This window comes from Euleptes europaea, chromosome 7 (assembly GCF_029931775.1).
Source record: "Euleptes europaea isolate rEulEur1 chromosome 7, rEulEur1.hap1, whole genome shotgun sequence".
In the NCBI taxonomy this organism is placed as follows: Eukaryota; Metazoa; Chordata; class Lepidosauria; order Squamata; family Sphaerodactylidae; genus Euleptes; species Euleptes europaea.
In genome coordinates, this window is record NC_079318.1 from 76,894,673 (window position 1) to 77,038,851 (window position 144,179).

At 46.3% G+C, this 144,179-nt stretch overlaps 1 protein-coding gene across 1 annotated transcript; it reads right to left on the reverse strand.

The window, feature by feature from the left end:
• Positions 1 to 8,139: 8,139 nt before the first annotated feature.
• KCNK3 (potassium two pore domain channel subfamily K member 3) lies at positions 8,140 to 87,758 on the reverse strand. The gene is made up of 2 exons (XM_056852788.1): positions 87,466 to 87,758; positions 8,140 to 9,189 (listed from the first exon to the last, which is right to left on the reverse strand). The coding sequence occupies exons 1-2, from the start codon at positions 87,746 to 87,748 to the stop codon at positions 8,282 to 8,284; spliced, it is 1,191 nt and encodes a 396-aa protein (XP_056708766.1). The 5' UTR covers positions 87,749 to 87,758; the 3' UTR covers positions 8,140 to 8,281.
• Between the last annotated feature and the right edge of the window lie 56,421 nt (positions 87,759 to 144,179).

Below are 144,179 nucleotides of genomic sequence, written 5' to 3' on the forward strand. Positions count from 1 at the left end.
AGAACCGGAGCTTTGCATTTGCAAAACAGGATGGGGGAATCATGTACCTTGTGGTATATACAAAAAAAAAAATCTTACCACAAACTCCGACGAGCCCTGCAAGATCTCAGATTGGTGTAGGATCGCATGGCATTAATGGGGGAAATCCTTAGTAGCTAATAGGGGGGTAAATAAAGATGTACTGAAGAAAAGAAGATGCTGGGAAGGGGGTTGTATAAACCAACTAAACTTCCTGCCACCCTCCCTCCCAACGTAGCTGGAAATGTTTGCATATTTTTAAAGAACTGTCCAAAATCAAAGGCACAAGATGTTGGTCAAGGAGAGCAGTTAGGATGATGCAGGTGGAAGAGCCAGGGAAGGAGAAAACAAGAACATCTGCATATCTGATGGGTCTTCCCACTGAGAGTTGGCCATGCAGTCTAGTTCCATCATCCAGGTGATGCACTAGGTTGTACACAACACTCCATGAACAATGGCCAGATGCCTTACTACAGAGGGTAGAGAAAGGGGCAAGGGGGGGAAGCCTGAGAGATAACACCAGTCCTACAGACAAAGTCTCCTTGAGATGCAGGGCTCTCAAGTAGACAATGTTGCTCTCACTACATTTCTTGGCTGGGGCAAACAGTAGGCAGCTCCTCACTTTCCTTCCCACTGAAGCAAATGTCCATACTCTTATTTGGTTGTATGAATTGGCCTTTGAAAATCTCTTTTTAGTTTTGGTGTGTGGTTGTAGTGATCGATGCAGTTTCAAAGAAACTGTCATTTGACAAAGACTGTATGAAGGTGAGACAACCTATCACAGATGACAGCAAGAAAGTCCCTTCTGATTGAGGAACCAACCCTGACCTTTTATAGGGCAAGGGAATGCCACCTGACGAGTTCTGGCCTATGGACCACACTTCCTTACTGTAGTTCTGGCCAGAGGTGGCATACTCTTTTAGCCTCTATCTAACACTGCCCAAAGCTCTGGATGTTCTGCAGCCTTGAGTTCCAATATAAGGTGGGGAATACATTAAGTAAATACTGATTATGTGACATTCCCTATGCCTTGGTGTTGTGTCATTAATGCCAGGCACCCAAAAAAGGAGGCAGCATAGTTTCAAATAGGAGCACAGTTTATTAAGTCCAGTTCTTTCTCTGTCTGGAGCTGCAGTGACAACAACTTCCTTTCTCCCTGTTCCTGCCCACACCAAGTCCTGCAGTAGACATGAGCAGTCTAAAACACCAGCCTGAAGTCAAGGAACGGAGTTATCAAAACACCACTCTTGGCAGATAGGGTAGCTAGCTCCAGCTAGCTCCAGGGACCCTAGGGTTATGCAGAATTTTAGTGGTCATTTTCTTTGTATCTGGTCACTGTTGTGGTTGCATCCTTTCTTTCATACCTTTTTTTTTTTTGGCCTGACTAGGGTCCTATTCTTCTTTTTCTAGCCTATAAGGAATCACATAACAAAAACATGCTGCTATGTGAAGAGGTCAATAACAGCAAACAAAGCTAATTGAGAGTAAGGGGAAATTGAGAGTGAGGGCACTAGGTGATCCCAATCAGGTCATTTATTACCTTTATTCTGAACAGTTTGACCTTTATTTATTTTTTTGCAGCCCCTTAAAATGGCAAAAGAGGGACACTTTTCCCCACTGCCAAAATTTCGAGAAAAACACCCAACTTTTGACTCAGCACTAACTGATTTCAAGTGAATGTTTAGACTTTCTGTGGATATAGCGAGGAAACAAAGAAAAAGAACATTCTAAATGTGTTTTGTACCAGTTGATCAGATAGGATATAAGTGTGTGTGTACGTACACAAATGCATATGCAATACAGATGGAGACCCAAGTCATTTATGCATGGGAGGTTTTGCCCGGGATTTGCCCCTCTCTAGATGCACATTTTCCCCTTCTGAATTCTCAAAACTCTGCATGTGGGCTTATTGTTGAGTTTTGAGAATTTGGGTGGGGAAAATGTGCATCTAAAGAGTGGCAAATCCAAGGCAAAACTTCCTGTGCATACATGACCCCAGTGAATGGCCAATTAAATGCACTGGATGATTTTGTTGTTGTTTCCATAGCACCTTTGGGATTGTTCCTACTGCTTCCACTCCAGGACTAAAGGAATTCTACAAATGAGGTTTTAATTCTACGCATAGACTATTTACACTCTGCAGTGTTTTAAACCTGTGCTGTCTCCTGATTCTCATCAGTAAGAGTCCTTTCACAGTGTTAGGTGTACAAATTCTAAAACAGAAATAGTGAATGCCTGCAAAAATCCAGTGTGCAAAAAGACAACAAAATCAGTCTTGGGGTTGCTAAATTGTAAACCCCCTTGCTGCTGGCTTTCTTTTGATTCTGTAGCATTTAGAAGAAGGCTTGCTAACCAACCTCGAGTATATATTGTGCGTGTGTGTATGTGTTAACCGCTCTCAAGTTGTTTTTGACTTATGGGGACCTATTGAATTAATGACCTCCAGAAAGCCCTATCATTAACAGCATTGCTCAAGCCTTGCATACTGAGGGCTGTGGCTTCCTTGACTGAGTCAATCCATCTCATGTTGGGTCTTCCTCTTTTCCTGCTGCCCTCAGCTTTCCTACATTATTGTCTCTTCTAGGGAGAGCTCAGGCTTGATCTGATCTAGAACCCACTTATTTGTCTTTTTGGCAGTCCATGGAATCCGTAACACTCTCCTCCAACATCACATTTCAAAGGAATCTATTTTCTTCCTATCAGGTTTCTTCACTATCCAGCTTTCACACCCATACATAGTAACAAGGAGTATGATGGCAAGAATTAATCTAGTCTTGGTGGCCAGTGACACATCCTTACACTTCAAAATATTCTCTAGCTCCTTCATGGCTGCCCTTCCCAGTCTCCTTCTCCTTCTGGTTTCTTGGTTGCAGTCACCCTTTTGGTTGATGATGGGATTAAGGAATAGAAAATCTTTAACCATTTCAATTCCTTGTACAAATTAGCCGCAGGCTTTTAGCATTTAGCCTAGTTTTGGAGTCCAGGATCAGCCCTGGAATATGTGAAGGAATATATAAAGAATAACATGCTTTTGAGTACATGTACAGTGCTTTGTTTCTGAGCAAGCAAAACCAGTCCTCACACATCTAGGATTCAGTGTGAAAGAATCCAAGAAGTCTTGAACCCTGGCAACAACCACTCACTTGTCAAAACCAAGACCTGGTTAAACTGCACTGCAGAGATTATTCTCTTCCCTTCCTCACTCACACATAACAGAAGTCATCAGGTATGTTTTTTCTTGCAATCCATAATTGCTTACCAACTGGGACCAATTGTCATTAGAGAGCAAAAGCGGTGGGCAGACAGCAATATAGTTGTTTAATGCATCCTGGCCTAATTTTAGGGGGATAATGGTGCAATCCTAAACAGAGTTACCCCTTTCTAAATCCAGTGAGGTCAATAGGTTCAGAAGGTAGCAACTCTCTTTTTAGGAGACATTTAAGCTTTGTTGACATGGATGGATCAGAGGTACGTTTGTTGTGATTTTTAATCATGCCAGGCTGTGATTCACACCAAGCACACCCTATATCTTTTGATCATCCTTTCCAAAGGTTTTGGACAGAGTTTCTCCTCTGCCTTCTTATTACTATGCCATCCCAGACCCAGCCCTGAAGCCCAATGAGGCATCCTGCAGCCGCAGGCTCCGTTTGCCACTAGGCCCCCTGTGCATTGTTCCTTTTGTGTACGTGACACAGGACGGGTTGCCTCCACCACAGCAGCCAGGGTCATGTGGGCAAAAAGGAAAAAAAAGCAACAGCTTTAGCCTAAGACGGTCTTAGCCTGATTTGCTCGCTGATGCATGAGCCAGTTTTAGCCAGGAAGCGTGGCTGTCCTGAGCTCTCTCTCTCTCATTCTCTCCCCGCTTTCTTTCTGCTTCCCTACCCCGCGCTCGGCTCCCTGTGCTGACGTTAGGAAGATGGAAGGGAAATTAAAGGATGTTTTGGAGCAAGCTAATGCTCTTAGCTTGGAAGCAAATGGTCATAACCGTTGTTCAAGGGGTGGTGGGGAGGGGGAAAAGTCAGTGGAACTTGCTTAGGAAAGCCAAGGAATGGGGAGCCGACATGAAAGGAAATTGCTCGGCCAGCTTAAGTGTTCCACTGGAGTTTTTTATTCAGTTGTCCTTTATGCTTCTTTCTAGGTTCAGCCCCCATGCCGACTGAGATTTTCTTGTTACTTTTCTGGACCACGATACCCTATGCTCAGGCATAATAGCATCTGCCTTGTGAGATGAACCTCTCATTCTGACATTGTTAAGGGCAACAGATAGGACTACTCTGGGAGGTCAGCGGGGTGCCCTCCTCAAACTCGTAGCCCACAAACATCACAATGCAGGAAAATGTCTTTCACTTGGGGGCACTGTCATACCTTCCTTGTCGCAGGCCAAAGACCAAAGAAAGGCCAATTCACACAGCCATTTGAGTGGATACTGCTTTTCTGACAAGGCTCCAGATTGTTTCATTCCGTCTCCGGATCATGAGTCACGGTGGTCTTTAAAGGTTGACAGAGCTGACATTTGAAGATATCTCAAAACCATGACACAGCCTCTTCGTTGTGAAGTGGGGCCTGTTCAGAAAAGGGGGAGCTTCCAAGTGGTATGACAGACAGTTTGCTCTTTTGAAGACTTCACTTCTTGACACCTCCAGCAAGGAGGAAAATCTTCCTTAAGTAAGAAAGGCCTTAAAGTTGAAGAATGTGATGAAAAGATTGGGCACAACTTCCATACTTACTCAGGAAAGGAATCATGTATTTACTTGATCCACACACACACACCAATATAACAAAGCTTAGAGAAGGGGTCCTCAACCTTGTTAAGCTTTTGGGCACTTAAGGATTTTTTGAGAAGGGGTGCCACCACAAAATGGCTACCATGAGAGGCAAAATTATGGGAGTTTTCAAACCAAGAATCCTGCTATGACAGGGGTAGCTATTTCTTCATGGGTGCTTCCTGCAGAACTGAAGCCAATGATACCTGCAGTCTTCTGAAGTGCCACCTGCCCCAATGAAATGGAAGAATGACAGGACTGGTTGTTTGCTTTGGAGAAGAGGTATTTGGGGGAGAAACAAGGGAACACCAGGAATCACATTAAGCAGGTGCCATGTTAGAGATCACTGGCTTAGAGGAAGGAAGATAGTTCAGAGGTACAGCCTTTGTCTGGCATGCCAAAAATCCCACATTCCAGCCTTTGTATCTCCATTTAGAAGGATCTCCAGTGACCAGTGCTGGGAAAGATCCTTGTTTGCAAGAGAACTGCTGCCTAGAAAGTAGAAAACATTGAGTCCTATGGGCTTACAGCCTGTCACAGTGAACGATCGCTTCATAGATCAACTTCCTAAATGTTAAAAAACGGAGTATGTTAGTCGAGTTCTAGGTTAACATTTCCCCTTAACATCTGATGTATTTTATACCCTGCTCTGTAGTCAGATTCACTCCCAAATTGGCTTACAATGAAAATCTATCATGATGTTCTTGCTGACACACACAAGATCACTGATTGGATCCCCCCTCCCCCACCGCTCAACCTATACAATAAAAACACTCCGGCCATTATTGCACTATTTCTTGGGAATATTGGGAAGTTGGAGTAGTCAGTTAGTAGAGATGATGGTAAACATTCACAGGAGTACATGAACCTGTCTTGTACTGAGTCAGACCATTAATCTACCAAGGTCAGCATTGTCTACTCTGACGGGCAGCAGCTCTCCTGTGTCTCAGAGTTCTTTTTCGTCACCTATTACTTGATCCTTTTTGATCTGGAGATGCTGGGATTTGAACCTGGGATCTTCACAGTGCCAAGCAGATCCCCTACCCCTGAGCCACAGCCCCTCCCTTGAGATCACATGAAGCTGCCTTATACTGAATCAGACGCTTGGTCCATCAAAGTCAGTATAGTCTATTCAGACTAGCAGGGGCTCTCTAGGGTCTTAGGAAGGGGTCTTTCACATCACCTACTTGCCTAGTCCCTTTAACTGGAGATGCCGGGGATTGAACCTGGGACCTTCTGCCTGCCGAGCAGATGCTCTACCACTGAGCCACGGCACCTCCCAGATATTAACCCTCTACTCTCATCCCATTCTTCCAGTTGCTGATAGCTTTTAACAACTGGGCTCTAAGTGTTCTTGCACTGGGAGTGCACTACAGCAACAACAAATAACAACTGGGGAGCCCAGAGAGCCTTCCTCAGGAAAAACCCAATAGCTGTTAAGGCCTGCCAGAAGACTGATATGCTAGTTTTCTATATACAGGGTATGTTTTAAACACTCAAAGATGCTGTCTGAAGTGAGACTGTGCTGCAAAAGCTGCATCCTTAGCTTCATTTAATGATGTGCATCAACTCTGGGAGAGAAACAGAGAGAAAAATCCATCCCCCAACAAGAATGCTAATGGTGATTGTGTGAATTAATCCAGAGGTCAAGAATGGGTTAAGGTTAATGACAGGGAGGTGTTTCGGAGAGGTGGCTCTCTAACAAGAGTAACTGGCCTGGGTCAAGGAGGGGATATCTGGGTCTGCAGAGTGAAAGTCGGTTTCTCTCAGGCAAGCAGAATCCATCCCCTGCTAAGCCTCACCTGCTTTGCAGGAGTATTACGGCTCATCCAAGTTCAGAAAGTCACCAGTTTGATTGGCATATGTTCTGGCCTTACATCACATCAGACTCCTCCAGTGCCACAGTGTGCAGATGCCACATCAGGATATTGCGACAAACCCTGAACATTCAGACACAGCCAGCACAAACTGTGTATGTTGGGGAAAGACAGATTTGAGAAGGAAGAGCACTCACATTTTGAACCTCAGCAGATGCCACAGAACAGAGGAATAAGAACAAGGGTTGGTTTTTATACCCCACTTTTCTCTACCTTTAAAGAGTCTCAAGGTGGCTCACAATCACCTTCCCTTCTCCCCACAGCAGACACCTTGTTAGGTAGGTGGGGCTGAGACAGTTTGGAGAGAACTGTAACTAGCCCAAGGTCACCCAGCAGGCTTCATGTGGAGGAGTGGGGAAACCAACCTGGTTCACCAGATTAGAGTCCGCCACTCGTGTGGAGGAGCGGGGAATCAAACCCAGTTCTCCAGATTGGAGTCCACTGCTCCTAACCACTACACCACACTGGCAAAGAGGGACCAAGAAAGGGAGGGAGGAAGGAGGATAATCTTGAGATCCATTCACTGGGTTTGGGGAGTGTTCGAGGGGACATGTTCTCCAGTGTGAAATTTTCGGTAATGGACCCACATGCATGATAGTGACAAGAATAGGCCCTTACATAGGTGTAGCATACGGACACCCTCACAAAAGCACATACACAATCAGGGCCGCGCTGTGGTACCCCAGGACCTATTCCTGAGTGAAAGATACAGAACAACAGTGTCTTATGTGAAGAGAACACAGCAATTATAATGCAACTTTTGCTGAGCTAAAGCTCAGCTCCTTACACTAAATAGCCATCATTTGTAGACGTGTGGGCCATTCCTACCTGATGCTATTTGCACATGTTCTATACCCAGGAATAGATTCCTCACCCTCTGAAAGATGCACACATGGGACTCAGTTACACACCTGTGAGGGTCAAAAGAGAGGGTACTTTGCTGTTTAAATGGACAGGGACCAAGAGAATGGAGTGGGAAAGTGCTGTGTCCCCCACCCCCAACACACACACATGCATTTTTATTGGACTGGGGTGGGAAGAACTGCTACATCCTTTCATCAGTCCTCAGAGGTATACATCTTGATGCAAACACCTGCTAGTGAGAGCCGTCCCGCCCCCATCCTATCCAGTGCTCCCGTGAGGGTGCAAAAATTTATTTTCAAGTTTCACATTTTTGTGGAGTTGCTGCAGAAAGGTTTAGAAGTTTAACCAACCTAAACAAGTGTGAAAAACGTCCCTTCCAGGGGAGAACAGGTGCACAAGATATACCCCACTGGAGGGGATAACTGTCATTTCCCCCACCCACCCACCTTTCTGGATCCACATGCGAACACAACTGAACCCGCCCATCGCTCCCTCTGTAGAGATCTGAGCAGCTCAGTTCTCCAATGTGTCAGCCAGGATGGCTAACCCATTGCTTAGTTCGTCTGACTGTGCACTTCCTTTCATGGCGCACACCCGAGATGCATGCTCTTTCTTCCCCTGTAATGATAGTATCAGTATAAAGTCTAGGTTTGGTTGTCACCTTTTCCCTCTGCCAGTATTTTTTCAATTTGTCTTTCTCCACTAGTTTCCTTCCTTGCTCTGTAGTTAAGGATTGTCTTTAAAGAGTTGTCCTTGATTTCACACAGAGCTGCGGCGCTTCATAAGTCCTTGGAAAGCCGACAAGCTATGAAGTCCTGTAGAAACAGAGCTGATGGCTGAACGCTGGGCATTGCAGAAGCATCTGTTGGACGGCGTCTCAGGATAGTGGCCGGGTGAGGAATGGCTCTGTTCCATGCACGTGTCCGAGGTGGAGAGGTCTCTGGGGATGATCATAGGGATAGAGTACTGCAACTTCTCCCGGCTCTTGTACCAGAGGCAGGAGCACATGGACTGGAAGTGGAGAACCTCAGCATAGACATTTCGGAACCCCCCTCGGCCACCACCGCTTCCCCCTCCCACCCCACCCCCAAGCATGGCGGTGGTCGAGGAAGCCGTTGTGTCTGTGGTGTGCACGCTGCTAGCCTGCCCATTGCGATTGAGCAGGGCCCGGTGCTCGGCATCCCGCTTCTCATCCTCAGCGTTCATAGTCATGAAGCGGAGCACCACCAAGTTGAGGAAGGCCCCAATGACGGTCAGCCCAGTTAAGATGTACATAAAGCTGAAGGCCACATATTGGGGCTTGTTCTGCAGGGCATGCTCCTTCTGAAGGGCCACATAGTCCCCAAAGCCAATGGTGGTGAGGGTGATAAAGCAGTAATAGTAGGCCTGGAAGAAGGTCCATCGCTCGTAGTAGGAGAACGCTGCTGCTCCAATGCAAAGGGTGCTAATGCAGGAGAAGAACCCAATGGTGACCATGTTGGCCATGGACACTTCCGGCCGCCTCATGCCAAGGCACTTCTTGATACGGTGGAGGAGGTTTCTCACAAAAGTGTTGATCCTCTCACCCAAGCTCTGGAACATTACCAGGGTAAGGGGGATTCCCAGCAGGGCATAGAACATACAGAAGACTTTCCCACCATCTGTGCTGGGGGCTGCATGGCCGTACCCTACGGAAGAAAGACACAAAGGACAAGTAACCTGGTCAGTACCACTTGACAGACAATGGGTATCATCTGCACACTGAGGAAGGAGACTCCCCTCCTGGCTTGATAGCTGGTGGGTGCCGCTTCCTCTTCATTCACAATGGTGGCTTGGGAAGAATGGAGAGGAGTCACAGCTGAATGGCCCCTCTGGCCTGCAGACTCAGTGGTGTGGCAATCTGTGCCGAGGTCCTCCTCTTCTGGTCCACGTGCTCCTGCTTCTGGTACAAGAGCCAGGAGAGGCTACAATACTCCTTCACTACGATGCTACCCACAGAACCCTGTCCGCACGCCCTGCACACACACAGAGCCACACCAGGAAGTCTGCAGGCCAGCACTGCCTCTGCCTAACCCAGGGCAGATGTTTGGCCAAGGGGTAAAGGAGCAACCGGGGAGGAGAATACATGGGACCCAGAGGGGAGACAGCTGTAGGACAACTGCATAGGGATCAGCATGCTGGAGGAATAATTGGGGCAGACTTGGGAAGGATATGGAAAAAAACCTGAGGGTTGGGTGGTTGGAAAGCACAGCGGAAGGAGGAAGGTCTGAAAGTCTGGGTGGCTTTGTGTGGTGCAGCTGTGCCGAGAGACACAGATGTGATCTGGTCTCTCTTTCCCTATATCCAAGCCCAACTGAATCATCTTCTGATATATTCCCCCACCCCACCCCCAACAATATTGTTGATTTGATGTTCATTTGGGAACTGGAAGTCAATATCCTTTTTCCACTGTCGAGGAAAGGGATTTGTGGATCAGATTTTCTGTGGACTTTTTATACTGGACTTTTTATACCTGATCTCCCCCCACCCCTGCATTAAGACTGAAGGCATACTTCACACTCAGAAGGATCCATGGATATTTTCTCAGTCCGTTTTCTGTAGAACCCTCAACCGTCTCCCTTGCAGTGACCAGATAGCCACTTCATATTCTCTCCCATCATCCCATCCTCCCTTTTGCTCAGTCAGAAATGGGACTGTCCTTTTCTGGGTTTGGGGGGATCCTGGTAAGATCCCAGGATTCCCTCACATCTATCAAATGTAGCCTCCAGGATTTACTCATTATTCCTTCCCCCAGGATGAAGTCACATGAGTAGAGTGTGGGGTCAGTGCTGCAGCCAATGGGCTTAGAGAGTTGATGCATCCAACATATTCCAAGGAGAAGGAGAAGGAGAAGGAGAAGGAGAAGAGTTGGTTTTGATATGCCAACTTTCTCCACTACTTAAGGGAGACTCAAACCGGCTTACAATCACCTTTCCTTTCCCTCCCCACAACAGACATCCTGTGAGGTAGGTGAGGCTGAGCTCAAAGAGCTGTGACTAGCCCAAGGTCACCCAGCTGGCTTCGTGTGTAGGAGTGGGGAAATAAATCCAGTTCACCAGATTAGCCTCCGCTGCTCATGTGGAGGAGTGGGGAATCAAACCTGGTTCTCCAGATCAGAGTCCACCGCTCCAAATCACCGCTCTTAACAACTACACCATGCTGGCTCTGAAACATTTCAGCCACTCTTGCAGTGTACCAGTGCATCCCATAAAACACACATTGGTGTTTTATGCTAACGTAGTTTATTCATGCTCCCATATTGCTCAGACATTGTTTGTTAAGATGATGCTTGAAAAGACAGCACACTGCGGTCTGGCATGGGGCATACTGTAACTTTTCAGTTGGATGTTCAGAATTGGGGTAAAGTTCCTTCTGCTTCACTTTCCCCCAGGTATGATCTTGTTTTTAAATTTCTTTTTCCAGCTAGGGTTGCCAACCTCAAGGTAGTGCCTGGAGTTCTCCTGGAATTATCACTGATCTCCCGGGATTAGTTCCCTTGGAGGAGATGGCAGCTTTAGAGCAGGGACTGTATGGCCATTACACCCCTGCTGAGTTCTTTCCCCCTCCCCAAACCTTGCCTTTCCCCACCCCACCCACAAATCTCCATTAATTTTCTAAGCCAGAGTTGGCAACCATATTTCCAGCTGTTATTCCAGTGATATTCTAGTCCAAAGAGCTTTCATTCATTCATCAAACAGAACTGCAACATATAAAGGACGATCAGTGATGATCACAAGTAATTAAAACTCAGATCAAAGCTAGTCCAGAGTAGCATGCTCAGTGCTAGCAAATGCCAATCAAAACAGCCACATCTTTACTACCATTACCAAAAAAAATCAATTGGAGGAAGTTTGGGGAGTTAATCCCATGCAAGGGAGCAACCACCCAGAAGGCCCTGTTCCTCAGTACCCGCTTTGCTTCAAAGTGCAAAAGAGGGCTCTTTGATGTAGGGTCGCCAAACTCCAGGTACTGGCTGGAGATCTCCTGCTATTACATCTGATCTCCAGCCGATAGAGATCAGTTCACCTGGAGAAAATGGCCGCTTTGGCAATTGGACTCTATGGCATTGAAGTCTCTCCCCTCCCCAAACCCCACCCTCCTCAGGCTCTGCCCCAAAAACTGCCCACTGGTGGTGAAGAGGGACCTGGCAACCCTAATTTGATGAGATCCCATACCCTCTGCTATGGTAGAGGGGAAATTCAAGAAGATACCCAGGGCAGAGAGACTATGCCCCTGCAAATCCGGGGATTTAGAAACCACTGAACATGTTCTCCTGGACTGTAACGTTTACACTATACCCCGTTCTAAGTTTATTGAGCCCTTCATACAGGGAAAGAGAAAAGATAGAAAAGCTCCTACAAGGAGATAATCCCTCAATCACCTCTCAGGTAGCAAAATTTTGTACGGCTGCAATAAAATTCGTTGCCACAAAGTACTCTCTTAGTCCAAATGGCAGATGTAACTTTGATGTTATTTATTTTATTTTTTTAAGTGACTTAAGACTCGGACTGTAAACCTTTGTCGGTAAGACCATTTTAGTCCATGTATCTTGTTTTATCTGGCCAAGGGCCGCAAATAAACTATCTATCGATGAGATCCCTCCATGGTGAAGTCAAGCGTATGCAAAAGCCATCTGTGTTCGGGTCAGTGTCACAGGAGAACTATCTGCCTAGTCTCCAAAGAGATGCTTCCTTTGACAACAAAAGGTGCTTGAGATGCTTGCAAGCATACACTGCTCTCTAAAGCTTACGTGGGCAAATCGGCCAAACCCAGGGGGGTAAATACCCTCATGCTTCTCCTCTGGGCAGCCATCTTGGAGGCTCCAAGTCATTGAAATAGCCCCACTTTCCACTAGGGGGCGCTAGCGTGCCTTCGTGAGCCCCCCCCCCAAGGCTGTGGCAGCCCCTGACCCCCTTTGCAGCAGATGATTAGAAATTTGCTTGTTGAAAGATCTCAGGAACCACAAAAATGAAAAGAGGTCAGATCAGCTTTAAACTTGCCCAGCAGCTACAAGGCATAATTACAGATGGTTTTAAAGCCTAAGAGGATAATGTGACCTCAGAGAGAAAGAAGGAAAAAAGCAGGAAAAGGAGGGGGAGAGGAGCCTGTGCAACACAATGCGTCTGGGCACTTGTTGGCCTAACAGGAGGCTTGCCAACTCTGGGTTGGGAAATTCCTGGAGATTTGGGGGTGGAGCCTGAGGAAGGAGGGGTTTGGGGAGGAGAGGGACTTCAGTGGGATGTAACGCCATAGAGCCCGCCCTCCAAAGCAGCTGTTTGCTCCAGGGGAACTGATCGCGGTTGCCTGGAGATCAGTTGTAATTCCAGGAGAGCTCCAGGGCCCAGGCGGAGGTTGGCAACCCTACCTAACAGAAAAGTCATTTTTCTGTGTGTCACAGAATAACAGAGGCCCAAAATGCTAGCAAAGAGATAGAGGGTGGCAGGAAAGACATTTTTATTGCTTTCCCACCCGTACCCCAAATCAAGGGGAGAACCTTGTATCCCACTCTGAGCTCCTCGGAGGGAAGGCGGGATAAAACTGTGATAAATTAGAGAATCCCTTCTATTCACATCCATTCTCACATTATCATCATCATGAAAGGATTAGATTCAAAGAGGTGGGCTGATCTGGAAACAATATGCAATTGGTTCTCTACCATGTGCATTCATTTATTTATACACACTCCTTTCTGTGAAATTCCACTAATCTTATCATAATCCTTTTAACTTGCCTCCAGTTCCTATTTCCTACAGATGTTTCATTTAAGCAAAAGCATTCACAGGTCCGTCATTCTCTGCAGTTTCCCCAGCCCCAGCTCCTCCCTCCAACCCAAGTGATTTTGCTGATTGTATTTGAATTCTTTCAGACGTTTCACAACACTCTCAATACTGTTTCACCTTCTCAATGCACCTCCCCATTCCATTGTCATTTAAGCAAACTTCGGTGCCATCTCTAACCTATGAATTTCGGGGCGCTCCCCAGGACTTCGGGTAGGCTGCCGTTTTTAAATGGCCAAATGCACAAGGACCAGGGAGGGAAGGCAGCATGGTATAACCCGACGCTCTCGGAAGGTAAGCAGGGTAGGTACTTGGAAGGGAGACCTCTAAGGAAGGCTCTGCAGAGGAAGGCATGGTATAGCCCAATCTTGTCAGATCGTGGAAGCTAGACGTCTTCCAACCATTTATAAGCTGTGGTATCCCAAAAACCTTTTAAAGCGATGTTTTTTACAACATTTTCAAACTCTTAATACATCGCTGGGAATACAAAGTGCGGTAACCGCCACAGACAGACACAAACACGCACGTGGGTCTTTTAATTTTAATCCCATAGATTGACACCTAGCGAGCATGCCTCTGTATGAATTCTGAGCAGTTTTTATTCGAGATTACTTCCTCTGAAACTGTCTCTTAATCAACGTGGCACAAATCCGTACAACCTGTGTCACTCCGTGTGCCCTTGCTGTGACACACCCTTAACACACTGGGCCATAAAAGAGCAGCTTCAACAGCGGAGGTGACGTAATAATTACTGGGGAGTGACTAAGAGCATATGCAGAGTGCAGACAGGCAGATTTAGAGACACCAGAGCTTCTTTGTCTGGGAAATACATGCTGAGTAGTATCATGTGGGAGGGTCAGCCCAGCCTCAAGCGGCCCCTTTCCCAGTGCTTTTCTGTGTCCTCCCATGAACTGTACAGAGCAGCATAGATGCAGGCAGGAGGGGTGGAGCGGTGGGCGGGAGAAGAAGAGGCTGCTTCCAGCCTGCGTCTCCTTAGGGAAGGACGTACATGCCAGGGGTGCTTTGGCCAAGCAAGGAGCCTCCCCCCCTTCTGCAATTCCCACATCCAGGATAAGGGGGTGGCCTTAGTTATGGGATGGCAGGGGGGCCCAGGGAAGGGGAGAGGGAAAGGGGAGAGGAGGTTGAATGAGCCCCACTCCCAGCCCTGCAGGCAGCCTGACCTCATCCGGCCCCTTGTCTGAAGGGAGTCCCATCAAGTTTGTTTAAGTGCAGCAAGCGGAGATGTTTCTCGCTCGGCAAAGAACGGGCACGTAGAGAAAGGGAGGCAGCTATAAAAAGAAAAAGGGGCCGGAATGCATGCGGCTGCGTTCGTTCTCTCGGTCTCTGACTCAGCATCAGCCCCTCCACAGCCCCCCCTGCCCCCCCATCACAACGGTTCAAGCCCAGAGCTAGAGATGCCCCTACATGTGATAGAAAGTCAAATTCAAAGCAGGCTCCAGCCCAAACACACACACACACACACACACACACACACAGTGGGGGGGGGAAGCCTGGGGAATTTTGACCCAAAAGATTCTCCCATCCCAAAATTTAACCCAGGAAACTCTTGCAATGGGTGGATTCAACTGGGATGAAAGGCAGTAATGAAAGAGGGCATTAAAACATGCACACAGTGCCTTTGCCTCATCCCTGAACAAACATAACCCATTACCCACAGTGGACACGGCAATTCTACAATTCAGAAATATATATAGTTTAAGTGATACCCAGGCCTTGCTTGAGATTGGGAGTAGGGAGTAGAGAGAAGCAGAGACGGGGCTGCTCAGTCCCCCACATTCCAAACTTTGAGTCTTATGGGGCAGGGCTTGGTGACATCATAGGGTATGGCCTGGTGATATCACATTAAACAGCCATAGTAGTATTTCCTCACATTGCTAACATTTGTACCACGTAGTATCTGTGAGTATGTAGTTATGTGGATTTAATACACCTCCCATTTACCCCCCCCCCTGGTATGGAGATTTACCCGCCCCCCAGCCCCAATGTCCCACCCCTAAGGAATGGAGGAGTGGGAGGAAAAATGGCCTCCAACTAGGGTTGCCAACCTCCAGGTACTAGTTGGAGATCTCCTGCTATTACAACTGATCTCCAGCCAGGAAAAGCATCAGATAGTCGTTGACGTGAAAGACCTCTACCCTGGAGAACTATTGCCAGTCAGAGTGGATCTTGATAGACGAATAGTCTGACTCATTATAAGTCAGCTCTCTGTGTTCCTGTGACTCAGCCTCGCTCCCTGCAGACATCCCCATAGCTGAAGCCCAAGCAGCAAAGCTACTACAGTTCTTCCAGTAGTAGAAAAGAGCAAGAGTCCAGTAGCACCTTAAAGACTAACAAAAATATTTTCTGGTAGGGTATGAGCTTTGACTCACGAAAGCTCATACCCTACCAGTGAGCCTACTGAGTGAGCTGTGGCTCACGAAAGCTCATACCCTACCAGAAAATATTCTTGTTAGTCTTTAAGGTGCTACTGGACTCTTGCCCTTTTCTACTACTGCAGACAGACTAACACGGCTACCCTCTGTGAATTACAGTTCTTCCAGATAAGGAAGGACCACTAGGGGTTGCTGATGATACTTCTGGGAAAGGAGAGTGGTGGGTCGCCAGATTCTCTTTGGCAGCACTTTCTTCTCAAAAGCTACACCTACCCCATAGTACGCAACAGCTCTATAATGTACATTGTTTCCAAACTCTGCTTGGAAGAAGAAGACGAAGAAGAAGAAGAAAAAAGGCCCATAAATGTGGTGGAAATTTTCGTCTGACAGCCTGCTGGCAGCTGATTTGTGTGCCTCCTACAGGATTAACTTTCTTTTCTCCTTTAATCCCTCTCAATTTAATAGACTTTAGAGATGCAACCAGATTGGAGAAGAGAGCAAGGTGCGTGTTGGCTGTTCTTTAAATGTCTGATGCTTATTTGTCACAGTTTCAGTGGAAAACCATGTTGGTCGGCAGTAGAAGAGCTACGTTTGAGCCCAGTAGCATCTCAGGGACCAAGAAGATGTTTGTGGCATGAGCTTCCAAGATGAAGGGAGTGTGGACTCTCGAAAGCTCATACCACAAAAAAGAAACCCACAGGCCACAACTAAGAAGTTACCACAGTATTCACAAGTGATTGGATGTTGTTTTTCATCTAAACGTCTACCATATGGACTCAGATACATGGACTATTCATGCAGTGTTTAGTTCCGTTTGTGCATTTGAGTAACTGTATTACTATCCACTGTGATGGTTTATTTTACGTTGTAATGTTAAGGGCAGAATAGAATATTGCAATAACACCCTTAGTGTCATTAATTTTATTAGTGGCTGTGTACTGAAAGTAAATTTCCTACATAGGATTTTTCCACAACCTCCAGGTACTAGCTGGAGATCTCCTGTTATTACAACTGATCTCCAGCTGATAGAGATCAGTTCACCTGGAGAAAATAGCTGCTTTGGCAATTGGACTCTATGGCATTGAAGTACCTCCCCTTCCCAAACCCTGCCCTCCTCAGGCTCCACCCCAAAACCTCCCGCAGTGGCGAAGAAGGACCTGGCAACCCTCTCTCCAGACTACATAAATCACTTATTTATTTGTTTGTTTTAAAACATTTATGCCACTTCTCCTGGAGAAAACAGTTGCTTTGGAAGGTGGACTTTATGGCATTATACCCTACTGAGGTCCCTCCCCTCCCTAAACTCCACTCACCCAGGCTCCACACTCAAATCTTCAGGTGTTTCTGAACCTGGAGTTGCTTGCTGGCTTTGTTTAAAGGTATATTGTTTGTGTGTATTTTCTCTGGAGTTGGAATAAATGCTTCAGGGATTAGTTCCTCCCCCCCCCCCGCCCCGCCTTGGGAGGGAGAGGATCAGGGTATCACGCTGCACTCTTCCGCTCAAGAGTTCAGGGAGCAAGATCAGGCCGGCTGCATCCAGCTGTCTGAAACCTGATCTCGGTCTAACACAGCGGTTGTTATGCTCTGGATTGGAGGGAGGGAGGGAGGGGGCAAGATTGCCAATATCTGAAAAGATTTAAATAGATTTTGATATATTCCACTAGGGCGGCACTGATCTTCTGAGAAGCCGCTAGGACTGTGACAGAGTTGCAGAGCCTGCCAAGAGAAACAAGCGTCTCCATTTCCCCTTTTATTCCACCGCCATCCTCCAATCTCATAAAATAGGGAAGATTGATTCAGAGCGTGGAGCCCTCGCCTATAAGTATCCGCACACATCGTCCTTAGCCTTCTATTGCTCCAGCAACACCATAAATCAAAGGTTTTGCCTTCCATTTCTCAGAAACTACTGCACAGATTCCCTCAGTTTGGAAAGAACAGTATCATCCCGTTTACCACTCTCATGCCTGGCTTATGGCTTCCCACAATACACACTGCTAACCCTCAACCTGCTTTATAGTAGTTGCCAGTTTCTCTCCTGAAGTTCATATGGAAACCTGAATAAATGCCTAAGGGCCCTGGCTTTCATCTTGTAAAAGGGCCTTTAGGAGGAAGCCTCTGCAACTGGCTCCTTGTTATTCCCTCACAAGGTCCTACAGTAGGGTTGCCAACCTTCAGGTAGTAGCTGAAGATCTCCCGCTATTACAACTGATCTCCAGCTGATAGAGATCAGTTCACGTGGAGAAAATGGCCGCTTTGGCAATTGGACTCAATGGCATTGAAGTCCCTCCCCTCCTCAAACCCCGCCCTTCTCATGCTCCACCCCAAAACCCTCCCGCCAGTGGCGAAGAGGGACCTGGCAACCCTATCCTACAGTGTTTCTGCAGGCCTAGCTCCTCCTCTACTACCTACCCATCATAATGCCATCTCTTTTCCTCTGCCCCTATATCCCTCCTTGGCAGCAAATCTATCCCACCCACCCTACACACATACCCCAGGTCCCGAAGGGCTTTGCAGGCATGTACCAACACCTGGAATTGGGCCTAGAAACTAATTGGAAACCTCAAGGATCTCAGACTAGGAGTAAAACAGTGTTGTCAGTATTTTGATGAATGTCACTCCCGATCTCCAGAGGACCTCCCCCAGCAGTTTCACAAGGACTTTATGCAGCTTAGGGGATAGAGCAGAACCCCCAGTCCCCTGCAGGTTCCACTGGATACTAACCACTCACAGATTGCAATGATAGTTCCTTGCTAGAGAGAGAAAAAGGTTGTCTGAATCCACCCTATCTATGTGAGCCGGGGAAAGGTATATATTTCATATCATAACATTAAAGATTGCAATGGCCAAGTGACCTTCTGCAGGACATTCATGGAGAGTTATGGAATAAACAGATGATAACCCATCTGGCTTGGATTCCATCTGAGCGGAAGATGTTCCTGCCAAGGACAGCTGTAGCCAACTATGCCCTCCTCCCTCACGCTGTTGCCACTGAAGATAAGAGCCTAGCCAGGGAATCTAGATTTATGAAATAAGCCCTCTGGCACAGAAGGAGGTCAAATCTCAGCTGTCCCATTTTAACAAGAGGCATCTAACCCTACCCTCATCAGGAGACCTCAACAGCTTCTACTAATGTTTCTGCTGATGACTTGCAAATTCCATTGGAGCAGCCGTGTCAGCCTGTTGCAACGAAACCAGGGGAGAAAAGGTTTGTGGCCCTAGCAAATGTATTGCAAGTTTCATGGGCTAGAGCTAGGGTTGCCAACCTCCAGGTGGTGGCTGGAGATTTCCCACTATTACAACTGATCTTCAGGCGATAGAAATCAGTTCCCCTAAAGAAAGTGGCCGCTTCGGCAATTGGACTCTATGGCATTGAAGTCCCTCCCCTCTCCAAACCCCGCCCTCCTTGGGCTCCATACCCAAAATCTCCAGGTATTTCCCAACCCGGACCTGGCAAGCCTAGTTAGAGCCCATTTCATCAGGTGCAAAGCAAACAGCAAAACCTCGATTTGCACATGGAAAGGGGGGGATTGTGAACTGGGGAGTTAAAAGGCCATCAAATGCAGGAGTTATAATGGTGAAATTTCTATGCCAAACTCGAAAGCATACATGACAAGCACAGAGTTCTGAATCTCTCTCTCTCTCTCCAGTTCACCTGGAGAAAATGGCTGCTTTGGCAATTGGACTCTATGGCATTGAAGTACCTCCCTTCCCCAAACCCCCCCTCCTCAGGCTCCGCCCCAAAAACCTCCCGCCGGTGGCAAAGAGGGACCTGGCAACCCTAAATATAAGGACTCAGATCTCCATTCTTACTTGTAGCTGACAAAGGGAGTTTTGACTCTTGAAAGCTTACACCCCAAAAATCTTTTTGGTCTCTAAGGTGCTACTGGACTCGAATCTAAGCCATTCTTATATAGAATCAGAAAGATCTCCCAAAGCATCAGACAGTGGCAGAACGTGAAAACACTGTGCTCTGAAATGTTAATCAGGACAATCCAGTTCAGCAAGAACTGTTCTGTTTGGATGATGCCCCTGTCAGATATATATCTGTTGAGTCTTTCCCACCACTGACTGGCCTTCCTGCTGCCCTGGGTAACTGAAAGCAGACGTGCATCAGAAAACCTTTCAGAGCATATATTTCCAATCATTTCCAGTTCCTGGAAAGTATTGCAATTGAATAAGTTACAGTAACTGTGTTAAATAAATGATATGGTTCAGGTTTTGATTCATTATTTCATGACATGTCTCAACTTGGAACTTAAAGCCCAGCCGACTAGATCTGACTAAGGTTTTACTTGTTCCAGAATCCTGTATCCAACAGATGCTTCTGAGAAACTCACAAAGGTGTCAGGAAGGCAATAGCTCTGCCCCACTGTCCATTCCCAACATTTGGTAACCAGAGATAATCTGCTACTGATCAAGGAGGTTCCATTTAGTTAAATGGAAAGCCAGTGTGGTGTAGTGGTTAAGAGCGGTGGTTTGGAACGGTGGACTCTGATCTGGAGAACCGGATTTGATACCCCACTCCTCCACACGAGCGGCGAAGGCTAATCTGGTGAACTGGATTTGTTTCCTCAGTCACTCCTACACACAAAGCCAGCTGGGTGACCTTGGGCTAGTCACACTCTCTCAGCCCCAGCTACCACACAGGGTGCATGTTGTGGGGGGGGGATGATTGTAAGCCGGTTTAATTCTTCCTTAAGTGGTAGAGGAAGTCGGCATATAAAAACCAACTCTTTGTCTTAAAGGAGAAGGAGAGACCTATGGACACCCTCTGAGAGGTATGGCTTGGATCCAACAGAGAAATTTCGTGGACAGAAATAATTCCCTCTGTGGACCGTGACTTTCTTGCCTCCCTTGAAATTGTGGGTATTTGGAGCTGCAGGAAGAAGGGGGAAGTGAGAAAGTTATACTCCACAGATGAAGACCATCCATAGACATGTTCTGTCTTGTATCCAAGCCAATGTTTACAGCTCTGAGCTCCTTGGAGGAAGAGAGGAACAAAAATGTGATAGATAGGCAGATGGACAGAGACTATTAGTTGCTGATAGATCCAGAGTTCGCCTGAGTTCATTACTAGAAAGCCAGAGGGACCCGGGGCCGGGCTGCTCCCCTCCCCCTCTCCACACGCATTTCTCACATCACCCGCCCCTCTGCCCAGCAGCCCAATAGGAGCGCTTCCTCCCTCCACTGTCACATGCAGCAGGGCGGCTCACATGCCGGGCAGCTCACATGTGGCGTGAGGATGCGGCGCAGACGGCAGCCTGTTGAGTCTGTGGCGAAGGTGATTCCCGTGGTGGGGTTGGAGAGGAGCTAGGTTGGAGGGGAGCGTAGCTCACAGCGTGGCATAGCTGGAGGGGAGCAGAGCGCTCGGGCCACAGCGCGGGCTTTGCGGCGCCTCCCACCTTTCAGTGAAATCCCCTACTAAAAGAGGAACAGCCACTTACCCAGCATGTAATTAACCTGTGGAACTCCTTGCCACAGGATGTGGTGATGGCATCTAGCCTAGATGCCTTTAAGAGGGGATTGGACAAATTTCTGGAGGAACAGTCCATCACAGGTTACTAGCCCTGATGGGTATGTGCTACCTCCTTATTATAGATGTGGGCCACTGTGAGATACAGGAGCTGGACTAGATAGGTCCAACGCATGTACAGCAGAGGTGAATCAAAGGTAGGAAATGCACTCAGATGCCTTTTTCAGAGCAGGCCAAAAGGTCTACAAATTCAAAAGGAACCCCAGTTGAGAATCACTGCCGTAGATTGTTGATTCAGGGAATATCCATTTCTTTAGTGTTAACTAATAGTGTTAGCTATTTTTGGTATAGGGATAGATTTGTATTGGGTGCTTCATATTTTTTTTTAATTTTGTGTTTTTGTATACTCCAAGTCTTGAACACCCAAAAAATTAATCACATTAATTGTTCAAAAGCATGCCAAATATTCATGTCAAACCAGCAGGACAACTGAGACTTCAGGATCAAGATACCTACAGAGGTGTGGGACTGAGACTGCAGCATAGGGGTGGTCTCCAGCCCAAATGTCCTCTTCATCATAATTCATGAGGCTACCCTTAGACAAGCCATTCTCTGTCAGCCTGAGTCCACCATCTGCATTACGGGAATATTAGCACTGACCTACCTTACAAAGGTGTCGTAATGATTACTGTGATTATAAATGTGAAGTGCTTTGAACATGAAAAAGCCCTATAAACATGCTAAGTATTTATTATGAGGAGCTTCTTTCCCAGTATGGAGAGTGAGAGCATGCCAAGGGCCTTTCCACTTGAATACCCCCCCAAATCAATGTAGCTATTTTCGTTGTAACATGTGACGTATCTACACATCAAGCTATGGAAGCATCTGGCTGGCATGTGTTTGGATAAAAGCCAAGCTACATATGTTTAGAGCAGCCTAAATACCCCAGACGAGCCTGAGCTTCTCAGAGCTTGGAAGCTAAGCAGGGTTGGCCATGGTTAGGGTTAGCAACTCTAGGTTGGGAATTTCCTGGAGATTTTAGGGGCTGAGCCTAGGGAAGGGAGGGAGTTCAGTAGGATATAATGCCACCTTCCAAAGCAGCCATTTTCTCCGAGGGAACTGATCTCTGTCACCTGGAGATCAGATGTAATCCCTGGATATCTCCAGCCACCACCTGGAGGTTGGCCACCCTACCTATGTTTGTTTGTTGGATGGGAGATCACCAAGGAAGTCCAGGGCCCCTATGCAGAGTCAAGCAATGGCAGCCCACCTCTGAACGTCTCTTGCCTTGAAAACCCCATGCAGTGAAACTTCAGGGGTAGCTGTAAGTTGCTTTTGACTTGACAGTACTTACTTATTATTATGACTCCATGTATTTATTCACATGTCCTCCTTTTCGGATAGAAACTAGAGGGTCTGAAAACAATGTAGGCCAGGAACAGGAGCCTCCTCCTCCTGCCTCCTCTCTCCCTTTATCTGGCCGCAAACCGTTGAGTGAAGGCCTTTTTCTTCCAATATCAGAACCAGGACAGGAGAAACATGTTTCAAACATGCTTCAAATGAATGGGACGCAGCAGAAGGAATGGGGAAGAGGCAGCTCTCCTTGCCCATATGTTCCACTTCCTGTTAAAAATAGTCCTTCAACCTCCACTGTACACACAAATGGAAAGACATTAATATAAATATATATATATTGGTCCCCATCATGGACTAATCCTGCTGTGGAGCAAAGAGAGCTAGGGCCTTCTCAGCAACCTTTATACCTCTGTCCTTCTTTTAAAATCATGTTTAAGTAGGTTGCTGGAGAAGCTAACAGACGCTAGATATTCTCTAACGGTTTTTTAAAACTTTTTATTTTATTTATTAAAATATACCCCACTTTTCCTTTTTGGCTCAAGGCAGCTGCCAATTCCAGAAATTAAAAATGTACAAAGAACAGTCCAATCCTCTGTACTCCCCTTCCCAAGAAAATGCCTGCATCTTTTTCTTTTTGTCATCAGGTTGCAGCCAACTTGTGGTGACCCTATAGGATATTCAAGTCAAGAGACCTTCAGAGGTGGTTGGCCATTGCCTGCCTCCTACTAGCATCCCTGGTCTTGCTTGGTGATCTCTAGGGTTGCCACCCTCCAGGTACTAGCTGGAGATCTCCTGCTATTACAACTGATCTCCAGCCGATAGAGATCAGTTCCCCTGGAGAAAATGGCCCCTTTGGCAATTGGACTCTATGGCATTGAAGTCCCTCCCCTCCCCAAACCCCACCCTCCTCAGGCTCCGCCCCAAAAACCTCCTGCCAGTGGCAAAGAGGGACCTGGCAACCCTAGTAGTCTCCCATCCAAATACAAAGCAGGGTTGACCCTGCATAGCTTCTGAGATATGATGAGATCAGGCTAGCCTAGGGTTGCCAGGTTCATCTTCGCCATTGGCCGGAGATTTTTGGGGCAGATCCTAAAGAGGGTAGAGTTTGGGGAGGAGAGGGACTTCAATGGCAAAGAGTCCAATTGCCAAAGTGCCCACTTCTCCAGGTGAACTGATCACTAGCGGCTGGAGATCAATTGTAATAGCAGGAGATCTCCAGCTAGTACCTGGAGGTTGGCAACCCTAGACCTTCAGCCGACAGAGTTCAGTTCACCTGGAGAAAATGGCCGCTTTGGCAATTGAACTCTATGGCATTGAAGCCCCTCCCCTCCCCAAACCCCTCCCTCTTCAGGCTCCACCCCAAAAACCTCCCGCCAGTGGCAAAGAGGGACCTGGCAACCCTAGTAGTCTCCCATCCAAATACAAAGCAGGGTTGACCCTGCATAGCTTCTGAGATATGATGAGATCAGGCTAGCCTAGGGTTGCCAGGTTCATCTTCGCCATCGGCGGGAGATTTTTGGGGCAGATCCTAAGGAGGGTAGAGTTTGGGGAGGAGAGGGACTTCAATGGCATAGAGTCCAATTGCCAAAGTGGCCATTTTCTCCAGGTGAACTGATCTCTAGCAGCTGAAGATCAGTTGTAATAGCAGGAGATCTCCAGCTAGTACCTGGAGGATGGTAACCCTAGGCTAGCCTGGGCTGTCCAGGTCGGGGCACCTATAGTTGAAACCCTATTCAAATGTTGCTATTGTTGCAGGATTTTTTTATATATATAGTTGGATCACTATGATGTGTCATTATTACATTTTAGGATTTTTTAAAGTACCCTCTTGCCTACTGAAAGGTATACAAATGTTCGAAATAAACCAATTATAAAAAAGAGAGAACACTGTCAATATTTACAGGTGGCAGTACAAGTCTTCCCGATTCCCCGCAGCTAGTTGAGCTGTAGCTAATGTTTTCGTGGAAGATAAAGCGAAACATTTAATGGTATTGATTTTTTAGGCCAGCAGCCTCCTCCTCACCCCTGGTGAAGCTAATAACGTCCGGCAAAGTCTGGCCAAGCAGAAGGCGAAGCGGCTGCGGGCGGCTGCGGCTGCCGGCTTCTCTGGAGCGGGGATCTGCCCGGCTGCGACTTTAACACATGGGCCCGTCTCCTCTGTCAATCCCTTATTAATAGCATATGCTCTATTTTCTTCCTCTGAGTTGTGAGGTTTCGGTGCCACTTTGAGGGAAAACATCTCTTTGCCCAAGCACATTAATAAAGGGCGACAGTTGGGGACAAGGACCAGGGGAAAATAAAGACAGCTTCGCTTATTCGAGAAAATAATAGGAATGTCAAAAATGTAAGGTCAGTAGACTCATCTGGCAACAGGCAGACTGTCGCAGTCATCCGACTGCGCACAGCCTCAGCCCCTGCCTTTCTTTCTATTGGATTAAAATGTTGAGAACAAAATGAATAATGCTTTGGCATGCTGTATTGTGTAAGGCCAGCAATATGTCCAGGTGTGCCATTTAGGAAGGGCCGCTGTCTGTCCACTCTGTATCTGTAGGGCTCCTAACCTCCAGGTAGTAGCTGGAGATCGCCTGCTGTTACAACTGATCTCCAGCCAATAAAGATCAGTTCCCCTGGAGAAAATGGCTGCTTTGGCAATTGGGTCTCTGTGGCATTGAAGTCCCTCCCCTCCCCAAACCCCACCCTCCTCAGGCTCCACCCCAAAAACCTCCTGCTGGTGTTGAAGAGAGACCTGGCAACCCTATGTATCTGAAATAGAGTTGTCAACTTCAGGTTGGGAAATACCTGGACATTTGGAGGGTGGAGCCTGAGGAGGATAGAGTCTGGGGAGGGGAGGGGGTTAAATGGAGTTTAATGCCATAGAGTCCACCTTCCAAAGTGGCCATTTTCTCCAAGTGAATTGATCTCGATTGCCTGGAGATCAGTTGTAATCCCAGGAGATCTCCAGCTACCACCTGGAGGTTGGTAACCCTAATCTAAGACCATATCAGATGATTACTTCCAGGATTTCAGAGAATGAAAATATAGAAGCCCAGTGATTCTGGGCAAAAACCTAGGATAGGGCCCCAGAATCACTACCACCCTTTACAGGGACCCCCATCACTGGGGTCCAACCAAAGGGGGGGTCCACTCCCTATGTGATGCACGTGTGAGCTGTGGCCGACACCAGAAACTGCCCAAGCTTTGCATTGGCACAACTGGCTGCTACCATGTTCAAGTTGGCTGCCCAAGCCCCAGACGGGTTAGGTGCAAGTAGCCACTGCTGCCCACCACTGGGGGGTTGGGGTGGTCAGGCCTCCCCATTGCCCACTGGTTAAGACCACCTGGTTGGACCATTGGTGTGTCAAGGTCAGTAATGTCTGCTCTGACTGGAAGTGGCTCTCCAGGGCCCCAGGGGCAGGTCTTTGACATCACCTACTACTTGGTCCTTTTAACTGGGGATGTCAAGGATTGGACTTGGGAACCTTCTGCACACAAAGCCAATGCTCTGTCACTGTGCCATGGCCTCTCCGTGTCATCGTAGGCAGGTCATACAAAATCAGCTACCATTTGAATGTAAGTGCTGCTTTAGTGCTTGCATAATTGGTCATCCTGTTGGCCCAGGCTCAGAGCTTACTGGACTGCAAAACAGTTCCCATGCAAAAATAAGCAGGAGTCCTGTGGAATGTTGGAGAATAACATTTTTATTCCAGAAAGCACAAAATATTTGCAATCGAGTTCTGACCACTTGCATACAGCCAGCTTTGGGAGTCAGGCAGGCAAAATGGGCTGGATGGAATATTAAGTAAGGTAAAGGATGCTGTCAACTTGCAACTCATGACAACTCCATGAAGTTCTACCTCACGGGGTTTTCAAGGCAACAGATGAGCAGAGGTGCAGAAGAAGAATAAGAAGAAGACGAAGACGATGACGAAGAAGAAGAAGAGGAGGAGGAGGAGTTGGAGGAGTTGGTTTTTATATGCCAACTTTCTCTACCACTTAAGGATCAAACCATCTTACAATCACTGCATCATTCATTCATTCATTCAAAAATGGTGGTATTTATTAATTAATTAAAATATTTGTACCCTATCCCTCCTTTTGGGTCAAGGTGGTTGGTATTATGGGTGCTTAGGTCAGGATGTGTCCCACTTGTGGGACTTGACTCTCTTGATAAAAACCAACAGTAAACTCATACATTAACTGTGCAGAAAGGACTTTGGCAGTAGATAGAGAAGAATGCGCTCACCTTGGAAGGATAAGTATATTTTTTAAAACAACCACAATAGAGGAAGCTGCCAGTATAGGAGTGGCAACAGAAGCCACGGAAGAGAAAGAGATTACTAGGGTTGCCGTCTCCAGATTGGGAAATTCCAGGAGATTTGGGGGATGCAGCCTGGAGAGGGGGGGATTTGGCGGGACCTCAGTGGGGTATAATGCCATAGAGTCCACCCTCCAAAGCAGCCATTTTCTCTAGGGGGACTGACCCCTGTAGTCTAGAGATCTGTAGTGTGACCTTTGTCATCTGGAGATCTGTTGTAAATCCTAGAGATCTCCAGGCGCCACCTGGGGGTTAACAATCATAGATCATCCAGTGAACATAGAACAAGAGAAAGATCTAGATGCACATAACAAATGAAGGTCACAGATATGGACATTGTACAGTTTTTGGTAAGAAAGAGCCAACATGTTTTCACTTTACAAATAAAACCAGGGACTAATACCTGGGGTTTCAATTGCACATTCAGCGGTACATGAGTTGAACATAACATAATTACTCAAGGCACATATTTTTAAAAAATCAAGTATGCACCATACATGGATTGTACATGCATTCACTGTAACTTGTCAACAGGGTTAAAGTGGCTTCTTATTCTCATCCCTAAATGCTAATGCAGGGGACATGAGGAGTCGGAATGGTGCATTAACATCATGTGAGTTAGCTCCCTGGGGAAATGAGCGTCTCCCCTCCTGCCAGCTTTCTGTCCTACTAATTCAAACAACATCCTTTGCAAAACTGCATGTAATCCCGTGAGAGAGTCCGAGATGAAAGAGATAGGCTTTCTCTGAAGCAAGACGTGGCCATTTAGCTGCCAAAGGAAAGATCAAATTCTTGTTGATTTACTCCCCTGGGAAAGAGTGCCCGATCAAGGGACTTTTTCCGCCTTAGTGAAAGAGTCACGGAAAGCCAGAGGAAGAGAGGATTTGGAAGAGACTAGGATCATGTCAGGGATGCAGGTGAGAGAGATCTGGGTTCAGTTCCTGGGTTGTGCCAGAGATTCCTTATATAGTCTTGGGCATCTCACTGGCAATAAGACTACGAAGCTTTGCAGCCAGGTTCCTTATGACTTATTTGGGACAAGGGTTGCCAGGTCCCTCTTCACCACTGGCAGGAGGTTTTTGGGGATGAGTCTGAGGAGGGCGGGGTTTGTGGAGGGGAGGGACTTCATTGCCATAGCAGCCATTTTCTACAGGTGAACTGATCAACCTGGAGACCAGCTGTAATTTGGGCGATCTCCAGCCACCGCCTCAAGACTGGCAACCCTACACTTGGGCCCCGGAACCTCTCCTCTTTAGGAATTAAGCTCCATGTGTTCATAGGAACCCCCTCCTGTTTCCTGCCTCGGCTCACCTGTCTTTACTGCTTGCCTGCCTCGTTTTACGCAGCCATCCCTCCCAACGGCATCCCACAAAGGCACAGCAGCTCTTCCACCCTCACATCCCAGGCCTGTCAGGTCGAATCTGTCACCCGTTCCTCCCCTTCCACCCCCACCCCACCCCAATATCTCCGCTGCACGGCTGGGAAAGCCTTATCCCTGCGCCAGAGCTGATGGTGTCATGGAAAATGTTGCAGCCAGCCAAAGGGAGTGTTTGTGCTGACAGAATCAGGCAATTTCTCCCCCCCCCCTTATTTTTACATTGGCTCCAGGCTCCAAGTCCTCTGCAGCGGAGGATCAAGGCAAGAAGGAGAATGTTGTTGCTCCCCACCCCACACACACACACTGACCCCATCATTCCTCCCCGCCCCTCAGTCAGCAGCCTGCTTTTGTCAGCCAGAGGCAGAAGCAAGGAGGATCATGGAGAGGCCAAGAGAAAAGAAAAAAAAAATAGCTAAGCTGAAAAGGCTGCAGCATCCTAACCCCCTACGCCAGCAAACCAGGAGGCCAGATCTGGTTAGGGCAGAATTCAAGGTTGCTTGAGTCCTGGAAGTCTTTCCGCATGAAGCCAGCATCTGGGCTCTGCATGTGGCAACATGAACTCTATGCATGCACAGAGAGACACTTTACATTTGCATTCTTTGCATCGTCATTGTTATTCCATGCATACCAAGTAGGGTTGCCAGCTCCATATTGGGAAATACCTGGAGCCTCAGGAGGGCAGGGTTTGGCGAGGGGAGTGATTTCAATGCCATACAGTCCAGTTGCCAAAGCAGCCATTTTCTCCAAGGGAACTGATCTCTGTCGAGAGAGTGTGTGTGTGGGGATCAGTTCCCAACCTTTCCAGGAAAGTATAACCACAATGCAATTGGAGTGTCCTTAGGGAAAATAACCCAGGAATGCAGTCCTACAAAGTATCATATTTCACAGCCAGAAAATGCTTGGTTGTCTGTCTATCTCAATTTTATTTAACCCTGCCCTTCTTCCAAGGAATTCATGGCATTGTAAGTGGCTCTCCCCTCTAGGGATGTCAGCCTCCAGGTGGGACCTGGGGACCCCCCCACCCAGAATTACACCTCATCTCCAGACTACAGAGATCAGTTCCCTGCAAAAAATGGATGTTTTGGAGGGTGAATTCTATGGCATTGTACTCCACTGAGGTCCCTGTCCTCCCCAGGCTCCATCCCCAAATCTCCAAGAGTTTCCCAACCTGGATCTGGCAACCCTACCCCCATCCCCTGCCAGTGACCTGGGGGGCCTGGCAACCCTACAGTCCCCTCCTGTGTTTTATCCTCATAACAATACTGTGAAAATGTTACACTAAGAATGAAAGTGTGCGTGTAGGGTTGCCATAGGCTAAGAGGGACCTGGCAACCCTACAGAGGTTTATAGCCAAGAGGAGATTTGACCCCATGTCTCCCTTCTACTAAACACTACACTGCTCAGCTTTGGACCAGAGAAACCAAGCTGAAATCCTTCACTCATCCTTCCTTACAGAGTTGATGTAGCACAGTGGTTAAGATAATGAGCTGTGATCTGGTCCCTGGTTCAAATCTAACCTCTGCCATGAGACCACGAGGCGGCTAAGGGAAACCCCTCTTTCTCAGCCCTTATATCTGCAATGAATAACGTGCCATCCAGTCATGATAGCCTCATGGTGACCTCATCTGTGAGGTTTTCAAGGCAAGAGATGAGCAGGGGTGGTTTGCCACTGCCTTCCTCCACATAGCAACCCCAGTCTCCCCCAGTTGTCTCCCATCCAAGTACTAAGCATGTCCAACCCCACTCAGTTTTCAAGCCCTGATGAGCTCAGCCTAAACTGAGCTATTCAGGCTGCTTTGACAACCATAAGGGGACAGCCTTGCACAGCTAGGGTTGCCAGGTCCCTCTTCACCACTGGCGGGAGGTATTTGGGGCAGAGCCTGAAGAGGACAGGGTTTGGGGAGGGGCAGGACTTCAATGCCATAAAGTCCAATTGCCAAAGCGACCATTTCCTCCAGGGGAACTGATCTCTATCAGCTGGAGATCAGCTGTAATAGCAGGAGATCTCCAGCTAGTACCTGGAGGTTGGCAACCCTATATACAGCTGTTATAAGGATAGCAACAACGTAAAGCCTGCACTTTGTACACTTGCAACTAGTGTTGCCAACTCCAGGGAAATTCCTAGAGATTTGGGGGTGGGCCCTGAGGAGGGGAGGGAGCTCAGCAGAGATATGATGTCATAGACTGCCCCCTCTGCAGCTGCCATTTTCTTCAGAGGAACAGACCTCTGCCTTCTGTAATTCCAGGAGAACTCCAGACTCCACCTGGAGGTTGGCAACCCTACCAACTCTATATGAATTCTAACTACTGGAAGTGTCTTGACTACTACCATCTCCCTGTGTGTCCCCACCCCCACCCAAACTTCCATGTGGTCTCTGGCGGATCCTAACTGAAGACAAAGGAGCTTTCATCCTGACCCAGCCCAAACAAAATCAGTATGTTTTCAGGCTTCAGATTACAAATTGAGGATTGCAGAATTGAGAGGTGACTTCTTTTTGCCAAGACCACCCAGTGCATCCAGGTTTTCATCTGATTTTTTTTATCCAGAAGCAACATTCCAGACTCCTCCGTCTCCCATACAGCCTGCTTTGCCCAATTTGTTGTCTGCACATTCAGTGCTAGGATTTTGTAGGGATTCGCCCTACACAAGGGGCTGAAACATGTTCTGTCCAAGGATCTCACATTGTTTATCTCCCCCCACCCACCCACCCACCAAAAAAGCAGCCATTTTCTCCAGGGGAACTGATCTCTATCAACTGGCAATCAGTTGTAACAGCAGGAGATCTCCAGCTAGTACCTGGAGGTTGGCAACCCTAGACCTTCAGCCGATAGAGATCAGATCACTTGGAGAAAAATGGCCGCTTTGGCAATTGGACTCTGTGGCATTGAAGTTCCGCCCCAAAAATCTCCCTCCAGTGTCAAAGAGGGACCTGGCAACCCTAGTCACATCTGGCCTTTGTCACATTTGTAATTTATTGAGTAGTGGAAAATGCCTCAAGTTATTTTAATGCGAGAAGTATAATATTAATATTATGATTAATTAGATACAATATGAATGTAAGAATGAAACGGACCTTCAGTTTTATTCAGTAAAAACCTCTGCACCAACCTGCTAAAGTTAAAGAAAAAATACTTTACACAATTGTAAAGTTCAGCTTTTCACCTCTGTTCCATCACTTCTCTCTGTGCTTTCTAACCGTTTTTGTATCAATCTTTTTTTCCTTCCCTCTTCTCCAAACCTTAACTAATTTATCGATATAGTTTTAAGGGGAAAGTCTGGCAGGAGGCTGGAAATGGACCATCCCTTGAAGAATGTGGTTCCTTCTCCAAGTATCAGTTCTCTTCTGCAAAGCAACATAGTGCCGACACCTATTCAATTTAGGATTCAGATAAGCAGGATATATGATGTCGGGAAGATGGAAAAAATCCCTGACTGTAAAAACAATTAGGCACTGGAAAATGCTGCTCATGCACGTTTTGAAACCTCAGCTTCAAGAGGGATTAAAGAACAGACAGCACATAATCCACAGCAATTTTCTAGGCGGTGCTTTGTCACGAACTCAATATAAGCCACTTAAATGGCGAAATTTGGGTGCCATTTTAAGAGTTTAAATGGAAGCAAATAGTCTGGCTCCCAGAGCACAATCCACTAGACAGTGTTCTGCATACACTACCCCACATTCATGAACTCGTATGAACCTGCCTTATACTGAGTTACACCTTCAGACTCTCAGTATTTCCTACTCTGACGGGCGGCAGCTCTCCAGGGTCTCTGACAGCCATCTTTCACATCACCTACCCCTTGATCCTTTTAACTGGAGACTGAACTTGGGGCCATCTGAATGCAAAATGGAAGCTCTGCCAATGAGCCACACCCCTTTCCCCTTTGGATGAACACTCATCCAGTGTTCAAAATGACTTACAACATAATTAAAATGCAATGGAGTGTCCAATCACATCCAAAACACGGCTGAATGAAGCAGTGCTGAATGTTGTGGAGAAAACGGATGGAGAGAATTTTTTGTCCCTGTCCCACAGTACTAGAATTTTAAGGGTGCCCAGTGAAGCTGAAAGGCAGTCGATTCAGGACAGACAGAAGAAAATTTCTTCTCCTGACAATGTATGCTTTACTTGTGGCTTCAAAAGGAGGATCGCTCTGATTCACGGAGGAAGATAGAACTACCAGTGGCTATTCATCATGAGGATTAAATGGAACCTCCATTATCAGAGGCAGTCTACCTCTGAATACCAGCTGCTGGATCCCAAAAGGTAGGAGAGGAGTGTTGCCTTCATGCCCTGCTTGTAGGATTCTGGAAGGCATTTGGTTGCAATCCAAAGTAGACTTACACCCTTCTAATCTTATTAACTTAAATGGATTTAGAGGGTGCAAGAAGGGAACTTGCAAAGACTTGCAAGGACAATCTCATATCCTCTGGTATCCTCCTCCCCCAGTATTTCTGCCTTCCCTTTCTTTGCAGCCCCCATAGCCTCTCCCCTTTTCCTGCTTCCTCCTCTCCTTCCTAACACCAGCCAACCAACAACTATCTGCTCCTATCTGCAGCTTTCTCTCCTTCCTTCCCCCAGCAGAACTTTCCCTAGGAAAAGTCTGGCCGAGTGCTGTGGTTGCCACCAGTGCTGGGGCCAGGCCAAGTTGCAGAGTGGCCACTGCCATTGGGGAGGGCCAGACTGGCCCAGTTGTGTGGTGGCTGCTGTTGCCCCCAGGCCAGGTCCAGTTGAACAATAGCCACCAGTGCTGTGCTGGACTCCATTGTTCAGTGGCCACCAGTGAGGGTTCCCAGGTGCTCGATAATGGTGGGCAATCGCCTGTCGATTCCTGCCACTGTCCTCCAACACTCATCTGATTGCGAGCAGAAGCAGACCGGGGGAAAGGGGGGGAGTGATTGGCACATACACAATGACATCCCTTTTAGTGTGATGCCGGAGTGCCAGTATCACACTGGGGGGGGGGTGATGCTCTATCAATCTTCGCAAAACTCTATGGAGTTTTGGGGGGAAGTGCTAGAGTGTTCCCCCCAGTGCAATACCAACATTTCTGCATCACACCGAAAGTGATGTCTACGTGCATGTGCTGATCGCCACCCCCTGTACCCGCCCCTCAGGAGGGACCTGGCAACCCTACCACCAATGCTCAGCCCAGCCCACTGGTGAGAGGGCCACTGTCTCCACCAGGCTTGGCCCGTTGCACAGTGGTAAGTGTTGCTGCCAGGCAGGGCCACTATAACTAGGGTTCCTCTTGGCAACCTGGTGGAGCCTGAGGAGGGTGGGGTTTGAGGAGGGGAAGGACTTCCATGCCATAGAGTCCAATTGCCAAAGCAGCCATTTTCTCCAGGTGAATTTGTAATGCCCAGATATAAGGGCTGGTATAAAATACTATGTACTCATATGCACACACATGGAAGCTTTGGGGAAGTTGGCATCTGGGAGCCATGAACCAACAAATCATGCTCTCTGTACCTGGTACTGCCAGTCACCAGTAGAGGAAGCTGTCTCTGAATTACCTCTATCCTTAGGAATGTGTTTGCTACTTCCTAACTCACGAGATCAAGCATTCGCTCAGTGAATGCCTTTGGGCAATATCTTTAGGCTATGCTAATTAGAGTGGAGTAGACACCTAACGTGTATTGGTGCTTTTATGTATCAATCTGCTTGTCAGCAGCTATGGGCCTGCCCCATTCGAATGCATAAATGATACTGACTTTCCTTTGTTCTCTGGTGAGTAACCCTGCATCTTATCTGTGGTTATTTCACCCCAGGTCTGTGTTTAGCTAAATAAAGAACTGTTGCTTTTAACTTAACCTCCTCCTTGTTGTCTATCATTGGACTCTATAAAACAACCAGGCACTTCAAATTGATCTCTATTGGCTGGAGAGCAGGTGTAATAGCAGGAGATCTCCAGCTAGTACCTGGAGGTTGGCAACTCTTACTATGATGGGGGACCTCCTGCCAGCAACCTTGAATTAAAAAAAAATTAAAAAAATGCCGGGGTCACATATGATGTGATATCATGACCAAGGAAAACTCAGAAGTGACATAACTTTGCTTCAGGAGTTGTCAAAAACTCGATGGTTTTACCATGGCATTTCCGGCCATTCCTAGAGCAGTGTGATATCACTTCCATCTTTCCAGAAGTGATGTCATGGCACTTGCAGCACCAGGGCCACCCCATTTCCCCCGACCCCAAAGCTCCTGCCTGATGCCTGGATATCTTGAAAGAGGCTACAGTTGCTAATAGTCCTGGAGGGAAATGTCCTGTCCCTTTAACAGAGGCTTAACATGTAGAAATGGACAGTGGAAGCTTTTCCTGGCACGGAAGTAAATAACCTCACTTATTTAATATCATCCCATTAAGCCTCTATTATAGGGATAGAACTTTTTTTTAGCAGGCAGTTAGCAACCCTAGAAGAGGCCCTCCCATACAGGGAATGCCCTCCGCCTGGCACCAAGTCTGCAAACTTTCTGGCACCGAGTAAGGGCCTACTTATTTACCCAGGCTCTTGTAACTTGCTAAATTGGCGCTGGTCTTCCTGTACTCTTTTAAAATCAAGATTTTAGTGGTGGCAAGGGGGGGGGGTAGGTTACATCTTGTCTAAGCTGAACTTTCTGCTGCCAGTTTTAATATTCAGTTTTAACACTGCTGGTTGATGTTTTATGGCACTTTTGCTGCTTTTCAATATTCATTCAAAACTTCCATGTGCCACCTCTCTGAATCTGTATCCCTTTGGGAACGGCTTTAAGCATCTGTGCAACTATGCATCAGAAATGGAGTATCCCTTAGGGGAAAACTACAAGATTTATTTGACATAGCTGCTTTTTTCATCCCTATGGGAGAAAGGAAATAATATGAGAATTTTGAATGCATACAAATTGGCTTTGACTAAACGGGGCTGAGGAAGAACAGAAACGATTGTCCTCCTTGCTACTCTTCTATGAAGATTTGTTGCAGTTCATTGTTGGATACTTGTACCTGTATGGGACTGTTTATATACCAAATTCCCTCGCCATTCTTCTATGAAGATTACTCATAGTGGAACTTTTGAGACTTGTACCCTTTAGGACTGTTAACATAGGATTGTATATAGATTTGTGTGTTGTATGTCATTCACTGCACTTAATACACCTTGTTTTTGTAAACTTGTGATTGATTGATTGAATATCATCAGACTTTCCTGTACTTAGTACCTGGCAGTTGGCAACTCTAAGCAAAGCAGACCAGTCAGTTATATTGTACAATGTGATTGTATGTGTTTTCTTGGCAACCTGCCTCCAACAAATTTGGAGATACGATTTATTAATATCTTAAATAAGTGAACGTCTGCCCTGAGTCTGGCCGTTGGGCCGGGGAGGGTGGGGTAAAAGTGTAATAAAATAAATAAAATATGGGAGAAGATGATCCCAGAGGTGATCCCTTTCTAATGGGTTTTGCATTGTTTGCTTAGCTGTACCCCCACCCCCCATAGTACATCCTCTGGCTTTTCAAAGGTTAGCCAAAGTTAGACTGACAGTGAGAGGGTTATTAATATCACTTCTGGCCTTGACTTTGCTCAATCAGGACACACATCACACAAACACACACTCTCTCCTCCTGCACACGCATACACACAGCTTCCCTGGCTGCCCGCAATGCTGGATGTAGCATGGAGTTTTCACAGGTTGCAACTGTAAAACGTGCTGATGACATGGTGAACACCCAGATGCGAAGGCCGGGTTCACATACTTCAGAGGAGGGGATTAGAGTGTTCATGGTGACCTTGGCAGGATGGCCTCAGAGCAAGACAATGAAATTCAGTAAGGACAAATTAAAACGCGTTGTGTGCACCAAGTGGAAACCTAGACCAGTGCCAAGGAAGGGCAAGGCTGGAGGCGAAAAAAACACAGGGAGAGCAACACAATACGGTGGATAAAGAAAGAGCCAGATGAAGCCGTTTCCGTGCGTTCGGCAGAAAGAGCGAATGGCACACGCACCCCCAGAACCTAAGAAAACTAAGGGTCCATCTAGAATCCTGTTTCCAAAAGCATGAGAGCCAGTGTGGTGTAGAGCAAAGGTCTCTAATCTGTTGAATAGGGCTGTCAATTCGGTTCGGCCCGAACTGAAAATCAGCTGAATTTCCCTTGATTCGGCGGTTTTTAGTTCGGGAGGAACCGAACTCAAAACTGGCGGGCAACCGGGGGGGGGCCGAATTCAGCGAGTTCGGGAGTTCGCGAATAAATTCGGCCAATTCGGGGCCGTCAGTAAGCAGCATAACCTTCAGTAAGCAGCATTCTCCTCCCCCGGCCAATCGGTGGCCAAGCTGGGTCTTCTTCTGGCCAATCAGTCAGGATTGAGTACTGGAGGAATCAGCTGATGTGCGGCCGGCCGGGGAAAGAGAGAGAGAGAGGGAAATCCTCATGTGTGTGTGAGGGGGTGCTTGTGCACATTCGCTCCTTTCCGTGGCTGCAGGGGGTGCATTTTTTGGGGTACCGACCCCAAACTTTCAGGGGATATTCAGACAGGTTTTCTTAAGAGACCACCCAAGTTTTGTAAACATTGGGTCAGGGGGTCCCGAGATATGGGCTCCCCCTTTTTCTTTCCATGGCTGCAGAGGGCGCATTTTTGGGTGTGCCGACCCCAAACTTTCAGCGGAGCATCAGACAAGGCTTCTTAAGATACCCCCCAAGTTTTGTAAACATTGGGTCAGGGCCCCCCGAGATATGGGCTCCACCCCTTTTTCCTCTCCCCCCTTTTCCATTTTCGTGGCTGCAGGGGGTGCTTTTTTGGGGGTGCAGCCCCCAAACTTTTATCATAGCTTCAGAGAATCCCTCTTAAGAGACCACCCAAGTTTTGTAAAGATGGGTTCAGTGGGGGCTGAAATATTGGCTCCCCCTTTTTCTCTTTCCGTGGCTGCAGGGGGCGCATTTTTGGGTGTGCCGACCCCAGACTTTCAGCGGAGATTCAGTCAAGGCTTTTTAAGAGACCACCCAAGTTTTGTAAACATTGGGTCAGGGCCCCCCGAGATATGGGCTTTCCCCTTTTCCCTATTGGGATGAATGGATCACCCTCGAGAGATGCATACGTATGGATCTTATATTGGATACAAATGGAATCATATTGGATTACCCAGCCTCCCAGCCCCTCCTGCTGGAACAGAAGACAGCCACAGTAAGACCCCTTTGGGGGCTTTAATCTATATTTTTTCTTTTCTGTGTGTGTGGGGGGGGGGAAAGCAGAGTCTGTGTGTGTGTGGGGGGAGGGAGCAGTTTCTGTGGGGGGGGGGGAAGCCAAAGGGGGCTTTTGCCGGTTCTGCCTGGGGTGTGTGTTCCCCCTCCAGTCTCTCTCTCCCTGGTTTGAGGGGGGGCTTCATTTTTATTCTTCAGGTTTTTCCTCATTCATAAGATCAGTTAGGTTATTTTGATGCTTGCTCAAAACTGGTTTTCAAATGGTTACTTAAAGAATGCATCTGCCTGGTCCCAAGTCCAATGCAAAAGGAGAAATTCCACCCCCTCCTGCTCATTATGCATAGCTAGCTGCCTCTGTCCCTTTCCATGGTATGCAAACTCCCAGGTGTCAGGTGTTGCTTTGCACTGTTGCAAAGGTGTTGCATTGCGTGCTTGTGTTGCTTTGCAGTTGTATTGTTTTGCAAAATTCTTCACACCTGCCCTGCCCTTTGCATGTTTGCAAAGGTGTTGCTTTTCAGTTGTGTTGCTTTGCAAAGTTCTTAGCACCTGCCCGGCCCTTGCTCTCATCAGCTGTTTGTCGGGGCCAGGAGCTTTGTGCTTGGGCGGCAAGCTCTGCTGAGAGATATACATTAAGGGTGGGGGGGACCCCTTTCAGGGCCCATATCTCAGCCCCCCCTGACCCAATCTTTACAAAACTTGGGGAGTCTTTCAATATACGTCCTTTGAAGCTCTGCTGAAAGTTTGGGACCTCTAAGCCCAAAAATGCCCCCCCCAGAGCCGCGGAAAGGCGCGGTTGTGTTTTTAATGGCTTTATTCGGCCGAATTTTTTTTCCGAACTTTGAATTCCTGCCGAATTGAACGGATCCGAAGTGGGGGAGTTCGGACTTCAGCATGTACCGAACCCACAAGGGCCAAATTCGGCCAAATCCGAAATGTACTGAATTTTTTTTTTTGACAGCCCTACTGTTGAACTGGGTTAGTTTCCCCACTCCTCCACACAGTGGCGGATCTACATTTTTGGGGCCCTGAAGCTTGAACTGTTACGGGGGCCCCTTCGCAACCATCAACAATAGGGCAACATCCAACAAGGCCCTGGCCCCAGCCTGATGGAATGTTCTTCCAAGTAACATCAGGGCCCTATGGGAGCTTCAGAAGTTCTGCAGGGCCTGTAAAACAGAGCTATTCCACCAGGCCTACAATTGAGGGCAACCACAGGTTGTCATCCTTACTGGCCTCCCTCTCCTCTCCCTCGGGGCTTCTGATATGAGGATTTGGCTGCTTGATCTGGCCTCCAATGGCCCTGTAATTATATGAGTACCATCTTGTTAACTGTATTGAATGGTTTTATGAATTTTATGGATTACTTATGAATTTTAGATATATATGATTTTATTATGATTGTTGTTACCTGCTGTCAGGTAAGAGAGAGGAATGGGGATCTTCAGTAGCTGCCACCACTCTGGTGTTAGCCTAACTCAAGAAGGCCCAGAGCACTCTGCCTGCCCCTGGCTACTTCTTCTCCCAACAGGGTATACTTTCTAGGTGACCAAATGAGGCATGATGACCCAGGGAAGAGTAACAAACAGTTTATTAAAAAGATCTAATAATAATGATAACTCAAGCCACAATAGGACGACAAAACCAAATAAAAACCCTAACACATCTATCTTTACTGTCCCTAACCCTCTCCTGACACTAGGCCTCAGGCTAACCCACCCCTTCCTGGAGGAGGGATCCCTCCATCTGCAACAGCCTCTCCCCAGCCCTGCTCCATAGGAGTGAACCCCCTCCCTTTCCAGGCAAGGCTTTTTATTCCTTCTCCCCAGGCACCACTCCCTTACCCCTGATTGGCCCTAGCCTTCCCTCCAAATCCTCTTCCACCAATCACAAGGCCCAGAGGGTACCTGGGAGATGTAGGCCTGGTAACTACTTTAATATAGGCCTCCCTAGGGCCTGTAGGCTGCACTTGAGGCCTAGGATCATGACACCCATCTTGAGCCCGGCTTTGACCGGGAATGAGGGTGGGCTACAAATTTAACTAATAATAATAGGGAGGGGGTCATCAGAGGGGTAAAGAGGTGAAAATCTGATCTTTTGGTGTCAAAATGCACAAGTGAGACGAATGCAGCCTGAATTGAGAATTCAGATGTCTTTTTATGGTCCTGATTGGCTCTAGCCTAAGGGTTGAGCTATGGAATTATTAAGCCATGCACCAAAGAAGGATTTGAGGATCCAGCTGCCAAAATGTAGGCTATGAACAGATTCTGGTGAGCTCAGTGAGCCCTTACAGCTGGGGGTTCGAGCACTGCAAGCCCCCAAGAAAATTTTGAGATGTGACCAATTACAGGGACATTTTGAGGTCATGTGAAATGGGCATTAGAGCATGTTCTATAGTCAATATTAAGTACTTCAACCCATTGGCTTATGATTCTATCACTAAAAAACTCCATTGATTTTATAGAGAAATTCACTCATTAAAAAAAAGTTGCTTCGGGGGTCCCTCCAGGATTGGGGGCCCTGAAGCTAAAGCTTCATTAGTTTCACAGTAGATCCGCCTCTGCCTCCACATGAAGCCTGTTGGGTGACCTTGGGCTAGTCACAGTTCTCTCCTAACTCTCTCAGCCGCACCTACCTCACAAGGTATCTGTTGTGGGGAGAAGAAGGGAAGGAGATTGTAAGCTGGTTTGAGACTCCTTTCTGTAGAGAAAATTGTGGTATAAAAACCAACTCTCCTCCTTCTTCATCCCAACCAGATGCTTCTGGGGAGCAGCTAAGGAAGGTAGGTTGTCCATAGGAATGGAAATGTAGTGAGTTATTCACACTGTTTTAATAGAGACTCTGAATGATATCAGAGTTTGAGATATTGTTTTCCCATTTTTAAAAAACCTGATTTATCCGGATTTTTCTCCACTTTAAACTCAATTACCATGCAAGGCTATCCTGTGCTGTCAAAAGAGTTATTAAGACGTTGCTGAGCTACCTTCCCATTACATTTTTCTCCTGCTTCCATTTCTCATTGAGTTGCAATCAAAGTGGCAAAATGCATTCGCCTTAATGGGGAAAAAATGGTGCTAGGAAACAATGATGTGAACATAAAGATTCTGGAGTTTACTTTCCCATAAGGAAAGACTAGGGTTGTGCAAAAAAGAAAAAAACTATTCGGTAAATTTCGGGTTTGGGTTTATTGGGCCTAGGTTTTTTTGTGTGGTAAACCCAGAATAAGTCGAATACCCATACCAGTAAAGGGGAATTTTGGCTTTATTTCCGGGTTTACCGGGGGGGGGGGGGGGGAGGGACGGATCTATTATAGTCTGTGAGGATTTTTCTGAAGCTCCCGTGGGGGCATTTTTGGAAGTAGAGTCATCAAATTTGCAGCATAGCTGCAAGGGACTCTACTTAGATGGAAATCAAAGTTTTGTGAATGTTGGGACAGGGGGTCCAATTTTATGGGCCCACAAAGGAGTCACCTGTGTTTTCAGGGAGCTGTTTTATCTCGAATTTGAAAACGTGGGCAAAACTCAGGGAAACGCAGGGGGCGAGTGAGGCGACCTCAGAGAGTCAGAAACGGCATGCATAATCGAAACAAAGACCTGAAGTTGTCAGGGTGACAGTGAGTGAACAAGCCACGCATAAAAAACCTAACTCTCTAACCACTGCACATGCTTTCTCTCTAAACAACTGCCCCAGTAAGGTCCAAGGGTGCTACGCTCTTGCAGATTTAAGGCAAAGATGTAAGAAGGAACCTCTTCTAAAGGGTTTCTTAAGGGGGCATTCTGGCCCTGTGATCTAGCTGCCCACCCTTTTCACAATTACATTTTTATGATAGTCTTATTTTAAACTGTGCTTAATTGCTGTTGGCGTTGCATTTTGTGGAAGTCACCTTGAGCCGCGGAGAAGGAGGATGCAAAAGTTCTCAATCAGTAAAAATTAGAACTTCCTGAGTATTTCGACGGGTTTTATCAGTTGACGTTGAATACTTGCTGCTACCTTGAAGTGTATGTGTGTGCGCGCGCGCATGCTATAAAACCACGCAAACACAATACAGACCCTTGGCTTGCTGCTAGACACTTATTTTTTTTTCCCCTCTTGGGTTCAGTTTACATTCCCAGAGAACAGGGTGACACATTAATGGCCTTGTCTGGTTGACTCGCCCGCTTACTTGGCAGGACAGAAGAGCAATAAACACACAGGCTGTGGCACCTGTTGAGTTTTTCTAATGAGGCCCTCACAGGCTACCAGAGGGAGACTTGCCTTCAGTTTGGAGCCAGGGGAGGAAGCCCCCTCTCTCCTCGACAACTCCCGGACCTGCTCATTTCCCACCTGCTCAGTAACCCTTTTCCGTCACTGTGATTCTCACGCCACCCCTCATACCAGGAGAGCGTGCTATGCCTGATCGTCTTGAAACGCCTGGCTGCCGTTTTGTATGAACAGACATATTGCCCAGCTTTGGTACATGACTCAGAATTTTGAGGGAACACATTCATGCTGACCAAAGCTGCAAGGAAGACGCATATTGCCCTATGCACGCAAAATGGCAATAGTGTCTGTTGAGAGGATCACACATAGCACACTCGCTTAGTGCGTGAGGTAGGAACACCAAAATTGTAAGTTCCATTATGTTGGTAGTGTTGCCAAGTCCCTCTTTACAACCAGAGGGAGCTTTTTGGGGTGGAGCCTGAGGAGGGCGGGGTTTGGGGAGGTGTGGGACTTCAATGCCATAGAGTCCAATAGCTAAAGCAGGCATTTTCTCCAGGTGAACTGATCTCTGTCGGCTGGAGATCAGCTGTAATAGCGGGAGATCTCCAGCTAGTACCTGGAGGTTGGCAACCCTAGATGTTAGTGAGTTCTTCCAATTCTGCTTCAGGGATGATTCTGCTTCAGTGAGGATGTCCTTCTGCTCCACAAGTTTGATAAAAGGACAAAGTGGAACTGCAATACAGACAGGCACACTACCCTATCCAGAGTACTCTTCCCCAGTGGTGGACTGGGTCTAAAAATATTGGTTGCCAGGAGACAAAGGGGGCCCACTTATAACTATAAGGCTATCATTTAATTTTTATAAGAAATAAATAAAAGTTTCAAAAAATACATAAGTGGGAAAAGGTGCAATTAAAATTTTAGTTGTATACAGTAATAATATTGGAACTTCTATTATATTTTCAAGCTACCAAAAGGTCATTAACATTTTTAACATATTGTCTAATGTTTAAGGGGGCCCACTTGCAATCGGGCAAGCCGGCACCCTGGCCAGTCCACCACTGCTCTTCCCTTCAATTAAAAATATATATACCCCCCCACACACAAAAACAGGTTTTTAATTTGTACCATAACAGTTTCCATTTAAAGGATGGGATCTTATTTTCAGATTATTTCCCGGTTGAAAAGAATCCTCCTTTGGTTCCCAGGACGGTAACAACATAAGAAGACCCCTGCTGGATCAGACCTGTGGTCCATCTAGACCAGCATCCTGTCTCATACAGTGGCCAATCATTTCCTCTGAAAGTCCAACTACAGGGCACAGAGGCCAAGGCCTTTCCCTGATGTTGCCTCCTGGCACTGGTATTTAGAGGTGGACTGCCTCTGAATATGGAGGCTCCCTTTAGTCACCATGGCTAGTTGCCACTTATAGACCTGTTCTCCATGAATCTGTCTAATCCCATTTTATGGCGCAGGGCTTAAAATGGGAACTTTAAGCAGGGCTGGCCAGAAAGCTCATGCTGGATTAAATGTTGTTGGTCTTTACGATGCCCCTGGGCTTCTGCTTTATTCATCTTCTTCAGGCTGCAGGTAAATCTTTCTCAGCCAAGCTGTTCAGGGGCCACGACCCTCTCCCAAGTATGATGCCACCATGTCCCATTCTTGCAAATTAGTTGAGGGGGGTCTTGGCTGACCTGAAAATATTGCAGCCCCCTCCATGAAGATGGCCCTATTATTCTGGCAGCAGCATACGTTTGGAAAGTTAAGAGGGAAACACTTACAGTGCCATCTGACACAGAGTCACTCCAGTCTAAGCCCACTGATTTCAAGAAGCTCAAACGAGAATAACTTGGCAGAGTTATTGCATGGCTCAGCACTTCCCTTGGATACAGAATTCTCTTGTCATTGAGGATCAAGGTTGACACTTGAAGAGTTTTATTGATTATGAATGAATTAGTCTTAAACACATGAAGCTGCCTTATGCTGAATCAGACCCTTGGTCCATCAAAGTTAGTATTGTCTACTCAGACTGGCAGCGGCTCTCCGGGGTCTCAGGCAGTGGTCTTTCACATCACCTACCTGCTTAGTCCCTTTAACTGGAGAGGCCGGGGATTTAACCTGGGACCTTCTGCATGCAAGCAGATGCTCCACCACTGAGCCACAGCCCCTCCCCACTCTCCTTTCCTACCTACGTGCCCTAGGCTGGCCCTGGTGCTGAGTATCAGGGGCTGCTTCACCACCTGCCTGGTGCAGATCACAGTTCTAGCACAAATTGTGATCCCCACACTTGGAAACCTCCTGAAAAGTTCACTTTTTAAAATGTTCAATGTTTAATATTCCAAGCTGGATCATAAATGTATTTCTATTTATTTAAATAGAGAGGGCCAGCGTGGTGTGCTGGTTAAGAGCGGCATTTTGGAGCGGTGGACTCTGATCTGGAGAACCGGGTTTGATTCCCCACTCCTCCACATGAGTGGTGGACGCTAATCTGGTGAACTGGATTTGTTTCCCCCACTCCTACACACGAAGCCAGCTGGGTCAGCTTGGGCTAGTTCCACTCTCTCGGCCCCACCTACCTCACAGGGTGTCTGATGAGGGGAGGAGAAGGGAAGGTGCTTGTAAGCAGGTTTGATTCTTCCTTAGGTGGTAGAGAGAGTTGGCATGTAAAAACCAACTCTTCTTCTTCTTCTATTTAGATATTTATATTCTATGTTCCTCCCTACTGGGTACCCAAAGGGGCTCACAACATCATTCTCTACTCCTCCACTTTATCCTCACAACAATAACCCTGTGGGGTAGGTTAGGCTTCAAGAGAGTGGCTGGCCCGAGGTCACACAGTGAGCTTCCATGGAAGATTTGAACCTAGGCGTCTTAGATCTTGGTCTGACACTCTAACCACTATACCACAGTGGCTTGCACATGTATATTCTCACACTACGTCCCCTAGCCTGGCCCCATCTATCATTTCTGCATTTTAAAAATCAATCAAAGAGGTGTTTCAGTTTGCGTGAGCATTCTCACACGTTTTTGGCATGGCTGTCACCAGTTGCCAGCAACGTGGGGATGCTCTGGTAATTGGGCAAAAACTATGGTAGAAGCCGTTTTTACCTTAGAGATTTTGCCCAAATACCAGAGCGTCCCCATGTTATTGGAGATGTGATGACATCACTTCCAGTGAGTGCCTGGGGGGGCAAAGCGGGGGTTCCCCAGCCCCCAGAGGGGATCTGGCATCCCTACTCACCAACCCACCCTCCATTTGCTCAGTATACCAAGCAGGAAAAAAATATTACAAAGGTGTGCTAGTGTTGGTTGTCTCAGCCCCGTTGGGGAGGGCAGAGCTGCCACGCTTTTCTCTCTAGCCTTCCCTCCCAGCCCATTTGCTTCCCAGCATGGCTCCCAAAGCTGAGCAGGTCCTCATTCATATGACTTGGATTTACAAATGCTGCATTCATTACCCACCTGGGAACTGTCATCCGGTTCAGTAAGTTCGGAGCGAGCAGCGACAGCCCAGTGAACGCTGCTGACTGATGCATGCCACCGAACGTGCAGACAGAAAAACAGCACGCACACTCGATGCTAGCTGGTTTTAAATATTTTATGTGTTCCAGTACTGCTGCCTGGAATTGTAGTTGAATCCACAAATTCGGAGGAGGCACCAACATGATTATAATGCTACTTACTGCACAAGCATAAAAAGGTTGATTTTAATTAATGCATAACCTGCCCTGGGGTATATGTGATCATGCTAACCAGTAATTGTGCATGTGCCCTCAATTCCTTTCCTGGATCAAAAACAAACAAACACTCAGTTCATTAGAAGAAGAGCATGCCATAGAATAGCAACTAATTCATGGTGACACTGACCTCATGCGCATGACGTTCCAGATAAGAGGCAAGCAGAGGTGCTTTGCCACTGCCTTCCTGTGGATAGCTAGGGTTGCCAGCTCTGGGTTGGGAAATACCTGTAGACTTTGAGGGTGGAGCCTGGGGAGGGAAGGGTTTAGAGAGGGGAGGGACTTCAATGCCATAGAGTCCAGTTGCCAAACCGGCCATTTTCTCCAGGTGAACTGATCGCTATTGCCTGGAGATCAGTTGTAATAGTGGGAGATCCTATACGTAGCAACCCAGTCTTCCTCGTTGGTCTCTCTTAGGTCTCTCTTAGGGTTGCCTGCTCTGGACTGGGAAATACTTGGAGATTTTGGGGGTGGAGCCTGAGGGATGGGAGGAACTTCAATGGGGTATAATGCCATGGAGTCCACCTTCCAAATAGGGCTGCCAGGTCCTCCCCTGTCTACTGATGGGGGATGGTGGGTAGGGTTGCCAAATCCAGGCTGGGAAAGTATTGGAGGTTTGGGGATGGAGGCTGGGAAGTTCAGGGACCTCAGTGTGGTTCAATGCCATAGAGTCCACCCTCCAAAGAAGCCATTTTCTCCAGGTGAACTGATCTCTGTTGCCTGGAAATCAGTTTTAATCCCAGAAGATCTCCAGCCACCACCCGGAGGTTTGTGCAAAAAACAAGTTAGCCTGCTGCCACAGTAGGTAAAAACCAAATAACAGTAGTAACAACCAATACCACATATATGCAAAAGGTAAGCGTTGTTCAGGTGGAAATGTACATAAAGCACATACAATATACGTGACAAATACAAAAATCTGGGACCCTATGCCAAGAGTCCCACGCAATAAAATCCAAGAGTAGAGACCAAATACAACTTGTGAAAGCTGGTCTTCTTAGCAAGCCTCATCACGACATGCTGAATGGCTTTTGTACCTGGACACTTAGGTTCCCTTGACCTGTATGAAAGGTGTAATAACAATACAGGGATCCGGTATTCTTCCTGTTTTGATTTGAAAAATCTTCCTCAGGATACAACATGGGCTGCTATGTAGCTAGTTCACATGTTCGTATGAGATTGGCAACACTATGTCTCATCCAAGCTCCGACTAGGGACACAGCTTCTAAGCTCCTAAGCCCTGATGAGCTCAGGCTAAACTGGAGTATTCAGCAGGGTTGCCAGCTCCAGGTTAGAAAATACCTGGAGATTTTGGGGGTGGAGTCTGAGCAGGGCAGGGTTTGGAGAGGGGAGGGACTTCAATAGAATATAATGCCATAGAGTCTACCTTCCAAAGCAGCTATTTTCTCCTGGTGAACTGATCTCTGTTGCCTGGAGATCAGTTGTAAGTGGGAGATCTCCAGCTACCACCTAGAGGTTGGCAACCCTAGTATCCTGGCTGCTCAAATCATTAACTCGCATCATATTCCTAAATTAATGCTAAAGTTAAAACAATATAATGGTTCATACATATGTCTTAAAGTCTCCATGCAAGACCTTGGAGGTGATATTTTCAGCAGGTCAAGATTAGCAAGATTTTTCACAGTGCCAATAAGGTCTTGCAAGACCTAGGTTTGGTGGATCAAGTAGCTTAAATTTAGTTAACTGACTAATCACATTACAAAGGATATATGATATCTTGTAAGAAGCTTTCTTTCATCCTCAGAGAACTTGCTTGTTGCTGGATCACTTTGCAAAACCCCTTGCTCCATTAGAAGCTAATTAAAACAAGAACCTGAACTGCTGAATCATGTTAATTGGCTTGCAAACAAACTGATTTGCTTTGCCGAGTGTTCTGCTTTGATCTAAGGAATATCTCATCTCTCTAACTCAATCCGACCCTAATTGCCAATAACATTGTTCAAAAACAATTAATGGAGATAAAAACGGAGCATAAAATTGGCCCTGTGACCTGTCCCAGGGTGTGGCTTGAAGGCATACGGTGCAGCAGCCTTGTGAGGCAGGTCTGGGTTGGGCCACTGCCTAGACAGGAGGCCTCCCCAGGGATCTTATGCTACCCAGGGGGCCATAAAAATGGAAGAGGTATATAAATGTTAAAAAAAAAAAAACCTTAAGAACAAATCAAGAGATTGCTTTTTTTTTTTAATTTGCCGACTTTCTCTACCGATCTGATTTATTCTTTGTAAACTGAACATAAGAAAAGCCATGCTGGATCAGACCATGGCCCATCAAGTCCAGCAGTCTGTTCACACAGTGGCCAACCAGGTGCCTCTACGAAGCCCACAAGCAAGATGACTGCCGCAGTATTATCCTGCCTGTGGTCCACAGCACCTAATCTAATGGGCAGGCTCCTCTGATACCAGAGAGAATAGGTCTGCATCATGACATATTCATTTTGACTAGTAGCCATGGATAGCCCTGTCCTCATAGAATCATAGAGTTGGAAGGGACCACCAGGGTCATCTAGTCCAACCCCCTGCACAATGCAGGAAACTCACAACTACCTCCCCTCTCCCCACACCCCCAGTGACCAGAAGATGGCCAAGATGCCTTCCCTCTCATGCTGATGCCTTCATGATGTGCCCATTCTCGGCCGGGGAAAGCGGGGTATTAAATTAAAACAATAAATAAATTCCTCCATAAACATGTCCTCTCCCCTCTTAAAGCCTTCCAAGTTGGCAGCCATCACCACATCCTGGGGCAGGGAGTTCCACAATTTAACTATATGTTGTGTGAAGGAATACTGCCTTTTATCTGTTTTGAATCTCTCACCCTCCAGCTTCAGCAGATGACCCCATGTTCTAGAATTATGAGAGAGGGAGAAAAACTGGGAGAGCAAGTAGCTCTACAGAGCAGGTCGACTCTAGAAATACAAGTTGGTGGGAGCAAAGACAATTATCGGGGGAATAAAGAATTTGCTATACATATATAGTACATGCTTTGTTGCAGTGATCTGCAGCCTTTCCAGACCCGCCGCTCAAGCCTAGATATCAGCAGGTCCCCCCAACCCCCATTTGGAGGTGGGGGTAGGGTTGCCAGCCCCAGGTTGGGAAAACCTGAAGATTTGGGACTGGAGCCTGCAGAAGATAGGGGCCTCAATGTGGTACAATGCCATAGAGTCCACCCTTCAAAGCATCCATTTTCTCCAGGGGAACTAATCTCTGTAATCTGGAGATGAGCTGTAATTATGGGGAATCCCCAGGTCCCACCTTGGGGCTGGCATCCCTAGCATGTGACATCTGAGTCACCTAACACGAAGAGGGAAGCCAGAGTAAAACGTGAGGGGGGGTGGAGGAGCTCTACACTGCTGCACAAACTGGCAGGGGTGAGAGTGACTGGGCTGGGGGTGGGGAGAGAAAGGGCAAAGAAGACATCCTAAATCTGTCTATGCTGCCCACAGGAATCGTCTTCTCTGACTCTGACCTCTCCTTGGTATCCTGCTGCTCCTTTTGGCTTAGAGTTACCAACCTCAAGGTGGGGCCTGGGGTTCTCTTGAATTACAACTGATCTCCAGACTGCAGAAAAAGTTTCCCAGGAGGAAATGGCAGCTTTGGAAGGGGGACTGTATGGCATTGCATCTTGGCTGAGCTCATTTCCCTCCCCAAACTCCACCCTTCCCAGGCAGCACCCCCAAATCTCGAGGAATTAGCCCAAGCTGAAGTCGGCAACCCATTCTTGGCTACATGCAAAGAGAGGCAAGTTGCATGGGGCACTCGTGCAGCCGGTCATTCCAAAAGAACAGAATAAACGGCTGCTTTATCGGGGCTCGTGACTCAGCAGGTAGGGTCTAGGGTTGCCAGCTCCAGGTTGAGAAATACCTGGCAATTTTTGGGCCGGAGCCTGAGGAGGGCAGGGTTTGAGGAGAAGGGCCTTCAATGCCATTGAGTCCAATTACCAAAGCAGCCATTTTCTCCAGGTGAACTGATCTCTATCAGCTGGAGATCAATTGTAATTGTAGGAGATCTCCAGCTAGTACCTGGAGGTTGGCAACCCTAGTAGGGTCCCAACCCAGGAGCTAAGGCCCCTAATTTATAGAATGGGGGTAAGTAAAATTGTAATCCATGCAACAGAAACTTAATATACCCTGAATGAATGGTGGGATAGGAAAGGTCACAGCAAATCAAATGGGGGGAGGAGTTGCTGCTACTTGCTTCTCAGAGTCCTCCTTGCTGCAGAACACACGTTTACTCAGATTCACAATCAGACAACATCTCTTCAGTAAGTGATGCTTTAGATTCTTTGGCCACACAGATCTGTCAACTCTTATGGGGAAAAGAAAGGGTAATGATTGCTATCACATCCTGTGCCAAGTCGGCTGTTAAATTTCCACTCATAAATCACAGGGTGAGTCTATTTCAAATCAAGGAAATTCATTGCCGGACCTGACCTGTTCATATGGAAGAAGAAGAAGAAGAAGAAGAAGAAGAAGAAGAAGAAGAAGAAGAAGAAGAAGAAGAAGAAGAAGAAGAAGAAGAAGAAGAAGAAGAAGAAGAAGAAGAAGAAGAAGAAGAAGAAGAAGGAGGAGGAGGAGGAGGAGGAGGAGGAGTTGGTTTTTATATGCCGACTTTCTCTACCACTTAAGGGAGACTCAAACCTGCTTACAAGCACCTTCCCTTCTCCTCCCCACAATAGACACCCTGTGAGGTAGGTGGGGCTGAGAGAGCTCTAAGAGAGTTGTAACTTGCCCAAGGTCACCCAGTTGGTTTCGTGTGTAGGAGTGGGGAAACAAATCCAGTTCACCAGATTAGCCTCTAATACTCATGTGGAGGAGTGGGGAATCAAACCCGGTTCTCCAGATCAGACTCCACCGCTCTAAACCACCGCTCTTAACCACTACACCACTCCGGCTCTCTGCGGGAAAGAGGCTCTACCACTGAGCCACAGCCCCTCCCCACTCTCCTTTCCTACATACATGCCCTAGGCTGAGCTAGGTGCTTAGTGTCAAGGATGTTTCACCACCTGCCTGGTGCAGATCGCAGTTCTAGCACAAATTGTGATCCCCACACTTGGAAACCTCCTGAAAAGTTCACTTTTTTAAATTTTTGATTTTTAATGTTCAAAGCTGGATCATAAATTGATTTCTATTTATTTATTTAAATAGAGAGAGCCGGTGTGGTGCACCTGTAGGCATGCTAACAGAATTGTCCCTAATAATCATCCAAGCATCGCCCAATAAAGCAAAACCAAGAGCAGTTGCCTATCTCCTACCACCCCACTAAGTTGGAGGCCTTCCTCCAGCCTATGGAGCCTTCCTCCAACCTAGATGGATCTTCTTCCACCAGCTGAGGAAACTGTCCAGTGTTATTGTATCAGGGACAGACACCAGAGAATCAGGAGTGTCCCTGTTACATGGGACAGACAAAGCCTTGTAGCCTTGATACAGAGATGCTCTGTCACATCTAGCCCTTCTCTCTCACTCACCAGTATCAGGAATAGCTTTGAACACAAGAAGCTGCCTTATCCTGACCCTTGGTCTATTGAGGTCAGTCTTGTCTATCTAACCAGCAGAGGGTCTCGGGCAGAGGTCTTTTATTATCACCTGCTTCCTGATCCTTTCAAAATGGCATGCCAAGGATCGAATTGGGACCTTCTGCATTCAAATCAGATATTCTACCACTGAGCCATGGCCCCTTTGACATTTTGTAGCCCCTAAAGAGCTGCACCACCCAATGCAAGGTCTTTCCTCCAGGTGTTTATGATCCAAGAGTTGCAACAGCCTTCTCCGAAACCTTCTACCCTGATCACTTGCTGCATGTGGATTCAAGAAGGCCCTGGCAACCTCCGTGCGACCATTTCTGAAATACCATCATTGCCAGGAAGAGTTAGGAAGCTCATCAGTTTCCGAGCACATTTCCCTTTTCAGACTTCGTGTTTAGCAAACATTAATCACCACATTCCCCCCTGGGAGGTCAATTGGCAAATATTTTCTCTCTCGCGTGGACATAATTAATCAAATAAAAATATGACTGGGTGCTTAGAAGGAGCTTAGCAACTGTGCAATTTTCTGCACAAACAAGAACAAATCCACAGAGTGAACAAATGTCAAGTACTTTATATCCATCTATCTATATATCTTTTCTGATGATTTTTTTTAAAAAAAATAGCAATGTGTATTGCAGTAATAACTTGGCAATTCAAGGAACAGGCCACTGATGGCTAAATACACTTATCTGATGAAATACTGTATTAGAGAATCACAGAATTATGGACTTCTAAGGGACCCATTAGTTTGACTGTCTGCTGTGAGGCATGGCATCCTATTCTGAATGAATAGGTCAAGCATAGTTCAGACCATCTGAAGCTTCTGCACGCTGCTGAAGAGACAGCCCAGCCCAGTGGCTAGAGCCCTATTTAGTTGTCCTGAACATGAGAAGAATCATCAGCTAGAAGCAAAATCAGGATAACACACTCTCAGTGAAATCCTCTGCAAAGTTACTCCAGTCTAAACCAATTGATTTCAGTGGGCTTAGACTGGAGTAACTCTGAATAGGATGGCTTTGTCCGGCTCTGACTGATCAGTGTGTATTTACTTACTTATTTGGTTTCTATCCTGCCCCTCCCCGGCAAAGCTGGGCTCAGGGCAACTCACAACATATTCCAAACATTAAGACATAGCAAGTTGCAATTAAAAATTCTCCAGAATGTGTTAAAATGTTGTCCCCATCTTCAAGAAAGGGAAAAAGGAGGATCCCGGTAACTACCGACCCATCAGCTTGACTTCTATACCAGGAAAATTGTTCGAACAACTCATCAAACAGTCAGTCCTTGAGCATTTAGTAAGGATGGATCTGATCACTAAGAGCTAGCATGGGTTTCTCAAGAATAAGTCATGTCAGACTAATCTTATCTCCTTTTTTGAGAAAGTTACTACCTTGCTGGATCAGGGGAATGCTGTAGACATAGTTTATCTAGATTTCAGTAACGCTTTTGATAAGGTTCCACACAGTATTCTAGTTGACAAATTGGGAAAATGTGGTTTAGATCCTATTATTGTTAGGTGGATCTGCAACTGGTTGACAGATCGTACCCAAAGAGTGCTAGTTAATGGTTCCTCATCCACTTGGAGAGAAGTGACTAGTGGAGTTCCTCAGGGATCTGTGCTGGGCCCTGTGTTGTTCAACATCTTTATAAATGATTTGGATGAAGGAATAGAGGGGATGCTTATTAAATTTGCAGATGATACTAAATTGGGAGGGGTAGCAAATATGGTAGAAGACAGAGCCAAGATGCAGGATGATCTTGACAGGCTGGAGAAGTGGGCTAAAACTAATAAAATGCACTTCAACAAAGACAAATGTAAAGTTCAGCATTTAAGTAGGAAAAATCAAATGCATAATTATAGGATGGGGGAGACTTGTTTGAGCAGTAGTGTGTGTGAAAAGGATCTTGGGGTCTTAGTAGACCAAACACTGAACATGAGTCAGCAGTGTGATGCGGTAGCTAAAAAGGCAAATGCAGTCTTGGGCTGCATCAACAGAAGTATAGTGTCCAGATCACACAAAGTGATGGTATCACTTTACCATCTGGTTAGACCTCAACTAGAGTACTGTGTTCAGTTTTGGGCACCACAATTTAAAAAAGATGTAGACAAGCTGGAACGTGTCCAGAGGAGGGCAACAAAGATGGTGAGGGGTCTGGAGACCAAGTCCTATGAGGAAAGGTTGAAGGAGCTGGGTATGTTTAGCCTGAAGAGGAGAAGACTGAGAGGGGATATGATAACCATGTTCAAGTACTTGAGGGGCTGTCATATTGAGGATGGTGCCGAGTTGTTTTGTTGCCAAGAAGGTCAGACAAGAACCAACGGGTTGAAATTAAATCAAAAGAGTTTCCGTCTAGACAATAAGAAGAATTTTCTAACAGTTAGAGCGGTTCCTCAGTGGAACAGGCTTCCTCGGGAGGTGGTAAGCTCTCCTTCCCTGGAGGTTTTAAAGAAGAGGTTAGATGGCCATCTGTCAGCAATGCTGATTCTGTGACCTTAGGCAGATGATGAGAGGGAGGGCATCTTGACCATCTTCTGGTCACTAGGGGTGTGGAGGGGGGAGGTAGTTGTGAATTTCCTGCATTGTGCAGGGGGTTGGACTTGATGTCCCTGGTAGTCCCTTCCAACTCTATGATTCTATGAGAAGGCCCTGGTTGAGGCCAGCAAAATACTCTTTGGGCCGGGGACCACCAGTAAGTTGTTATTGCTTGAACATAGATTTCTCTGGGGAACATACCAGGAGAGATATGTTTCATGGAAGGGATTTTGTTTTGTATTGGCTGCGGATACACTTCCAAGCCGATCCCAGGAGCTTTTTACACCATATGCTGTCCGAATTCAACATCTCTAACTGGTACATTAGTATAATGGGTTGATTCCATTGATTCTCTGTTTAGAATTCTGGACATTGAATTTCAAACCCTTGATAGCCTTGCCAAAAAAATTTGCTCCCCTTTGAGTTTTGAAATCACCCTAACTACCGGTCGACTGGCTCCTTATTTGTCTGCCCTACATGCCCCGCAAATGCGTAGAGCATTTGCCCTTGCTAGGTGCAATGCTCTCCCTTCAGCTGTTACTTTTGGACAATATAACCAAACCAGTCATTTGGCGAGGCTATGTCCCTGCAACTCAAATTCAATTGAGTCGGTTTCCCATATCCTTCTTTATTGTCCTCAGTTTGATGTTATTCGTCACAATCTTCTCGATCCTATTTTGACTAATATGTCAGGACACTCGGAGGCCCTGAAAGTTTATTGTCTTCTCAATGACTCGTCAACTGACATAACTGAAAAAGTAGCTGTTTTTTTTAAGTTCAGTAATCAAAAACAGATTGGATAAGGTTAATGATTGATGGTGTCCAATATTCCTTGTTTTCCTATAGCTATTCATCATTTGTATGGATCACTTATTGTATTGTATGCCAATAAAGGTCTGAATTGAATTGAATTGACCTTAGGCAGATGATGAGAGGGAGGGCATCTTGGCCATCTTCTGGTCACTAGGTGTGGGGGGGAGGTAGTTGTGAGTTTCCTGCATTGTGCAGGCGGTTGGACTTGATGACCCTGGTGGTGCCTTCCAACTCTATGATTCTATGGTTCTATTCTAAGAGTTGCCCTTAAAACATCACAAGAGCGGGGCTAAGCCAGAGGGGAAGGAATAAAGGAAGGAGAACAATAAAGGAAAGGACAGGGGTTAAAAGTTAAACAATAAACTAAAGAGGCAGGATGGGGAAAAGGAGGGAGGGAGGTCAGCCAAGATGAAAACCACCGCTGTCTTCTCTTTGTCTCCTCTCCTCCTCGCAACAGCCCTGTAAGGTAGGTTTGTCAGAGAGGGTGTGACTGGCCCAAGGTTACACAGCAAGTTTCCATGGCAGAGCAGGGATTCGAACCGAGGTCTCCCAGAGCCTAGTCTGATGTTCTTAACCTTTATACCACACTGGCTTGGGCAGTGGGGAGAGATCAGCAGGCCCAAGCCCCTCTCCACACATTGATTCTACCTGGATTCAGGATGTCTAAAAAGAGTTTAAGAGAGGGAGCTTATCAAGTTCTGGATGCAAATGTCACACAAGGTACATAGTTACTAGGTGCATCTTGGGCTTAAATTGAGCGGATCTAATCCAAATGGAGACAAAACTATCTTGGTTTTAGAAGAACTCATTCTGAATTAACCCTGGGTATGCATGAGGTAGCCTTATACATAGAAACATAGAACTGGAAGTACCCTAAGGGTCATCTAGTCCAACCCTCTGCACAATGCAGGAAATTCACAACTACCTCCCCCTATTCCCGCAGTGACACCTGCTCTATCTCCAGAGGAAGGAAAAAAAAAAAAAAAAGGATCCCTAGCCAATCTGGCATGGAGGAAAATTCCTTCCTGATCCCAAAGTGGCAATCGGCATTACCTTGGGCATGTAAGAAAGGGCCATGGAAGCCAAACACTGACGCAACCCTTCCTGCCCTCCCTCTCATGATCTGCCTAAGTTTACAGAATCAGCATTGCCACATTAGTTTATCAAGATCAGGCTCACCTACTAGGGCTGCCAACCTCCAGGTAGTAGCTGGAGATCTCCTGCTATTACAAATGATCTCCAGCCGATAGAGATCAGTTCACCTGGAGAAAATGGCCACTTTGGCAATTGGACTCTATGGCATTGAAGTCCCTCCCCTCTCCAAATCCCACCCTCCTCAGGCTCCGCCCCCAAAACCTCCCTCCAGTGGCAAAGAGGGACCTGGCAACCCTATTACCTACTGTCAGTGGAAATGGCTCCTCAGGATCTCAGTAAGGGATCTTTCACATAACGGACTACATTTTCCTTTAAACTGGAAACGCTGGGGATCGAACCTGGAATCTTCTGCTTGCATAGTAACTGCCCTACCACAGAGCCGCAGCACTCCAGTCTAGCTCAAGGCAACTTTTCAAAATGGTGCTGGGAGAGATCAGGCACGCCGTCTCTGCACAGGCAAACTACCAAGGAACTGTTTAAAATGAATGTGGTAGAAGCCAGCATGTGAGTTTATGCATAGATTCCAGACCCCAGGATATGGGTCAACATGCTCTACCTTTAAGGACGATCTAATACTTATGTTGGAACAAAGGCAAAAGACAATTCCAGTACAGTCACCTCCAAGCCTCATCTGTGCCAATAAAAGCCAAATGGCTCTAGCTATATTTAGCTAATAACTATCTAGATACTGAGCTTTCCTCCCATCTGCTGTGGCACACCTGGAAGCTTGATCTTTGCAGCAGTTAGGAGAGGGAGGCAAATTAAATAATGGGGGGGTTGCAGGGTGGGGAGAAAGGAAAAAGGATGAAAAAAGCTGCAGCTGCTTTCCCTCCCAATTCTGCAGCAGACTTAAAGGCAAGGGCAAATCTCTGACTGGCAGCCTGGCAAACCCAAATTGTCATCTATTTGCCTGTTTAAGATATGGGAGTGCCACTCCCACGGTGCTTCTGCCTCTCTTTTCAGCAGATGCATGGCAGGTAGGAAGTCAATGATGACATTCCCATTACTTCCATTTGTGTTTTTGTTATTTATATCCTGTTTTCCTCCCCTATCGGGACCTAAAGCAGCTTGCCACAGTCTTGGACCCTATCCTCACAACAACTGCCCTATAAGGTAGGCTAGGCTCACAGAGAAAGTGACTGGTCTAAGGTCACCCAGCGAGCTTCCATGGCAAAGGGGGGTTTGAACCTAGGTCTCCCAGATCCTAGTCTGACACACTAACCCAGGGGTGTCAAACTCAATTGTAATGAGGGCCGGATATGACATAAATGTCATGTGGTCTGGCTGGACTGTGTCTCGTAAGGTTGCCAGCTCCAGGTTGGGAAATACCTGGAAACATTTGGATCGGAGCCTGAGGAGGGTGGGGTTTAGAGAGGGAGATAGCAGGAGATCGCCAGCCACCACCTGGAGGTTGGCAACCCTGGTGCCTTGCCAGCCCAGATTGGGAGTGTGTGTAGGGTTGCCAGGTCCCTCTTCGCCACTTGCAGGAGGTTTTTGGGGTGGAGCCTGAGGAGGGTGGGTTTTGGGGAGGGGAGGGACTTCAATGCCATAGACTCCAATTGTCAAAGCGGTCATTTTCTCCAGGAGAACTGATCTCTATCAGCTGGAGATCAGTTGTAATAGCAGGAGATCTCCAGCTAGTACCTGGAGGTTGGCAACCCTAAGTGGGGGGGCAGCTGCCTTGGCTGGATTGCGGGCCAGAAGAGCTCTCAAGGGGCCAGATCCAGCCTGTGGGCCTTATGTTTGACACCCCTGCACTAACCACTACACTACACCAGTGTTGGCTTTGTCTGCTGGATTTCTGCTTGTCGCCCAGAATTGAAAGACACAGGAGCCCCCCAGAAGAAAAGATAACAACAGTGTAGATTCTGCTGTCCTCAGCATGCAAAGGCCTGTGTGACCTTCACAATCCAGGTGAGTGGCGTACACACACTACCCGCTCCTCAGTCAAGCTCACTCCACCGCCATCCGTGATGCGCCTCTTGCTCTATCCCACTTCCCACCGGGAATGATTCAATGAATGATTCATTGGCAGAGTCAGCTCCTCAGCGAAAGCCAGACAACTGCAGCCACTCCAGCATGAAAGACATTTGATAAATATTTAATCAAACCCATAAATCAAGCAGCGGAGTGAGCCCCATGCTCTAAAAATACCCCGTTTTGCCCTTTAGACCCCGAAGGATGCCACACCTGGTTCTCAGTGGGGGCGAATCTTACCTATTCTCAGTCATCAGTGATCTCTTTTTCAGGACAGGAGGAATAGAGAGGGTCTGAAGTGAATCCATTTCCATTTTCGACCTTGTCACTAGGAGCTGCACCAGTTCCAGGATTTGTGGACCAGTGGCTGCGCTCTCTACCGAGCCAGTGATGATCTCATTTGGGCAGTTTCAGCAGATTTTGCTGCCGACTTGAAATATGAGTGGCTTTGGCAGGGGAGAAACATACAGAAGTCGTTTACCGCAAGATGGCCACTCGCTGAGATGACTTCAGAGAAAAGGAGCCTTTCTGAAAGAACTGAGCAAAACGTTTAGCAACAAAGATGATCATTAGCAATGGAGCCTCCATATCCTGAGGCAGTCTATCTAATGATGATGCTAAAGCTGTCAGGTGAGGTGTCTGAGGACTGGCCAATCCTCAGACTTGCCTCACTCAGAATGGTTTGGGGTGTCTGAAAATAACTCTTCAGCGGTCACACATGCAGGGTACCTCACCCCACACTTGCTGTGGCTCCCTTAACAGGTCTTTGCCCAGAGTTGGAGACCCGTTTCCCTCTCCGCCTCAACCCAGACCCTTGCCATGGGGAGGGGCTGTGGCTCAGTGGTAGATCATCTGCTTGGCATGCAGAAGGTCCCAGGTTCAATCCCCGGCATCTCCAGTTAAAGGGACCAGGCAAGTAGGTGATGTGAAAGACCTCTGCCTGAGACCCTGGAGAGCCGCTGCCGGTCTGAGTAGACAATACTGGCTTTGATGGACCAAGGGTCTGATTCAGTATAAGGCAGCTTCATGTGTTCATGCCTCTATCAAACGGGATAGAGTTTCTCCCCTCGCCAGAGGTGTGAAATGCAGAAAGGCAACAGGAATGAGTATCTCCATCACGGAGATGCCAAGAAGGGGAGTGCTCTACCAATGTAATTTCTGCCAGCTGCACTGCTTGTTAAAGAGAGCCCTGCCGGAAGGGAAAGGACCCCTGTTCCCCCTGACACTTGCAGCAGGAGAGAGACTGGAAGATAATAACGGAGAGGTATCGGGGTGGGGAAGAGGCCTGGTGCAGCTGTTCCGCTTGGCCCAGGTTTGGCAGTTAGGACGAAGGTCACCCAGCCGATCATTTTCCATTTGGGCAGAGAGACAGAAAGAGAACACGTGGTGCTTATATCGCTTAGGGCCTGCTCAGGCACTCTTCCTATCTGTTCCGTAGTTGAGAGCTGATTCATAAATTATGATGAATATATTAATGAACACAGCAGTTATAATTAACAGCAACGCAGTCTGTTTCCTTTTGTGTGTTTCAGGACTGGCATTTTCTTTCTGTCCCGTTCCTTCCTTCCACAAGGCTGGTCCTTATATAATTAGAAATCGTTCCACACCCTCACATGCACGCAAGGGTTGCCAACAGGCCTGGAGAGAGGAAAATGTCCTGCCCTTTCATGGAGAGGCTTAACAGAATGTTATTTACCAGGTGATATTATCTCCCTCCACGCCATGAAAAGCTTCACCTGTCCATTTCCATGTGTTATGCCTCTTTTAAAAGGGCAGGACATGATCTGTCTTGCTCAGAGAGCATCGGCTGCTCTGTTTTTCAGATAGTCTTGGACAAAGACTGGCTAACAGACGGGCCTTCCTCAGAACCTGCTGCCTGGCAGCTCTTTTCATAAAAGGGGTCCGTGACTTGAACCTGGGACCTGCTGCATGCAAAGCCTATGCTCTGTATTAAGCCACAGCCTCTCCCTTCTTCTGTTACTCCACCTAGCTCAGTCTTGTCTCCTCTGACGGGCAGCAGCCTCTTGAGCAAAAAAGGGTCTTCTCCAACAGCTGCTATTTGAGATGCCCCTGTTGTCAGCAACTGAATTTAGGGCCTCTTGCATGCAAAGTTGGTGCTCTGCTCCTAGGGTTGCCAACTTTCAGGTGGGGTCTGGAAATCTCCCAGAATTACAACTGATCTCCAGACTACACAGATCAGTTTCCCTGGATAAAATGGCTACTTTGGAAAGTAGACTGCATAACAATATACCCAGTTCAGGTCCTTCTCTTCCCCAAACCCTCCCCTCCCCAGACTCCACACCCAGATTTCCAGGGATTTCCCAATTTGGGGTTGGCAACCATATCTACTACTGAGATATGGTCCCTTCCTAGTACAACATGTAGACATTGCCTGATAACAAGGACCTACACATTCCGTTTCTTTCCTGGCTATGTCTCCAGTAGGTTGGGTTACACAGTTGTTCTGGAAACTTCACACTTGCATGATATGTGGGAGCCTGATTCAGACCGAGACTGTGGTGCATTGGGGAAAGAGGCTTAGACCTTCCATGAGTGTTGTTTTCTGATCTGAAATGACCCTGGACAGCTGCAGTTTGCACCACTGGGGAAACTGATGAATGAGTTCATAGGCAGCCCCCATCAGAGCAAAATAGGGTTGCCAGCTCCGGGTTGGGAAATACCTGGAGATTAGCAGAGGCTAATCTGGTGAACTGGATTTGTTTCCCCACTCATACACACGAAGCCAGCTGGGTGACCTTGGGCAAGTGACAGTTCTATTAAGAGCTCTCTCAGCCCCACCCAGCTCACAGGGTGTCTGTTGTGGGGAGGGGAAGGGAAGGTGATTGTAAGCCGGTTCGAGTCTCCCTTAAGTGGTAGAGAAAGTTGGCATATAAAAACCAACTCTTCTTCGCCTTTCACACATGTTGGATAATGCACTTTTAATGCACTTTAGCAATTGTTTGCAACTGGATTTTCTTGAGTGAAACAGAAAAATCCACTTGCAAATGATTTCTAAAGTGCATTGAAAGTGCTTTATCCATGTGTGAAAGCAGCTGTAAGGCCATTAAATCAGTTGGTTTAGGCTGGACTAATGCTGCACAGGATCCGTTTACAGCCTGATATGGCCATGCAGCCTTCATCTATCATCGGACATTCGACTCTGTCATTCTGCACCGAATTGGAAGAAGACTGCTTTACTAGGTTGATACCTGCACACATAGTATTTGAGAGACTTATACTAACCAGTATTACAACAAGAACCTATTATACCAGATGTTTGAGTAATTGGGTATAGAATTTACAACATATACACATGCCTGGTTGGGTTTGAACTGTTTGTATTTGTATCCATTAATGTATTTCTGTAAGGTTTAACAAAGGGTTTTAATTAACCACCGATGAAGGCCCCATAGGCCGAAACGCGTTTGGTATGTGGTTACAGTTATCAACCTCAGGAAATGCCATTGTGCTATTTTAATGCTTTTAAATAATTTTAACTTTTATATAGCGCTTCTAATACATTATACTTTCAGTATTTATACTTTCAGTATTTATACAAAGACTTATATATATTTTCTTTTCACCCAACCTTGGGTACCCAGATTCTGCACCGAACACCATTTAGTTCAAGCCTATCTTCCTTCAAAGTGCATCTGTTGCAATGCAAAGACCCATTAGTTATGGACTGTCTTGCTCATCCTTATTCTTCCACCATCTGCATAGTATCAGTGCAAGCCGCAGGCACCCTTCAACGTGTCCCATGTTCCAACCATAAAGAAACTGCGTTCCAAAAGAGTACAACATGCTTTAGTGAAGCAATGGGGGTTTCCTTCCCCACTCCACGTTCAGCTCCTTCTTCTCTCCTATTTAGGAAGGGGTCGACCAAACCCAATGAGTTTGCAGAAGAGGCACCGTGCAAGTAAAACCCCTTCTGACTGCATACAGAGCCGCAGCCAATCTCTCCTGGATGCAGTTCAATCTGAGGTCCTTCTTGACGTCAGAGGCCTTAATAGCTCTACTGTGATGAGAAAATCTGCTTATAAAGGGGCTCAGGGAGAGAACGTAGGCACCTGGACTGGCGGGGGGTGGGGGGAGGCGCTAAGCTGAGCAGGTACTCCTTTGCAAGACAAAGAGAGTGTGACAGTGGGCATGGAGGAACAGAGGGGGGAGCAGGGAGCTCTCTGCAGCAAAGGAGGGTGGGTGAGTCTACAGCCGAAACAAAAATTAACATCTTTTTTTTAAAAAGGGGGGCTTGTTTTTCATTATCCAAACACTGGAGAGAGAGATTTTCTCTTGCCAATTTGAAACTGAAGGATTTCGATGAACATTCTCCCATTCTCTCCCCAAGACCCCCCCCCCAACGTTTTGCCCTTTGTCAGAGTACTATGAATTTCCAAAGTCATGAACATATTTCTTTTCCTTAACAGGAAGAACAGCCCACAATGTGATAACAGCACTATTTATCATTTGAGAATGGAAACACTTTCAGTCATGACCATCTCTGGCAAGATTAGCTAAGAGGTGTACCCCATCATCACTGATTTATTTTCTAGAGCACCTGCAACATTGAGTCAGTTTGGACAAAAACACCAGCAAGACTCAGGCTGTGCTCTCAGGCTTGTGATCTAAGCAAGAAAAGACACAGAAAGGGAACAATGCAAAAGGCAGTGCTGTGACTCAGTGGGAAAGCAACAGTTTTACATGCAAAAGGTCCCAGGTTCAATCCCAAGTATCTCCAGCTTGAAGTATCAAGGAGTAAAAAAGAAAATATTGTATTTGTAAGGTTAGTTGTCACGGGTCAGTTTGCAAGACCTGAGCAAGGCTGTTAACAACAGGACATTTTGGAGGACATTGATTCATAGGGTCGCCATGAGTCGGAAGCAACTTGACGGCACTTAACCCCCACATCCAAGCTTGGTGGTACTTCTGTTTTGGAATTATCGTAGAAAGATCTTTATTTCATTTAAAACACATTTCCCTGAAAATGTGATAGATAACAAATAAGTAAACAAGACTTTTAGATAAGTTAAAAGGGCCAATTTTATTGATATGATTACAGGTGAAAGTGGAAGCTGAGCGGATAGATGGGGAGAAATAAAGAGCAGAATGAAAGGTCATATTGAAGTTATGAGGTTTATAGATGCAAGGACTAGTAGAACTACTTAGTAGAGGGAGCCAGCATGGAGAGCCAGTGTGGTGTAGTGGTTAAGAGAGGTGGCTTGAAGTGGTGGACTCTGATCTGTAGAGCCATGTTTGATTCCCCACTCCTCCACATGAGCAACGGAGGCTAATCTGCTGAACTGGATTTGATTCTCCACTCCTCCACATAAAGCCAGCTGGGTGACCTTGGGCTAGTCACAGCTCTCTTAGAGCTCTCTCAGCCCCACCTACTTTCCAGGGTGTCTGTTATGGGGAGGGGAAGGGAAGGTGATTGTAAGCCGGTTTGATTCTTCTTTAAGTGGTAGAGAAAGTTGGCATATAATAACCAACTCATCGTCTTCTTCTTCTTAGTAGGAAAAAAAAACCAGTGAGGAAGTATGAGGAGAAAGTGGTCAGAGCAGAAAATCAATTTTACCAGAATTCATTTTTAAGAAATAAGAAGTAGTGATCCAGGAGGGACGAGCCAAGAAACATCATAAAAGCTAGCTGAAGAATGAAAAGCAAGAGCATGCATTCAAGCTGAAGGTCCCCCAGTGTAGAAATGATCCTGGAGACCCAAAGAACAAATAATAGAGCCAAGTGGGAACATAAATAAATTTTAAAAAACAAGGGAACAGCTTAGATCTTTGGGGGACTCCAGAGTCATGAAACCAGGAGGCACAAATAGAAAGCCTCAAAGAGGGATAAGAAAGAGATCACTGGTACCAGGAAAAGAGCAAAGCTTAGAGGGATGTGTGTTCACTGCCACAGGGTGTAGCAATGGATGCTAACTTAGAATCCACAATGTTTTTAATAAATAAACCCAGCAGAGAAAGCAATAGAAGAACAAGACCCAGGGTTTCATAAGTGGAAGGATTCAGCGAGAGGGCGATGAGAAAAAGAGCCTGATACAACTCCGCACACAAAATGTCGGTTGAAATCATACGAACATCCAGCTGCACGTAAATGTGGGATGATTAAAAATGGCAGGGAGGGGGAACCAGGGTGGCCCTCCACTGATGCAATTTACTTGAGTTTGTCCATTTCAGGCGTGGGTCAGATGTCCCATTATTTAGTCCTCTGTCTGTCTGTAAATCTCTGAATCCCTTAACAGCTCTGGAGATCATGACAGCTTCTAATCTTTCCTTGTAACCCTAGCAATCAGGGCAGGATTTGGGCACCGCTAAAGCCCAGGGATCCAGCCTGTAATGGGCAGCTGCAACTGTCTACCACGCCACACCAGCTGGCCGAACGGTACTGCCAGTGCTCGTGTCCGTGCCATAGCCAGAGGCAGAGCTAAAATTAGGCCGGTGGGTGTGCCGCTTGGCAGGGGCCTCTGCAGCTGTGACCGAGGGACACTCTCCTTTCCACCTGCCAATTCTAAACTGTGGAACCAGGACTCTGAACCCACCTACCATGTCATGAGCTCTAGCCAAATGTAAAGAGAACACAGGTCTAACGACTCAATGAGGGGAGGGGCTGTGGCTCAGTGGTAGAGCATCTGCTTGCCATGCAAAAGGCCCCAGGTTCAATCCCCAGCATCTCCAGTTAAAGGGACTAGGCAGGTAGGTAATGTGAAAGACCCCTGCCTGAGACCTTGGAGAGCCGCTACCGGTTTGAGTAGACAATACTGACTTTGATGGACCAAGGGTCTGATCCAGTATAAGGCAGCTTCATGTGTTCATGTGTTGATTGTTTGTGTGAGTATGCAGGCTGTCTACATGAAGTCCTGTATGCATGTTACAGTGCATAACATGTAGTTAAGAAAGAGCCAGTATGCATTCCCCTGAAAAACAAAACCAGGAACCAGGAACTGGGACAGTGTGGACTTTATATTGTGTGTTCAGCCACATACATGTTAATGGTAACATAATATTAGTCAATACCCATACAAAGGAAAAAATCATGCGGGCGGTACACAGATTATACACTTGTTTGCTGTAACGTGTGCAGAGCTAACTTGAAAGCACAGACACTGAATGTGTGACAAGGACTTCTGTTATAGTCCAAAGGATTTTGACACACACCTTTTAAGATTCTGGGGTTGGGCTCTATTGTGCAGCTATGCCCCTGTGCTCAGTCAATTCAAGATTCTTTATTGCCATGCCATTTTTTTTTATTCCTTGGACCAAATTTTGCCCATAAAATCTATGCCTTTTGAATGCATCAATAAATCAGCTTCACAGAGGACTCTAATCTGGAGAACTGGGTTTGATTCCCCCACTCTTCCACATGACGCCTGCTGGGTGACCTTGGGCTAGTCACAACTCTCAGCCCCACCTACTTCACAAGGTGCCTGTTGTGGGGAGAGGAAGAGAAGGCAATTGTAAACCGCTTTGAGACTCCTTAAAGGTAGAAAAAATGATGGTATAAAAACCAACTCTTCTTCTTAAATATAGATATATTTTATAAATTGCATTTAAAAAACTAATGCATGCACTCATGCTAGTGCAGTGTACTGCTGCACTAGGATCTGGGAAACCCAAGTTCAAATCCCCACTCTGCCAGGGAAGCTTGCTGGATGACCTGGGGCCAGTCACTCTCTCACTCTAACCTACCTCATTGTTGTGAGGATAAGACTGAGGAGGCGAGAACAATGTAAGCTGCTTTGGGGTCTTCATTGGGGAGGGAAGTGGGGTGTAAATATCAAATAGATAAATAAATGTGCCCTACAAACGAATCTACAAAACCATCAGCAAATAAGGGACAAGCAGAAGCCGTTGACAAAAATATAAATGAAGCAGGCATATTTGCTCATTTCTTTTGGATTCCTTCCTCTCGAGTTGGGCTCAAGTCCAAAGGCTAGGCTAACTTGCCAGAAATACTCATGGTCTCCTTGGGCCCACATTGACTGACAGGCTGAGTTAACTCTGCTGCCTCTGTAATGTTGCCTGGCCTTCCTGAGCGTCACCACGAGAGCAAAGGAACATCAGTGGGCAGTAAAGCAAAATGCTTTGCGGGGAGAAGATATCGGGTTGCGTCACCACTGAAAGGATCTCAGGAAGAAGCCATTTTCTGATTTATTGTGAAAGCTCCTACCCCACTTTCCCGTAAAAATGTGCAGTGTCGAGCACAATAAAGAAACAATTATAAAATTGTTGGGACAGGAGATGAGGGCAGACCGGCCATTGATGTAATAAAAGATATGAGGGCTGTGGCGATGGCTGCTGGCTCAGATGGCTTCCAAAAGGGATTTGATAAATCCGTGGAGAAGTCTATCAGAGCAGCGCCATCCTAAGTGGAGCTACACCCTTCAAAGTCCATTCATTGCTGGGCTACTGATATCAGTTAATGTTTATTATTTCCATATGGCTTTTATCCATGAGGTTGTCAGGGTGAGGCATACATTTTTAAATGAATAACATGGTTGGTTCAACCAGTGTCAAGGATGGACTATGGCTCAGTACTATAGAGCCTGTTCTGTATGCCGCAGGTCCCAGGTTGCATCCCCAGGTGTGTGTTTTTAAGGACTGGGTAATATCCCAATCCTTAATATCAAAATCTTCTACATGGAGAGCCTCTGCCAGTCAGAGTACCGACCTTGGCAGGCCATTGGTCTCACTCTGTATAAAGCAGCTTCTTATTCCAAAATTCTCCATTCATATGTTCAAAGCCCTTCTTTAATAGAAACAATCAGTTAGAATGGTTCTGCAAACTGCAATGGTGGAAATTCAAAGCCTTCAGGTGATGGGAAGGTATGGTCGGATGGGTGGATGGATGGATGGATGGATGGATGGATGGATGGACAGAGAGATAGAGAGATAGAGAGACAGAGATAGATAGATTTCCTTTGGAAATATGCTGCTTGGGTCTGGCCAAAGAGAAACCATGACATTCGGGCTTTGCACTGATCTACTTCGTTTTCAGGATCTCTGTAGTGCAACTCAGGGAAAGTTTCAGATGCTCTTCAAACAAGTCCGCTAACACTATTACCAGTACAAACTCTCCACCATCGCCCTTCAGACCTCAAGAACTAAGATGCTCTTCAACTGGCAGGCCTGTCATTAAAAACCCAGCGCAGGCACACAACCAGAAACAGGCACCCAGGGAACAAGCCATGTAACAGTGCTGGCTTTCATTCCCTCATGATGGTTTGTCAGCATTAAGCTCCAACAACCACTCAGGCAGCAGAAAATATTTGGAGAGGGGTGTGCTCATTATTTCTTTGTGTCTCTGCTGTTGATGGTGGATCAGGACCCCCATTGAGATATGTTGTGAATTATGACACCCGTTGTCAGGAAATGCATTTGGGGATGTGTCCTTGCACTGCCACAACTCAAAAGGAATCCTAGCATCACACACCAACACACACCAGGGCCTAATTATTTCTCATCATCCCAGCTCCTCGCAAGGGCCTTGGCTGATCCATCATTCCTGGTGAATTTTTATCCTGTGTGAGTGATGATGTGTTTCAAAGGCCAGCTGTCCTCCTCTGTGCCCATGGGCTAGGCTGCAGCTGCCACCACCACTAACAGGCAGAGCTGTCCAGTGTCCACTCAGGAGGGGGAAAACGTTTCAGGGTTGAGGGTGGCTGTATCCTCAAGGGCTTCAAACAGATTAGGCCACGGATCCCTCTGTCTGCAAAATCTCGGCACTTGGGGACAAGTCAGGTCATATTCCTAGTGCCAGTCGGCCACCGCATTTGAAGCTTGACCACCGTCCCCTGCATGGTCCTGGATGGGAAGCGCCTGATGGCGTAACATTTACTTACATTTACTTATTTATTGATCATAGTCTTTATTTCTCAATAAACAAGTCAGTCTGCACATCTTACACAGAATTCAGTAAGATAAATTGATTATTGATATATGTATAACTAAGAATCACATTGAAAAGGTTCAGGGACATAAGTGGACTAAAAAGGTATTTAAAAGGTAATGGTAGTCCCCTGTGCAAGCACCAGGTCATTACTGACCCATGGGGTGACATCACATCCTGACGTTTCCTAGGCAGTTTGCCATTGCCTTCCCCAGTTTTCTACATTTTACCCCCAGCAAGCTGGGTACTCATTTTACCGACCTTGGAAGGATGGAAGGCTGAACAATATATATAGACTCCCAAATGCATTAACCCTATAAATTGTACGCTAGATAATACAGTGAATTATTGTAATAAAAGAAATGAACAACATCACCGTTAAAGGTGGTCTGCAATAGAAGAGCAAGATTCAAGGCCAGTATTGACCTTTAAGACAAACATGTTTGCCAGGGTATGAGCTTTCAAGAGTCTGACAATGCCTGACAAAGAGAGCTTTGACACTCGAAAGCTTCTACCCTGGCAATCTTGTTGGACTCTAAGGTGCTACTGGCTCGTTTGCATACAGGGCTCTCTTTCCACTGGAACTGGCTTGTTAAAGACCAACCTTAGTTCTGCAGGACTCAAATCACCATGACAGTAGTTTGTGGGATGCAAAAGGTGACATTTTATTATGAGCTTCATAAATCCAGAATATTTGTCTGCTTGTTTAGGCATCTCACTTTATTTATGTATTTGACTTATAGCCCATCCTCCTCAGCAAATGCTGGGCTCAGGGCAGTTTACATAATAGTAAATATATAATAAAACATTGTAGACTTATAAAACCAATTGATTGAAACAGCCCTATAAAATGACAGAATGATAAAAATCAGTTATTCCCAATGGTGTTTGGCTTGTGACATAAGGCCATAGTAGGTATGGTTGCCAGGTCCCTCTTCGCCACTGGTGGAAGGTTTTGGAGGCAGAGCCTGAGGAGGGTAGGGTTTGGGGAGGGCAGGGACTTTTCTGTAGCTTAGCAGTTGTGGGGGGGGGGACAACAGTGTTGAATCTCTGCTACTAGAAGAAAAGTGCCTAGAAAAGTGCTCTGTCTACTGCAGGATCCTTCCCCAATCCTGGAATTTCCCAAGGACGTCTCAGATGGTAGAGGCTAGTGGATCACAAGAGATACTGGCCTGTCTTATCCCCACCGTGAAGATATGTGATGATGCTTTCCATGAGCCCTTTTAACATGCTTAGTCAAGTCATGGGGACCATGTGCTTTTGACACCTGAGCATTAATGCTTGCAATCTACATTTTGGGCTTTGAAGGGCGCTGGTCCCAGATACAAAATCTGAAGCCTCCCACATTCAGACATTCAGACATGCAACCATACATGCAAATGTACACCTCTGCTGTGAGAAAATGACCAGGACCTTTTCTCTCTCTCTCAAAATACTAGAACGCGGGGTCATCTTCTGAAGCTGGAGGGTGAGAGATTCAAAACAGATAAAAGGAAGTATTTCTTCACACAATGCATAGTTAAATTGTGGAACTCCCTGCCCCAGGATGTGATGATGCCTGCCAACTTGCAAGGCTTTAAGAGGGCAGTGGACATGTTCATGGAGCATAGGGCTATCCATGGCTACTAGTCCAAATGGATACTAGTCATGATGCATACCTATTCTCTCCATCATCAGAGGAGCATGCCTATTGTATTAGGTGCTGTGGAACACAGGCAGGATAATGCTGCTGCGGTCGTCTTGTTGGTGGATTTGCTAGAGGCACCTGGTTGGACACTGTGTGAACAGACTGCTGGGCTTGATGGGCCTTGGTCTGATCCAGCAGGGCCTTTCTTAAGTTCACAGGCACAACAACAGTTTGCAGGGTAGTCTCAGCTAGCTTCAAGCCAGGAGTAAGCTGTCACCAGATGATCTGAAAATACTGTATGTGCAATGTCAAACCAAAAAAACAACAACTCAAGTAGTTAAGACTTTCAGCATGACAGAAGAAATTGGTACTACAAAGCAATGAGATGCTTCTCCACTATCCTGATTGCGGCATTTTCCAAGAACTCACAGAAAGCTATTCTACACAGGCCTCAGAAGTGCCCACAAAATAGGCACATTAAGTGCATAGAATAGAGTGAATGTCTTTTAGCGAAATCATTGGAGGGGACTGTGGGGCTGTGCTGCTGGACCATCAATGGAAGGTCTGCCAAGTACCCTCCAGGTGCCAAGAAGGGGGAGGTATGTGATGGCTGCCAGGCTCTCAGCCCTTGTTTGAGCCTCAGATCTGGAGCGAGGGGGGAGGTTTCAATCACCACCATCCTCTTTCCCCATCGGGCTGTTCCTGTGCCTGCTGGCCCACCCTCTGTGGCTTGGATGACAGGGAAAGAGCAGTCCCGACAACCTCCTCCGTGGCTCTGGGCTGCTGAGCCTTAAATATCCCTGGCCACTCCCTCTTGGTCCTGCCCCACCCCCCGCTCTCTTCTCCTGAGGCCTGTAAGCCTTATGAATCTGGGCCTATCCCTTGGACCCCCTCTCTGGGGTTCTCTGCTGCCCCCTCCAGTGGCCTTCCAGCCCACTGCCTATACAAGGCTGGGACTGTCTGAAAGATGGGATAGGCGTGACCCCACCCAACAGCTGATCAATGGTGTTGATCTCACTGGGCCCGTGTGCATCTCCGGCAGTGCTGGATTTGGCCCTGGTGGTGCTGGAGGAGTCCTCATCTGGATGAAGAACTGGCCGGCGCAGGGAGCCACCCCAGAAAACGCCACATCGGGCTGTGACACACAAACACCCCTCCCCAGAGGGCGAGTCTCAGTGGGAGGTAGGATGCTGAAGCCAGGGATAGGCCTGGTCTCTGGCACCATCTTCTGCTGCAGAACCAAAGCTGACCAGGGGAGGGGCACTGTGGCTCAGTGATAGAGCATCTGCTTTGCACCCAGAAGGCTCTAGGTTCAATTGAAAGTATATCTAGCTAAAAAGATCAGGCAGGAGGTGATGTGACCTCAGACACCCGGCTTTCCCCAGCTGCTTGGGCTAGACTGGCCAGGAACTGGACCTTCAACCCCATGGAGACCCTTACCCCTGCCGTTCTTGGCTACAATTGAAGCACAGATTTCCCAAATGGATCCCTGCTTGCATTGCAGTCATTCCTTTTCTCTTACGCCTTTCCCCACATCGAGCTTTCCAGAGAAAACAGCACATCCAGACATCTACGGCAGCATCTCCATATCTGTGACAAGGCCTAGGGTGTCCAGCAGGACCTCCTTTTCCTTCTCAGACCAAAGCCAAGAAATGGGGAGTCTTTTGCAGAGACCAGATTCGGGCAAAGAAAGGCACACATACAAGCCTGGCAGCAATAACCGATCAGGCAAGAGCAGTGCAGAGATGATTTCGGCCAAGCTAACAGAGAAAGAGAAATTTCAAATTTGCACCAAAGAAATCCAAATTATGGGTGCATGGTTGTGTATTTTCAGGGGCCATAAGCAAAAACCTTTTTAAAAAGTTCTTTGACCAGAAAATCCAGACAGTGTATCAAGAAAAAGCGAATTCTATGGCCTGTGTAAGTTAGGAAGACTGACAGGGCAATCCTATGCAGTCACTCTAGTCTAACCCATGGATTTCAATAGGCTTAGACTACAGTAACTCTGCAGAGGACTGAACTGAATTTATTTCTATGATTTCTTGTACTTCCATGATTTCCTGATAGTGCAATACTGTTAGGGTTCCCAGGTCCCTCTTTGCCATCGGCAGGAGGTTTTGGGGCAGAGCCTGAGGAGGGAGGGGTTTGGGGAGGGGAGGGACTTCAATGCCATAGAGGCCAATTGCCAAAGCGGCCATTTTCTCCAGGTGAACTGATCTCTGTCAGCTGGAGATCAGTTGTAATAGCAGGAGATCTCCAGCTAGTACCTGGAGGTTGGCAACCCTAAATACTAAGCAGAGTTGCTCCACTCTTAGCCCATGGATTTCAGTAGCCTTAGACTAGAGTAACTCTGCAGAGGATTGTACAGTGAGCCTATTTCTATGATTTCTTGTATTCACATTCACTTTGCAGAAGGGATGCCAGCCCCCAGGTGGGACCTGGGGATCCCCCAGAATTACAGCTCATCTCCAGATAACAGAGATCAGTTCCCCTGGAGAAAATGGATGTTTTGGAGGGTGGACTCTATGGCATCGTACCCCATTGAGGTCCCTGTTCCCCCCAGGCTCCTTCCCCAAATCTCTAGGAACTTCCCAAACTGGATTTGGCCATCCTATTCCCCACCCCTACCCCCTGCTGGTGGCCAGGGAAGACCTGGCAATCTTCACTACTTTGCCCAATTTCTTCTGCTTCTGCTCCCCATGAGAAGTGGTCAAGAGCTGAAACCCCACCTAAGCGGCTAAGAGTGGTGGGCTCTAATCTGGAGAACTGGGTTTGATTCCCCACATGAAGCCTGCTGGGTGACCTTGGGCTAGTCACAGTTCTCTCTGAACTCTCTCAGCCCCTCACAAAGGGTTGCCAACCTCCAGGTACTAGCAGGAGATCTCCTGCTATTACAATTGCTCTCTAGTCGATAGAGATCAGTTTACCTGGAGAAAATGGCTGCTTTTGCTATTGGACTCTATGGCATTGAAGTCCCTCCCCTCCCCAAACCCTGCCCTTCTCAGGCTCCGCCCCAAAAACCTCCCACCAATGGCTTAGAGGGACCTGGCAACCCTGCCCTCACAAGGTACCTGTTGGGGGGGGGGGGAGAAGGCGATTGTAAGCCGCTTTCAGACTCCTTACAGTAGAGAAAAGCGAGGTATACAAACCAGCTCGTCTTCCTTTGCCGCCTTTGAGATTTCAGCCAGCAACACCCACACACTTTCAAGAATGTCTTGGCAGCCATAAGGGATAGAAACTTGGGAGGTTTAATGGAAAGCTGAATGCCATTGCCTCTTCTTTGGCAGCGTCTTGGCATGCGCACAGCCCTGTGTCAGGCTTCATCTTGCTCACTCGTGTGCCTGCTTTCTTGATCTATTCCTGATACTTGAGTCATCATAGAAGTCAGACTGTTTTTGAAATCACTGAAGTGACAGGCAGGGAGGAGCTGCAAATGGAAGGCTGTGGAGTGTTTGGGGGCAACAGAACACGACTGTTAGACACAAGGGAGGGAAGAAGAAGCTAGCCAGCATGGTGTAGTGGTTAAGAGCGGTGATTTGGAGCGGTGGACTCTAATCTGGAGAACCGGGTTTGATTCCCCACTCCTCCACATGAGTATCAGAGGCTAATCTGGTGAGCTGGATTTGTTTCCCCACTCCTACACACGAAGCTAGCTGGGTGACCTTGGGCAAGTTACAGCTCTGTTAGAGCTCTCTCAGCCCCACCTACCTCACAGGGTGTCGGTTGTAGAGAGGGGAAGGGAAGGTGATTCTAAGCCGGTTTGAGTCTCCCTTAAGTGGCCGAGAAAGTTGGCATATAAAAACCAACTCTTCTTCTAGTAGGGCATGGGAGGTTCACCAGCTGCACACTGGGGTATCTTATTCGGACAAACATGAGGACTAGAAAGGTGTTTAGGATGTTCCCAAGAGGGGGGGATACCTGACTGATCCTTATGAGTGGGGGGGGGGCACCTGCATCTGTGCCCATTCTTTTTTTCAGTGTTGCCAACTTTTCAGCATTTCTGCGGGCTCTTTTCCTGTGTCTTTCATGGTGGAAAGTCATGTCAAGTCACAGCTGCCATATGGCAACCCCACAGCATTTTTAAGGCAAGAAACAAACAGAGGTAGTTTGCTTTTGCCTGCCTCTGAGTAGCAACCTTGGGCTTCCTTGGTGGTCTCCCATCCAAGTACTAACCAGAAGCTAAGCTGACCTTGCTTAGCTTCTGGGAACTGACCAGATCAGGCTAGCCTGGGCCATCTAGGTCCTGGGTCTTTACCGGCAGCCTAACAAGCAGAAATTTATTAGTTGAAGCTTTTCCCTGCGCTGCATTTCTGTCATGCCAAAAATAATGTTGGCTATTTCATTTCTGTGTGCCAGACAGTTACTAACCATGGAGAATCATTGTTATCCCATCAAGAAGCCCTTGTTAAATGTTTTTTTTTTAAACTAGGCAAAACCAGAAAAAAAATTATTTGCTCTCCCTGCTTTGTGATTACACAGGCTGGTTTCCTAGCTGTCATTTAATTTCCATAGGTTTCAACAGGGAATGCATTTCCAACTGTAACTTCTTCATTTCCCATCCAATTATGGTGGAAATTTCAGGGACTGTATATCTCGCCCATGGGATACTGCCTGCCAAACGTCAGGCAGTTAGGAAAAATGGATCTCATTTTGTTGCCAGTTAAAGGAAGAAAATTTCTGCATCTAATTTCCCCCCGCAACCTACTGAGATGAAATTTTTAAGAACCTCTCCACCAAGTTTTAGGAAGAGAGTATAAAAGGTGTTTTTGTTATAAGTAATTAGAAGTCTTCTTTGCACCCTGGGCATCAGGAGGTGTTCCCAGAAAAAGACGTGGGGAGGCATTCAGCATTCCAAGAAAGGCAGATGAAGGCAATGTGGCAGAACGGGCACAGGGCATGCATTTGGCAACCCATTGTTACAGGGTAGGTTTCAGGGTAGAAACACAGTGCTTATTGGCACAGTTCTCTTTGGTGGCAAGATCTGTATCTCTCTGCTGGTTGGACACTATCCCTGTCACATCCATCATCTAGTGATTTACTCTCTCCCCCTCCCACTGCCCTGGACAGACTGTGAAAAAAACTGGGTGCTAGAATGCCAAAGATCAACATTTTCTGATTATTTCCAATTTAGGTATAATAAAAGATTGAACGATAGGGGATAGTGTGTTTTTTAAGGCACATCCCTATAAGGGAGGAAGAATCATGGCAAAGAAGCTTCAGGAAGGTGAATGTCTGAGGTCATCCAGGACAGGATCCTTTAAGGCAGCCAGACTGCGAAGGAATAGGCAAGAAACCACAAATTGGCTGTCAGAAAATGAAAATGGGAGAAGCAGACAAAGAGAGAAGTATAAGAGGAGATTATGACTTCAAGTCCAACCTCTGTCACTGTGTATTCTTGAACAATTAACTTTCTTAGTCCCCATTTAAGTTGCGAGGTGGCAATAATAGGCCCTACCTTGCAGAACTGTTGTGCAAGTGAATTATTTGGACTGTGAAGCATTGGATAGACCTATGCTACAGATTTAAACCAGTTTTATTTAATTGCCAGTATTCCCAGCCAGGAACCCCCAGAAACTGAATTATGAGTTAAGGATCTCTAATGAATTCTTAGCACTTTTGAAAAACAACCTTTGGAGTAAAATCAATGCCAATTAAACCGTTTTGAAACTAGTTTAAATGTGCAGGCCAGGTGGCCCTGTAAAGCAACAGAGAAACTGTCCTCATTAATAAGCCAAAGGATGCAATTTCACCCCTATCGGGATGAAGTCACCTTTGATTGGTGTTTCTCAGCCAATCAGGGCACAGTGAGTCAAGCGATCTGAAGATCTATGGGCCCGACATACATTAACAGCTCTGACGGACACCAAGACCCTCTGACTGCTAGACCCTGGCTTGCCTGCCTCAGACAATGGACGCTGACCCTTGGTTAGAAGTTCATCGTCTAATGGGAGATTTCCTGTGCCATCAAAGCATGAGATCAGGAAACGGTTTCGGAGATAAGCGTGGCCCTGTGAGCAGAGCCAAGGATAATTTCGAGCAAGCAGAAGAGCAGAGCCGCACAGTCAAGGCCAGCGCAGGGATGCCGGAGATAGCGTACATTCTGTGTCCAGCATGGGGAGGGGCAGCTGGATGGGCTGCAAAGCCCAAACGGGTTGTCCACTCTTCAGAGATGCCACGTGGATAGGGTTGCCAGGTCCCTCTTTGCAACTGGCAGGAGGTTTTTGAGGCGTAGCCTGAGGAGAGTGGGGTTTGGGGAGGGGAGGGACTTCAATGCCATAGAGTCCAACTGCCAAAGCGGCCATTTTCTCCAGGGGAACTGATCCCTATCGGCTGGAAATCAGTTGTAATGGCAGGAGATCTCCAACTAGTACCTGGAGGCTGGCAACTCTACACATGGAGCAGCTTTGCCGACCAAGTCCTTGGGGCTGCAATGTTTCAGGGTTGCCCAAGCTGGGTGGTGATGTCCAAGATCATATGATTCTGCCCTTTATTGACTAAGCCCAACACATCCTACTAAAGAGGCCTCAACTTCCATCTTAAAGCAGGGTTACATCCTTCTAAGCCCATGGCGGATGCAAAAAAGTAGAACTCTGCTTAGGATGGCGTTTGCAATCCTGGGTCCCTTTTAACTGGAGATGGCCGGGAGCAAACCTGTCACGTGCAGAACATCTGCTGTCCCACTGAGTTATAGGGACTTCCTTTAAGGAACCCTTGCAAATTTTGCAGAGGATGCTGGGAGGCAATTTTGCATTTTTTCACAGGTTTGCACAAAAGAACTGGTGGGGGGGAGGCAGAAACTGAGCCTGATCCCCAGCACATAAGAAGAGATTTCTCAAGAGTAGATTCACAAGGGACTTCCCTTTTCTATCACTTGACCAGGCTTACTTGGACAGGCAGCTGTTCCTCAGAGACAAAAAAAAAAGGGTCTTTCCCAACACCTGTTGTTTGGGATCCTTAATACTGGACATGCCAGAGACTGAATCTAGGACTTTCAGAATCCAAAGCATGTGTAGACCCTCCCGTCCGGCATAACGAACAATCACTAGGCAGAATTCCATTTCACTCTGGCTTTTCACTGGACTCTTCATACAGCCGTTGATCATCAACAGCAGATCAAGCGCACAGAAACAAGCGATGGACCTGCATGTGTGAACCTTTCCACAGTAACCACCCCAGCACCTGTAGGATTAAAGGGGATTTTCCAGCTCAGAAACAGATTTTTTTTTCTGGGTCACCTGAGCTAAAATGACAAAACACTCTTGCAGTGCCTTCCATTATGAGTAGCAACCGTGCATTCAAATTGCTGGATTTCCTCCAACAAATCTGCAAATGGGGTCCTGATCCTGTTTGCCACATTCACAGCTGGTAACGATGTTCATGATGTTTTGCTGTGGAGCTTCAGTTACTATTTTTGTCCCCACGTTTGAAATCTGAATTATGCATCTGCTTTTGAGGGCATCGTTTCCTGGCTTGGGCCTCCCCCCTCTGCCAACACCGCTTTCTTTTTCTTAACAATGAAGTCCTGAGCTTGACTCCCCAGCCCTTTCTCACAGCTGCTTGCCCGCCCGCTAGCTCTTCTCCCACTTCTCTTCCCCCCCTCCATAATCCCACCTAATCTCTCTTCACATTTTGCTTCAAATGCAGCCTCCTTCCGCTTTCCTGGATTAAGTTGACTTGACCAATTTGTATGCAAGGATTTTGGAGCATCAACAACAGGGGCTTGAAGCAGCACACTCGGTAAGTATGAGCTATTTAGGGTGGCCAGGTCCCTCTTTGCCACCGGCGGGAGGTTTTTGGGGAGGAGCCAGAGTTGGGCAGGGTTTGGGGAGGGGAGGGACTTCAACGCTATAGAGTCCAGTTGCCAAAGCAGCCATTTTCTCCAGGTGAACTGATCTCTGTCGGCCGGAGATCAGTTGTAATAGCAGGAGATCATCTGGTACCTGGAGACTGGCAACCCTAGAGCTATGGAAGGACAGACAATGCCATGCAAAAAACATACAAACACACCATTGAGCCAGTAGCAGTAAATGCTGTGGATGGAGGTGAGGGTTACCTAAATTAAAAGATCTCCTTGTTTCTGACTCTTGCACACTCTTAGCTTGGGGCTGTGGCTGAGGGGTTGAGTGTCTGCTTTGCTGCAGAATGTCCCAGGTTCAAACCCCCAAGCAACCCCCCAGCATCACCAGCTGAAAAGGCTCAGGTATTAGATGATGCAAAAAACATCCGTCTGAGACCCTAGAAAGCCTCTGCCAGTCAAGGTGGACAATACTGACCTTGATAGACCAAGGGTCTGACTCTAAGATGGCATCATGTGTTCATGGGGACAGCTGTTACTCATTGCAATGAGTCGAGCCCCAGAAAACTTCCCACTGGGGTGTCACTGGGGGTTTTCAAGGACCATAATCTATATGCATGGTGGTTTACAAAGAACCTTTTAAATCGGCTCCCCTCCTGAAGGATCTTACGAAGTATGCATCCAAATAGGCAAGAGGGAGATGGCAGAACTCCCAGCAACTCATGTGAAAATTTCATGCGTACACAGCATCCATAGGAAGATGTGAAAGAAGGTTCAAGCGTTGCACGCTTCCATGATTTTGCCTTTCAAACCCATCTTCCCTGAGCTGCTTTTAGCCTAAAAAGGGAGAAAGACAGACATCAGTCTTTTGCCTTTTTCCCTTTCAAGGCTTGTAGCAGTATGGGGTGATTTCAACTGGGGAGTTCAGTTGCAATCAGTAAAACCACATGGGAAGGGGAAAAGAGCCCTTCCTTCCTCCCCTTCTTGATCCAAATTGGGCCCCACACAGGTTTTCCTAGTATTTAAAAAATGCTGGCAGAGTCCATTCACAGATCTCCAAGCATCTCACTGGTTTTAACCCTAACACTCAACACAGAGGAGGCAATAGAGGGGGAAAGAGTAGGCAGGGACAAAGAGGACGAAGAGATGCCTTGTATTCAGATGTTGCTGCTAGGCTTGGTTTCATTAGAAGATGCTAAATAAGTTTGCCTGAACCTGTAAACATTTGGTTCTTTTAGGGTTTAACAATGTTAAAGACCAAATTCTTCCTGCCTAAATTTTCTACTGTAGAATTAATTGAATTGTATCGACTGACTTACATTTCCCCCTTTTTACACCTATCATCTTTAGCAGTTAGAATTTTCCCAGTTGATAGTAATGTGTAGATTGTGGTTTGTATCTGACTGATTCCCCCTCTCACTACACACACACCCCTTTGCTGTTTCTGGGGGCCCAATGATTTCCCCCCTCCCCATAACAAAAGGTGGGACTCACAAGGCTACAGTTTTACTTCACTCATGAATTTCATAGGATACAAACAAGTGTCGATAAAGTTTGTGGATGACGAAAAAATGATTTAAACTGCAAAGTTTTTAAATAAGATATTTCACATTGTTGAATTCCTAGATCCTGGAGCTCTTACTTCCTAATTTACCCCTATTCAGTAAAACACTGGCTAGTTATCAGGATAACCAAAGAGTGAGAATAGAACAGCATGTTATTAGAAAAATCTCCAAATCCTGAACTTCAGGCATTAACGTTGCTGATATTTTTTTCTGTCAAAGTTAATCTGTAAATCAGTCATGTTCAGCAGCTGCAATTTTGTCCCTCAGCACAAAAGATCCCAATTGCACCATCGGAATATGAGCCGAACAAGTGAACGCGAGAAATTCTTTCTCATCCCTCAGATGAAGACATTGTACCAAAGGCTTCATGAAATAGGGACGTTTGCAGGAGGGTTTGTGCCCCATTCATCTGATTTGTCTATCTCCCACGCTGATAAGAAGGAAATAAGGAAGGCTGCGGCTCAGCACTAGAGCATCAGCTTTGCATACAGAAGGTCACAAGTTCAACCCCCCCCAGCTCCAGTTAAAGGGATCAGCTAATAGGTGATGTGAAAGACCTCTGAGAACTTGGAGACCCACTGCCAGTCAGAGCAGACAAATTTGACCTCAGTAGACCAATGGTCTGACTCAGCATAAGGCAGTGCAGCTCAGTGGTAGCCTCTGCTTGGCATGCAGAAGGTCCGATGTTCAATCTCCAGCTTCTCCAGGTAAAAGGATCAGGTGTTAGGTGATGTGAAAGACCTCTACCTGAGACCCTGGAGAGCCGCTGCCCATCAGACTATACGATACTGACTTTGATAGCCCAAGGGTTTGATCCACTATAAAGCAGCTTCATGTATTCATATTCATGTGCTGATGGCGGCTCCCACATTATGGAACTGCCTGCCTGATGCTATCAGGACCCCCCCCCCATTTCTAATCTTTTCACAGACCGTGCAAAACATAAATGTTCCGGATGGCATTCTTATAAAGAGATCAGAACTATAGTATAAACAATCAGCTCAGGTGGTTACAGCCCTAAGTGACAGTAGTACAGTATATTGCAACATTTATTTTATGCATCATCGCCCTTTTTACTTCCATAAAATGTCTCCTACTTTTGTAATCCTCTCTTCAGTATGATATATCAAACTTTTTCCCACTTTGCCTGCAACATCTTTCAGTCCTAGCCCCACTGCATTATTTTGTTTATTAGAGATCTTTGCTGTTGGATTGAATTGTTTTTATCAAAAATTTTAATACACTTTGCATCTCAGTAAGAAAAGCAGGCTATAAATGATGTTAATAATAATTAATGATTTTAAAATATTGTCGAAGGCTTTCATGGTCAGAGTTCATTGGTTCTTGTAGGTTATCCGGGCTGTGTGACCGTGGTCTTGGTATTTTCTTCCCTGACGTTTCGCCAGCAGCTGTGGCAGGCATCTTCAGAGGAGTAACACTGGACAGTGTCTCTCAGACAGTCCTTCGGTGTTACTCCTCTGAAGATGCCAGCCACAGCTGCTGGCGAAACGTCAGGGAAGAAAATACCAAGACCACGGTCACACAGCCCGGATAACCTGCAAGAACCAATTAATGATTTTATTTATTATTTTCAATTTATACCCCATCCTCCCCAGCCGAAGCCAGGCTCAGGGCAGGTAACAACGTTAAAACCAGCCAATAGGCACAAGAGCATTCATTAAACTTTTAAAACTATCATTAAAACAGTCTTAACTAATCATTTGAACCAACATATGATGCCAAAGATTGGTTGTCGCCAAACTATAGCAGCCAGATAACCCCTGAGGTCATGCATAAACCAAGATAATCTGGGGTGGGAAGGTAGGGAGGCCAGCATAGATGACATCACAGCTGTCCTCAGTTGTAGGCCTGGTAGAACAACTCCGTTTTACAAGCCCTGCAGAACTCATAGAATCATAGTTGGAAGGGACTACCAGGGTCATCTAGTCCAACCCCCTGCACAATGCAGGACATTCACAACTACCTCCCTCCACCCCCTTTGACCCCTACTCCATGCCCACAAGATGCCCTCTCTCTCATCATCTGCTTAAGGTTATAGAATCAGCATTGCTAGCAGATGGCCATCTAACCTCTTCTTAAAAACCTCCAGGGAAGGAGAGCTTACCACCTCCCGAGAAACCTGTTCCACTGAGGAACCACTCTAACTGTTAGAAAATTCTTCCTAAAGTCTAGACAGAAACTCTTTCGATTTAATTTCAACCCGTTGGTTCTGGTCTGGCCTTCTGGGGCAGCAGAAAACAACTCGGCACCATTCTCTATACGACAGCTCTTCAAGTACTTGAGGATGGTGATCATATCACCTCTTTAAGGTCTCTTTAACTCTTTATATAACTCTTTAAGGTCTCGCAGGGCTCTGATGTTACTCGGGTGTTCTTCTCGAGGACAGCCACACACTCTTAGGGTCAGAAACCACCAGTAGGTTGTCATCAGATGAACATAATGTTCTTTGGGGGGCGTACCAGAAGAGGCAGTCCCTAAGATATGAAGATATGATGTGTTCAGACCCTTGGCAGTACCCTTTACAGAGAGTACCGACATGGCGCACTGGGACCAGGCCGGGCAGAACACGCTTCCAGGTCATGAAGTGACAGTGTAATCCTAAATAAGTCTGCCAGGAATCCTACTTAGTTAAGAACAAAAGAACATAATAAGGCCCTGCTGGATCAGACCAAGGCCCATCAAGTCCAGCAGTCTGTTCACCCAGTGTTCAACCAGGTGCCTCTAGGAAGCCACAAACAAGACGACTGCAGCAGCAGCATCCTGTGAAAACGGGTTGAAATTAAATCAGTTCTACTCAGTGGGGCTCATTTCTAGGAAAGTGTTCTTAGGATTGCACTGTTGACTTGGACAGTGTCCATAATAGAGCGGGGACATGAACTCCTCTCTCTCAAAAGCACTCCTAATCTTTATTATATGAAGTACAATTTATGCAAACTTCCTTATTTTTAAATGGTCCTTCAGGTTGAATGTGTCTTCCCAAAACACAATAATGTAGGGAAAGTGGTTAGAAATTGTTACTTTTTTTCTCTTCAAGGAATGGTCAGAGGCCAAATAAAGAGATACTGTAAGAGGCAGAGATGTAAGGTAAGTGGAGGGGAGAGTATAAGGGTGTAAGGAGAAAACAAGTGGAGTCAAGGAAGGAGGAACAGGCTGCTGCTCAGAGCACGGAATATTTCACACAGACACACAATCACACTGCTATGCTTTCTCACATGCTTCCAGAGTTATTAAAGAATCAAGGTTAGCATTTGCAGAAAGGTCAGTTCTGCACCGGAGCAAACCGATGAGTGACCCCCTCCCCATGTTCCATGAATGGGCTCTACCCCCGAGCCTTGTCCTCTCCCTTCTTCCGTGCTGCCATTCCACATACTTGTTAGAGTTGCCAGGTCCCTTTTCAGCACCAGCAGGAGGTTTTGGGGGGTGGAGCCTGAGAAGGGTGGGGTTTGGGGAGGGGAGGGACTTCAATGCCATAGAGTCCAATGGCCAAAGCGGCCATTTTCTCCAGGTGAACTGATCTCTATTGGCTGGAGATCAATTGTAATAGCGGGAGATCTCCAGTTAGTTCCTGGAGGTTGGCAACCCTAATACTTGTGCTGTGTGCATTCTGCGAACATGCAGAGAAATCAAAGAACTGCTCTTCCCCAGCATAAAGCTTATTCAGACTGGAGGCTGAATAAAGCACAAAGTCATTGTTTGCAGATGTCCCGAAGCTGGACATGTGTATCTTAGCTATAGTCCAATACTTGTGGTTCAGGCAGGGAGTTTCCTGCTTGTTCATTTGGGCTGCATGAGCCGCATGGGGAACGTGCTGAGACTCTGCAATGCTGGCCACCCTCCTTCCCCCACCCATGTTTCAAAACATATGACTGGGACAGTTCCAGGCCCTCTTTTGCCTTCATCCCCGGCCTTGTACATCTAGAGTCGGGGCAGGCACAAGACATTTGGCATGCACAAACACGTCCCGAGCAGCTGCTCTGTGTGATCTAAGCATTGCACTCAATGTCTCAACTTCATTGAACCTGAGCATTGTCCCTGCAAGTTCTCATTCCTGTCTCCGTATGGATTTTGCAATTAGGTTTGGCCCTCCAAACGGATAATGGCATATGGAATAAATCGTCCTATGTGATCCAGTGGTTGAAAAGTAGGGGCTAAACCTGAGAAGCCAAGGTTCAAGTCTCACCATAGTCCCACTGCACTGGCTCCAGGTGGAGGACTAGATCAGGTTCAAGATGCTGGTTTTAACCTTTACAGCCTTACATGGTCTTCATATCTGCGGGACTGTCTCTCTTGGTATGCCCCCCCCCCCGAGAGCGTTACGCTCTGCAAATAATAACCTCCTGGTAGTCCCCGGCCCAAAGAGTGTCCAGCTGTCCTCAACTAGGGCCAGGGCTTTTTCCACCCTTGCCTGGTGGAACCCTCTTTCCAGTGAGACCAGGGGCATGTGGAATCTTAAGAAATTCAGCAGGGCCTGTAAGACAGAGACGTTCTGCCAGGCCTTTAGTTGAGGGCAGCAACAGTGTGAACATAGGAACTTAAGAAAGGCCATACTGGATCAGACCAAGGCCCATCAAGTCCAGCAGTCTGTTCACACAGTGGCCAACCAGGTGCCTCTAGGAAGCCCACAAACAAGATGACTGCAGCAGCATTGTCCTGCCTGTGTTCCACAGCACCTAATATAATAGGCATGCTCCTCTGATCCTGGAGATAATAGGTGTGTCATCAGAGCTGGCCTCCCTACCCCCTATTCTGCTGCCAACTGTAAATTTGGGGGCCAACTGTAAATTTGGGGGCCCTGACTGTCTCTCCAGGCCCACTGTGGCTCCATGCTCTAGAGATGAGCACCACTTGTTCAATTGTTTAATTATTTAACTGATTATAGCTGGGAACTGGTTTGAAATTATAAGGCTTATTGTTGTATGTTATGGTTTTGCTAGATTGCTATGTTGTTTTTAATGATGTTAGCCTCCCTTAGCCCGGCCTTTGGCCTGGATAGAGGGCAGGGCAGGATACAAATCAGATTAAATAAATAAATTAATAGCCACCGTCTGGTGAAGCACCCTTGAGCAAGTCACTTTCATTGTCTTCCAAGGGTAATTCACGCGATCATTCCAGCATATGGCCACAGCAGTGGTGGCCTCCCCTTGCAGTTGTAGTGGTGGCTCATCTGCATGAGCTGCAAGTAGCCATGTGACTTGGTCCTTCCATATTCCACCCAAGAGAGTGGATTGAGAGAACTTTTTCTTCATCTCCCAACATACTAGAACTCAAAAACACCCAATGAAGTTGATGGGCAGTAGATTCAGAACAGACAAAAGGGATCACATTTTTTTACCGAATAGGTGATTCAAATGTGGAATTCGCTGCCAGGGGATGATGGCGCAATGCCCACAGTCATAGATAGCTTTAAAAGGGGACCCAGATACATTCATGGAGGATAGGTCCATCAATGGATCCTAGCTATGGTGCCTCCACACTTAGAGGCAGTAAACCTCTGAATGCCAGGGCCAGGAAGCAACACTGGGCAAGGAATCAACCTCTATGCCCTGTAGATGGACCTTCAGAGGCACTGGTTGACCACTGCGTGAAACAGGATGTTGGACTAGATGGACCATGGTTCTGATCCAGCAGAGCTCTTCTTATGATCGAATATATCTAGGATATTACCTCCCCCTGCATGAGACTCTTAATGTTCTGCAGGTTGATCTCTCCTCTGCTTGCCCACACCATGTGAAGTAAGCCTTTAGAAGAAATCTGGGAATGTCATCCTCAATGAGGTCCAGAGTTCTGGTCTTGTGGCTGGTTAGAGAGGATATGAAATCTGCCTTTTCTGAAAGGTCTGCAGGTATTGTGTGAGCATCCAGGGCTGGTACTTCTCTTGCAGCTGATTCCCTTCCGTTTCAAGTTTTCCATTTGTTTTCTTTGTACTCTTATTAATCTAGTATTGTGTTGGAAGCAGCTTCAAGAAAAATACAGGCTATAAAAATATTTTAAAGAGAGTAAACAAATATATTTTTGGGAAAGGAACCTACTTTGCAAACCTGTTGCGAGCAGGAACAAGGAGGGGAAATTGGAAAGAGTTTTGCACATTTCCAAAGCAAAGGTAATTTCCTAACCCAGGGAGGGCAAATGCTGCAGAGAAGAGCTTTTAGGAGCTGAAGATTTGAGCAATAACTTGGAAGCATCGCAAGCCGTTTTGCTGGTATCTGGCCTCTGTGGGTCTTTAGCCAGAGTTCCACTCTTGTTATATAGCAACAGAGGCATAAATCAGGAATTAATCTGATTGCAAGCAAGAGTTGGGAGCTTAAACTGATCTCTTCCTTTGCACGTCCAACAGTACCCAATTGCATTTGTTTGTCCTTTACAAGAAATGCTCTATTTGTATCTGGCTCATATGGTGTAAACAGAAATGTATAATTTCTCGACAAAGAAATCTTTCTGTCCTCATTTAGACTAGAAATGGTGAAGGAGGAGAGTAAAATGTTTTGAGTGTTTACACTATGTGCAACGTGATCCTCTCTGTGTTTTGCTTATGGGGGAAAGATCCTCTTGAGCTCAATAGGACTTACTCCCAAGTAACCCTGTACAGCCTAGCCAACATAGCCACATATTTTGGACTCAACATTCATGCATAGAATGGACCCTCATTGATTTTATTATGGATACAAGAAAATATAAAATTGACCCTCATTGATTGTATTATGGATACAAGAAAGCAATCCTGATTAGTTTGAAGCAGTTTGGAAATTAATATATTTTGTAAGAGGGTTCCTTCCCCTAATGAGGTTTAGGAAATCAAAAGTTTTCAATTGCCTGCTTTCTCAGATCACTTTTTCAGATCACCCCGATCCTTGTAAGAAAGAAAAGACAGCAACAGTAAATTAACTTTCTGAAACTTAATTATAGTAATGTTCAGAGATGTGGGCTTAATTTCTCAGTGTGCCGGACTCTCAGTTGCTCCTTCTCTGCCTCAGTTCCCCCATCTGTAAACTGTAAACTAGGAACAACAGTGAGGCTTCTACTAACAGCTTTGTTGTGAAGATCAAATAGGAAGCATTATTACCTGCTTGAACCATTTAGAGTATACTGGGCTAAGATCTAAATATAGACTGGCATAAGAGATAGCTCACCCCCATTCGCATGAGATAGTTAGAAAGATGTATAATAACAGGCCACAACCCTCTTAAACTGACCGGGACAGAAGGGGGGTTCCTATTTCAGTCATCTCACAGTGGGGACTCACACCCTTTCCTGTTTTCCATATGTTGCTACTGACACTTGCTGGAATCCTACGCATTGCAGACATAGTAAGGTGCCCCCCCCCCCCCATTCACGTGTTTGGAAACTGGCAAAAATGATAGCGGGGCTTTCCTCACAAATAAGGCATGAATTGCAAGTCCTTTGGGGGTGGTTCCCTTTGATCCTACAGCGGCTTGAAGAAGGTCCCTTGGAGATCGGGATCCCTTGATGGGGAGCTGGTGGAGGGGCTTCCATTTCACCCCCCTCCCCTTAATAGGGCGCCCAGGCGAGATCACACCTTTTTATTCCAGATTAAGAAATCTGTTCTGTCCATCACTTTACTGGCTGTTTCCTTACAACTAACATGGATTTTAAAAAAAAGTGGCCGTGCATATATTGAGGGGGTGGGGTGGAGAGGAAAGCTACTTTATAACTCTTTAAGCATCATGATTGTATTTTACCCAAAATAAAGGTCATTAAAGAGTGGGAAATGAGTCACATTGGTGTATCTCCAAGCGCTCTTTCTAAGGGGGGGGGATCTTTCCCCTCTGCCTTGCTATGTCTTTCTCCCACCCACCCCCAAAATAATTCCCCCCCCCCACTCACACACACAACTGATTTTTCCTGATAATTCAGCATATATATATACAAATAAATAAATCACACCCCGTCTCTTTTGGAAAGGAAGCTGGTCCCCCTCCAACGCCTTCAGATGCAACTCGTTTGTTGTCTTAATGGGGAGGGATGGGGGGGATGGGGGGAAGGGGGGGATGGGGGGAAGGGGGGGATGGGGGGAAGGGGAGGGGTCTGCTTTCTGCGCCAGGCCCTTTGTCTCTATTGTTCCCGGTGCTTTTGCATTCATTTCACTGCTATCCTCCACCCACCCCCCCACCAACCCCGCCTCGCCAATCCACTACCCAGCCGGGAAAAGATGAAATGCAACACTTCGCCTGAAAACGGGTTTGCTTGAATCAGACTGCTGATGAAAGGGGAATCTCTCTCGGCGCCGCTCGGGACGTGACCAGGAGACCCAAGATTCGCTTTCAAGGGAAAGGAAGAAGCCAAAATAATGGGAGGCCACCGGGGGTGGGGGCAGCTTTGGCTACACCGAGCGCTTGAACCATGCCGTAGACGCGGTCTGTTTCTCTCTCTCTTGTGCCGGAAGATGAAAACTCTGGGGGGGGGGGTTTCTCGCCCTCCTCGCCAGCCGCCCACCAGCTGGGAGTCCCTGAGTCGGATCCAGCCGAATCGGTGATTTCCACCCATGCCCCCTTCCTGTGATACACACTCACACCGGTCATTCCTCAGGGTCCCCTAGGATCCGCGTTGGGGGGCGATGGGTGGTCTGCCCTGGAAAAGAGGAGGCAGGGCAGTCCCATTCCGCCCCTGGGCATTTACGCCTGGATCCAAGCCCCTGTCCCTTAAGCCTTTCGCAGAAGGAGGCGCAGAACTCCGCTTTTGCTCGAGTCCCCGGCTCCGGTTTAAGAATCTCCTCCGGTTTCAGAAATAAGCAGTTACCGGCGCCTGGTGCTATAGCAAGACAGACTACAGGTGCATGGGGGGGGGGGGGCACACGCCGTTCCTCGGATCTTCCGTCTGGGGAGGGGGAAGAGTCCGGGGCCATTTATGCATAGGTTTTGCCTTGGGTTTGCCGCTCTCTCGATGCACACTTTGGCCATCTTCTGGACATGGAGTGGGGGGTCACTAGGGGTGTAGGGGGGAGGTGGTTGTGGGTTTCCTGCACTGTGCAGGGGGTTGGACCAGATGACCCTGGTGGTCCCTTCCGACCCGACGATTCTCCCCATACAAATCCCCCAAACTCAGCAACAAGCCCCCCCTGCAGAGTTTTGAGACTCCGGATGGGTAAGCTGTGCACCTAGAGAGCGGCAAACCCTCCGGCGCCTCGATGGCCCGGGCGAGCGTGGGCCAGGAGGGGAGGGCGGCGGCGGCGGCGGCCCCTCTCTTACCTATGGTGGTGATGACGGTGATGGCGAAGTAGAAGGAGCCGGCGAACTTCCACTGGACGCCGGCCTTGTGGGGCTTGAGCTGGAGGACCACCCCTTCGAGCTCGTAGTAGTTGTCCTCGGAGAGGTTGTACTTGCTCCTCAGCTCCGTCTGCTTCTGCTCCAGCTTCTGCCGCTCGGCCGTCTCCTCCTCGGACTCCAGGGCGTCGAAGACGGCGGCGCCCACCAGCAGGTAGGTGAAGGTGCAGGTGATCAGGGCCAGGGTCCGCACGTTCTGCCGCTTCATGGTCCCGCCGGGCGTGGGGAGGCGCGGCGGCGGCGGCGGCAAGGAGGCGCGGCGCGGGGCTGCCGGGGAGCCCCGCGGCAGGGGCGGGCCGGGGCGGGCGCGGGCGCGGCGGCTGGGCGAGGCGAGGCGGCCGCCTGGCTCATGGCTGCTGCTGGGGCTCCCGCGGCAGCTGCGCGGCTGGGCCAGGCGACGGCGGGCTGCGGCTCCCCCGGGGGAGGGACCCGGGCGAGCGGAGCTGTCCCTTCAGCACCACCTCCAGGGCAGCCCCGCGCCGCCGACGCGCTGCCGCCTCCTGCTGCTGCTGCTCCGCTCTGGCTGCCTGCCCAGGCCTTATAAGGGGCGGGCGGGAGGGAGGGGTGGGGGGCGAGGGAGGGGGCCCGGGCCACCCCCGGGGGCTCGCGAGGCTGCGCTGGAGGAGGAGGGGGTCCCTTGGGGGCGGTTCCCAGCTCCCTAGAAGCCAAGAGAGGGACTCGGGAGAAGTCCCAAAGGGGGGGGGAGAGGTCCCAAGGGGGGAAGAGGTCCCAAGGGGGGGAGAGGTCCGGGGGAGTGGCGAGGGAGCTTTCACCCGGCCCAAATAATGCTCTTTTCAATCCGCTTTGGGCGCACCTCAACGATCGTTTGCAAGGGGGTTTTGCCCGTCCGCGCAGTCTAAGCCGACTTCAAAGTGCGTGGAAAGTGGATTGGGCTGGGCGTTGTTTGGGCTGTGTGAAAGGGCCCTGTGTCAATGTGGTTCTGGCCAAATTGACACTCTTCGGCCCGCTTTAGCTGGGACTGGCTCGGCGAGGCTAGAGACAGATGAATGAAGCCTTTTATCTGGCAACCGGTCTCCAAATTGGACAATTTGAGGGCTATTTTAGCAGGGGTGGGTTTTAATATTACATTGGCAGTTGCCAAACTTCTTTCCCAGACAATTAAGATTAAAAAATATTAATTTCTTTATGGGCTAGTTAGATAGTTACTTTTTTTTCCTATTTTGATCTCAGTGTGACATTGTTCAGGGCCGAATTGGACATGTGAACAATATCATGAAAGTAAGTAGGGTTGGGGGGGGAGGGAGGGGGCCCAGGCCACCCCCGGTGGCTCGCGAGGTTGAACTTGCGGGGGTCCCTTTTGTCAGTGCCCAGCTCTCTAAAAGCGATGAGAGGGACTTGGAAGAAGTCCCAAGGGGGGAAGAGGTCTGTGGAACTTGGCTTAAGTTCCCATGAACTGGATCTATGGCATCTCCAGTCAAAAGCATCTCAGTTAGCAAGGCTGAGAGAAACGGACCTGGGGGGGGAGGGGGGAGTTCACCAGAGTAGGCCAGGCTTGAGTAGCTGGTTAGAGTTCTGGACTGGGATCCTAGAGATGTGGTGATGGCTGCCAATTTGGAAGGCTTTAAGAGGAGAGTGGACATGTTCATGGAAGAGATAACTAGTATCCATGGCTACTAGTCAAAATGGCTACTAGTTATGATGCATACCTATTCTCTCTAGTATCAGAGGAGCATGCCTATTATATTGGGTGCTGTGGAACACAGGCAGGATGCTGCTGCAGTCGTCTTGTTTGAGAGCTTCATAGAGGTACCTGGTTGGCCACTGTGTGAACAGACTGCTGGACATGATGGGCCTTGGTCTGATCCAGCATGGCTTTTCTTTTGTCCTTAGATCTGGATCCAAGTCCCCTCTTCACCATTAAGCTCCCTGGGTAACCTTGGGCCAGCCATTCTCTCTCAGCCCAACCCCCTGCACAGGGTTGTTGTGGAAGCTAAAATGAGGGAGGAAGAACCATGAACATTGCTCCAAGCTCCAGGGAGGTAGGGTGCAATGCCAATGTTCTTGTTAGATGGGTGAACCAACAGAGCAAGGCATCTTCATATAATCCATTCCTCTGCACCAAATCATATATATGCTCCACTAGTTAACTAGTATGAGCTTTAACAGCAGTGTGCTTGACTATATTCAACTATGTCTGGTCCAAAGCCGAAGGGTGAGACTAACAGATTTCACTGGGTGGGAAAACTCTTCCAGATGTTACTAAGCTCTGTCAAAAGTTTCACTCAAGATAAGAGAGACAGGCAAGATGAACACCTGCAGAAAGTCAGGAACATGACAGTCCCTTCATCTTGCTGCAAGTAGGGTTTTAAAACAAGAACATCACCGTTGGAGTAATCAGCTCAGCTAATTAATTAAAAAGCTTTAAGGACACAACAAGCTATGGAGGAAGAAATCTCACTGGGAATGATGGCTATCCAGAGGATTTCTCAGAGTGAGGCATGCATTACTACCTACCTGGGGGCAGGAGTTGTAGGTTTGTGCTTGATGCAATACACTCCTGTCTTTGAGGAAATGAGTTCTTTCCCTTGAGGACCAAAGTTATTGATCTGGAGAATCTGAAATATGTACTTGGACAAGACTTTCAGGGACCTGATGGAGCCATCCTGCTCCCATACCAACAGCTACAGTGATGTCATGGACTAGGATGGCCAAATTATACAATGTGCTTTTGGCAAGCTGCATATGGGTTCCCTGTCCCCCCCCCCCCCAAAAAAAAAAAGTATTATGTAGTTTGGCCCTGAGGGTGCCGGAACAGGAGGGCATGAAGCTGAAAAGGAAGGAAGTAAACTGTTACAACCAACCCATTCTTTAGATGATTAATAGATGTTGGCTGTGCAATTCTGAGCAGAGTTACACCTTTCTGAGCCAATTGACTTCAGTGGACTTTGAAGGGTGTAAGAATGGCAAAGAAAACAATCTAGAAAACAAAAGGGAATTAAAATCATTCACAGAATTGCAACATGCAAAAAATCCATGGCCTGGAGAAAGTGAACTAGCTTTGCTTTTGTTTATTCAATTAAAATTAAAATTAGGGACATTTTTAAAACAAAGATCAGTGCATGCAAATTCAAGCTAAGATAACTCGCTTTTACCAATCTAAATATTCCTGCAAGTTTCTTCTCCCCAGTGTTTTAGGACTAGAGTCACCTGTAGGCCTCCTGTCCCACTCACAGTGAAAGAGGAAATCTCTTAATCTTCTCCTGGATGGCTCCACCCCCACCAGGAACAGAAGCAATTTGGAATGTGCGTGTGATGTAGTCATTATTAATCCACTGCACTTGGTTCCTGTAGGATGTTTCCATGGACAGAGAGACCATAATTCTATCACAGGTGCCTGCTGAGAAATACTGTATACTCGTGTGGCCTTCTTCTCTAATATAATATGAGATGTACATTATTGTGAAGCAACAATATATCCTTGAATTCTGCCCAAGGCAGGGGCACAAATCTGTCCCTTTTGTTCAAGGTGGAGAGCCACCATCCAGCAGAGGGCCAGGCTGATGAAGCATACTGTCAACCTGAGGAATGCAAAAGCGCATTCCAGAGGCCAAAGCAGAAGGAGTGGAATCTCAGGACCAAGGACAGGTCATGAGGAAATTTGCTCCGGAACAAGGTCCCCTTCAGTGTTGTTGCTCCAGTATTTTATTTCATTTAGAAAATTTACATGCCAGCGAAACACGGTCTTGGGGAGATGTGTCAGGTTGTCCTTCCCTTGCCAAAGAAAATCAGTTTCCTGGTAAAATGGTAGAGCTCCAGCATTTAGGTGTAGTGATAAGTCTTCTAGCTTTTCTCCTGCCTGTACTGGGGTGGTGGTGATGAAGGCAAAATGCCAAGAGCTGAAAGACTTTCAGGGAAGAGTAATCAGTATTCAAATGAGTCAATAGGGAGACACTTTGAAGGGTTCTGCCAGGGAGAGCAGTATATAAGAATGATGAATAATAATAATAATAAGTGGTGAAGAAAGTGCAGACCCTTAATGGAGGTATTCTTCTGCCTCCATCTGTAGAAATGTCTACTAGATATTTTCCCAACAGTTTTTAATTCAGAAAATCAAGGGAATGGGTGTCCAGATGGGAAGCCTGAGCCACACCTGCCTCCTCAGTCCAAGCCACAATCAAGTGAGTGTGTGGGTGTTCCTCTTCAAGGGCCACCATCAAGGTATCCATGTCCAAGGAGTTCACCCTGATTGGGTTTGATTGGAATCAGGCATCTTGGACTTCCTCCCTCCCATTTAGAAGATCAAGGACCCTGTGTTCTCCTGCATTCTGACATCTTGGTCCTTAGGAAAACCTGTAGGATCACAATATCAAAAGCTGGTGACTGTAAAAGGTAACTATGTCTTGAGTAACCATCCTAAAGGGAGATTGTAGCTGCTTAGCCCATAAGGCCACAGTAAGGATTCCACCAGTTCACAACAAAGGCCAATCAGAACACGAAGGAGCACTGCCCATGGTTCATTTTGATCCAGGATCAGGCACCAGGGTTCTGCCACAATGATCTTTAATACATGCCCCAGTGGTTTGCAGATGTCTGACTGTCTGTGCATACGTGTGTTAGAGAGAAGTAGCCTCCAACACACCAAGGCCAATCCAGTCCAAAGCCATAAGAATAATCCCAGAGAGGCCCAGGCTAGCCTGATCTCATCAGCAAGGTTGGCCCTGGTAAGTATTTCAGTGGGAGACCACAAAGGAATTCCAGGGTTGTGATGTGGAGGCAGACAACGGCAAACCACCTCTGTATGTCTCTTGCCTTGATAACCCTACAGGGTCACCATGAGTCAGCTGTGACTTACGGGTACTTTACCCCTACACACAGCTGTGTCAGCCTGTTGCAGCAAATTAAGCAGGAGTCCTGAAGCACCTTAAAGACTAACAAAATGTTATTCCAGCACCAGCTTGTGTGGGATGTGTGATGACAAGAGGGACAGATTGGGAAGCCAAAAGGACCCTGGGAAAGGGCCACACCCCCTCCTGCTGCCATGCACCCCCTCATCCGATAGAGAGGTGCAGAGCCAGCTGAAGAGAAAGGAGGCACTGCTGTGTTCCTCCTCACTTGCTGTGCCACCTTCAGCCTGGCAGGGCAAAGGAGCACACTGCTGTGCCCATGCACTTCTTCACAAGGCCAAGTCGGGAGCCTCCATGCCCATGCTCCTCACTTGGCAAGGGTGCCATTATGCTTGTGTTCCTCCTCAGGGGGTGAAGCTGGGGGCTACCATTTTCACTGGTTACACTATGCCCAGGTCAGTAAGGCAAAGCCAGATGCCATCATGGTCCCCCTTGCCAGCACCACCATGGATGTCAACAGGGCTCAAGGGATTTTTCCCAGTAAAATAAATAGCCAATCCACCCCTGAATGAGAAGTGGGCTCTGGTCCATTTCAGCTTAAGCTAGAATGAAATGTTAGGCTTTACTGTGCTACAAGACTCCTGTTTATCAAAGTCATCAGATAATTTCTGCCGGAAATACCTGTGTCCAGCATGATCGAAGAAGAGCAGTGTGGTGCAATCAATTTTAACAAGGAGGAAGAAACCCCAACAATGTAAGCAGTCAATGAACAATTTTATTTATGAGACTGAATATTTATGAAGGGTTTTTTGTTTTTATTTTGGTTTTGGTTTTTTTGCTCAGCTTTAGGTGGGTAACATTTAGAAGCACAGAAACAAAGTTTGGAAATCTCTGAGAGGTAGATAGAGACAGACAGACCTTTTACTTCATCAGTCATAAAATGGTCACCAAGACAGAAAGGTAATCCATCAATTCTAAACCTCTAGCAATCAAGTCCTATTCAGAATTACTTCATTGACATCAGTTGTCTTAGACTGCAGTAACTCTTAATAGGACAGTACTATAAAGGAAGTGAATTTCAAAGCTATTCATTCATTCACTCCATGTGTTTATATCTCACCTTTCATACAAGGAGCTCTAGGTGGTACACATGGGTAAGATTATCCAATTTTCCATTTTACAGTGACTCTATGGGGTAAATTAGGCTGAGAGTAAAGGACTGGCCCAAGATCACCCAGTATACTTCATAGCACGAATGGAAATTCAAGGCCAGGACTCCATGAACCAAGGCCAACACTCTTTAACCACTACACTACACTAACCAACCACTACATGCCCTTCTAAATGCCTATCTGTTTGGACTTTATAAAGGAAGGTCTATACCATGTGACTGTAGCTGGTCACCACTACCAGACTCTAGATATCTTGAAAATATTATCTTTGAAAATATTGACTTTCATAATATATTTATGAAAAATATAAAAAGGACCCAGTCATAAAAATGTACAGAACACAAGAAATTAAACTAATAAACTCACAACAAAATAGCTCTTGTCCTTGGTACAGTGCTTGCTTTTATTCCTCCACTTCCATTCTTTCTTCTTTACTTCTTGAAATATTCCCCTTTGAACTCATCAAAAATAATATGGAGACAGCTTGCCAAATTACTGTGCCCAAAGCATTTCTCTGCTTATAATAAGTGAGAAAGACTTGCCACCTTTCCACAAAATAAGTGCACAACCTTCCATCTCCCAAATGGCACATATGAGATTGCAATGCTTTCACACATCTTCCACCAAACATTACAAATCAACAGTGCAATCCTAACACACTTGGCAAGCAAGAATGACACCTTAAGCCCATTGACCTAAGTGGAGGTAAAAGGGTGCATCGCCAAGGCTGGGATTAGGGGTGTGCAAAAAGAAAAAAATGGTATTTTTTGGATTTGTGTATATTGGACTCAAAAAATATCAGTATTCCCAAATTCAAAATGTCTGTGTGTAAAGTGCTGTCAAGTCGCAGCCAACTTGTTTCACCTCAGTAGGGTTATCAAGGCAAGAGGCTAACAGAGGTGGTGTGCAATTGCCTTCCTCTGCATAGTGACCCTGATATTCCTTGGTGGTCTCCCATCCAATTACTAACCAGGGCTGACCCTGCTTAGCTTCAGAGATCTGACAAGATCGGACTAGCCTGGGCCATCCAGGTCAGCACCAAATACCAAATAAGAACATAAGAAAAGCCATGCTGTATCAGACCATCAAGTCCACAGTCTGTTCAAACAGTGGCCAACCAGGTACCTCTAGGAAGCCCACAAACAAGACAGCTGCAGCAGCATCCTTTCTCGGTTCGAAATAAGAACATAAGGAAAACCATGCTGTATCAGACAAGTCCATCAAGTCCAGCAGTTTGCTTGCACAGCGGCCACAAACAAGATGACTGCAGCAGCATCCTGCCTGTGTTCCACAGCACCTAGCATAATACTCCTCTGATACTAGAGAGAATAAGTATGCATCATGACTAGTATTCATTTTGTCTAGTAGCCATGGATAGCCCTATCTTCCATGAACATGTCCACTCCCCTATTAAAGCCTTCCAAGTTGGCAGCCATCACCACATCCTGGGGCAGGGAGTTCCACAATTTAATTATGTGTTGTGTGAAGAAATACTTCCTTTTATCTGTTTTGAATCTCTCACCCTCCAGCTTCAGCAGTGTATGGTATTCAGATTCAGGGTTTTTTTTCCGGGTTTCCACGTTTTTCAGGGACATTATTCCCTATGGGGGAAACTTTCCAGGTGGCTGGGGGGTTGTTTTTAAAAATACAGTCACCAAAATTGTAGTGGAGCTGTTGTACCCATCCTTTAGATAACCACCAAATTTTAAGATTAGACCAAAGGGTCCAATTCTATTGGCCTCTGAAAAGGGTGCCCCAAGCCATCCTCCATTATTTCCTATGTGGGGAGAACACCCTCCAAGCTGCTTCCAGGGCAAAATCCATACCTGCAAGCAGCAATCACTGGTCAAATGCCTCTCATGGAAGAACTGACAACAAGTCCAACAGAACCATTGCAGAATGCAGTAATCCCTGTAGAACCATAAGCCAATGAGCCAAGTCAAACAAAACCAAAAACAAACTAGAGAATCTCTGCAGTGGAAATTCAAGGGGGGGGGAGACTTAGCAGAACCAACTGCAATGTGCAGAAGCCCAGCAGAACCTAGTACCAATGTGGCAGTGCAAGCTCAACAGGACCAATGCCAAACCAGAGAATCTCTACAGTAGAAACGGGGGGGGGGGGCATTTAATGTCAAACCAGAGAATCTCTGCAGTGGAAACTCAAGGCAAGCCCAGCAGAACCAATTGCAATATGCAGAAGCCCTACAGAAGCCCACAGTGCCACTGTGGCAGTGCAAGTTCAACAGGACTAATGTCAAACTGGAGACTCCCTGCAGAACAAATCCAAGCAAAGCAACTAGCAGTTTGGCAAGCCATAAAAAAAACCCTGGGGGACACAGAAACAAAAAAAAATGGAGAAGGAGAGAAAAAAACAGTCACTGGAGCCTTCAAACTCTAGCTTCCAATTTTTCCAGTTAGTCCCAGATATTTCTGTGATTTTGGGGACAATTTTTTCTGTATCCCAAAACATTCCTGAATATATTTGAGATGAATATACCCAAAAAAATACTGAGATGGTATTTTTCTGGTATATTTTTGGCTCGAATTTACCTGAATGCACATCACTAGCTGGGATGTTTTCGTTCTTCGTCTTCTTGGCCAGTGCTCTTGTTGTTAGCATATTCACTATTAACTCACTGTTCTTTCCATGTTTGATTCAGCTACTTCAGTAAAATCAGGTAACAACGTAATCCTAAACAGAGTTATACCATTCTATGCCCATTAACTTCAATGTGCTTGCAAGGGTGTAACGCTGCTTAGAATTTTTATTTATTTGTTTTTTTACAATGTTTATTAGCTGCCTTTCTACCTTATAGGAACTCAAGGCATCTTACAATGTAAATAATAATAAAATGTAATAAAATACATAAAACTGCAAGCAATAATTTGTTTATGCAGTAAATCTATAGTGTAATCATTCTTGTATAGATTTAGTAAGGAGCCCTGTGACACAGAGTGCTAAGCTGCAGTACCGCAGAAAAAGCTCTGCTCCCAACCTGAGTTCAATCCTGACAAAAGTCGGTTTCAGGTAGCCGGCTCAAGGTTGACTCACACTTCCATCCTTCTGAGGTTGGTAAAATGAGTACCCAGCTTGCTGGGGGTAAAGGGTAGATGACTGGAGAAGGCAATGGCAAACCACTCTGTAAGCATAGTCTGCCTAGTAAAAGTCATTATGTGACATCACCCCATGGTCAGTAAGGACCTGGTGCTTGCACAGGGGATTACCTTTAGATTTAGTAATTACAGTTTCCAACATTTTAAATATTCATACACCTCCATCACTTATACAGTATGCAATCTTCTTCTGTTTTAACACCTCCAAATTCAGTCACCTAATATATACTGACAATTCTTATAATGATGTAATACCTTGACAGAGATGGTCTTATAATTCTTATAATGATGTAATACCTTGACAGAGATGGTCTTGGAGGTATGTAGGGCCTAAGTTGATTAGATATCAGTAGTAACCCACCAAATCTCTTTTTTGCCTACATCCATGGATGGACAGAGACAGATTAGATAGACTCATATAGTGTCATGGGGCAGGCTGCTGAGGCTTACTCAGATGAGGAGGACCTTGAAGCAGCAGGTAGTGGAAGGGAGGAACAGCAGCAGGCTGAGCAGTCACAGGCAAAAGTCCATGCCTACTACCACCCTGAGCAGGGGACTCACCTGTGTCAGAAGGCCAGCCACAGGCAATGTCACTAGAGAGCCCCCCAAAGCTGCTGGGGCAGAGGTGCCAAATGTTCAGAGCACTCCTATACATGTGTAGAAGGAGTGCTAGACCCAGGGGAGGGGCTGTGGCTCAGTGGCAGAGCGTCTGCTTGGCAGGCAGAAGGTCCCAGGTTCAGTGCTATGTCAGAGGAACAAGCAACAGCTGGTTCAGCTTGGGCCTATTTAAGCAGGCACTTGCATCCAGGCTAGTGTGGGAACAACTTGGTACTACCACCCTGTGTTCTCTTTGGGCTCTGATATCTCCGGATACTCTTGTGGCATTAACTTTGGAATGGACTTGACTTTGGAACAGACTTTACTTCGCATCTGATACTGACTTTGCATCTGATTCTGACTTTGGACCCAGACCTGGAACAGCCTGGTATTGACCCTCAGACTGCTATTCAACTATGCTACCCACCTCTGGCTCTCAGGTCTGCTGGCATTCAGGACAGACAGATAGATAGAAATGTCTGTGTATGTTCATGTTCATGTTTTCCCATCTTTCTTCTTTAGGATTGTAGTCATTGGTGAATTCTGATATTTACTGGCAAATCTCTGCTCCAGTCAAGCGGCTTCAGTAATTGACCAGATCTGTTCATAAATTCCAACATTTGCTACTGAACAACTGCGCTGACCATGACAAGTTGGCAATTCTTTCAACAAATTATTAGGACTGCACCAAACGTTTGCCTAAAAACCCAAACCACTGAGAACAAATTACTTTTTTCAAGCTATTATTTCTCCCAATTTGCTAGTTTCAGTGAGTTTTTTCCCATTGGTTAGGGCTTCCTTCCCCTTTACAGAGTGATTCCAGACAATTACAGTCTGGGACCAGTCACTGATTGTGATGATATGATGGCGCTATACAGCCAATGAGATCTGGCTACATACCAGTGTCACAGTGTACAAATAAAGCTCATTTATAGCAATGACCATGCTTCTTGGACTGGTCACATGGGTTGTCCTGGCCAGTCAGGAACCAGATGGCATGGTTACCTGAACAGGTAAATACATCTCTGAAAAATTACTGAAGTGGGGGCACCTTTTGGTGCTGATGATGCATGAAAATTGCCACTCCTTTCAATTTAACCCTACAAATGAATCCATTTCACCCTCCTTTCAGCCATCCACCAGTGGGTTTTCACAAGGACAATCTAGAAAAAATCTTGGAGAAATGAATTTATTTCCATATTTCTTTAGCGGATAGGATGATTACATCACTGTTATTGCAAACACATTAATAAATGGATTTGGTCCAAACAATGCTTACCAAAAAAAAAAAAACTTGCTGCAAAAAAATTGTATTTCTCTTCACAATCCTTGGCTGGAAAGAAGTGATTTAAACATTCCTTTCTCTGCTGGAAGTCAGCCAAGATCAGAGTGCGAGCCATCTCACTACCTACCTAAATACCTCCTCTGTAGTACATAAACAATCTGCTTTTCATCCAAAATGTCACTGTGTTGCAGTTGATAAACTGTGGCATTTTTACCTTGAAACTTTGGTCCAGTTTGCTTTGTGTGGTTTCCGACAAGCCTGCTATACAAATGTGCAATTTTTTTTGTTTCATTTCATCATTTCTTTTTTGTTTCTAAACCTCCATTGACAGTTGTTGTGATCATTATTAAACAAGTCCGTTTTATTTATTATATTCAAATTCCCTGCTGTAACTTCTTTTTCCCCATCCTATTTGCATGCAATTCTTGGAGACGGTACCCTCTCACCCGAGGGATCATCCCTATGCCATTTCAAAGTGATGAGAGAAAGGACCCCACTTTTAAAAGCAATTAAAAGCTGGCAAATGTTTTTAAAAGGATGCTGTAACAGCTGGGGGAAAACTACTAATCCAATTACCATGAAGGATGGAGAAGACCTCCAAAGGGATGGCTGCATGGAAGTGCAGGAAGAGGCAGAGATTTAGCACCCTCGGACTGCAGGCAGCATTACAGAGCAGTAGGAGGCATTTGGCTGCCCCAGGAAGGCAGGCAGAGTTACACAGCAGAGAGTGACTTGCATCTGGCATCCCATGGAAGGCGGCAGAGAGGGTCCTTTCCGAAACTACTGAGTCACCAATGATTGCTGGAAACTTTGTGGGAGAGGGGGGAGACGTCAGTACAATTTTCCCTTTTGCAAGATCCGTTTGAATTTTATAACTAGAAAGCTTTGGCATCAGTTTCACATTTCCTGATTCTCTCTCCCTGCTTCTGACCTCCTTGAAGTCCTCATTTACTTTATTCTAAGTCCTTAAGTTTTTCTGTGGAAAGCCTTGGCTTCTGCCTTTTTGTTGTTGTTGTTGTTGTCACGCAAACAGAGTATTTTGCCTTTTTATCCAGAGGAATTTCTCCTCCTGCCATTTCTTCTCTGGTTCATTTTCTTGCTTAATAAATTGAACCAGTTTCTATTTGGAAATCATCCTTAAAAGTGCAGCAATCAATTTTGGAACTGTCTGTTTTCTTGTTGGCAGCATCTTGGGTGAACTTTATTTCTCAGAGGCACCAAAGGTTGTATATTGATCTACTATTTAAAGCCGCTGCTGGAGGCTCTGTTCTGCAGATGCTTGCTGGGTCTGATTAGAAAACTTGCTCTTTTATGAAGAAATTTGCATTGTAGAATGAGAGTTACACAAACAGCAGATTACTTTGCATTTCAAAAGACATTTCTTACAGTACGTGTGTATTTAAATAGATGTCATTGGTCATTGCAGATAAAGTATCCTAAGAGATGCTGCATTAATAATAACAAACAAAAGCTTTGTTTTGCGAAATGGTTGTTTTAGACTATGAAAAAAATCCAAGATTCATGGTACAGGATGGAATAGTCTAGTTTAAACATACTATTACAGACCACAAGGGTCTGAGCCCCTAAAGAGAGGTAAACAAAAACCAGACAATGGAAGCAATCTGAAGCAGGTCTACTCAGAAGTAGATCCCATTCTATTCAGCAGGGCTTATTTCAGGGGGGGAAATGTTCTTAGGATTGCAGCCAGTGTCTGCTCATTGTACCCCCATTATCATCATCTCAAACATGTAAATACTTGAAAGCATAATACATTAAGACCAAAGTGAAGAAATGTTTATAACTTGGTGGCGAACATGTGCAGCAGGCAAGCATATGGCTTCTGACACTCTGGATCTCCTTATCTGAGAGCTATCTGACTCGAGTAGAAGAAAAAGAAGAAGAGGAGAGTGGACATGTTCATGGAGGAGAGGGTTATTCATGGCTACTAGTAAAAATGGATACTAGTCATGATGCAAACCTATTCTGTCCAGGATCAGAGAAGCATGCCTATTATGTTAGGTGCTTTGGAACACAGGCAGGACAATGCTACTGCAGTCATCTTGTTTGTGGGCTTCCTAGAGGCACCTGGTTGGCCACTGTGTGAACAGACTGCTGGACTTGATGGACCATGGCCTTTCTTATGTTCTAAGAAGAGTTGTTTTTATATGCCGAGTTTCTCTACCACTTAAGGAAGAATCAAACCGCCTTACAATCACCTTCCCCTCCCCACAACAGACACCCTGGGAGGTAGGTGGGGCTGAGAGAGTGTGACTAGCCCAAGGTCACCCAGCTGGCTTTATGTGTAGGAGTGGGGAAACCAACCTGGTTCACCGGAGTCCGCCGCTGGTGTGGAGGAGTGGGGGATCAAACCTGGTTCTCCAGATTAGAGTCCACCGGTCCAAACCACCACTCTTAACCACTACACCACTATGTCAAACAGCTTTGCAGCTGTTTTGTAGTAGCTGTGGTAGAGTTTCAATGTATTGTGACCACTTTTTCAGCTGCACAATAGATGAAATTTGTTTTCCCTCAGGGTACTGGCTAGGCTAGCCTGATCTCATCAAGTCTCAGAAGCTAAGCAGGGTTGGCCCTGGTTAGTAGTAGTACTTGGATGGGAGACCACCAAGGAATACCAGGCTCACTATGCAGAGGCACCCAATGGGAAACCACTTGTTAGTCTCTTGTCTTGAAAACCCAATAAGGGGTTTCCATACGTCGGCTGTGACTTGCCGGCACTTTACACACACACAATGGACCTAACGTAATGAATGATGCTATGAGATAGAAAACTGCTCTGGTTAGACCTCAACTAGAGTACTGTGTTCAGTTCTGGGCACCACAATTTAAGAAAGATGTAGACAAGCTGGAACGTGTCCAGAGAAAAGCAACAAAGATGGTGAGGGGACTGGAGACCAAGTCCTATGAGGAAAGGTTGAAAGAGCTGGGTATGTTTAGCCTGAAGAGGAGAGGACTGAGAGGGGATATGATAATCATGTGCAAGTATTTGAGGTGCTGTCATGTAGAGGATGGTGCTGAGTTGTTTTCTGTTGCCCAAGAAGGCCAGACCAGAACCAACGGGTTGAAATTAAATCAAAAGAGTTTTCGTCTAGACATTAGGAAGAATTTTCTAACAGTTAGAGTGGTTCCTCAGTGGAACAGGCTTCCTCAGGAGGTGGTAAGCTCTCCGTCCATGGAGGTTTTTAAGAAGAGGTTAGATGGCCATCTGTCAGCAATGCTGATTCTGTGACCTTAGGCAGATGATGAGAGGGAGGGCATCTTGGCCATTTTCTGGTCACTAGGGGTGTGGAGGGGGGAGGTAGTTGTGAATTTCCTGCATTGTGCAGGGGGTTGGACTTGATGACCCTGGTGGTCCCTTCCAACGCTATGATTCTATGATTCTCTTCTATTGCACTCCTGTGTGACTGTGTATGAGACCATGTGAAAATGAACATACGCCAACTGCTGCAGATCGGCAGCCATTAACGTTGGTCAGTCAAGTACAGTCAAACACTAAATGATTACACTTTTTTAAAATAAACAATACTTGCACTATGTTTATTTCTATACGACTGACTGTTTTTGTTCATTTATGCAATTGGCAGTTATCCATGGCAAAGTGGCAGCAATGAGTGTTGAGTTAATGTATACTGTATATACACAAAAACTAACCTGGCAAACAGGGCTGAACTGCTGATAAGCAAAAAGCAACCCAAACTGCCCTCTAAACAATTATTCCCCTACTTGTGACAGGATATGAGTTGAACCAGTAGGCACTCAAGAATCCTTAGCTAAAGTGCAGGTCTTTAAATATCCACCTGCATCAATGAAATCATAAAGGCATATAAATAGCAGGGTGGATCCAACCCTCCTCTGATGTGCCTTCCTCCAGCCTGAGGAAACTTCCTCCAACTTAAATGGCTTTTCCTCCAATGAGCCACTTAAAGTTGGAAGGAGTCTCCTTAAACTGCAGAGAGGCTTCAGATTTTGCTCAGAGGAGCAGTGAGATGGAGTAGGCTCCATGCCAATCTCATTTATTTCTTGGAGTTCAAGAGTTTGAGTAAATTCTATGAAAAGTGCCTGTCTGTCTCAAATCCCAGAAAAAACTCTATTCAAAAACAACTACTTTGTAACGCATAGTTAAATTGTGGAACTCCCTGCCCCGGTGATGGTTGCCACCTTGGAAGGCTCTAAAAGGGAAGTGGACATGTTCATGGAGGAGACGGCTAGCCATGGCTACTAGTTAAAATGGATATTGGTCATGATGCATACCTATTCTCTCCAGGATCAGATTAGCATGCCTATTATATTAGGTACAGGATGCTGCTGCTGCAGTCGCTTTGCTTGTGGACTTCCTAGAAGCACCCGGTTGGCCACTGTGTGAACAGATGGCTGGACTTGATGGGCCTTGGTCTGATCCAGCAGGGCTTTTCTTATGTTCTTAGTCAAATTTCCAAACTGGAGAATTTCTATCCCATCTCTAAATGTATTTATTCATTTCCTTATATTTATAGCCCGCCCTCATTCCCAGCAAGCTGAACTCAGAGCAGCATTCTCTAACAGGTAGAAACATTTTTTGAGTCAGGTTCCCAAAGAACGCTGACCCTTCTTTAAGTTTGAGAGCTAGAACGGTGTAGTGGTTAGGCTAAGATCTAGGGAGGCCCAGGTTCAAATCCCCACTCTGTTGTGGGAACTCACTGGATGGCCTTGGGCCAGTCACTTTTTCTCAGACTCAGCTACCTCACAGAGTTGTTGTCAGGATAAAATGGAGATGGGGAGGAAAATCCCCTTTAGGGAGAAAAGCTGGGTACGAATTTCTACATAAATAAATATATTGTTGTCAACCTTAAATTGGTCCTGCTACTGGACCCACTAGAGCTCTGTTTTCCTCTGCACCCCGTCACCTGTCTGACCTTTTTCTCTCCTTTTTAGCAAATCGAGAGAAGCACACATCCCACTGAAGCCAGGGAAGATGAGGAATTTGCCTCTAATTTGCACCAAGTGTCTTAAGTCACCCAATTGTTTCATGCCTTCATTTTCATCCTCTCACATTTTTTTTCAAAAACATCTCCTTGGCCAGAACCCTTCACCTGTATGGCATTATTACAATGCTACTAAGGTCATTTACGCATGGGAGTTTTACCTGAGGTTCGTTGCTCGCTGGACCCACACCTTCCTGTTGGGAATCTATGCACCAGCAGTCTCCAAGGTCAAATCAAGTCCCCGCCCCTTTAAATGCTGCTTTGTAATTGGCTTACTTTGTAGTGCTTACTGTGAGAGAACCCTCCCCCAAACCCAATTGCCACATAAAAAAACATTTTAAGAACAAAACAAAAAATGGAGCAATCTGAAAGGTTGGGGGGAGAAATCCAAGCCTCAGTTTTAAAAAGCCTTTCTTCTGCTCAGAAAGAGCTCTGAGGAAGCAGGAAGCATTTGAATCTCCACCTCTTTACACACTGCTTTGTAATTGGCTGTGTGCTTTCTGTGAGAGAAACCAAGCTTGTGCGTCCTGCGCTTTGCCTTATGCATGGGGTTTTCACCCGGGCTGAGCTCAGGGGAGATTGAAGAATCGTGTTAACAGAGGAACAGGAAGTTCCTGGATTTGTGAGGGCTGGCAGCGAGGTCATCTCTAATGGACGGAAAACTCATGCATAACTCCAAGGAACAACCAAGACAGACTGGGGGCGAACATGAGTGAAAGTACCCATGCATAAACGACCTAAGACACCTCATCAGTACCTAAGGGTCTCATGTCTTCTTGGTTTGTCTCACTGCAATGAAGCAATCAAAACAATGCTGCAAGAAGCTCCCTTTGATTTTAGGACGCCGTCTGCCAGGAAGTTCTCCTCTGTAGCTCCTTTTTTTCTTTCCAGGAGGCTGGAGAACTTTCTCACCAGATTGTGCTGTTGAAAGGCCAAGAGACCTCTGCTAGCCACAAAGTCGTATGCAAGGTGTGCGCTCAGAGCACAGGGCATCTGTTGTTGCCTTCTGCAGCTGTCCCCAGAATCCAGACCTTAATTTGTAACATAGTTAAAAGCAACAAAATGGAGATTTGATTAAACCAACATCTGGTGCCTGTTTGCTTAAATGCTCAGGAGTCATTGATCACATTGCAGCTCACTGCTGTTGGCTGGGGGGAGCAAGGCCTAAGGAAGGGACAGGGACAACACAACTCCATGATGCGCATAAAAGTTGTTTGCACATTGCCGGCGCATGAATTGGTAGCTCTCTTCAAAACCAACAAGCTCAGTTTCCAGGCAACGTGAAGAGGGGTTGCGGTGCAAGGGTTAAAAGGTCAGACTGGGCATGCTTGGGTTCAAGTCCCTGCTTTGCTGTGAAGCTCAATGGGTGATTTTGGGCTAGTCGTGCTCTCTTAGCCTTGCAGGGTTATTCTTAGGAAAGTACAAGGAAAGGGAGAATGATATACGCTGCCCTGAATTCCCTGAAGGAAGGAGAACTAGATAGAGTACACAGGACCCACCGTTCCTACCTATAATTCAACACAGGTAAGCAGAGGAGGAAAACGAAGTTTTTATATGCCAACTTTCTCTACCACTTAAGGGAGACTCAAACCAGCTTACAATCACCTTTCCCTCCCCTCCCCACAACAGACACCTTGTGAGGTAGGTGGGGCTGAGAGAGCTCTAACAGAGCTGTAACTTGCCCAAGGTCACCCAGCTGGCTTCGTGTGTAGGAGGGGGGAAACAAAATCCAGTTCACCAGATTAGCCTCCGCTGCTCATGTGGAGGAGTGGGGAATCAAACCCGGTTCTCCAGATCAGACTCCATCGCTCCAAACCACCGCTCTTAACCACTACACCATGCTGGCTCAGAGGGGGCACAGAGGCCAAGGGAGGGGAGCTCCATACAGCTGTATGCACTTGCCTCCTGCACCATTTAGAGCTGAGTATCAACAGCAGATGAGGGATTGCATATAAAAACCAACTCTTCTTCTTCCACCAGTCACTTTGTGGGAAAGGAGCGTTTTGAAGACCCAGAGAGAGGCACTGACATCAATGAACATTGTGCCTTATCTATAGAGGCCATCTGTCATACAAGTTCATCTCCATCACTGAATGAAGCCCTATTTTGTCTAACGCCCCTTTTGTTGTTTGCCAAACAGAGTCCTCCCACTTTCCAAGAGGAAGGGCGACCAGCTGCCTTGGCAGCTGCCGCCCAGTCCACTTCCGTGTGTTGAGTCAAGGCATATTTTGCGATGGGTTTACTGTCTGTTGCCAAGCTTGAACTTGGGCAAAACTGTCCATGTCACCTGTCTAAAGATCCACTGGGGTCAAAGTTCTCGGAGTTTCCTCCAATGTTCTTTGGCTCAGCACTGGGCTAGCATTCTTTTAAAGAAGTCCTAAGTTCATTAACTCCCTTCCGTTCCGTATTAATTAATCTTCTAAGGAGCCCCTGCTCTACCACCAGATCCTCCTTCACTCCTCCACTCGGTGGCTCAGGAACCATATGTGGCTCTCTGATGTGCCACTTGTGGCTCTTCTGAGCACTATCACCCAATGTGGCACCTGCTCCATGTTCTAGGAAAGCGACCAACATCATTGCCATATAGGTCTTGTGGCTGGCAGGTGATTCTCATCTTGAAAAAGCCACCACCTCAAGGATTAGAAGACAGATAAATGTAAGCAGCCCTGAACTGGATGGCCCCGGTTAGCCTGATCTCATCAGATCTCAGAAGCTAAGCAGGGTCAGCCCTGGTTAGTATTGGGATGGGAGACCACCAAGGAATGCCAGGGTTGCTACGCAGAGGAAGGCAATGGCAAACCACCTCTGTTAGTCTCTTGCCTTGGAAAACCCCATAAGGGGCCGCCATTAGTCAGCTGTGACTTGACAGCACTTTACACACACAAGTGGTAAGCATCCCTGAGTTGCAGTCCTCATTCCAGGAATGTAAGAAGAAGAAGAGTTGGTTTTTATATGCCAACTTTCTCTACCACTTAAGAAAGAATCAAACCGCCTTACAATCACCTTCCCTTCCCCTCCCCACAACAGACACCCTGTGGGGTAGGTGGGGCTGAGAGAGTGTGACTAGCCCAAGGTCACCCAGCTGGCTTCATGTGTAGGAGTGAGGAAACCAACCCAGGTCACCAGATTAGCCTCTGCCGCTTATGTTGGAGGAGTGGGGAATCAAACAGGTTCTCCAGATCAGAGTCCACCGCTCCAAACCACTCTCTTAACCACTACATCACGCTGGAAGTAAAAGGCCCATCCTCTCCAATAATCTTCTACCCTTTCTCCACCATCTCTGCACAGTCATCTCAACACCTGGGTGGCTGCAGGGAGGAAAGCAAACTGGCCACAGAGAGTACCACCAGCACCACCATGACAATCACCCAGGAAAAGAGCAAACTGGGTACTCCTTTCTCAGTGGCAACCTGTCCCTCCTCTGGACACCTCGGCATCTCACTAAGCTGCTATGACTTGTAATGAGGAGAGACCAGGGAGACAGAGAGGGAGGACTGAAAGAGACACTCAAGCTAAGGTTCAACCATGGCAGGGAGAGACAACTCCATTGGCACAGAGGTACTCTGGTAGCTAAAAAAAGGTTATAGCTATGTACTTAATATGAATACCTCTAATATTTTGAGGGTGTGTTTGGTGGGGAAGCACAGAGGACACAAGGGTTGCCAGTTCCCTCCCCCCGGTCGGTTCAGCTCATGTCTGATGTGTTTTAATAGCTGCCGTTTATTGCATTGTTGGTATTTAGAAGTTTATCCCATTAGGGAGTCTGTTGCTGGGCAAATTAGAATCCTCTGTACTGAAAGAGGAAAGAGAGCTGGAAGGGATGAAAAAGACAGAAAATGTAGAGCAGGAGCTGTGAGAAGGTCAGAAGAATAAAAAACCTTTGTTGTGAATCATGCCTTGTGTTGCCTCCTTGTCTGCGTCACACTGCAAAAATGTCCTGTGCACCAGTTGCAGGCAACTTGATATACACCAGCTTGGTGGGCATTCAAGTTGTTCAGTGCCCAGAGAAACAGACCCAGCAATTGGCTCACATATGTTTGTCACAATTGAATACTGTCGGCTTGACCGTCAAACATGTTCGAGATGAAACCGGCTTACAATCACCTTCTCTTCCCCTCCCCACAACAGACACCCTGCGAGGTAGATGAGGCTGAGAGAGCTCTGAGAGAGGTGTGACTAGCCCAAGGCCACCCAGCAGGCTTCATGAGGAGGAGTGGGGAATCAAACCTGGTTCTCCAGATTAGAGTCCGCTGCTCCAAACCACCGCTCTTAACCACTACACCCTGCTAGCTATTGGAGTGCTGCTGTCCTCCTTTGTATCAGGGTTCCACTTCTTCACCCAGGAGTCTACTGAGGAACTGGGGGGAAACAACCAGGAATTATTTCAGAGGGTGGTAATCGGCAGTGGATTCCCCATCAAAAATATTGTGTACTATCTCTCCAGTTACACATCTAACCAGAAATCTATCATAGCTTCATTGATGGCAGAAAGTTGAAAGCCAATGTGGTGTAGTGGTTAGATCTCCAGATTTGACAATTCAAATATCCACTCACCTATGAAGCTCAACGAGGGACTTCAGGCCTGCCATTGTTTCTCAGCCTAGCCTACTTCTTAAGGTTGTTGTGTAGGCAAATGGAGGAGGGGGGAACCATGTGTGTTATCCTGGTCTCCTTTCAAGAAGGGTGGCATCAAATGTGAGATTGTTTAAAGATTAATGCCTGTTCTACACACTTGCAGGTGGTTTTAAGAGATGAAAGTGTGATATCCTCATAAAATGACAAATGTGTGTCAAAACATCCTCTGTCCTTTACCAAGTAAAGGACATTTATCACTCCCCACTATTTCCTCTTTCCCTTCCCTGAAAGCCCCTATAGCCTCTCCTCTTTCCATGCATCCTTCTTTCCTCCCACCAGCCAATCTACCTTTATCTGCCCCCTATCATCAACTTTCCCTCCTTCCCTCCACCTGGCAGCCTTTACCCTGGAAAACTATGGTCCAGTTATGTGGCCCTGGCTGCCATTCTGGGCCCAGTTGTACAGTGGGGAACCCACAAAGACTTGCTGGGTGTACTTCACTTCCTCTGTATCCCCCCCCTCCACTATTTCCACTTTCCCTCATCCTGGCAACCCCTTTTTCCTCACCATTCCCTGGTTCCTTCTGTCCTTCCCAGCCACCAACCAAACTGTCTTTTATCTGCCCCCTATCTTCTGCTGTCCTTATTATTTACTTTATTTACACCCCAACTCCACAACAAAAAACAGCTGGTAATATTTGTCTCCCCTTTCCCATGTTATCCTCATTACAATCCTGCGAGGTAGGCAAGGCTGAGAAAGAGTGCCTAGCCTAAGGCTAGCTTCCATGGCAGAGGATTTGAGCCTGGATCTCCAAGATGCTAGTCCAGCACTCTGACCACTACACCACGCTGCCTCTCATGTCACGGTCTTTTTCCTCATGGGCCCCATTATGTCCCTTGCAGCATCTCAGCCTTCATGCATGTGGCTTCCCCTGTGGTATCAGAGCACTTCAGGTAGAATGATGCTCAAGCACTCGAGAGGGGTTAGATGTTAACTTTAAAAGCCCTATCTGATCCTGATGGGGAGCCGTGTTAGTCTGTAGCAGCAGGAGAGGAAGAGCACCTTAAAGAGTAACAAAATTTTGGAAGAAGTGAGCTGTGACTCACGAAAGCTCATACCCTGCAAGAAATTTTGTTCGTCTTTAGGGCTGCCAGCTTCGGGTTGGGAAATACCTGGAGATTTTGGGGGTGGAGCCTGAGGAGGTCAAAGTTTGAAGAGGGGAGGGACTTCAGTGCCATAGAGTCCAATTGCCAAAGCAGCCATTTTCTCCAGGGGAACTCATTTCTATCCCCTGGAGACCAGTTGTAATAGCGGGAGATCTCCAGCCACCACCTGGAGGTTAAGCAATCTTAAAAATTTAACCTGTGCCAGTATTAAGAATAATTTATAGAAGAGACAGCCCGAAGGCTCATAAATCAACAGTCCATAATAGGAAATTAGACACGTTGAGTCTTTTATTACTAGGCAATTCCAGCATTACTTCATGCTGTTGCCTGAACACACTTAAACACAATAACAAAATTCCCTAACTACCTAAGACAACCTAACAACACAAAACATACAAGGGAAAAGAACTGCAATTCAGCAATGACGCGAGAAGGTCCAAGTCATAGACAAGCAACCACGTTTGCACCCATTCTAGACCACGAAGGTTCCTAATGGTGCCCGAGGGTCCAATTCCTCCTAGGGTGCAGAAAGGTCCAGGGGTCAGCCCCAAGGCAAAACAATACTACTCAAAGAGGAGAACGTGTAGCCAGCTGTAGCACGTTTCGCTACGCTTCGTCAGCTCATTCAAAGTTTATTGGCTCCTAATGCATGTCAATTTCACATTTACTGCATGGTCAAGAATGAGTGCAAATGCGATTGCTTGTCTATGACTTGGACCTTCTCGCGTTGTTGCTGAATTGCAATTATTTTCCCTTGTATGTTTTGTATTGTTAGGTTGTCTTAGGTAGTTAGGGAATTTTGTTATTGTGTTTAATTGTGTTCAGGCAACAGCGTGAAGTAATGCTGGAATTGCCTAGTAATAAAAGACTCAACGTGTCTAATTTCCTATTATGGACTGTTGATTTATGAGCCTTCGAGCAACACCTGGAGGTTGGCAACCCTATTAGTCTTTAAGGTGCCACTGGACTCTTGCTCTTTTCTACTACTATCTGATCCTGACAACTTTTCTCGGGCAACAAAACATTAGCAAGCGTGTACTTCAGCAAGGTCTGTATCCAACTGCCCCCTTTGTCTTAGTCATGTTTTACAACAGCCCAGGATTGGGCTTTTTCAGTGGCCGCACCCAAACCTGTGAGCCTCCTGGAAGAGGTCAGGGAGCTTCCACCCTTTAGGTTTTCCAGCAAGGATGCAAGGCGGAGTTATTCCAGAGAGTTTTGCGGGCAGCCTGAGCCTAGGCAAAGGGGCACGACCCTCCTAGTGGGGCACTGGATGTTTCTAGACTGGTTTTTAATATGATTTTAATGTATTCTGTATCTGTTGTTTTAGTGTTTGTTTTAAATGGGTTCTTATATTGATACACCCCTTGGGGTTTAGGAGAACGGTATGTGTATAAATATTTTAAATATGTTTAATCTACAGGGAGGGGCCCCAAAAAACCCCAAATATATAAATTGGAAATTGGTCCAAATGAGAGCTCTCCCCCAGCATCTCAGCTGGCTTGCCTAGGGCAGCTGCCTAATCTATCAGGCAGGTAACGCCGCCACCCCCCAATATAAGGCAAAGGGGCTCCTTCTGGCTCCGTCTGTTTTTCTGTAATCACTGGATGGGAGAGGCATGGCGGCCTCTGATCTCCCTCAGGGGGTCGGTTTCTGCCTCCCCAAACAGCTTCAGCATTGTTCCTGGGCTCGCCACCTGTTACGTGTCTAAATATAGGCCCCGGCTGGCAATTATTGCTTTTTATTGGCAGGCTCCGACCTGCCCAGCTCAGATTTCCTCTGGAAAATGGGAACACAACACAGGCTGAGAATTGTCTAACCTTTGCCAGCATCCTGGCCACAGGAGAAGCAGCTGGCAAGGGCCGAGAGAGCAAAAATATCCACTTGGACTCGGCGGTTTCAGTGTCCTGGATGGCGCCCAAGTTGCAGCTAAACAAGTCCAGGCCGGTTCCAGGCATGGGCGGCAGGCTGTAAAAGAGACCACCTGTTGTCGGAAGAGAATGCTTTTGCCCCTGGGGCAGTTGCCAGATATTGAGCTAGATGGATGGAGGCTCTCCCTGAATGGGTTTCCAGTGGCCCCACGGTGGCCCTCATGGCCGACCCGTGCTATGCCGATACTTGAGATCAACAATTCAAATGACACCACTCTAAATAATTATCAGGAAGGGACTGGCAGTGTTTGACTGGGGACAGCTGAGGGTATTTCATCATCTGATACTGAACAGAATACAACAAGCAGGAGATTGCCCAATCAGCCTAACGCTCTTTTCATTTCCTCCAAATCTGAAATCCAGTTTTGAAGTCCCACCCAGGTCTCTAAATCTGACATCTCGGCTGTTTTCAGTGATCTTTCACAATTGTGTTTTGCGCTACTCTGCACGTGCCCACACGCCATCTCATCTTTATTATTACTCCTGATATTGCGGCACTAAGCACTGGCCCCAAGAGCTGGTTCTGAGCACTGGATCAAGCTAAGCCATCAATAACTCTGTATGGGGAGAAATGGATGCCTGACCCCCTCACACCGAGTTTTGCTTTCTTTGGAGAAGGGCCCTGGTTCAGTTGCAAAGCATTAGCTTTGCCAGTGGAAAGTTCCAGATTCAAACCCCGGTATCTGTTGTTAAAGGATCTCAGGTAGCAGGGCTAGAAAAGACCCCTCTCTGTTTCAGACCCTGCTGTCAGTTCAGACCATACTGAGGTAGTGATCTCACAAGCGACTTCATAAGGCTCACTTCATTGGGAGCCAGATCAGTTCACCTGGAGAAAATGGCCGCTTTGGCAATTGGACTCTATGGCACTGAAGTTCCCTCCCCTCCCCAAAACCCGCCCCCGATAGAGGAAATTGCCACTTTGGATCCACCCCCAAAACCTCCTGATGGTGGCGAAGAGGGACCTGGCAGCCCTATGGGTTGGGGAGGGGACTCCCTTGTTTGCTGAGCAGCATCAACCAAGCCTTTAGTTGCCAGAGCTGCTCATTCAGAGAAAGAATTGAGTCTTTGCAGCTCTTGGCACATTTTGAAGAGAAAGCTAAGCTAAACAAAGCCACTGGAACCCATGGACAAGTTCGGTACCATGGCAGAGTTTCCCCAAAATGCTTGAATGGTGGCCAGCAGGCTGCCACACTCAAAACGTAATGTAAAGCTTTGATGATGCAAACTAGCCATTTAGTGTTTCCAGCCTCCAGGCAGTGGCTGGAAATCTCCTGCTGTTATAACTGATCTCCAGGCTAAGAGATCATTTTACATGGAGAAAATGGCCAATTTGGAAGGTGGACTCTACGGCATTATACCCAGTTGAAGTCCTTCCCCTCCCCAACCTCTCCCTCCTCAGGTTCCACCCCCCAAAATCTCCAGGTATTTCCCAATCTGGAGCTGGCAGCCCTTTAGCCATTAATACAGTAAAATATAATATAATAAGTGTGTGATGGAAATACAGCTACACACCCAGTACAAACAAGAAGAACAGCACAAGCTCCAATTTCAAAATACGAAATATATATTCACAACCAATGTTCAATAGTCAAAGGACTTGCACATCATATACACAAAATACAACTGTACCATGGATGTATGTACTTGCTTGTTTGTACTATTTTACAGCACTATTTGTAACTTGTTGTTGCAGTTTACACACCCAGTACAAGCTGTAAACAAAGCAATTGTATTTATTTATTTATTTATTTCTACCTGGAGGTTGGCAACCCTAACCATGCAGGAGCCAGGCAGAGAAGGCCCTGGTTGAGGCCAGCCAAATACTCTTTGGGCCGGGGACCACCAGTAAGTTGTTATTGCTTGAACATAGATTTCTCTGGGGAACATACCAGGAGAGGTATGTTTCATGGAAGGGATTTTGTTTGCCTCCCCCTTCCCACCATAACCCTCTAAAAAGCTGCTCCTGTGGATCTGGAGAAACTGGAAACAATGTGAGATAGTATTGTCGAAGGCTTTCACGGTCAGAGTTCATTGGTTCTTGTAGGTTATCCGGGCTGTGTAACCGTGGTCTTGGAATTTTCTTTCCTGACGTTTCGCCAGCAACTGTGGCAGGCATCTTCAGAGTAGTAACACTGAAGGACAGTGTCTCTCAGTGTCAAGGGTGTAGGAAGAGTAATATATAGTCAGAAAGGGGTTGGGTTTGAGCTGAGTATTGTCCTGCAAAAGTATTGTCCTGTAAGTATCAAGATAATGTGCTAATGAGGGTATGGTATGTTAATATGGAACCATTGTATCCTGAAGTGATCTGTTAATGTGTGTAATCCAAAACTAATCTGTATGGCTATTGTTGAATGTTGTCTTTGTCTGGAGGTTTTTCAGGGCAGGAAGCCAAGCCTTATTCATTCTTAAACTCTCCTCTTTTCTGTTAAAGTTGTGCTGATGTTTATGAATTTCAATGGCTTCTCTGTGCAATCTGACAAAATAGTTGGTAGAATTGTCCAGTCTTTCAGTGTCTTGGAATAAGACCCTGTGTCCTGTTTGTGTCAGTCCATGTTCAGCCACTGCTGATTTCTCAGGTTGGCCAAGTCTGCAGTATCTTTCATGTTCTTTTATCCTTGTTTGTAGGTTATGTTTTTTCAAAAGTTTCTCCATCCTATCAGTGACTCCTTTAATAAATGGCAAGAAAACCTTTCCTATGGGAGACTGTTTTTCTTGAGTTTTCTGATTTTTGTTTGGTTCAATGGCCCTTCTGATTTCATTCTTGGAGTAGCCGTTTGCTAGCAGTGCGTGATTTAGATGGTTAGTTCTTCCTTGAGAAACTGTGGTTCACAGATCCGTCTTGCACGGTCCATTAATGTTTTGATTATTCCTCTTTTCTGTCGGGGGTGGTGGTTGGAGTTAACCTACAAACAGTGTTTAAACCCACCAAGAAAATACAACAAATGCTACGATCAGCAAAAGACAAAAGAGACCCCCTCACCTCTGCAGGAGTATATCGTATACCTTGCAGCTGTGGAGAAGTTTACATCGGGACCACAAAACACAGCATACAAACAAGGATAAAAGAACATGAAAGATACTGCAGACTTGGCCAACCTGAGAAATCAGCAGTGGCTGAACATGGACTGACACAAACAGGACACAGGGTCTTATTCCAAGACACTGAAAGACTGGACAATTCTACCAACTATTTTGTCAGATTGCACAGAGAAGCCATTGAAATTCATAAACATCAGCACAACTTTAACAGAAAAGAGGAGAGTTTAAGAATGAATAAGGCTTGGCTTCCTGCCCTGAAAAACCTCCAGACAAAGACAACATTCAACAATAGCCATACAGATTAGTTTTGGATTACACACATTAACAGATCACTTCAGGATACAATGGTTCCATATTAACATACCATACCCTCATTAGCACATTATCTTGATACTTACAGGACAATACTTTTGCAGGACAATACTCAGCTCAAACCCAACCCCTTTCTGACTATATATTACTCTTCCTACACCCTTGACACTGAGAGACACTGTCCTTCAGTGTTACTACTCTGAAGATGCCTGCCACAGTTGCTGGCGAAACGTCAGGAAAGAAAATTCCAAGACCACGGTTACACAGCCCGGATAACCTACAAGAACCAATGTGAGATAGATTGGGGAGAGGGCAGAAACTAGAACGGGGAACTGGCAGACGTCTCCAATACCATCTCTTGCATTATTTCCAAGGGTCCCCTGACCTTCCAGAGCTGCTTTTCAGTGGATGAGAGACACCATGGAAAGGGAGATGCAGCAAAAATTCCTTCTACAAACCTGTTTCATTTCAGTTCAACAGGATTTAGCCCCAAATGCATATTCAAAAATCTACACTGTGGACATTTACATATACACAATATGTACAGAGAAACAGCGGAATGTAAACTTGATAGATTCATTCATGTTAAACACAGTGCTGAGCAGAGTATTCATGCTCTGCATACTGAATGAAAACAAAAATGTATGTACGTGTGTCTCCTGTATGTTTCAAAGTTATTTTGTACAAGCATGGTTTATATTAGGGAAAAGAAGTCTTGGGTGGTTTTTTGCCATTTGGTGCCAATCCAATTTTCAGCAAACACAGTGAATAAGAGGGGGAATAACCTGAAATGAACCTCAGAAGTTCAAATTCATAACTGCCACAGATCAGCTTAACAGTTCAATTTGTAGCACTTTGAGACAATAATTGGCTTTTATGTACCCATCTTTTCCTTTCCTTACATGGTCAGGAGTAATGAATGCCCGAGCAGCAGCAACCCAGGGGACTGCAAATTGAACACTGGAATCTGCCTTATACTGAGATAGGCAGACTTCCGTCCAGCTCTGTATTGCCTTCTCTAATTGATGGTGGCTCTTCAGGGTCTCTAGCAGACAAGGGCCATTTATGCTTGGTAATTAGCAGCGTGTTCCAGGCTGAATTGCCCCGCATATTTATTTATTTTTGAGTTTTTCACGGTGAACCGTTGTTCAGGAAGTGACTGCAAAGCCGGCACATACCTGCTTCACATTACTTAAGAGCCCCTTTAACAGGGCCTTTTGTGTTTGCTCCACTGCCGCCACGAAGAATCCCCTCAAGGAAACATGCAGAATCACAGCGGCGCGTTAGCTATGCAACTGGCAATTGCTAATGGCTATGCAAACTAGGAGCAGGTATGGGGGGTATGGAATTTCTCCTTTTGCATCGGGACCAGAATAGTCATTTTAAAGGTCGCCTTTAAAAACAGAGCGTTAAGCGAGCTTCAACATTGACCCTGCATAAATGGTCAATGTCTTTTCAGAGGGTAGCCATGTTGGTCTGCAATACAAGAGCTAGATTCGAGTCCAGTAGCACCTTAGAGAACAACAAGATTTTCTGGAGCTTTGACTCTCAAAATCTTTGACTCTCAAAAGGTTTGAATCCCAAAAGACAGCCAGCGTGGTGTAGTGGTTGAGCGCAGTGGACTCTAATCTGAAGAACTAGGTTTGATTTCCCGATCTTCCTCATGAAGCCTGCTGGGTGACCTTGGGGCAGTCACAGTTGTCTCCGAACTCTCTCAGCCCCACCTACCTCATAAGGTGTCTGTTGTGAGGAGAGGAAGGTGATTGTAAGCCAGTTTGAGACCTTACAGGAGAAAATCAGGGTATAAAAACCAACTCTTCTTATACCCAGGAAATCTTGTTGTTCTCAAAGGTGCTACTGGACTCAAATCTAGCTCTAGCAGAAAAAGCCCTTCATAAACACCTGCTTTAATCTTCAACTGAAGGTAGGGTTGCCAGCTCCCTCTTCACCACTGGCAGGAGGTTTTTGGGCAGAGCCTGAGGAGGGTGGGGTTTGGGGAGGAACTTCAATGTCATAGAGTCCAATTGCCAAAGCGGCCATTTTCCCCAGCTGAATTGATCTCTATCGGCTGGAGATCAGTTGTAATAGCAGGAGATCTCCAGCTAGTACTTGGAGGTTGGCAGCACTAACTGAAGGAGGCAGGGTTTGAACCTATAGGTGACATGTGTGCCTCGTCACTGATTTCCAGCACTTCCCGATGGTTGCATTCTGCTTCGTTTCCCTCATATTCTCTATTTTCGTCTTAGGACATGGAGGTATTTCTTTATTTATTTAGGCATTTGTACCACCCCAAGGGAAACCTAAGGCTTACAACATTTTCTCCCTTCCTCCTTTTTATCCTCAGAACATCACCCCTGAAAGGTAGGTGAGGCGGAGATGTGTGTTTTGATAAACAATTTCAGAGAGTGCTCTCATCACCTTGCATGCATTTGTATGAAATGGGAAGAATCGATACATCAACAGTGCTTGTGAATTGATTATCAGAAGAATAGCAGGACAGAATACTGCACTGCATAGTCCTGCATTGCATTTTATCTGTGTCTCCAGATCTTTATCCCACCCTTCCTCCAAAGAGCTCAAGGCCGCATAAATGGGTCTCCTCTAGGTTTGCCAGCTTTGGGTAGGGAAATACCTGGATATTTTGGAGGCAGAACCTGAGGAGGGCAGGATTTGGGGAGGGGCTGCAGTGGGGTATAATGCCATAAAATCCTCCTTCCAAAGTGGCCATTTTCTTCAAGTGAACTGATCTCGGTTGCCTGGAGATCAATTGTAACAGCGGAAGATCTCCAGGTACCACCTTGGTTCGCAAGATGCAAAATCAGCCCCAGTCTTGACTGTTTTTCACTAGACTGGTGATGTGCAATGAACTGTACGCACACTAATTTGCACAACTAAAAGATCTTTAAAATGATTTATAGCAAAAAACGTACCTCCCAAAGACTAGAGAAAGTCTTCTGTATTCAGAACATTGCTTCCCATATGCTGGGCAAACAAACCACCCAGGAAACTGTCAGATTTCATGTTCCCAATTATGCTGCAAAACTACCTGGAGATTTTGGAGATAAAGCCTGAGGAGGGCAGGGTTTGGGGAGGGGAGGGACTTCAATGCCATAGAGTCCAATTGCCAAAGTGGCCATTTTCTCCAGGTGAACCGATCTCTGTCGCCTGAAAATCAGTTGGAATAGCGGGAGATCTCCAGCCACCACCTGGAAGTTGGCAACCCTAGTCTCCTCGCAGCAATTGGTGAAGTAAGGTTGACTTGAAGAAGTGAGCTGAAGAAGTGAGCTGTGACTTATGAAAGCTCATACCCTGCCAGAAATTTTGTTAGTCTTGAAGGTGCTACTAGTGTCTTGCTCTTTTCTAGTTCCAGATTAAATTGAGAGAGAGTAAGTGGTCCAGGATCGCCAAATGAGTTTCAATGCTGAATGGAGATTTGAACTCGAATCTCCCAATTTCTAGTCTGACATTCCAATTGCTATGTTACTCTGGCTCTCAGTGGTGTGGGGGCACATCTAATTATAGATGCGACTACAAAAAGGATGACTCCAAGCTGTTGTTTAGCTGCAGCAAACATTTCCTGGCTTGTAAATACAAACTGTGTGATTGCAACTACTGTGTGATTCATTACCTTCACCTTCATAGTTTATAACCTGCTTGGTAAAGAGCTCACAGGCCATAAATCCCCAGAGACAGCGACTTTCCCCATTGTTTTCAGAAGATGAATCCCCCCCCAATTTCCACTGATCAAACACCTTTCAAAAACCTGTCTGATCTTGTAATGTTTCACTGCCACCATGTGTTAGAAACATAATTTTCACACACACTTGATTGCATACAGTTCACAATGTGAAGAGAAGGCCTGGGCTAATGAGGACATTTAACTAGATACTTCCCTGGCCTGGATGGCCTCAGCTCTCAGCTTTCCTGCCAGCTCAGTGATGTCTGTGCTCTATCTCCTGATTCCCCTGGTACTCTCTGGGAGATTGGGTTCTCTCTGTGAATGCCTAGCTCCAATAGGTCTTGCTGTCCTGTCCCCTACCCACAGCCTACTATTGCTGGGCTGCTTTTGAAGATGATGGTTCAGCCCCAGACATCACCTCCGGTGTGGACATATTTATTTCTGATCAGACCAGGAGTGACGCAACGATGACACAGTTCCATCGTTGAGGTTGGTGTAACACTGGCATACAGATGGGAGACGCTCCAGATTTGGATATTCCTAGAGGTTTGGGCATTCTTCTTCGGATTCAGATTCTTCTTCTTCTTCTTCTGATTCTTCTTCTTCTGATTCTTCTTCTGATTGCTGCTGTAAAGATGTTGTTGTCACTGCTGGCTGATTATTCCTTTGTTAGGTTAATATTCCAGAACTGATGATTTGCTATTTCCTCAACAGGGGCTAATTATCAGGAGACAGACCTCTGATTGCTCTGTTAAGGAACTCACAAACCATACAGGAGTTGGCCTTTGGTGTGGAGGTAGGTGCATGTGAAGGGTTTAGGAAGAAATAATGGTTTGAATTCAGAACAGATAAAGCAGAATTAATTTATTCATCCATCTTTGTATTTGTGTTATTTCACTAGCTCAAAGCCATAGCAAAGCAATAAAAACAAAACAAGGCAATCACAATATCATGAAAAATCCATGAAATATCCATTACAAGTTTATTATTATTTATTTTTTGCAGTCAAGTCATATCTGACTTATGGTGACCCCAGTGGGATTTTCAAGGCAAGAGACGTTCAGAGCTGGTTTGCCATTGCCTGTTTCCACATCACAACCCTGGTATTCCTTGAAGGACTCCCATTCAAATACTTGCCAGAATTGACCCTGCTTAGCTTCTGAGATCTAATGAAATCAGGCTAGCCTGGGCTATCCAGGTCAAGCAGCATGGTATAGCCTGATCTCGTCAGATCTCGGAAGCTAAGCAGGGTTGGTACTTGGAAAGGAGATCACCAAGGAAGACTCTACAGAGGAAGGAAGTAGCAAACCACCTCTTCTTCTCACTTGCCTTGAAAGCCCCTTGCTGGGGTCGCCATAAGTTGGCTGTGACGTGACAGCACTTTTCAGACAAGATTAAAATACATTATATTAATTCATTCATTTGTCCGTTCAATTTATATCCTACTTGCACTACACCTTTCCTTTAACATTCACCCTGAAGAACAGTTCTGCAGAACTCAAAAGCTTGCACACTATTTTGTGTCACATTGCTTTGTCTTAATGAAAAGTATTACATGGCTTTTGTTTTTAGATTATTCGTTCATGCATTCTGCCAATCCAGGTAGTGCAGCTCCCTAGAATGTCTCACCATTTGGAGAACTAGTGGAGTGCATATTGGTATCAACTGTAAAGCTTTGTTCTAATGGAACTGATCCAAACAAAAACTGGGGAAATGGTTGCCAGCAGGCTGGCAAATCTTTATTCACTTGATTTTTATCCTACCCTTCCTCCAAAGAACTCAGAGAGGCACACACAGTTCCTCCCCATTTTAGCCTTATCCACTGTGGGTAATTTGGCTGCCTAGCCCAAAATCACCCACTGAGCTTCACATTTGAGTGGAGATTTGAATTCGACTGTCCCAACTCCTACTTCAGTCCTGTAACCACATCACTGCATTGGCTTGGAGCCCATGGTAAATTTCCGCTAGCAGAAAGAGGGTATTTTCTCCAGTTCCCCCACTGCCACTGCAAATCTCTGACCTATGCTGTTCTTGGGGGTGGTTCCTTGTCCTCAAGAGCAGCATTTCAGAAATCATTTGGGGCTACAGTGGAAACAGGAGGCAAGGAAGTCCAGTTCTGACAATAGAAATGCTTTCCATTAGTAGAGATTTGCCACTGGATCCAAGCACGACCGGCTGTTCTATAGGAACTGCCATCCCCCAAACCATGCAGTTAATGTTGGAAGGATATGAAGGAGCACAGGGAAACTGATGAACATTCACACAATATTACTGTTAAACAGAGAGGTGGGAATAAGAGGAAGTATTTGATTCTCAGAACTTTGGATTGTGTTGCTCTTGATGACAAAAACCATGTGTTTCAGTCCCATGCTCAAACTTGAATGTCTATTTTGGCTGTGGAGAGAAGAGATGCTGTGGAGAGAAGAGATGCCCTCATGGAGTGCTTCACAAGAGCATTTGAAGAAGAGGAGGAGGAAGAGGAAGACGAGTAAGAAGAGTTGGTTTTTATATGCCGATTTTCTCTACCTTTTAAGGAGAATCAAACAGGCTTACAATTGCCTTCCATTCCTCTCCCCACAACAGACACCTTGTGAGGTAGGAGGCCTGAGAGAGTTCAGAAAGACCCAGGTCACCCAGCTGGCTTCATGTGTAGGAGTGGGGAAAACAACTTGGTTCACCAGATTTGTGTCTGCCGCTCATGTGGAGAAGCGGGGAATCAAACCCCGTTCTACAGACTAGAGTTCACTGCTCTTAACCACTACACCACACTCTTAACCACTACACTATGCTGATGGAAGTCTGAATTGTTGCTACACAAACTTTCTTTCCCATTTTTCCTACCTCCAGATGTGGAACAACTGCTGGGCTAGGGGCTTTGATACCACCTCCTGTACATGTGGCTTCATCCTATACCTTTGTGGGATTGAGAGTCTGTGGGATACTATAAAGTGTTGGAACAAGACTCAACTGGAGCAAGAGTCTTCTGCCCATCACTACCATCACTACCAAGCACTAAATAGTGGGTTCCAATGAACCAGATGTAGCTAGCAGGGAGAGACAGCAGATCTTTAGGACCTAGGAGAGCTCCCATGGAAGGCTGATGTTGCTTTGAGCTCAACTGAGCACCTAAATAGCAAAGCAAATTGCTGCGTGCCCCAGCCATACCCTTTAGCTGAGGTTATGCAGGAATTTAAAGGTTCCTGGCTTGGAGCAGTGAACTCTGGTATTGCTGGGCAGCCTCCAGTTTGGCCTTTGCATTCTCTGTTAGAAGCTACAGAGTCAGATTCCTCTCTTGGGAAGTCAAAACTCTTAGCCTGATGCCTCTGGGTTGACTGCAAACAGCTCTTCCCCAGACTGGGCTTCACACTGACTTGAGGAACAGGGTGTCCCTGAGCCAAAATCTGCTGAACTGGGTCTGTAAAGGATGGCTGTGTCTCAGTGTCACAACCGGAAGCATCCAGGAACTGGGACACAACAGCTTTGTGAAGAAAAGAGAGTATCTTGAAACACCCAGTCGCCCATCTTGGAGTTCTTGGCTTTCCCAAGCACTGAGTCTAATACGCAACTCAGCCTTCACCCGCATTTGAAGGGCTGGCCCAGAAAGATATTCTGCCAGCTTGGGTGACTGTTTTCAGATCTGAGGCATGCCTCAGGATCCCTTGCAATGCCACAGAAGATTTTGAAGCGCTCCTCTTGAATTCTGTGTTGCTTCACTGGCCATTTAAAAAAAAATATTGCTTCCTTGATGACAGTTTGGATTGCTTCGACCATCTGGTCAGGCTAGCCCAGGAGACACCATTTTGATTGAGTTGTTGACATAGAATCATCATCCGCTCCATCGACATCTATTTTTATACCTCAGATTGCTGCATCCTAGCTTGGAAAGATGTTCTAGCCAGATGCAATTTTATTTAAATAACTTAACAAGGTTATTTCTAATAACTGGAGGGAATTTGCTAACTTCTGTCTTACAGGAAGGGAGCAGGAGAAGGGTCCTGCATTTCCCTTTGACCTGAAATGCTATAAATGTACATGCCACTGGCACATATCTCTTTATACTATCTGCCACCATCACTGATGATTCATATTAATGTCTCTAAGGATGCAACCTAGAGGTACTGGCCCTCTCATCTGAGCATGAGGCTGAATGTGGCCTCTTGTCAAAAGGCACTAGATTTTTGCAATTTTAATAAATTGTTATGAAAAACAATCTCTAACTTCCTCCCTCTTTCTTGGGATAGGGGTTACCAACTTCAAGGTGGTGATTAGAGTTCTACCAGAATTACAACTGAGCTCCAGGCTACAGAGATCAATTCCTTGGGAGGAAATGGCAGCTTTGGAGGGCAAACTCTATGGCATCACATCCCTGTTGAGCTCCCTCTCCTCCCTAAATTCTACCCTCCCCAGGTACCACCCCCAGATCTCCAGGAATTTCCCAGATCTGTCTTGGGAACCCAAACAGCAGATATGTACACCAGTAAAGAATGTGCTAAATCTATTTTTCCCCTCCCTTAAGCAGAGAAAGAGTTCTGTGTGCCCTGCACAGCTGGCATTCTATGTTTCTTAACTTTGGGCATTCCGAATGAACCTATTGCGTCTGTCTTCTGCTTGCTAAACCTCCGATGTCGTGTTGCTCAGAGAGCAATAAATAAAACAGGTCAGACCTTCCTCTCTGGAGGGAACATCTGAGGAGCGAGTTTCAAGGCATTCCTCCAGTTCTGCCTCCTAAATCTAATATATGAAATCTGATTCCATCAGCCTGGGCCTGACTGCCACAAGGACAGTTCTAATACCAGGAAAGGGAGCACCTTTGATTTCATTAGGCTATCTGGAAAGCAGAGAAGTTAATGGCTTAGAAAAGCAAATGGAGCCAGTCAGACTTGGGGTGGCAATGTAAGGATACCAACGTCCAGGTGGGGCCTGGAGATCTCCAGACTACTGAGATCAGTTCCCTGGAGAAAATGACTGCTTTGGAGGCTGGAGGCTATGATATTATACCCTGCTGAGGTCCCTCTCCTCTCCAAACCCCACCCTCCCAGGCATCACCCCCAAATAGGGTTGCCAGCTCCAGGTTGGAAAATACCTGGAGATTTTGTGTGTGGAGTCTGAGTAGGGCAGGGTTTGGGGAGGGGAGGGACTTCAATGACATAGAATCCAATTGCCAAGTGGCCATTTTCTCCAGGTGAACTGAGCTCTGTCACCTGGAGATCAGTTGTAATAAATAGCAGGAGATCTCCAGCCACCACCAGGAGGTTGGCAACCCTATCCCCATATCTCCAGGAATTTCCCAGCTTGGAGTTGGCAACCCTAGGTGGCAGACAGGCCTAGGTCTGTCTCAGCCCAGTATCTTGGACAACAGAAGCTCTGGACAACAGTAGTTTCTCAGCATTAATATGGACGGAAGTTCATTATAGTCCTTGCGGTGTCACTTGAAGAAAACACATTTGTTCCAGAAGCTCTTTGAGGAAGCTCAATTACTTTGTATTGTTAATAATTGTTGGTTTTGCACGTTTTGTCTTAAACTGATATTGTACTTTAGGTTGTGAGCTGTCTTGTGGCATTCCATGCAGGAAAAAAACATATGTTCTAACTCAATGAATATTTCAACTGTTTTGCAGATAGACTTATCTCGGTAGGCAACCTCGCACCCCGGCTGGCTCTCCCCCCACTTTGCCAACTCCCACAGCCAGAGAAAATGCGAGGGGATGACTGTGATGGACAGGTTAGGTTATGCCTCTCCCCAAGAGTGACCAGTGAGAGCTGAGGGAATGTTAGACAGTCGGGTCAACACCAGATAGAAATCAGTCTGAATTCCAACGATGGCTGTGAGCACCTAAACCAGATGCTGTGCTGGCGGAGCCTGCTGGGCAGCAGCACGGGCTTGAAGTTGGTTGCTGTTAAGGCAGGCAAACAGGTAGTCATCGTCGTCTCGGTCCGAATCCGAGGTAATTACTTTCGGGGTCTGGCACAAAGCGACGGTTTTAGGTCCTGTCCCTTTAAGAGGAATTTCAAGACCAAACTTGGCTGCGTATTGAGGCTTGTCCCTAAGCTCCCAGAACAAGGAAAGGTAGCGCTTCTGGCAACTTTCCCCCATTTTGGTCATAAAGTGGTCCATGAGTGTAAGAAGAGAGTAATCCAGTGATTCTTCACTAGTGCATCGTGCAGGAGGGAGGGTAACATCACTTCCTGGTGATCACCCAAAAGTGATGTTGCTGCTTCAGGGACACTCCCTGTCTCTATGCTTCACCACAAACTCTCCCTAATTGCAAACATTATCTCAGCAATTCTTCCATCAGCCCTGTAAGGTAGATCATTATTATTTTAATAAAAACTGGGATGGACTGGCTATGAGAATGGCAGATTGCTTAACTCCGGCTATTAAATTTATGGCAGAGATGAGTCTTCATCCAGGGACTCGCTCCCCCTTTCTGTACCAGCTGCCCTCCTCAATACTTATAAAGTATCTCCTGATAAGCTTGGAGACAGGATCCTCCCTAGAAAAGGAATGCTATCTTGGCACATGAATACATGCACAGGCTGAATGTTGGGATAGTTTGTGGGAGTTACAGATACAGCAGCCCAGGTATCATATAACCTAACACAGCACAAGCGGGGGGGGGGGGTGTCACACATTCTAGGGTTGCCAACTTTGGCTTGGAAAATTCCTGGATATTTGGGGGCAGAGTCTGAGAAGGGTGGAGTTGGGCAATGGAGGGAGCTTAGCAGGGATATGATGCATAGAGTCTGCCTTTTGAGAACACCATTTCCTCCAGGGGAACCGATCTCTGTAGCCTAGAGATGAGATGAAATGCCTGGAGAACTCCAGGCCCCACCTGGAGGTTGGCAACCAGAACACGTTCATCAGTTCACCGTGACATGTTCAGCAACCCAGCGTGAAGATATCAAATTATAGCAATTTAGCTCCCCACCCACCCAAGAAATATAAAGGTTTCCAGGTAAGGCTGTTCATGTGCTAACGTGTAGAACATCAACAGTGCCTACAACACCGCTTTGTGTAACTTGGGTCATGGTGCGACAGGTATGAGAAAAGCTCATCTTTCCAATATTCCCTCTTCCAAGCATGTGGTTGCCAGCCTCTTGGTGGGTTCTGAAGTTCTCCAGGAAATACAACTGATCTCCCGACTACAGAGGTCATTTCCCCAGGAGGAACAGGCAGCTTTGGAAGGTGGAGTCTAGGGCATCACAGCTCCAATGAGCTCCTTCCTTTCCCACCCCAACCTCTGCCCTCCCCAGGAACCATCTGCAAATCTCCAGGAATACCCCAACCCAGGGGTGGTAACCCTACAAACACCTATGTACAGGAGCCTACCCACCCCTACATTTGCTGTTCTGGACATTCCAACTAGGAAGCAAAGTTCACATAAACTGGCCTCAGCTCACTGTCTCTTTCTGGAAAGTTTCCTGTACTCTTAACAGTTGCCTGACAAACAGAAATCCAACAGGTGCAGCTTTTCTGAGAATGCAGATGCTATGTACCTCGGTATGTTCCGTAAGCCACAAGCCTTTCTGCTTCCCAGATGGTCTAATGAAATCAAAGGGGATGTTTGTCCTTGTGTTAGAACTGTACTTGTTCCAATAAAACCAGGTAAAACTAGTTCTAAAGTTTGGCCCTTAGATGCATGAATAATGAAGTATGCACAAATAACACAACACACACACTTAATCTGCCTTGAGCTCCTGTGATAGTGGGAAAGGCAGGTGATAAATAATTTGAAATAAAATAAAAAGTAGGCAAAGTGCTCCTCTTTTCCATACAAGAAGACCACTTCATTTGGAAATCTCACCCCCCCACCACCACCCCTTTATATATGCTTCCACCTTCCATTATATTGCAGGCTATAAATAAATATGTATGTATGTAAAAATGAATGCATTATTTACCTTGAACATATATGCACAAAGTTGCTTTATACTGAATCAGATATTAAGGTCAATATTTCCTACACTGACTGGCAGCAGTGTTCCAAGGTCTCAGGCAAAGGTCTTTCACATCACCCACTAACCAATGCTTCTAAGTGGAGATGGCAAGGATTGAACTTGGGACCTTCTGCATGCCAAGAAGATACTCTCCCACTAAACCATGGCACTGCCAAGCCAAAAATTTGTAGAGATTGTTTAAAAGTTTATTGACATATAGATCTTCAAAAAGTAAAATATATATATATATAGCTTATATGTGGGCACTGAAGATACAAAGTAATCAAACTCACTACATAAAATGATAACTACAAAAACAAAGCAAACATTTAATAATAAATAAGTAACAGACAGTATAGCAAATGCATAACTTAACAAGAGTAGGACACAAAAATCAGTCAGGGGCATCATGTAGGGTTGCCAACCTCCAGGTGGGACCTCGTGACCACCTGGAATTATAACTGATCTCCATATTGCAGAGATCAGTTCCCCTGGAGAGAATGGCTGCTTTGGAGGGTGGACTCTATAACATTATACCCCACTGAGCTACCTCCCCTCCCCAAACCCTCCCCTCCCCTGGCTCCACCCTCAAATCTTCAGGAATTTCCCAATCCAGAGTTGGCAATCCTAAAAGACACAAGCTGGAACGTGTCCAGAGGAGGGCAACAAAGATGGTGAGGGGTCTGGAGACCAAGTTCTATGAAGAAAGGTTGAAGGAGCTGGGTATGTTTAGCCTGAAGAGGAGAAGACTGAGAGGGGATATGATAACCATCTTCAAGTACTTGAAGGGCTGTCATATAGAGGATGGTGCAGAGTTGTTTTCTGTTGCCCCAGAAGGTCGGACCAGAACCAATGGGTTAAAATTAAATCAAAAGAGTTTCTGTCTAGATATTAGGAAGGATTTTCAAACAGTTAGAGCAGTTCCTCAGTGGAACAGGCTTCCTCCGGAGGTGGTAAGCTCTCCTTCCCAGGAGTTTTTTAAGAAGTGGCTAGATGGCCATCTGTCAGCAATGCTGAATCTATGTCCTTAGGCAGATGATGAGAGGGAGGGCACCTTGGCCATCTTCTGGGCATGGAGTAGGGGTCACTGGAGGTGTGTGGGGGGGAGGTAGTTGTGAATTTCCTGCATTGTGCAGGGTGTTGGACTAGATTACCCTGGTGGTCCCTTCCAACTCTATGATTCTATTAAATCTATATATCTATATCTATATATTCTCCACATTATGAGGCTGCTCAAGCAAGATCTTTGGAGGTATTCAGGGAATGAATCTCAGGTTAACATCTCTGCCCATCCTGACTTTAATTGAAGATGTGATTTTTCTCAGCTATTTTCATTCCCTCCTTTGCTAGACTATTACAGGCCGACAAAGCCAGTCTGAGTGGTTACTCTCGAGACAGGAGAAGAAGCCTCTTGGCACTACCGCCTTCTGCACAGACATGCTAAAAATAGCCGCAGATGAGGCTGCCGTGGTGGGGGGGAGTTATGGCTTCTTGCAAACGGACAGGATGTGCCAACAGACTATGTCATCTACAATTGGCTCCTCAGCTGATGGGTTCAGGATGAGGACCGGGGAGGAAAAGAGAGGCTTGTGCTTTCACAAAAGACGTACTTTCTGGCCCACGCTTGGTAAAGCCAATGCAGCTGCCCAATTGTTGTTTTCCAGGTTTTTGCATCACAACTGGGGATTTTGGTGTGTTTGTTCAGTGGTGACATGCAATGTGCTCGACGGAAAGCAGAGTGGTAGCTGAAAGGTCTCGTGAAGGGGAGGGCGTAGAGCTTTCAGTCCCTGCCACCTGTTGCCCTGAGCAAACTGTAAGAGTTAGTAGTGGCTAAAGGGATGAGTTGTGAACTAGGAAGTCCCAGATTGGAATCTAATCTCTTTGCCATAAACTGATTTAGTCACTTGGTCGGGCCGGGCCATGCCTCACCAGCACAGATCGAGGGGGGGGGGTGTGCCTTGGCTGGCTTGTGGGGCAGAGAAGAGCTCTCAGTGGGCTGGATCCAGCCCTTGGGCCTGCTCTACCTGGTAGTGCCAGGGCACGAGACGAGCCAGAAAACATGCTGGTTCCCTGCCAGTTGTGTCATTTGCCACCATTTGTAGCCACATTGGCTGCCAATGAGCCCTCGTCAGTCAGCCTAGTGCAGAGGGATTAGCTGTGTAGTGTGAGCCGAGGGGATTAGCTGCCTGTGTACATAATCAAAGTCCATTTATGCTTGCAGAAAAGGGATCGTAGGCGGAGATCAAACCAGAGCAGCTTGTGAGCAGCTGGCAGGGCCTCAGCTGCTCTGAGGGTAGCCTTTGCCCAGAATAATATTCCTTTTATTGAGGGACTTGGTTTCTTTTTTCCTCCAGCAGAATCTCACACAGTTCTTAATCACACTCCCCGCCTTCATCAGAGGCTCCTTCCCCCTTCTGCCACAGAGAAGGCAGCGTAGTTCAAGAGAGTTGCACATTAGGCAAATCCTCTCAAGTTCCAGTCACTACTGAGATTAGTTGGAAAACTGTGAAGGTTTGTGGTTCTTATTTTATACATCCCAAATAGATTCAAAACATATGCTGCAAGAGGTGCCTTTAAAGGATAGCTTAGATTCCCTTTATTGGGGACAATTTAATGAACAGGCTGAAGAGCAGCTATACCAGGTAGAGGGTATCTCAGGCAGGATGTCAGGTAGGGTACCTCCTTCAGGGCAAATAACTGGACAGTGTGGTTCATTGGCCCTGACCTGGATGGCCCAGGCTATCCTGATCTCATCAGACCTCAGAAGCTAAGGGTCAGCCCTGGTTAGTAACTGTATGGGAGACCACCAAGGAATGCCAGGGCTGTTGTGCAGAGGAACGCAATGGCAAACCACCTCCGTTAGGCCCTTTATGCAGGGATGTTTCCCCGCAGTCACCCCCACCAACTGCTTCGGGGCTTCCTTTTGATTATGCATGCCTTTTCTGCCCATCAGAGGTTGCCTCACTCTCCCCCCGCATTTTGCCCGTGTATTCCAGATGCTGTTTTAGTCAGGATCTGGGAAATGCCGGCAAAACGTGCGGGGAGAGTGAGGCGACTTCTGACGGGCAGATAAGGCATGCATAATCAAAAGGAGGCCCCAAAGCAGACAGCAGAGGTGACCATGGGGAAATGTCCCTGCATAAAAGGCCTTAGTCTTTTGCATTGAAAACCCTACAGTGTTGCCACAAGTCAGCTGCAACCTGACGGCACTTTACACACACATGGTCCATTGAGTTCCATCTACTTCTATGACCCTATCCTTCTATGATTGGCTGACTGATTTATTTCCATTTCTATTCTGGTCCACTGGACAGGAAAATTTCATAACAACACACTAAACGCATAAGAAAAAACATCCAAGCAATGACAACATCCAATATCCTAAATGTTACACCTTCTCTAAGTTGTATAGAGTTTTGTTCCTAAAGTATTCATTCAAAGGTCAAAAACAGACAAACAAAAATCTTTGACATTTTTACTTGCAATGTTAAGGCTGAAATCATCTTCTGAACGTTTCCCCTTCTTCTTAGTAAACCGATTTCGAATCGTTCTGCAGCTGATCTCATGCAAAGCTTATCTAGCAGCATATGACTTTAGCACGAGAGAGAGTGAGACGACGTACTGCATGGGTCCCAATAACCATGAGCCTGCTTGCCTCCCTTCCTCCCTTTCTTCCAGGCACATAACAATGCTTACAGCTATTTGCTAAATAGCCAATGTAAAAGAAATTGATTGGGAAAAATTATTTCCCACCCAACTTTCACCCGTTTAACCTCAGGCACCTAAAACCCAGTATATAGTCTTCCTTACACATGATCCAGTTTGGGATATGACGAGTGCCTTAGAAAAAGGACTTCCATAGTTTCAGAGCAACCATCAAAAGCATTTGTTTGTATGCTTGTGAAATCCTTACTCTGAACACAGTGGCCTTGCTTAAAAGATTGTTCTCAATTTATGTACAAGGTCACACCATAATGTCACATAATGACAGTAAGCCATATGAGGCACTAGCACATATAGTGCATGAAACTGAGTCAGACCATTGGTTTCTGAAGGTCAGTACCGTCTACTCTGACTGGCAGCGGCTCGTCAGGGTCTCATGCAGAGGTCTTTCACATCGCCTTCTACCAGATCCTTTCAACTGGAGAGGATCGGGATTGAACCTGGGACCTTCTACACACAAAGCACATGCTTTACCACTAAGCCACAGCCCCACCCCTAAATTGTATCTTTGTGCTAAACTCTTGTGCACAAAGCTGGAGGCCAGTGTAGAATGTAGATTACCCTGGTGAGGAATTTATATCTTACTTCATTTTTTTTTAATCCACTGGATATAAATAGTCCTTTTTTGGGTTGCAACAGATTTGGGGAAATTCCCAGTCCAGGATTGATGAGTTCCTTGTTACCTCATTAGTCTTGGTCATTAGCAAGAGAAAGGGAGGCAGGGATTTTGATTTCCTCTGGACAAATTGCCTCCCACCTTCGAACGCCAGAGGTAATGGATGTGGTTTTGTTGCCAGCTGCCTTAGTAAGCAGAGCATACCATTACTCCCCTTGGGCTCATTAAAGGGTTAGGGGGAAGAATCTGATTACAACTTGTCCTGCTCAGTTTAGTTTCATTTATGAAGGGCTTTTAGGTTGCCACTGAAAGGGAAAGAAATGCCTGCATTCCCAGCATGGTATGGTTCTCTGTATGGCTACAGAGACGTTTGTTCCTCAAGTGTGTGGGAAAATGCAGACACTGAGCTGTGTGTCCATAATGTAACGAGAGCAAATAGTTTTCAGTAACAATGTGAGATGTGCTGGGGATGAAAACCAGCCCCGACTCCATGGCTTTACATTGGGAAGACCCAGCTTCTCATCCCAAATATGAACCTACAGAGTCAGACCATTGGTCCATCTTTCCTATTCTGGCTGGCAGCAGCTCTCTAAGGTCTCAGGCAGAGAGCCTGGCATCTTTTAACTGGATTGAACCTGGGTCCTTCTCCATGTGCTCCATCTCTGCGTTGCACCGCCCACCCCTCTGTAACATTTACACTGACCTGAATAAACCTAAAAGAAATTTCTGGGTTGCATACATTGACCCACAAATGGAGCTACACTGTTTTCCCTCTGCAATCCCTGCAGCCTCTAAAAAATACTTCAGTGCTTTGCCATACCTAGTCAGAGGGAAGGAGAAATCCACAGTAATTAGCGATCCCCCCCTTGCACATGTGGAAGTGCCTTATGCGCATGCATAGTGGTAGAGTTAGGTAATTTTAAATTCTGAACCTGTGCATCCACCCACTCCACTTTAGAGGGCAATGTATACTTCAAATGCAAAGTAACACTCTGCTTTAGGGCATTGGTACAGCTAGGCACACTGGTGATCTTGTTATAATCCTTACAATGGTCGTGCAAGGTAGATCGTTATTTATGTCCCCAAATTGCATATAAGAGGAGGAAACTGAGGACGTCACACTCTCTTCTTTTTTACTCCTTCGATTTTGCTGTAAAGGAGCCAGCCATGGCTGTAAAAAATGAATTCTGATCAGCCTTAGTTCAATTGAAAAGAAATTATGACAGGCTATGTGATCCTAGTTTTTTTTTTCCTTAGAGAGCTCATTAGCATAGAGCCAGCGTGGTGTAGTGGTTAAGAGCGGTGGTTTGGAGCAGTGGACTCTGATCTGGAGAACAAGGTTTGATTCCCCACTCCTCCACATGACTGGCGGAGGTTAATCTGGTGAACTGGATTTGTTTTGCCGCTCCTGCACATGAAGCCAGCTGGGTGACCTTGGGCTAGACACAGCTCTGTTAGAGCTCTCTCAGCCCCACCTACCTCATAGGGTGTCTGTTGTGGGAGGGGAAGGGAAGATTATTTTAAGTTGGTTTTATTCTCCCTTAAGTGGTAGAGAAAGTTGTCATATAAAAACCAACTCTTCTTCTTCTTCTTCATAGATCCTCAGGAAAGGGGCATCATAAAGATTATCCAAAGTCCCTGGGATGGTTCTATGATCAGAATCTAAAAGGACTCTAGGATCCTGTTAGGGTTCTCATCTTCCCGCCGAGGGCAGGGGATCTCCTGCCCTTGGCTCCTGTTTCATACCACTGCTCAGCTGAGTGGTGGGGGAAAAAAGCAGGATTGGTATACTCAGCAATGATGTCACTTCTAGCACAACCCAGAAGTGAAGTCACTAGCTACTTTTAATTGAATGGAGAGTGACTGGTCACTCCTGAGTGACCTTCTGCCCACCCCTGCACTAAATGGTTTAACAATCAACAGGACTAGTGTCATTATTTGACTAAGAGTTTTAATTTGTTTGCTTGTTACGAATTTGGTTTTCCTGACAACAGGGTTAGGGTTTGCAATGAACAACCATCTGTTGGTGCAAGAGCAACAAAATCAGAAATCTAAGCAACGGCAGATCGGGAAGCAGGAAGACTCACCGGAGTTTTAAAGCTCTCCACTCAGAGCCTTTAAAAATCCAATAATCTCCGTCTCCCAGCTGCCGTCTGTTGAAATTGATACCCCAGAAACTGTTCTTGTTTGAATATAAAAAAACCCACAAACATGTTTACACAACTGTCGTCAACATGTAGCGTCAGGTAATGAGACTCACCCACTCCTTGCTAAAGGTTCAACAGTAACACAATGCTTAATCTAAGGCTGTGATTATACAAATGTGCTACACTTCAGCACACATCCCTGTGTCCCTGCCAATCCTGTCTGGATTTGCATTCAGTTCCAGTGGTCTACAAGCCAGCATGGACAACAGGCTGAAATTCACATTGAGTATGCCACATTCCTAGATCCACATCAGTGTCAGCTGCAATTGGTGCCTTCCCAGCAGCATGCAAAATTACCGACGTCCACAGGACCACATTCCTTCCTGCACCAAGAGGAGCAACTCCTTGGCCCTGTTTTGTGGCTGAAATGCGCACTGTAGGAAAGCAAAGGATTCCCAGTGGGAAAGGAACGTGAGCTGGAAATCAATGTAAACATGGAAATGTGTAATGAACTATGCAGTTTCCTAATGATTCTACCCCTTTTTCAGGCCAGCAATAATGGACATTTTGCAAATAAATGAATCAACCTTTCAAGGTGAGGTGAGGAAATCTTTCAGTCTAAGAAGTACTTTCAGTATCAATCAATATCAACCTTTAATGGCATATGAGTTACAGTTACAATCATTAAATATAGTTGTATCCAGATAAAATAATGCAGTTTATATGTAAATAAAATAAATCAATCATAACAACAATCAAATAGGTTTACGCTTGGTTCCTCGAATCCTCATAGCAGCTAAAAGAAACGTTGCTACCTCCTGTGTAATACAGGGGTGCTGATCAGCCAGGAGGAAAGCCACTTTGTCCTTTATGGGGAGAGAGAAAATATGCTGCATCAGTGGATCAATGCAGGTTTCCCGTAGGGGCATATGAAAAGCACAATAAAGCAACACATGAGCCACAGTTTCTGGTTGGTCCTGCTGCGAGCATGGGCAAGTCCGATTACAGACAGGGATGTTCTTAAATCTACCCCACTGAATTTCAGTCGGGAGGATGTTCAGGCTCCCTGAAAACTCGGCGGAGTTGCGGAGATGTTAAACTGGAGAAATAAGTTGGCAAAGCTCCGAAGGTAGGGTAAATACCCAGTTCCAGCGGGGAGCAGACCCTGCGTGCTGATGAGAACACAGTTTGCCTCTCTATATCTAGTATTCTTTGTTTCAATACTATAAGCTTGCTGTTCGTCGGACATGAAGAGAGCATCTAGTGGGACTCCCATTGCTCTGAGTTTGAGGGTATTCTGTTTGGACCATTTTGATTGGTAATGGTCAGTTAACATTAACCAGATCAGGCTGTAGGGGTTACATCTGAACCCAAAAGCAGAGCCAAAATTTGATAGTTATAAGCCATCCGCTTGTTCCCAGAAAATCTAGCCCTAATTTGAGGCATAGCGTTGCATACGCTACACAATTTTGAATTCCCAGCAGGCACCCTAAAAAAAAAAAGACTGGATTTACTCTAAACTGGAATTAACAGAGGAGTGCTTTCAGTACTTATGTGTCTATCTCCCATTTCCTGTGAAATCCAGTTGAATAATGGGTAATCACAGGGGTTCTGGCTAGCATGCATCTAACGGAATGGTTGCTGCACAGTCTCTCAGTTCAGGGACTGCTCTCCATCCTTTCAGGAAGCAGGCAGATTGCGATGGCTAGAGGGCATCAGTTCAAAATCCCACACGTGCAGTATATTATTGTGACAAACAGAGAGGTTCAGCAGTCCCTTGCACTTCACTTAATGCAGGATGACTCCCGTTAGTAATTTCTGAGTTTGTACCCTGGCACAGATGGCTCAGCTCAAACATTGCATGAAACTGTGGTTTAATTAAACTAACAGACTTTTTCAGACACTACATCCAGGCATCTCAGCAGCTTCCCAAAGGTACTATGTGTGGTTGACATGTCTGAACAGGGGAAGTAGTAACCACACGTATTTTGCATACACTTTGGTACATGCAAACTGACCACTGATTTTTCATGGTTCTCTGGTTATGCATGTACCAAAATGCATGCAAAAAACTCTTGTTGCTCCTGTTCAGACAACATGGGGACATGCCTTTCGGGAGCACAATAGGTAGCATATGTGCCCAGTACACAGGGTTGCTGGGAACCCGGTATACTTAGATGTAATGTTTGAAAAGGACTAAAGATATGATTATTCAAATGCAGGCTGATCCACTAACTATGGTAAATGAGGTTCCATCAAACCAGAACTGGAAACTGGTTTATTTGCTGCAGTTACTTAACTATGATTTTGCATGTCTGCATGCAGATATCCTGGCATGTTCTCTTGTGATGCCTTCCCAGGCAACAGAAAGAAAGAAATGAAGCTGTATAAATTGAACCAGAATTTGAATGATTGCCTGTAAGCTGAATCCTGGTACAAACTGTGTGCATGTGTAAAGTGCCATCAAATTGCAGCCGACTTGTGGCAACCTCGTAGGGTTTTCAAGGCAAGAGACTGACAGAGGTGGTTTGCAATGGCCTTCCTCTGCATAGCGACCCTAGACTTCTTTGGTGGTCTCCCATCTAAGTACTAACCATAGCCGACCCTGCTTAGCTTCTGAGATCGGTCGAGATCAGCCTAGGCCATCCAGGTCAGGGCAATCACAAACTAACCCTAGTTAAAATAAATGATGGTTTTGTGTTACGCTTTAATCAAGCCAATATCTTGCAGGAACGATGTGCCCTTCCCTGCACAGAAGGCTCACCGTGTACTTTAGACTCCCTTCCTCACTATTAGGCTTCTCTGGGTTTCCATTTGTTCGGACATGCAAGTGCAACACAATAACACACAGTGGGGGGTTTTGTACAAAATTTTTATTATTTTCCCAAAATTATTAATCACAGGGTTTAACAAAGATATAAACAGTAAGAAGCAATAACAGATAGGTAGCTTTGATAAAAAAATATATATATAATCAAAATTTGGACTTCCCCTACATCTCCCTACAACTTGCAATAAATTGGTAATCTCTTTTCCATAAATTTCTAATCCTAGTACTATTGTTAATTATTAATATCTTTATCATTATATTTTCCATAGCAGAACAAAAAAAAGGAAAAAAGGATTTTTATAATTAATAATATCATATAAAGGAGAGATAAAAAAGTAAAAAGAAAAGAAAAATAGTAAATCTCCCTACATATAAATGGATTAGTATAATAAAAAGCATTTAATTATTTCCATTAAAAAATAATTGTTTTATAAATCCTCCATTTCTCCCTAACACTCATTTAACATATATTGTTTTTCTAGTAAATTGATATCATATGTAATTCTATTTCCATTATTGCCAATCCTTTTAACCAGTTGCTTTTCAATCATAACCAGTAGAGAAACTAGACTCTTTTTAAATTAGTCCCTTTATCCTGAATTTCCAACATTTCTTTTCAACATTAACAGTAATTGACGAGGGGCATCCTTGAAGACTGTTGGTAAAATCTCTTCTGAAGAAGGACCATAATAAAGCCATGTTGCATTATCTTCCATCCCAAATTCCAAAAAGGAAATCCTGACAATCCCAGTTTTCCTACTCCTCAATTCCTCCAAACAGCTGTTGAAAAGTTCATCAGGCAGATCCATGTAACAAAAGTCGAAAGCAGTCATTTTGAAGAGTTCATCAGACAGATCCAGGTGGCAAAAGTCAGTATCAGTCACTTTCAATTCCATTATTATCAGATGGGCTGTTGTAGATTATAATTCCTCCTTTCTTTTGCAGAATTCTTCTGTTCTTCATCTTTCTTGAAAACTGGAGGGCCCTTTGGTGTCTCCTCTGATCCAGTTGTAATAAGTTGGGTTTTTAATTCTTTAACATCATCTAGGACAGTGATGGCGAACCTTTTAGAGACCGAGTGCCCAAACTGCAACCAAAAACCCACTTATTTATCGCCGAGTGCCAATGCGGCAATTTAACCTGAATACCACCCCCAGAGGGGGCCCAGAGGGAGAGGCTAGGGTTGCCAAGTTCCTCTTCGCCATGAGTGGGAGGTTTTTGGGGTGGCGCCTGAGGAGGGCGGGGTTTGGGGAAGGACTTCAGTGCCATAGAGTCCAATTGCCAAAGTGGCAATTTTTTCCAGGGGAACTGATCTCTATTGGTTGGAGATCACCTGTAATAGCAGATCTCCAGCTAGTACCTGGAGATTGGCAACTAGTTCCTTAGTGTTTTCTCTCTACATATCAAGACAAATGGAAAGGTGTTTGGAGGATGGCTTGTGGGCACTTCAAAGGTGGAATAGGACTGCACGCCCCTCCACCCGCACAGACCCAGAGGGCGCCGGAGAAGCCGCTGGAGGGAAAGAAGAAGGAAGGAAAGAAGGGAAGGGAGGGGGAAAGGGAAGGGAGGGAGGGAGAGAAAAAGAAAAGGAGAGAGAAAGGGAGAAAGAAATGGAGCAAGGGAGAGAAAGAAAAGGACAGAGGGAGACAGAAAAAGAAAGAGGCCATTTATGCATGGGAGGTTTTGCCTTGGATTTGCCACTCGGTGGGGCGCTGCGACAGGCTTGTGAGAGGCGAGCAGGGTGGGGCAGAGGGCGCCTCCTTCGCACCCACCGATCAGCCACGCCCCTCCGCCCGCACAGGCCCAGAGGGCGCCGGAGAAGCCGCCGGCCATGCCGAGTGTGGGTGCTCGGCTTCTGTTCCCCGCTCTCCCATTCGCCTGGCTGGCCGTGCACGCTCCAGCGGCGGCAATGGCGGCAGCTTCTGTGGGAGAGTCCGGGGGCCACTGCCAATGATGTCGGAGGTTCCCCACCACTGGGCTACAGCCTCCCCCATCCGGGGCGGGGCAGAGCCGGAAAGGCCAGCGGCTTGGAGGAACCGCGCGTGCCGGCAGAAAGGGCTATGCTTGCCGGAAGTGGCATGCGTGCCATAGGTTCGCCAACACGGATCTAGGATAATGTCCAGTTTTTGATTAAGGCATTGAAATGTAGTGTTCGCCAAAACCAGAAGTTGTTCCATCTGCTTAATCAAATGTTCCATGGTTGCCCTTCTAAAAGTCTATTAAAACTCAGTTAGTAAAATCCAGGCAGGTTCCAGTGTAATGAATAGCAAAGAGGTACTGCAGGAATCAAAAAACGTAAACCTTCCCTCTTCTTTGTAGTCAGAAACTTGGGAGTTATTTGCTAGTAACACACTGGTGCCACACTTCCAATTCCAAGTTCTCTGGCTCTCTCGCGATGATAAGTCATTTCCAGGAAGGACGTGGCAGGAATGCTTTGTTTAGTAAGAAAGACTGCCTTCGGGGTGGGGGGGGGAGTTTCCACTCCTCCCTCCCCTTAATTCTTAGCAGCTCCTGATTGGTAATTGAAACGTCTTTCAAAAGTCTTAATTGTTATATCTTCCCACTGATCAAATTGATAAAGCTCCTGCCGAGTTATCTGATCTTTTCTTGTTTTAAAAGAGTCATTTAATCATTGAGTGGGGAGATACGGATTCATCAGATGAACTTAGCAATTTCCTGGGACTTCCAGATCCAGGTAAAACAAAAGAGTTCTTTCAAACTTACTCAGATTTCAGAAGAGTAGGTATTTTTACTTCTGTATAGTTGCCAGATGTTGATAGATAGGGGAGAGCGAAGCCAAAAGTTCCAAAGAGACGTCTTCGGCGATTTATTGCTCCTTAGCTGGCGGTGACTGCTACTGAGTCTCCAAGTCGTAAAACCCAGAGATTTTCAGGAGTCTAACCGCACTTCGAGGCTGCAGGAGATTTCCTGTCACCCGTTCCACTATTTAGGAATCGGGGGGGGGGCACATTTATGCCTCTATTTGCGACGTTCTTGGTTCCCCTCTGGGAGCCCCCAGGGAAACGACTGCTTCGCTCCGCTGCCCTAGCGGAAGTCCACAATAACACACAGTTGAATAGCTGGAGTGTTGAGGAAAATAGGCCTGGGATTATATGAAATGTTCTTCCTGATGTATTTGATCTGGCATGTCTCATTTACATAGTCACACATGAATTGCCAAGTGACGACTGTACATGTGTGAACAGCCCTGAGTGTGACTCACGCAGTCCCTAACCGGTTTTGTCTTTTACCCTGCCCTTAAATTTCTCCTTTGTCTTCCAGTAACTCTCTGGACTGCTTCATGCCCACCGCAGCATCCAGAGGCACCATAAACACTTCTTTCCAAGCACATGAAGCTGTCCACCACTGCTTTGCCTAATTCTAGTCCTCTGACTGGCAGCTGGGTCTCAGGCACAGGTAGGATGTGACTGATCAGTCTTTTATAGAGAGACGAAGCCAAATGAGACTGTTGGGGGAGGGGGTGATCAGCAGTTTCAACAAGGGCTACGTGGGCAGGAGGGAAAGGGTTTAACCCTTCCACTCATCCATGACTTATCTGTCCAGCCCATGCTCTGTTATTAGCTATTTAAAAGGAGGGAAAGATGCACACCTAATTTTTACCCATCTTTTTACCTTTAATGGGCTGTACCATTGAGGGAAGACAGGGAGGGCAACATGGTATAGTCCAATCTCCTCAGATCTCAGAAGCTAAGCAGGGTCAGTACTTGGAAGGGAGACCACCAAGGAAGACTCTGCAGAGGAAGGCAGTGGCAAACCACCTCTGTTTAATCACTTGCCTTGAAAGCCCCTTGCTGGGGTCACCATAAGTCGACTGTGACTTGATGGCACTTTACACACACACACACATACACGCACACACACACCATTGAGGGAAGGAACCTGGTTTCAATTTGCAAAACCATTCAGGGCTGAAAAGGTTAATCTCCCTCTCCCAGCCAGCGTGGTACAGTGGTTAAGAGCGGTGGTTTGGAGCTGTGGACTCTGATCTGGAAAACCAGGTTTGATTCCCCACTCCTCCACGTGAGCAGCGGAGGCTAATCTGCTGAACTGGATTTGTTTCCCCACTCCTCCACATGAAGCCAGCTGGGTGACCTTGGGCTAGTCACACTCTCTCAGCCCCACCTACCTCACAGGGTGTCTGTTGTGGGGAGGGGAAGGGAAGGTGATTGCAAGCCGGTCTGATTCTTCCTTAAGTGGTAGAGAAAGTCAGCATATAAAAACCAACTCTTCTTCTTCTTCTCCCCCTCCTGTGTGGCCACAATCTGAATTGGGCCTGCATGGAACTGTATTCCAAGTTAGGGCCAATTCACATGTTAAAACACCCAGTTGACCATTATAAGGGCTTTTGGTCAGACATGTGCTGGAGTTCCATGCCTCCCAGGTTTGTGACTGGGTGAGAGCCAATTCACATTTCCCAAAGTGGTCTCCTGCATGCCTGTGAAGCATGGAATTCCCAGTATACATTTGATTGAAAAACTTTGTGAACTTTGTAATGAGTGAATCGGCCCTTTTCAAACTACCTATAATCATTTAGATAATGTTCCCTCCCTCAAAAAAACAGGCACTGGCCCTGCCTTTTTGGGGGGAGAAATGGTACAGAGGTTATCTTTTAACCCTTTCCTCCCCTGAAAAAGCTACCCTAGAGTTGTTTTTACCCCTGCTAGGGGAAATTTAAAGGTATCTCTATTCATTGGGTATTGTGGTTTGAGATTCTGAAGCAGAGATGCCCAGGAAAGAATGTGAGATTTTTCTGCAGGCAAATTACATGCTCTGCTGCTGAGCTATGATCCCTTCCCCATTTTGCTAGAGGTGTTTTTTTCTGGACTCTCTTGGGAGCCACGGTTGTTCTCTGCTGCTGGAGGGAAGAGAATGGCTGAGTTTTCTGGCATTTCTCATGAAACAAAGTTGATGAATGCATCACTCGGAACAGGGGAAATTGATGAGATGAAGGCTGATCCCTACTTTGTGTCATCTGCTATTTTTCAGCTCCACATCCAAATCTTGCCTTTTAAAGCCTATAAATTGAATCATCTCTCACTCACTCCCTCACTCTACTACCCTTCTGGAGTAAAAAACTGCCTACGTTTTAAGGAAAAAAGAACAGAGTTGTCCAAAATAGGTGTCATGGAAAATCTCCAGGTATCTGTTCATCTCGAGTGCATGCATTAGCTTCTCTGAACTGGCAAATCGAATTACTTGGGATGCCTGTTTCCTGGACCGGGGAGAGGTGTGGAGATAAAAAGAATTGGATGTTCCATTAATGAATGAGCAGCAGCCACATGCGCTGATTAATTATGACAGGGCAACGGAACCGCCGTCCCGAATTATAAACAGCCCCGGACATCAAGGCCATGGCAAAGCTTTTAAGTCTAATTCTCAAGCAAAAAAAAAAAAAAAAACAGGTGTGCAACAGCAGCCCTGGTTGAAATCACCCAGGAATCTGGAGTGGACAGGAATCGTTTCCCTTTCTGAAAAACAAACAGATCCTGAACACCAGACCTCAAGAAGCACAGACAAGTAGGGGGAAATCAAAGACAGTCAACTGTATTGATCATAGTACCCCTATGACTTCGTTCTTGTGTACTCTCACTGGCCTGGGAGGTGGTGGACATAGGTTTGTCATTTACCTGCAAGGCAGCAGGCAAGCCCAGACCCTTGATCCCCCACCCTCAAAAATTTGAGGAGAAGGAAAAAAGGTAGTGATGGCGTTGATGGTGGTGTTCTAGGAATTTTCCCTAGTTTCTATGGTCTTTACGAAAGAGATTAGTGGAAATTCCTAGCACATTACCCAGAAATTACATCACTTCCTCCTGAAACTTCACCTGCCCCTGTCATGCCCCCCATAGATGTCCCTGCATTTGCCAGTCCAGATCTTGGCACCTTAGGCTGGCAGAACAAAAGGAGGGTTCCCTGTACCCAGGTGAACTGAAGACCAACGGGAGATCGTCACAGAGTACTGTGTGATTATCATAGGGCTGCCAACCTCTAAGTGGTAGCTGGAGATCTTCTGGGATTGCAACTGATCTCCAGGCAACAGAGATCAGTTCACCGGGAGAAAATGGCTGCTTCGGAAGGTGGACTCTATGGCATTATACTGCACTGAAGTCCTTCTCCTCCCCAAACTACGCCCTCCTCAGGCTCCACCCCCAAAATCCCCAGGTAATTTCCCAACTCTAGGTTATCATGTCAGTCACATTGCTAGGACCCCAATTCCTGCAGGTTTTTAGGACCTAACTAAATAAGTTTTCCCCAGGGATGTCCCCTGGTTGCGTGGAGAGATGTGTTCAGATGTTCTGTATTTCCCAGACATGCACAGGCTCAATTTAGATTGGGACCATGGTGCACAGAGAGAGGGGAGCTTAGAGCTCCTCCATGCTGTTTTCCTGACCTGAAATGCTCCCAGAGTGGTAGTTGCTCTGTTGGGAGTTGCACATGTGCTGATAAGCTACACATTACATTTCCACGGGGGGCAAAGAGTTACCCAGGGGCCTTTTCAGGTCAGGAAAATGGCACATTCTAAACCTCCACCCTGTGCACCATGGTCCCAATCTGAATGAAGCCTGTGAACAACTGGGAAGAGCAGGACTTCAGAGCACACCTCTCCTCCTGACCCAGGGAAGTCCCCGGAGCAAGTGTAATAGGTAGCTGGACCTCAACTCAGACTCAGTATCATGACAGGGTCAGGCAGCAGAATCAGATATCCTTGGTCCTGACATGTCTTGTTATGGAATTTCAGGAGATAGGCTAGGTTGGCTTCTGCACAACCAGTTCCAATGGTTTGGTAAAAACAATCCACTTGTAAACATGCAGACCAAGAAGGAATGGACCTATCCACAATAATGGGTATAAATTATAGGCAGAAAGGTACCAGCTGCACATTAGGAAGAATTTTTTTACAGTGAGAGTAGTTCAGCAATGGACTCAGCTGCCTAGGGAGGTGGTTAGCTCTTCCTCTCTGTCAGTCTTCCAGCAGCAGTTAGATGAACACTTGTCAGGGTTGCTTTAGCCTGATCCCGCATTGAGCAGGGGGTTGGACTAGATGGCCAATATGGCCCCTTCCAACTCTACGATTCTATAGTTCTAAGACCAGAACATGTGCTGGCAAGGTAATCAATCCCAAGAGTGATCAGTCCCAAAGCAATCAATCCCTGCCCCAGAAATCCACAAGGTTAGAGCTCACCTGACTCTTCATCTCTGCATTGGGCATCCGACAACCCAATTTTTTAAAATTGACACTTTCCCCAGCCCCTCACCAGCTGCCTCTCTGTGGGCTTTCCAGGATAAACTTGATGTGTTTCATCAGGCTGACCAGTTTCAAGAGCTCAGTGTAAAATGGCAAATTAATCTTGTGAAATTATTTAGCTCATTAATCAGCAAGCTCCACCACGAATAGTTAATATGCCAGAAGGCCAGATCTGTTCTAGTGATCCCATTATGCTGCAAGCAGAAAAGACCGTCTCTGCTTTGGCAGAACTGTTAATTGTCAGGATGGGGGGTGGGGAATAACAGGGCAAGATCACTCTGGAACAGCCGCCCTTTATGGTCCTGAAGCTATTTTTCAAAGCAAAGTATCCCCTGCAAATGCCCTCTCCCCTCAGGCCATTTTCAATCTTTTTTCCCCCCTCTTCCCAACCGGCTTCTGAAAATAGAAGCCAGTCAGATAATGGAAAAAGTGGACTGAGGAGTGCAGTGTGGAATTATCAAAGCAGAGACAGCAGACTTGAGAAGGGTTAAGCTTCCTTTCCCTCCCCTTCCATTCTGCCCCGCAAAAGCCAAGAGATCATATATTTCCATGCAAAGTTCCACTGAACGGACTTCTGAGTAAATAATACACACAATTGAGTTATTAAGAGGTCTTCGGTCCTGCCATTTCTTCATCTTTCAGGCGGCGAGGGGTGAGATTTAATGCCGATGTCACCAGCTCCTCTTTGCAAATCTAATCGACAGACTTTGCCTTTACTATGAACAGCAGCACCTTCCTGGAGATTAAGGGGGGAACAGGAATTGTTTATGATGCTGGTACATCATGATAAGTTTCCCCTCTCCATAGAATGAAATTTATTGCAAAACAGCTTCTTGGGAGGATAATTAAGAAAAAGCCACACCACACTGGAGGTGTGTGAACTCATCTGAGCTGCTCACAAGACCTTAGCTTCTCTTCAAGTTAGGAACTGACAGAGAGCTGAGACTCAAGGTCATGCACACAGGCCTTCTTGCAAAATCTTAGCTCCTCTGCCAGCAGGCTAAGCAAGGGTTTCCTTAGGCTGGAAATTACAGAGTAGATGGGTTACAGAAATCCTCAGTTCAATCTTACAGTAACATGAGGCAGCTGAATGTTATTATTTTTTTTAATCCCTTTAGCCTATGTTTAAGAATGCAGATCAAGCCTGCTTTTTTGGCTTCAGGGAAAAGAAAAGGAGGCATTTAAAGACAATTCCAGATGTTGATGTTCTCCGGCAATCATAATGCTTTGCTGGTTGTGACTGATGTATGAAACTCCTGCAGACCAGATATCAGTTGTCACTACCCAATCAATAGGGCCTGCCAACCTCCAGGTACTAGCTGGAGATCTTTCGCTGTTACATCTGATCTCCAGCCAATAGAGATCAGTTCACCGGGAGAAAATGGCCGCTTTGGCCATTGGACTCTATGGCACTGAAGTCCCTCCCCAAACCCTGCCCTCCTCAGGCTTCGCCCCCAAAACCGCCCACTG

Excerpts from the sequence above, each read along its gene's own strand:
- KCNK3 (XM_056852788.1), bottom strand. The coding sequence starts at position 87,748 with ATGAAGCGGCAGAACGTGCGGACCCTGGCCCTGATCACCTGCACCTTC. Across the intron at positions 9,190-87,465 it reads CACCGTCATCACCACCATAG|GGTACGGCCATGCAGCCCCC; the intron begins GTAAGAGAGGGG and ends TTTCTTCCGTAG.